The sequence below is a fragment of the Pelophylax lessonae genome (genome assembly GCF_965119305.1).
Source record: "Pelophylax lessonae genome assembly, chromosome: 12".
Lineage (NCBI taxonomy): Eukaryota > Metazoa > Chordata > Amphibia > Anura > Ranidae > Pelophylax > Pelophylax lessonae.
In genome coordinates, this window is record NC_138779.1 from 107,546,339 (window position 1) to 107,653,838 (window position 107,500).

General features: G+C 43.4%; 1 protein-coding gene across 1 annotated transcript; it reads left to right on the top strand.

Annotated features, from left to right (window-relative positions):
* Positions 1–18,752: 18,752 nt before the first annotated feature.
* On the top strand, positions 18,753–72,558 carry MYADM (myeloid associated differentiation marker). The gene is made up of 2 exons (XM_082273506.1): positions 18,753–18,853; positions 71,443–72,558. The coding sequence occupies exon 2, from the start codon at positions 71,457–71,459 to the stop codon at positions 72,369–72,371; it is 915 nt and encodes a 304-aa protein (XP_082129632.1). The 5' UTR covers positions 18,753–18,853; positions 71,443–71,456; the 3' UTR covers positions 72,372–72,558.
* The last annotated feature ends 34,942 nt before the right edge of the window (positions 72,559–107,500 follow it).

Consider the following 107,500-nt stretch of genomic DNA (forward strand, 5'->3'; position numbering starts at 1 on the left):
AATATGGATAAATGTATATGTAGTGTGGGGTGCGCTAAACAACAAATAAATAATGAATATATAACATATATTTATATCTATACAGTGGGTACGGAAAGTATTCAGACCCCCTTAAATTTTTCACTCTTTGTTATATTGCAGCCATTTGCTAAAATCATTTAAGTTCATTCTTCTTCCTCATGAATGTACACATAGCACCCCATACTGACAGAAAAACACAGAATTGTTGACATTGTTGCAGATTTATTAAAAAAGAAAAACTGAAATATCACATGGTCCTAAGTATTCAGACCCTTTGCTGTGACACTCATATATTTAACTCAGGTGCTTTCCATTTCTTCTGATCATCCTTGAGATGGTTCTACACCTTCATTTGAGTCCAGCTGTGTTTGATTATACTGATTGGACTTGATTAGGAAAGCCACACACCTGTCTATATAAGACCTTCCAGATCACAATGCATGTCAGAGCAAATGAGAATCATGAGGTCAAAGGAACTGCCTGAAGAGCTCAGAGACAGAATTGTGGCAAGGCACAGATCTGGCCAAGGTTACAAAAAGATTTCTGCTGCACTTAAGGTTCCTAAGAGCACAGTGGCCTCCATAATCCTCAAATGGAAGACGTTTGGGACGACCAGAACCCTTCCTAGAGCTGGCCGTCTGGCCAAACTGAGCTATCGGGGGAGAAGAGCCATGGAGAGAGAGGTAAAGAAGAACCCAAAGATCACTGTGGCTGAGCTCCAGAGATGCAGTCAGGAGATGGGAGAAAGTTGTAGAAAGTCAACCATCACTGCAGCCCTCCACCAGTCGTGGCCCGACGGAAGCCTCTCCTCAGTGTAAGACACATGAAAGCCCGCATGGAGTTTGCTATAAAACACCTGAAGGACTCCAAGATGGTGGGAAATAAGATTCTCTGGTCTGATGAGACCAAAATAGAACTTTTTGGCCTTAATTCTAAGCGGTATGTGTGGAGAAAACCAGGCACTGCTCATCACCTGTCCAATACTGTCCCAACAGTGAAGCATGGTGGTGGCAGCATCATGCTGTGGGGGTGTTTTTCAGCTGCAGGGACAGGACGACTGGTTGCAATCGAGGGAAAGATGAATGCGGCCAAGTACAGGGATATCCTGGACAAAAACCTTCTCCAGAGTGCTCTGGACCTCAGACTGGGCCGAAGGTTTACCTTCCAACAAGACAATGACCCTAAGCACACAGCTAAAATAACGAAGGAGTGGCTTCACAACAACTCCATGACTGTTCTTGAATGGCCCAGCCAGAGCCCTGACTTAAACCCAATTGAGCATCTCTGGAGAGACCTAAAAATGGCTGTCCACCAACGTTTACCATCCAACCTGACAGAACTGGAGAGGATCTGCAAGGAGGAATGGCAGAGGATCCCCAAATCCAGGTGTGAAAGACTTGTTGCATCTTTCCCAAAAAGACTCCTGGCTGTATTAGATCAAAAGGGGGCTTCTACTAAATACTGAGCAAAGGGTCTGAATACTTAGGACCATGTGATATTTCAGTTTTTCTTTTTTAATAAATCTGCAACAATGTCAACAATTCTGTGTTTTTATGTCAGTATGGGGTGCTATGTGTACATTCATGAGGAAGAAGAATGAACTTAAATGATTTTAGCAAATGGCTGCAATATAACAAAGAGTGAAAAATTTAAGGGGGTCTGAATACTTTCCGTACCCACTGTATGTGAACCAAATCAACAAAAGTAAATATATATAACATATATCAATCTGTGAAGCCAATTAATAATAAAAATCAATTGGTGCATAAACATAAAAGTTCATAAGTGTCCATAAATATTGTGCAGGTGAGTAGAATTGTATTCTATCCAAATAATACGTGTATCCACCACCAAGTGAAATTCATCCTTACCAAACGGAAATAAATAAGGTGCAACTATATTTTCTTGTGCTGAAAAAATATCCAATCTCCTTGTGAACAAACACCACGTGTAAATCACCAAGAATTAGCCTCTTACCAGATGGTAATAGGTATACACTTGTTCAGTGAAACCACCGCCTTGCTTCCTCTTTAAAATCCTGAAGTGGGATGTAGAACCGCTCTACCTTTCTTTCTCCACTAGATGGCAACGAGTACCATCAAGAAACACAGCCTCCTCCTTCTTCACAAGCTCACAAAACCACCGTGTATTAAAGGAAAAAGGAGGACTAATAGTGTATTACCCTTGAGAGTACTCCTGTCTCAGTAGAAGTCCTATGGGAAGAAACCGGTCAGATTAGGAGGCGCACACGTCACACACAACTTGCGGTCCGTGCTGCAGCCGGCCGCAAGCCTTTGCAGGAATTCGTATGCCTATGTTTATGCTGAATACAAGACATCTAATTGTAACTGTTTTTTGAATAAGAGGCTAATTCTTGGTGATTTACACGTGGTGTTTGTTCACAAGGAGATTGGATATTTTTTTAGCACAAGAAAATATAGTTGCACCTTATTTATTTCCGTTTGGTAAGGATGAATTTCACTCGGTGGTGGATACACGTATTATTTGGATAGAATACAATTCTACTCACCTGCACAATATTTATGGACACTTATGAACTTTTATGTTTATGCACCAATTGATTTGTATTATTAATTGGCTTCACAGATTGATATATGTTATATATATTTACTTTTGTTGATTTGGTTCACATATAGATATATGTTATATATTCATTATTTATTTGTTGTTTAGCGCACCCCACACTACATATACATCAGGCCAACTGAACTCTATTGAAGGGAGGGAGCCAATCTGAAATCTAGTTGTTCTCTTTAGTAAAGGAATTTTGGCAAACTGTAGGCTTGTTACAATACATGCAATAGATTACAGGCCTATTCACAAGACATCTGATGATATAGTTTTCCTTTTTTAAACATCACCAACATATGTATGAAAACAGGAAAATTTAAAATTGTATACTCACCTTTCCGTAATTTTCCTTTCCTGGTGCATCTTCATGGCAGAATACAATGGGTTTTGGCTCCACCCGCACAAGCTGATAGGACTGGGTAACTATAAATCACAAACAGAGATGGCTCATAGCATTCTCAGTAACTCTCACAATTTAGGAGGGAATATGTATGCTGCCATGAAGATGCACGAGGAACGGAAAACTACGGAAAGTTGAGTATCCAATTTTCTGTTTTGGCATCATGGCAGCATACAATGGAAACTAACCTGCCATATGGGAGGGTGCAAGAAATATTTTGTAATGGTCAGGACTCAGTAGCGTAAGTATGCATTTTCCAAACTTTACTGTCATGAGCCGGGTTCACATAATAAAGTGTAATGAAGGTGTCCTAGGAGGACCCTATTGCTGACTTGCAAATAGCCTCAGGAGACACTCTGCACTGCTCTGTCTACAGAGCTGGCACTGCCCTAGATAAATGTGCTCTTAAGTCCTCCACAACAGGAGGGTATTGTGAAGAGTAGGCTTTTTTAATTGTCCTAATTTAGGAGGTGACTGTACGTGTTGATGCTGACTGACCCTGCCTTAAGCCATGCCAGAAACCAATCACAGATTTCAGCTTTCCTGGATGAAAAGGTAGATGCCAAGCAGGTCATCAGAGCTATATTAACATCCAGGGGATGTGGTTCTCTCACTTAACCAAGAAAGATGGTAAATTGACTTCCTAGTAAAAGTGGAAGGAGAAAGATTCCCCATGGATAAAAAGTAGTCTGGGGTTTTAGGGCTATTCGATCAGGGTAGAAAGTTAGGTGAGTCTCCTTGAGTACAAAGCATGCAGCTCTGACACCCTTTTTACAAAGGTTGTAGCAATCAGAAATATGGTCTTCAGGGTTAGATTGCAGAGTGTAACCAATTATGTAGGATAGAAATGAGGCCTTGATAGAGCCAAGGACCATAAGCAAGTCCCACATAGGGAACAATGGTTTCCTGGCAGGTCTATACTTTCATGCAAGCCTTTTAAGAATTGCATCACTTAAGGTTTAACAATTTTTAGGGACACTTTTTTTGTGTGTAGGTTGAGCATTAATTTAATTAGGGGTGGGGTATTCATTTGTAGGCGTGGTCTAGGCCCGTCACGACAACAAATGGCCAGGCAGGCATATACGGAGAATCACTGGCACTAAGGCCACTCAGAGGGTCATGAATGGAGATCATGACTCTGAATGGTGTGTAACCCAAACCATTCTATAGCCTGCCTCCATTTGTTTATGTGCACTATTTGGAAGCATATATTTCCAAGCACCGTTTGGCATGCTCTCTATCCCCTAATAAGGTGGACTCCACTTATGAGTTGGACGAGTGCGTCCTAGGGCAGCAAAACAAACTCTAACATAAAGAGCCTGGCTATCATGTTCCCCATGGCCTTGTGAACTAGGAAGAGGGGACAAATCCCTACAGAGAGGGCAAACTTGAACAATTGTCATCACAAGACGGGGGCTCCATATTGTCCATCTGGGATAGCACTATAGTCAAAGCTCTATACCTATATATGTACACCTAATCATAGGGACTGTGATTCTCCCTACCTGTCATCTAAACCTCCATATACAGCAAGAAATATCGGTATTGCTACGTCTCTCTGGCCCTGATGAAGCCTGATGCGAAATGCGTTGGCTCATTGGGACCCACAATCCGAATATCATCAAAGACTTCTTGCATCAGCATCAGCTTGAAGCATGTATTGCTCCCTATATAGGGATGTATTTCTGTGCTGTTGTTTTTAATATGTTGGTCAATATATGAGGGATGTCTTATGTGTTTTTTTGCACATTCCTCATTGTACACAAACCTTCTTTTAAGATATATCAATAAATGAATTAATTTTAAAGCTGTTAGTTCTCTGGTCTTCCTTCTCCCAACCAGCATTGAAACCCCTACTTTATCTCTAGATTTTTGTGTTCTGCATATATTGGGGCATGGGCTAACCTTTACGGCTGATTTTTTTCAATGGTTTAAACTATGCTAAATATTGGGCATGGCTTAAAAGGGGTGTGAATAAATAGAGTCTGAGATGAAAGAGGAATAGATGGAGAGAGAAAGAGGGATGGAGGGAGAGAGAAGGGAAGAAAGAAGGAAAGAAGGAAGGAGGAAGGAAGAGAGATGGAAAGAAAGAAGGATATAAAGAGGGAAGGAGGGAGAGAGAAGTAAAGAAAGAGGGAGGGGGGAGAGAGAAGGAAAGAAAGAGGGAGGGAGAGAGAAGAAAAGAAAGAGGGAGGGAGAGAGAAGGAAAAAAAGAGGGAGGGAGAGAGAAGGAAAGAAAGAAGGAAAGAAAGAAGGAAAGAAAGAGGGAGGGAGAGAGAATGAAAGAAAGAGGGATAGAAGGAGAGAGAAGGAAAGAAAGAGAGAGGGAGAGAGAAGGAAAGAAAGAATGGAAGAAATAGGGAGGGATGGAGGGAGAAGGAAGGAAAGAAGGAAAGAAAAAGGGAGGGAGAGAGAAGGAAGAAGAGAAAAGGAAGGAGAGAGATAGAAGGAAGGAGAGATAGAGATAAAGAGCAAGCTGCAGACAGAGCGAGATCCTAGTACAGTTCAGGCTGCCATAATAAACATAATAAACTTTGTCCTTGTGTTCTTGCTCTCCTCAATCACTTGCATCTTCTTTCCAAGGCAGCTCCATGCCACAACACAGGCAGTAATAGGGCAGTGAACAGCGCACCCATTGAATGGGAAGCAGTGCAGCCCTCCTCCTGCTACCTCCTCAGCCAGTAGCTGGCTGAAGTTTTCCCGTGACATCCCTCCCTATCCCTCTATCACCCAGCCAACCCAGCTTACTATGTGGGCAGCCCAGCACCGCACGGGTGACAACAGAGTGGTGCGGCTTTATTATGGGAGATCAGACCCCTCTGGCCCAGTCCGCCCCTTTCTGGGACAAAGCATATTTTCTGGAATTTTGCCTGGGGCACAGTCAGACTGGGACATTGGTCTGAATTTCGTGAATGTCCTGGGCAAATCGTGTGAAGTTGTTCTTCTTACTTCTTTTCCACATTATCATTCCAATTGGTTATTACAATAGCTTTATTGACATGTTACAAAGACCTGGACTCTCATGACCACTAGGTTTCTTACTAACAGTTGAATGACTTGACTTCCACATAAATTGCTATCTTCATGAATACTGCACTATAATTTGATAGTGGTTTGCATACTGCCAAAATATTGCTCTCTCTCCCCACACTGTTTACCGCTATGTCCAATGTCTGTTATTGCAATCTCCTAAACTTATATCTACTGTATGTGGTTGTTTGCCAGCTGGCCTGGTATGAGATTAACTAATGTTTAAATGCCAATCTATTTGTGTCTCGCTGTACTGTAGTTGTTGAAAAATATCCTAATAAAAATTTGTTTAAACGAAATGCTAGTTGTCTGCATTTTCTGCTGACCCTATGACTTCAGTTCTTTGAGTCACTGACTCAGAACCAGTAGATAAAGAAAGTCAAAGATTTTTGCCACTGACTAAATCTGGCAATTCACATAAAGATAGTGTTATTTGCGTGGGGCCGGGAAGCCAGTTGCAGCGTCCTTAAGAGTTTGGAGTCATCAGCTCTCAATAGGTTTCCAACTGACAGGTGAAAAAAGTGCCTGTAAAAAAAAAGGAAAAAACTACATGCCCCCCCCCCAGTCCATACCAGGCCCCCTCAGGTCTGCTGGTATAGATTTTGAGAGGAAAAAAAAAAGCGGCGTGGGTCCCTCCCAAAATCAATACCAGACCCTTAACCGGGCATGCAGCCTGGCAGGTCAGGAACGGGGGGGGGGGGGGGGGTTAGCAAGTGTCCCCTACCCCCGAACAATATCAGGTTGTCGGGGTCTGCGGGCAGGAGGCTTATCAGAATTTGGAAGCCCCCTTTTACAAAAGGGCTCCCAGATCCCGGCCTCCGCCTATGTGAAAGGGTATCGAGTACATAGTACCCCTACCCATTCACCAAAAAAGTGTACAAAAGTAATAAACACAAGAGACAGTTTTTTTAAAAATCCTTGATTAAAAAAATAAAAAATAATGTCCTTCGATGTAAATCCACAGTCAATCACGCCGTCTGCCAGACCCGAAAGATAAAAAAATGAAAAACACTCTCGCCTCCTGGGATGCCCGCTCTGCATATGCGTATGCAGAGCGTATGCCCGCTCTGTGCTTTGACATTTCTTATATAGGCAAGGAGCGGGGCCACTAGCTCTGCCCCCCTCTTTTCTGACCTGCCAGGGTGCATGCCCGGATAAGGGTCTGGTATGGATTTTGGGGGGGACCCCACGCGTTTTTTTTTTTTTAATTTTAGCGCGGGATTGCCCTGGAAAATGTAACTGCGAGTAATTTTAAATAGAGTTTGACTTTTTTTTCCTTAGAAATGTCATATTTGCTGTAGCATATTTTATGCATGTTACAGATACACCACTTTACAGGTACATTAAGGGGACCCCCCAGGCCCTATATTTAAAGCGAAGTTCCACCCAAAAGTGGAACTTCTGCTCAGCTGCTCCCCCCCCCCCCACCCTCCAGTGCCACATTTGGCACCTTTTAGGGGGAGGGGGGAACGAGTACCTGTTTTTGACAGGTACCCTTCCCCACTTCCGGGAGACAGCGCCGCAGCGCTGTCCCTTGGAAGTTCGGCCCCCCTCCTTCTTCCTCTGCCACTGGGTCAATTGGAAAGCACAGCGCACTTCGCTCATGTGCCGTAGGGAACCAGCTGTGAAGCCACAAGGCTTCACTGTCGGGTTCCCTTACCTTGAATGGCGGAGGCAGCACCGAGAGCCGGTACGAAAATCAGATTTGGGTGCCGACATTGTGGGCTACCTGGACAGATAAGTTCTAATATATAAAAGTAGGCAGCGACAGTATTTGTAGCTGCTGACTTTTAATTTTTTTCCTATCTTTGAATACATTTTTATTGTTGCACTTTAAGCAATATTAGAATCACTGCTCCTGAAAAAACAATCATTTTTATTTATTTTTTTATTTTTATTGATACATGTCCCCTAGGGCTGTACCCAGACCCCCATTACCCTTTTATAGCCAATTACTTGCATATAAGTCTTCAAAATGGGACCTTTTGATTTTTCCATAGACTTCCATGGGGTTTTCTGTTTGGGTTAGAACATTTCCCCTGTTGGGGAGTTCTGCTATGAACTGAACGGGGGGGGGGGGGGTCGGTGGTTGACCCATCCCTACTTAACTGCTCTGTGCAGCAGGTTTGCACAGAGCAGCCTTTATCCACATCTTATCGGGTTCCCCACCAATGCTCCTTGCCACTCCCTGCTGCCAAGTCTCCACAGAGCAAGCAGCTTGCAGTGGGGTCACCCAAGCAGGCTCATTCCCGAGCCGCCCGCCCGCCATACCCCTCTCTCTCCTAATTGATTCACTGGCTAGGGTTGACAACAGGGGGAGCCAATGGCTCCTGCAGCTGTCTCAACCAAGGAGGTAGAGTCCCCGGGGAGAGCCAAGGCTCTTGTGCACGTCACTGGAGGAAAATCGGGCTCAGACAGGTGTGTAGGGGGGGGGGGGGGGGGGTGGTGGGGACTGCTGCTCACAGAGGATTTTTTACTTTCATGCATAAGTAGAATGCATGAAGTTAAAACATCTTGAGCCTCTAGAACCATTTTAAGATTACAGAACACATCTTCCTATTTTTCATATCTGGAAAGGGGTGGGTGTTCTGTATTCTACATAGCCACTTATCAAACAGACATAACAAAATGCTTGCAGTTGTATATTGACAAAAGAAAAAGGATTAAGTAGGAGAGGTGCATTGTTAGATTTTACATGTATTTTAATCTCACGGTAATCACCAGTTTATAATAAGCAATATCCTATGCTGTAATCTTAGTGAACTAACATTTACATACAAAATACTAAACAGAACAGCTAAAATAAGGTGTATGCAGTAAATCTAGCAGATCCATGTCATAATTGCTTCAGTAAACTGAAAAAAAAAAAGTTTGAATAGAAACAAAAAACACTTGGAAATAAACATTCCACATGCATTGTTATTTTGTGAGCTGAGCCTTTTTGGTCATAAAAAATGATCTACATAAACTTAATGATAGGACACCTTCTCAGAATCCACATCACATTCTCCAAGAATTTCACATATACTATAGCAAGCTTTATCAAAATCCCTCAGTTGACTTTTCATCTTCGCTTCGAACGTTTTTGGAGACATTGCAACTCCCAACTCTCAAAACACAACATGCAGAACCCATACAGGGTCATTAAAACACTGAAATCAAATAAATCCCTTGGACAGGCTTTCTAACGCAAGAAATTCATGGACTTACTGATACGCCCCACCTAGCCTTATACTTTAGCCATTTGAGAGAGGTTGCACACTCATTAAAGTATGTAGATAGGGCATACATTAGTGTGATTCCCAAACCATAGAAGTTTTGAATTACAGACATTTCTTTGATTACTTGTGACCTTAAAATACTTACAAAAATGTTTGTGTTTCAACGCAACTCTTTTCTCGAACACTATATCCACGAAGGACCAACTGGGATTCATCAGACACCAACAAACCTCAGACCAAATACATAGATCAATGAATCTTATTTGGCTGATTTACTCACAATGGGATTCCCCTTTGACCAGACAAGCTATATTATTTTGGTTAGACCTTCACAAAACGTTTGACAGCTTGTCTCGACTATTTGTTCTTGGTGTTGGAATTCATGGGATTTAGCTTTTTCTACGTATATTACAAGCCCTAAAGTATACCACACTCCCACAGCACAAATCTTAAGTAAAGGCTATAAATCCAATCCAATAGATTTACAACAAGGTACGAGACAAGGCTGTTCTCTATCTCCTCTCTTATTTACAGTTGCAATGGGGCCATTGGCTGTTGCTATTCGTGCTAATCCTGATATCAAAGGCATTCATTGTGGACACTAGGAGCACAAATGTGCACTTTTTGCAGATGATATTCTACTGTAAATAACCTCTTCCCACACAACATTACCTAATCTACTGAAACTCCTGACTTCATTTGTGCAGTCATTGTGACTAACAGTAAATAAGAACAAATCCATTCCTTTAAGTATAAATTTACCTGAACCCATGGTATGGTAGCATTGCTTCGACACAACTTTGAATACTCTGAACTACCCACCTATGTTTAGAAAACTAAGGGATGACATAGACATGTGGTCTGGACCAACTCTTTCTTGGTTCAGTAAGAATAATTCAGCTAAAATTATTATTATATAGGATTTATATAGCGCAGACAGTTTACGCAGCACTTTACAACTTGACATAAAAAAATACTTCATTGGAATACTGTATTTTTTTTTTTAAGAAACCTCCCTATTATATAAGCAAGACCTTCTGAAATTTTAGCAAAAAAGTTATTTGCTTTATATGGCAAAAGAAATGCCCTGGGATAAACAAACCAATGGTTTATACCTCTAAAAGTAAGGGACCATTTTGTTTGTTTAGGATTGGGAATCCCCAACCTTGTGCATATCATCAAGTGGCCCAAAAAGCCCAATTAGCACTTACCACATTCTAAGGCTCAATTCCACACTGGGTTGATATGGAAGCTTTGTCATGCTCTATAGCAGGGATATGCAAACTGTGGACCTCCAGCTGTTAGAGGACTACAAGTCCCAAGAGGCATAGCAAGACTCTGACAGCCACACTCATGACACCCAGAGGCAGAGGAATGATGAGACTTGTAGTTTTGCAACAGCTGGAGGGCCACAGTTTGCATATCTCTGCTCTATAGGCTCTATAACAGTCATTGTGTGGATTCCCAGTAGGCTGTGCCCCCCCTTTTTTTTATGTCTTAGGCTTCCCTGTTTGCTAGCTTTATAGGAGAGACACCAGACAAGGAAAAAAAACTCTGTTCACCACACATGCCTTTAACCCCCTATACTAAATAACCCAGAGTTCTGGGACATTCTTCACATCTGTTCCAATGGTGGGAGAACAAGGGCTTGCTATGTATAGGTAACTTCTTATCTGGAGATAAATTGCACTCTTTAACCACTTAAGCCCCGGAAGATTTTACCCCCTTCCTGACCAGGCCCTATTTTGCGATTCGGCACTGCGTGAATTTAACGGACAATTGCGCGGTCGCGCGATGCTGTACCTAAACGAATTTGATGTCCCTTTTTTCCCACAAAGAGAGATTTCTTTTGGTGGTATTTGATCACCTGTGCAATTTTTTGATCATGCGCTATAAACAAAAAAAGAGCGACAATTTTGCAAAAATAACAATATTTTTCACATTTTTTTTTATATGAAATTCCCAAAAAAAAATGTAAAAATCAAAATTTTTTAACATTTTTGGGCAATTTGTTTTCTGCTACATATGTTTGGTAAAAAGTTATTGCGTTTACTAACTAAGGGAAAGATTTTTGTCATTTTTTTTTTTTTTTTTTTAACGAGTAATGGCGGCGATCTGCGATTTTTTTTTGCGGGACTGCGACATTGCGGCGGACAGATCGGACCCTTGACTGACATTATTGACACTTTTGGGGGTACCAGTGACATTACTACAGTAATCAGTGCTATACATATGCACTGTTACTGTAAAAATGACACTGGCAAGGAAGGGGTTAACTTTATTAGAGAAGGAGGGGTTAAGTGTGTCCCTAGGGGCGTGCTTCTAACTGTGCAGGGATGTGGCTTTTCATGTAACAGCAGAGATCTAAGGTCCTACATAGCAGGATCGTATGATCTCTGCTGTTACAGAGGGGAGAATGACAGGCGGCTTTGTTTACATTAGCCGCCTACCTTTCTCCCTCTGTAACTGACGATCACGAGTGAACGGCAGACATCGGGTTCGCCGGTCACTCACGCGGAGGTGTCCGTGAACAAGCGGGGGCGGGAGCACGCCTCCGGCGGCACGTGCTCGCCCCCTATTGGCTCACAGGCGAGTGACGTACCGGTACGCCACTTTGCCTGCACGGGGCTGACCGCCGCAGTATATGTACTTGAAGCGGTCGGCAAGCGGTTAAAATACTACAAAACTACACTGCAACTACCTCCCTCTGAACCGTTTCAACATAATAAGATTACCTCTATTTTGGGGGACGAACTTAAAAAAGCTTTAAAAGATTGACCAGCTCTTATCCCTTTTTGAAAGCTCCTGTATAACGAGTGTAGCGCTGCCCCTGTAGGATCCGCTAAGTGGATTTCCTGAATCCATTTTCCCAGTAATTTTCTCACAGCCAAGCACACAATTCCAGTCACTCTTCAGGCTCATTAATCAGTTTTGGGGTATGCTTTTTTATGGTGCTTTAATAAGAACTTGGATAGGTAGTGGGTAATGGTGGGATACTCCAGTAGCCCATATTAATGATTTGAAGACACTGAACTTTCTCTTGCAGCACTATGAGCCAAGTTCTTGCACAAGTAACCAATGGACTGAGCTTTATAGTAGCCACTTGAGGAGATTAATCTTCCTCTCTGGACATTCCAAACAAAGTCCTTTCACTAAAAATGAAATAGACTGAGCTCTTCAGGACACCAGACACAACATCCCCTTTAAACCCACTGACTCTAGCATAAGAGGGATGGCCACAGCACACAGGTGTTGATTTAATAAAGGCAAATAGGCTGTTCACTTTGCAAAGTGTAGTTGCATCCTGTAAGTGCAGTTGCTCCAGAGCTTAGTAAATGATGTAAAGCTTCACTTTGCAAAGAATGTAAAATCACATGCAAGGAAAATTAAAAAAAAAAAAACTGAATTTTTATTTGCGAATATGTGGATGATGGAAGTCAGCAGAGCTTCTGCTCATTTACTAAGCTCTGGAGAAACTGCTCTTGAAGAGTGCAACTGCACTTTGCTAAGTGCACAGTCTATTAACCTTTAGTAAATCAATCCCACAGTCTCTAGGATCTCTCTCACCAGTCTGTACTCACAAATGTCCTTGGAACAATGGGTTGTCTCCTTCCAATATCCCTGAGAAATTTTAACCCCGTGGTACCAGACTAGATCCTCAGATGACAGTCAGCTTCAGCAACTCTCAGCACTCTAGCTAGCCACACTGAGGCCTCAACCACCCACAGGCACATGGCAGAAAGGCCTGGGGGGGCTAGTAGCCCCCCTAGGCTGTGATCTCTTCCTCAGGGAAAAAGACCCAGCTGCTCTCAGTCTCAGAGTATTTATTTAGACTTCCAGTCACTATCTGGGCACCTCTCCCCAGGGATTGGCCAGGACAGTATAAAAATTCAGCTGCTGATTAGACTTTTCCTGCCCACAAACTTCCAGAATATTTCTGGACCAACCAGGAGGAAGCAGTCAATCCTGCAGCTACCAAAACATAGAATAGGCCAGAACAGTCAAATACGTCCACACTGATTAAAGTGAGCCAGAACTAAATTTGCCTAACAACCAAATGCAGCTCAACTAGGTACAGTGAGCCACAAATATATTTACCTTATCTTAGCACCTATCTAGGAGAGTGCTACATTAGAAACCCAGTGAAAGGCCGTATTTTTAACAGAATTGAACTGATCCGGATCGTAAGCTTTCCTACAAGGAACACTGGGAAAGAGACCTCAGTATGCTTTGGAAGCTACCAGAGTGGTAAGAAAGAATCAATAATCTTTCTAAAATTTTTATCAATACAGCTCTGGTAGAATCCAATTTCAAAACACCATTGATTATGGTATATGGTCCCATCTAGGATTGCTAGGGTGAACCCGTAGGCCTCCTTCTGATGTTTCAGACACTGGCCAGGAACACACACTGGTACATATTTGGTGACTCAATAACAGGTGTGAACTCTATGGATCCCTCTCTTTCAAAAACTGGATAAAAGTTTCCCTAAAAAGACAAATTGCTTGATATCCTATATGACCCTAGAAGCCAGGACGGTCATAGCCCGTTGTTGGAACCAGTTGATGGTAAATTTTCACTATGTCAAAAAAAATTAACCTTGATTATGATTAAAGCATGACATCACCCAAAAGGGGAAGTTCCACTCTTCCTCCTCTTCCCCCCTCCTCTTTCAGTTTTGGAACTTACATTTTTTTTTGGTTGGGGGGGGGGGGGTGGGTACCAGTTTTTGAAGTTTTCCATTTTAGCTCTGGCTGTATATTTAGGGTCATTGTCCCATTGAACCTCCACCCCAGTCTCAAGTCTTTTGCAGACTCTAACAGGTTTTCTTTCAGGATTGCCCTGTATTTGGCTCCATTCATCTTCCCATCAACTCTGATCAGTTTCCCTGCCCTTGCTGAAGAAAAGCATCCCCACAACATGATGCTGCCACCACCATGTTTCACAGTGGGGATGGTGTGTTCAGAGTGATGTGCAGTGTTAGTTTTCCGCTACACAGAGAGTTTTGCTTTTAGGCCAAAAAGTTCAATTTTGGTCTCATCTGAACAGAGCACCTTGTTCCACATGTTTTCTGTGTCCCCCACATAGCTTCCCGCAAACTGCAAACTGGACTTCTTATGGCTTTCTTTTAACACTGGCTTTCTTCTTGCCACTCTTCCATAAAGGTCAGATTTGTGGAGTGCATGACTAATAAATGTCCCGTGAACAAATTCTCCCTCCTGAGCTGTGGATCTCTGCAGCTCCTCCAGAGTTATCATGGGCCTCTTGGCTGCTTCTCTGATTAATGCTCTCCTTGCTCGGCCTGTTAGTTTAGGTGTGCGGCCATGTCTTGGTAGGTTTGCAGTTGTGCCATAATCATTCCGTTTCCGAATGATGGATTGAATAGTGCTCCATGAGATGTTCAAAGCTTTGGATATTGTTTATAACCTAACCCTGCTTTTATCTTCTCCACAACTTTATCCCTGACCTGTCTGGGGTGTTCCTTGGTCTTCATGATGCTGTTTGTTCATTAATGTACTATAAGACCCCTTTCACACGGGCGGTGCGCCTGACAGACTCAGTTTTTCTCAGCGGGGATTGATCCGCCGATCCCCGCTGAGCAGGCAGATGACAGCTCCGTCTCCGCTTACTTTGCAGAGATGGAGCTGTCAGTGCCCCGCTCTCCTCTATGGGAGATCAGATGAAAACAGACCGCCTGTCTATTTTCATCCAATCTTATCTGATCCTCCAGATGGATGGAAAATAGGCTTTCACGGACAGGATCAGATCGGATAGCGGCGGGTGTCAGTGGAGATGTCACCGTTGACATCCGCTGCTCAATAGGGGTGCATGGAGCATCCGATTAGGTCCACCTAAAAAACTGACAGGCGGACCGGATTATGAAGCCCATGTGAAAGGGCCCTTAGTGAAGATGCCAGGGCCTGCACCCAAAGTTGATTAAAGAGTCGGTTCAAGGTGCCGACATTGCTGAATCCCTGGACAGGTAAGTGTCCTTATATTAAAAGTCAGCAGCTGCAGTATTTTTAGAATTTTGTGAAAGGGGCATAAAAAAATCTCTGAGGGCTTCACAGAACAGCTGTATTTATGCTGAGATTAAATTACACACAGGTGGACTCTATTTACTAACTAGAGGCACTTTTCCACTGCAAGTACCGGCTCAGCTCTACTGGGCCCTGCTTGGCCCTGCTTGGCCCTGTTTGCTTTTCCACTGCTGGTACCACATGGTACGGTGTTGGAACGGTTCGGTACGGTACGGTATGGTTTGCTTTTCCTCTAAAGTAGTACTAAAGTTAAGTGGGTGGGATAACAACGGGTGGGTGGGATTCTCTGACCAATCAGTGGCTAGTAGTGACTGCATGCAAAGGATTGTGGGATATGGTACCGGTTATGGTACCTCTTGGAACCACAATCGAGGTGGTACTGTTATTGAGAGCCGTACCGTTCGGTTCCATGCAGTGGAAAAGCACCGCCGTACCGTACCGTACCGTACCGAACTGTTCCTACACTATACCATGCGGTACCAGCAGTGGAAAAGCACAAAAGCGAGCCGAACCGTTCGGTTCCATGCAGTGGAAAAGCGCCATAGGTGAGTTCTGAAGACAATTGGTTCCAATAAATTTTAGTTAGGAGTATCAGAGTAAAGGGGGCTGAAACAAATGCACGCCACACTTTTCAGATATTTATTTGTAAAAAAATGTTAAAAAACATTTATCATTTTCCTTCCACTTCACAATTATGTGCCACTTTGTGTTGGTCTATCACATAAAATCCCAATAAAATACATTTACGTTTTTTGCTGTAACATGACAAAATGTGGAAAAATTTCAAGGGGTCTAAATATTTTTTCAAGGCACTGTAAAAGGTCTGGGAATTCCTAACTAAAGCTGGCCATACATTATGCAATCTTCTTGTACAATTTTACTTTAGATTTACCAAAACCATATAATGTGAGGTCAAACCTAAACACTTTCAATTTGTATGCAATCTGGCAGGCCCTTGTACTACATAGTTGAAGGTAAATCTAAAGGAAATTGAATAAGACAATTGTATAATGTATGGCCAGCCTTAGGCAGCTTGTTTATATATGGCATTCTACTACTAATTATACTTTTGCACCAGGAAGAGATACTCCTTTTAATGGTTATAGCATGATGATGACTTTGTATCTATTTGCCACGTAGCATGGATACCTTTTTGGAGGTATTTTCTGACAGTATGATGTGTATACAGTACACCTATTTGTTGTTACCATACCACCAGGGATGTATTACCACATGGGCACGCTGGGCAGTTGCCTGAGGACCCCACTTGCCCGGGGGGTCCCACCTGCCCAGCGACCAAGCCCCAGCCAAGCATTAGTCTGACTCCCGTGTGCATCCCACCGCCGAACTTAGCAGTTGGCAAGCGCCTGTCGGCCCTGCGCTGCTGTCAGCCCACTTGGGCCATGGAGGGGGAGGTCACAACTGCAGGAATGCCTGTCCGCCTCCACGAAAACAGGAACACACAGAACAGTGGAGTCTGACTCCCATCCCTGTGTGTGTGTTCACTGGACCCAGCCGCCGAACGGAAGCTGCCATTAGCCTGGCACTGCTGTACCAATAAATATACAAGCCATATCGATAATTTGCATTTTTATTCTTGTGGGTGATTGTGTAGGCAGGGCCCCAGTGCACTGCATTGCCTGGGGGCCTATATTGCTCTTAAAGCGGAGTTCCGGCCACAAAATCGACATAATCGATTTTGTGGCCATCCACTTGCTTTTCGGCACCTGAAAAGGAAATGGATAGTTACGTTTTTTTTTTTACTTACCTTGTTATTGTAGAAAAATAAAAATATACTCACCTTTCTTCCACTTCCTCCCTCGGTGCCGTCACTTCCGGTTTGCAATGATTCCTGGGAGCTGAACGTCATCGCTCCCAGGAATCAATGCGTCTGCACCGGCCCCACTCGTCACTTCTGGTGCGATGCCGCATTCCCTGCTAAACAGCTTCTGGGCATGCCCAGAAGCTGTGGAGGAATGTGGCGCCGCACCGGAAGTGACGAGAGGGGCCGGTGCAGGCGCATTCTGGGAGAAGAAGACACGGAAGAGGACGCAGAAGAGGATCGCGCTGGCTTCAGCTGCCCACATCCGAGTTGGCAATGCTGGAGAAGAAATTTTAAAGGTGAGTATTTCTTCTTGCAGGTAAGTGCATCCCGGTGTTCTAAAATTTTGTCGGACCCGTGAAAAAATCGGACCTCGTCACTTCCGGTGACAGAGCGTCACAAAACAGTTGATAGGAGTGGTCCGTGCGCATGCGCAGAAGACATTTTTCGAGGTTTGGCAAAATTATAACAGAGAACGGACAGCTGATTGTGAGAAGGCGGGGCTGAGGTGCGACGGGACGGAGGTGCGGCCGTGTAATATATGCAGGACTTAAGCGATTCCCTGTTTTATTATCTTTAGTAATTATCGTATTATTTATCCTTCGGATTTCATGACATTTAGTATTTCTATAATGCAAAATAAGAAATAGTAAATGTAATGAAATCCTAAGGATAAATAATACGATAATTAGTAAAGATAATAAAACAGGGAGTCGCTAAAGTCCTGCATTTATTACACGGCCACGCCTCCATCCCGCCTCCTCTATTCAGCTCTGCAGATGACGCGGCGGTGTCTTCCGTCCAACCTCAGCCCCGCCTCCTCTCATTCAACTGGTCGCTCTGTGTTATAAGTTTACCAAACCAAGATAATGTCTGGTGCGCATGCGCACTTGAGACTCCTATAACCGGAAGTGACGAGGTCCGATTTTTTCACGGGTCCGACAAAATTTTACAACACCGGGACAGTACAGAGGCTATCCATTGTGGAATGTACAAGCCCTGACTGTCCCGGGGGTATTTTTAGTGAAAAAAAATTTTCATGGCTGGAACTCTGCTTTAAGATGGCACTGCATGCCACCATTTGTGTATTTTCAAAATTAAATTAACAGATTAAAATTAAAAAAAATATTAATTTAAAAAAAAAATTTAACAGATTAAAATTAAAAAAATATTTGTTTTGTAGTAACATGCCCATTCATTACATTACATTACATGCGTCGATACATTATGGTGCCATTCATTTTCAGTAGCACTCCAACATACTAATGCAACACATGGCAATGCACCGAAATGCATTGCAAAAAAATAAAAAATTGTGACGTTGAATTTTGGAATGATTTGGTGTGTAAGAAGCCCATTTATTCAACAGGCTTTTTTTTTTTTTCTTTTTTAAGATTTCATATTTTCTAGGATAAAACTATCATAACATACAATAATCCATCTTTGTGAATTGATCTTTTAGAACAGTTACTTAGTTCTCTCCCTACAAAGATAACCGAGTATTGCTTCTCAAGGGACCGTGTGTATGCTTACATCTTTTCACAAGGCTCTTTACTCCTAAATTCTCTGCAAAGGTCTTGTACGTAGCTGGAGGCTGACACTTTCCCCCCAGTCCCTTGACTCTATGTATGTGTCTTACAGCCGCACCCACCCAGCACGCAGTAGTTCTCATTCACTTCTTCCCCGTGGCTGGCTGAGTACAGAGCTTTGTCTAGGGGACAGAAAGGTGAGTACTGGCACCCACACTTACCAATCATTATACAATTTCACTGCTAACACATCTGTACAGGATTGCGTTCATTAATTATGATTGTGAGCTCTGAGAGTCTTCTATGTTATGTCGTATCAATGTTGTGTCATGCAAAACGCAGCTAAAAAAATGCGCAAAAGCTCAATCAAAAGGTTTTTTAATGATTTGTTTTTTCTTTTTTAAGTTCTTTTATTCCGATTTGTTGTGTAGATGAGGGCTGTAGCTGCATGTAGTGCTGGATAGGGATGTGTCCAGAAGTTGGTACAAGTTTTACACTTTGGATGCCAGCTGCAGTAAGTTGATGTACAATGATGCTGTGTAGATCAGTGTTGTGCACTTTTCATACACACTGTAGTAAGTATATGTACAATGAAATACTATTGGATGCAAGCTATACATGTAAACATACAATACTATACAGATCAGTGTTTGTAAACATTGTATACAAGCATCAGTAAATACAGCATATGTATAATTATACTGCATAGGTCGGCGTAGTACACTTGGCTGCAATAAATATATGTACAGTGATAATATGTAGATAGATCAGTGTTGTAAACCTTGGATAGACGCTGCCGTAGGTTTATATACAGCAATTTACTAACTAGACATGTGTTGTTCACTTTGGATACAAGCTGTAGTGATTTTATGCACAATAATATATACAGCTTCCATTTTTATTATTATTATTTATTAGTTTTTTTTATTATTATTTTTGCCAGAAGTTAACCAACCACTTAGCCCCGGTTCACACTAGGGCGACCTGTGAGGCGACCTGGTCGCCTCACAGGTCGCCGCAGGTCGCCTCCCATAGGAAAGCTGTGGACCCGTTCTAATAGGAGCGACACAAGTCGCTCCGACCTAGAAAAAGGGTCCGGAGCTTCTTTGGGGCGACCAGGAGGCGACCGCCATAGACTTCAATGTTATGAAGTCCGTGGCGGCCGCTCCGAGGTCGCGGCGCGCTGCTCGCACCGCGATCTCGGAGGTCGCCCCTGAAAGTAGCGTCGCTCCTATGTGAACCGGCGCTAAACCACTTTACCACCGGAGGATTTTGCTGTCTTACGTCTGGGCTACTTTTTGCGATTCGGCACTGTGCGACTTTAACTGACAATTGCGCGGTCATGCAACGCCGTACCCAAACGAAATTTATGTCCTTTTTTTCCCACAAACAGAGCTTTCTTTTGGTGATATTTGATCACCTGTGCAATTTTTACTTTTTGCGCTATAAACAAAAAAAGAGCGACAATTTTGAAAAAATAACTATTTTTCACATTTTTTTTATATGAAATTCCCCCCCCCAAAAAAAATGTAAAAATCTAATTTTGTTTTATAATTTTAGGCCAGTTTGTTTTCTGCTACATATTTTCGGTAAAAAAAAAAAATCGCAATAAGCGTATTTTGATTGGTTTGCGCAAAAGTTATTTGGGACAGTCGGATCACAGGTCGCCTCAAACTAAGGGAAACTCATGTTTTTTTTGTTTTTTTTTTAACGAGTAATGGCGGCGATCTGCGATTTTTTTTGCGGGACTGCGATATTGCGGAGAACAGATCGGACCCTTGACTGACATTTTTGACACTTTTGGGGGTACCAGTGACATTACTGCAGTAATCAGTGCTATAAATATGCACTGTTACTGTAAAAATGACACTGGCAGGGAAGGGGTTGATTTTTATTGGTGATCAAGGGGTTAATGTATGCCTGGTGCTTACTGACGTGTGTGGGGGAGGGGACTATGTGACACAAGGACAGATCGCAGGTTCAGCTACGCTGAACCCTGCAATCTGACCCTGCCTGTCACTTAGGTGATCCGCCCGCTTTGTTTACACAAGCAGGCGGATCTCCACACTCGATTCCCCGATGATCGGGGAAGAGCAGCAGCGATCACCGCCGCTCCTCCCCTGGCCCAACTCCCGCTGTGACTGAATACAGCGGGAGCGAGCCTCTGGCGGCGCACGCGCACGCACCGCTGAGGTAGGGGAATGTCTGGCGGCGTAGGTCTACGTCACCAGGCGTTATCGAGCCACTTTGCCGCAGTAGAGCTCTAGTGAGCAGCGGCAAAGTGGAAGCCTATTTCTGACACATGTTGTTTACAAGTTAAAGTCAGTATTTTTTGCTTGAAAATTACTTAGAACCCCCCCAAACATTATATAGTGTGTGTGTTTTTTAGTAAAGACTCTGGAGCAAAAAATTGCGGTCGTTGCAATATTTTATGTCACACGGTATTTTCGCCATGGTGTTTACTGAATTTAAAAAAAAAAAAAACTAAGCAGTAAAGTTAGCCCGATTTTTATTTTTTATTTTTTTGTATATTGTGAAAGATGATGTTACGCCGAGTAAATAAATACCTAAAATCTTATGGCTTAAAATTGCGCACACTCATGAAATGGAGACGGTACTTAAAAATCTCCACAGGCGACGCTTTAAAAAATGTTAATGGTTACCAGTTTAGAGTTAGACCCCTTTCACACATACGGTCCGTTCAGTTCAGTCACGTCAAAATGTATCAGTTTTCCATCCGTTTTTCATCCGTTTACATCCGTTTTTCGTCTGATCCGTTTGACGGATGAAAAATAGGGCATTCATCCGTTCCAAAAAACGGACATTGACGGAAGCGGATGAAAACGGATGTTAACGGATGATCATCCGTTTTTACATAAAGATGCATTGATGTCCGTTTTTCATCCAGGCGCGACTTATGTATGCGTTTTCTTTGGTGCACGCAGGGATGGGGGCACATATATATATATATATATATATATATATATATATATATATATATATATATATATATATATATATATATATATATATATATATATATATATATATATATATATTTTTTTTTTTTTTTTTCTTTTTTACACTGTCCCTTTTTAATAAAAAAAATATGATCACTTTTATTGCTGTCACAAGGAATGTAAACATTCCTTGTGACAGTAATAGGCAGTGACAGGTACTCTTTATGGAGGGATCTGGGGTCTAAAAGACCTCAAACCCCTCCACTGCACTTAAAAGTATTCAAATCGCCAAAATCTGCATTTTTGAATACTTTGAATTCAAGCCGTTGGCTGCTGAGTAAACCAGAAATGACCTTTGCTTCTCGGTTACTACATCAGAGATCCGATGGAAGCGGATTCCGGCAGGGGCATAACTACAGGGGTTGCAGGGGTTGCAATCGCTACCGGGCCCCATGCTCCAGGGGGCCCGGTAGCAAACCAGTGGGTGAACTTCTAGGATCTCAAAGGTCACACTTGCGACCGGGCCCTGGCATTTCACCACTGTGGGGAGGCCCCAAGATTGCAGGAAGGGGGCCCACTGCAGAACTTGTGAAAGGATCCTGATGCGGGACCATAATAAAAGGCCATGCAATGAGAGTAAAGAGCCCCAGGATTAGTGGGAAGAGCCCTGGGCTTGAAGGGAAGGGCCCCGGCCAGGGGTCTGGGGGGCCCTTCATGGTTTCTTGCATCGGGGCCCTGAAGGTTCTAGTTACGCCTCCTGGATTCCGGCTTTGTTCGGGACTCTGGCCAGCTGGTGAGCATGCTGGCTGGTCACTCGGGTCTATGTTGGCTGGTCACTCGAGTCTATGTTGGCTGGTCACTCGAGTCTATGTTGGCTGGTTGCTCGGTCTATGCTGGCTGGTCGTTCGGGTCTCCAGGTTGGACGGGAGAACTGGGCAGAGTGGCGGGAGGCAGTGGGAGGGGGGAGGGGCGCGTCCCCTACTGCTCCTTGTGATAGCGGCTGAGCAGCTGCTTAGTCACATCGGTTGTTATCACCTGAAAGCTGACCTTCCGCTCTAAAAAAAACAGTACAGGGTTAAAGCCTCAAAATGACGTACAGGTACGTTGTTTTGTGGGAAGTAGTTAAAGTGGTCGTAAAGGTGCAAGGTTTTTTTTACCTTCATGCATTCTATGCATGAAGGTAAAAAACCTTCTGTGTTCAGCAGCCCCCCAGCCTCCCTAATACTTGAGACCCATCTTGATACAGCAATGTTCACGAGAGCCTTGCCTCTCTGGGGACTCGCACTCCTGATTGGCTCCCGCTGCTGCTAAAAGCCAATCGGGAGGCAGGGCTGAGCCGCGACTCCATGTGTGAATGGACATACAGAGCCGTGGGACCTATAGGTAAGCCTTATCAAAGGATTACCTTTAGGTACTGTAAATATCTCCTAAACGTGCACCGTTTAATATTTACCTTACATGCAGCCAGTGACATCACTGGCGCATGCGCTCTGAAGGAATGGCTGCCCATGCCGTCCCTTCAGAGCCCTGCGTCATGAACAGGGGCTCCTGCGCGCATGCTCTGGCCAATCAGATGGGTGAACGTCTAGGCCGTGTCAGCGGTGACCAGGCGTCGCTGTGGGGGCTTTGTTCTAAGGTAAGTATGCGATGCACACTAGTTTATTATGCCTTTTTGTCTTTCAGGTTTTTATTGTATTTTTTTTTTACTTTTTTTGGAGGTTTACGACCTCTTTAAGAGCCCATTCACACTAGCACGACTTGTGAGGCGACTTGTGTAGCCCCAGGTCGCTTGACATAACAAAAGCAATGTTAATCAATCAGTGCCGTCTTAATTGGCACTACTGAAGTCGCTCCGACTTCAGAAAAGGGTCCTGTACTACTTTGAGGCGACCTGTGATCCGACTGTCCCATATACTTCAATGGGAGTCGCCTCCTTAGCTTAATTGAAGCGACTTGTTATCAGACTTTCCAGGAAGAAGAAAGAGATTAGCCAGGCATTCCCCACAGACAAAGTCGCCTGTCTCTTCAAAGTAGTGCACAAGTCTCTTCCAAGTCTCTTCCAAGTCTCTTCCAAGTCTCTTCCAAGTCTCTTCCAAGTCTCTTCAAGTCACGGGGCGACTTTCTGGTCGTGGTAGTGTGAACCAGCTCTAAAAGAATCAATAGGTAGAGGAGAACACTCTTCAAATGGATGTGGGTCATAAATCAATAAAGCCCAACTCCAGCTAAAACTTAGTTTGTGACCTTAAAATCAGGTTTTTATGCTCTTTATGCTCCGCTCACTCTAAATAATTATAATCCGTCTACTCAAAGATGGACGGGGCCAATATGCTGGGCTCTGCTCCTTTGTTCCGTGCATAAACATAACATCTGCGGTGTGTATACATTGCTGGCCTGGGAGGAAGGTGGAAGGGGCGGGACCAATTGTAACTACTGTATGTGCACCCACAGCAGTGTATAATTCAAGTTTATTATTCATCGGTGTGAATGCACATTCAGTGGATACAACTGGTCCCGCCCCCTGCCACCTTCCTACCCGGTCAGCGCCTGTTTGTCAATGAATGGGACAAAGGGGCATGGCCCCACATATCGCCCCCCCACCCCAACATCAATGCTTAATTTTGACAGCTCCACTCACTGTCATTGCGGCTGCCCCTGACTTGCCCACCAATCATTGCCACTGGATGCTGAAAAAAAAAAAACGGTAACGGGGGCAGCCTGATTTACGGGCCGGGACAAGTTAAATTACCTGGGACAGGCTCCTATTTGCCGGGATTGTCCCGGCAAAAACGGGACAGTTGGCAGGTATGAAATATTGGAAAGCCCTGAATAATTCAGTAGTCCCCCTTTTACAAAGCGACTTATCTCTTTTCAGGCTGTCCACAGAAATTTGATAAGCCTCTAAGAATGAGAAGCACACAGGTCCTACGAAGGAGAAGCACACAAGTCCTACTTCCATCAAAGTAACTTTCTCCTGACCTAGTGATTTTCTGGGAGGAGAGTGTAATGGTTCATGCTTCATAACTATTTGGTATCCTGCTTAATAGTGGGGGTGATGTTTGTTTCCTTGGACTTTTCTCTGATCATCATTTTACAACATGTGAAAAGTTTGCATTCGCTGTTGTATCTCCTTCAGCTACCTAACACCTATATTGTAGAACTAAGCAAGTGTTGGTAACTTTGTGTCATTGCTTACACAAGATGTTTAATTTATGCCATTTTTTTATTGTACACCTTGAGCTAAATAAAAACTTCTAAAAATGTAATTAAAAAAAAATAAATAAAGGTGGGGGCAGGGCAAGTTTTCGGGCTATAGTGCAGTAGGAAGGGGCAAGGCCAGTGATGGGGCAATAGTGCAGTAGGAAGGGGCAAGGCCAGTGATAGGGCAATAGTGCAGTAGGAAGGGGCAAGGCCAGTGATTGGGCAATATTGCAGTAGGAAGGGGCAAGGCCAGTGATAGGGCAATAGTGCAGTAGGAAGGGGCAAGGCCAGTGATAGGGCAATATTGCAGTAGGAAGGGGCAGGGCCAGTGATTGGGCAATAGTGCAGTAGGAAGGGGCAGGGCCAGTGATTGGGCAATAGTGCAGTAGGAAGGGGAAAGGCCAGTGATAGGGCAATAGTGCAGTAGGAAGGGGCAAGGACAGTGATCAGGCAATAGTGCAGTAGGAAGGGGCAGGGCCAGTGATTGGGCAATAGTGCAGTAGGAAGGGGCAAGGCCAGTGATAGGGCAATAGTGCAGTAGGAAGGGGCAAGGACAGTGATCAGGCAATAGTATAGTAGGAAGCGGCAGGGTCAGTGATGGGGCAATAGTAAGGGGCAAGGCCAGTGATGGGACAATAGTAAGGTAGGAAGAGGCAGGGCCAGTGATGGAACAATAGTACTATAGGAAGAAGCAGATCCAGTGATGGACGTAGTAGTAAGGTAGGAAAGGGCAGTGCCAGTGATGGGGCAGTAGTAACTTAGAAAGGGGCAGGGCCAGTGATGGGGCAATAGTAAGATAGGAACTGAAAGGACCAGTGAACAGGAAGCTGGTAAGTACTGGCACTCAAGTTTTTAGCGATGGAGGGGTGCTATATTTGATGCGAGGTGCACCATTCATTCACTTTTGATGTGCCTTGCAAAATACAGTATTAATGAAACATTCTTGCCATGGGTTTGCTTTCAGCTCTGAGTTAGAGCTGGTTCTAGTTACAGCATTGGCTAGCAGGTCTCTCTGCTGCTTGGCAAACTTGTTAGGTTCATCAGGCACATACAGCAGGGAAACCCACTTTGTTGCCTGCACACCGCCACTTACAATGGGGTTGATTTTCATTTTGTTTATTTAACACCAGCTTTGCAGCTTTTCTCACATCATAGTCACATCAGCTTTAGTGAAGGGAAAGGATTATGACCATAAGTGGACAAGTAATGCAATACCTGGCAGCGGGCCATTGTACAATCTGCTCTGCTTTGCATCTGGTATGGCTAACATAATTCTTTTTTTTTTTTTTTTTTTACATTTTATTTTCCATACAAACTGTTTTATATACTGTATATATCATTGTTGATTATATCAGGATGTATAATAATTAAAATAAAAAAATTAAAGTAGTCTAGCTAATTATCACAGCTCACAGCCAATGGATAGTTACATTTTCCAAAATATGAACAATTGTGTGGCAGAGATGTGGCAATATTCAGTTATATTCTTGATTGTGCAATAAAGTCCATTTGGATGTTTTTTTAAATGGCCACAGTGCAGTTTCAGGGGAATAAAGCTATGACCATTTCTTTGAGAACAAAAACACTGTTATCAGAATGCCTGATTTGGGCTTTTGTTTATCTACTTCTCCTTCCCAAAATGTCAAGGCTGGGCAGGTCAGAGCCTTGAAGGTATTTGATTGATCTTCATTTTTGAACCATATAGTTCATTGTATTTAGACAGGAGTTCTTTTAAAAGGAAAAGCGTACTTTCAGATAACCTGCCTGGCTCCCCCTCCTAGTGTAAAGCATCTTCACCCGGCCACATGCCTATATTTAAAGCTGCGGCCTGCCACAGCATTTCCATCCTGCAGCCAGGATCTTCCCTGCTGCTGTCCTCCCCGGTAGAGTGGGTCCTGGTAAGCCTCTATGGGTCATTTCCTGAGTGTCTCCAACCTCAACTGCAAAGGCAATGCTTGAAAGATTAGGTCACCGATGTTGCCACCTCATCCCTTCCCCAGGTTCACACTGAGGCCATTTTGAAATTTGTGCAAGTTCAGCTGAACTCACGTGATTTCAAGCCGGAATTTCAGTCCGACTTCGGGGGGCGATTTCACAAACATCTGTGCGGTTCCTGCACAGATGTCTATGGAAATGCCCCCCCCAAATTGCCAAAATTAGAACAGAAACTACTTTTAGCAATCGGAGTGGCGCCACAAAGTCAACGTTGCACCGTTTCAGGCGGTACCATTGCCGGTAGTTGGCTCAGCTTTGACATGCAATTTGACATGATGTCAAGATGTGAACGTGGGCTTAAACCAGGACACACATTAATTACACAGGTTCTGTGGCTGATTACGGTGGTAATCAAAATCACTTAGTGCCTTATGTGCCTTATATTAGCCTCAGAACATCTGTAATTAATGTGTGTCCTGGTTTAAAGGGATGAGGCGGCAACCCTACTGAAAAGCCATTTGTAAACCGATTGTCTACAAAAAAAAAAGAATTTGTTTGGCCTAGCCTCTGAAGCTTCCAGAAGGCATGAGTGACCTTACCACGCTCTCCTGAAGAACTGGGAGTTCATAATCCCATGATAATGCACTCCAACTCTGCGCAAGAATGTATTATTGTGGGATTGTGAGCAGTAAGGCACAGTGATGTCCAACATGCCTCCCGGAAATGTTGAAGGCCGGGGCATAGGTAAAACATAGGTAAGAAATGTTTTTTCCAGGTGATCTGTTTAAAGCCATATGTATTGGGATGACAGGGGAAGGGGGCTTGCATAAAAAAAAAAACAGACCTTCCATTTTGGGTTTAATATACCGTAATTGTTGCAGATTTATGTGTATAATCCATGTGTTCGTGTGAAGTAGGATTCTACAAATGACACAAAAGGCCTGAGATAACCCCATTGTGCATGTGACCCAGGTTACAGCATGCTACTACAGTTGTTGACCTTTATAATACACTTCTGATCTGGTTTCTTTATATTGGACGTCTGCTGATTTTTGGGGCCCTTTTTAGTATATTTTTCTTTAATGAAAAGCACTCTATGAATGGAGAAGGTGAACCTTTCACCCATCTACCCATCCTCCATTCATAGAGTGCTTTCCATTCATAGAAATCATAGTACAGCCTTTATGAATAGCAGAGGGGGGCAGAAAGGACAGGCATGGTTTGGCATTCTTAACTGTGTCTGACAGGTCCAGCGGCTTGTATTAACCCCTGATTAATCCCTTGATTACCATTTTGGTAATATAGGCGAGGGATAACGAAGGGCAGAAGATTTCAACTAAGGCCGGCCATAGATGGAGCAGGAAAGAGAATTGCTTGATTCACCTATCAGCACAGACAGTGTTAATGGGGGAATCCCTTCCATGGAGCCGCTAGCAATAATCGCATGTAAAATCAGACAGACTGGTTGTACCCAAGTTGATTGATCGATCAACTTGGTTACATTTAGCCTGCCCATACATGGCTAGAATCTTGGCCGGGCCCTGTTGAACCTGGCTGAGATTCAAACCATCTATGGCCAGTTTAGGAGTAGCCACCAGCACAAGGGACACTGCTCATTCAATGAAAGTGTGCTGATTTTTAAAAGGAAAACCAATACATTTAGGTTTAAATGAGTGTCAGGCAGAGACCAAAAGCTGCAGGCAATAGTCACTGAAATGCCTTGAGCTTTACATGGGAATGTGAATATGTCGATCTAAAGCTACCCATACCACCCATTTCTGACTCAGCCCCGGTTCACACTTGTGCGTGTGCGGGGTTCGCATGTAATGTCGGAGCGCACTGCTCCGACATTACATGCGATCGGCTGTGCGGTGCGAGTTTAGCCATACAGTTTGTATGGCTAAATTCGCACCGCAGCCACACCAAACACGCACAGGGACCCTTTTTGGAAGCCGCATCAGGATCGGATCGCACAGCGGTTCACACTTGTGCGATCCGATCCTGTGCGAACTGCACGATCGCACTGCGATATGCGATCAAACTGGGGGTGTCGTTAAGATTACATTGACTCCCCCAGTGTATCGCATATGGCAGTGTGAACTGCCGGGGGTGCGTGTGCGATGCGGGAACAGGCTGCGGATTCGCAGCCTTCCCGCACTCGCATAAGTGTGAACCCGGGCTCAGTCACCAATCACTATGGGGTGCCAGGCTTGAGGGAAGTGTTGCGTGTTCCTGCACATCTGGTAGTTAGTACCATGCAGCCATTGCTGGAGTACATGCATGTAGACAGGAAGTGTATACAGGATTTCAGCAGCACCAAAATGCAACCCCCCCCCCCCCCCCCCACATTTTGGACAGGGCTTATAGCTAATATCTATAAAATACCTAAACTTCAATACATGTATTACTTAATAAAGTATACAAATTCAGGATGATTTTTAAAATGGTAGTATCCTGCTTTTTGACACTTTTACCTACAGGTAAGCCTATAATAAGGCTTACCTGTAGGTACAATTAATATCTCCTAAACCGGCACGGTTTAGGAGATATTTGCAGTGCATGCAGCCGCTCACGCGAGCGGCGCATGCTCTCTGAAGGTTCGTGGGGACCTTCAGTTTTGCTTGCCGGGAGCTTGCCGGAAAATCGCAGAAGTGACGTCATCGCGGCTCCGGCCAATCACAGCGCCGGAGCCGCCGAACCCGGAAGAGACGCCGAGGGATCATGGCAGCGCCCTCAGCGATGTCTGGGGGTCCGTGTCGGAGTAAGTAATACCTAATGAGCTAGTATGTGATGCATACTAGCTCATTATGCCTTTGTCTTGCAGGTTTTTTTTTTTTTTTTTGTTTTGGTGTACAACCGCTTTAAGGTATATCTGTTAATAGCTGTTTTATCTTATTATACAGGATGTATATAGCGCCCCAACAAGCGCAGCTCTTTACAAAATAAAGGGAGACAGTACAGTTAAAATAGTTAAAATAAAATGGGGATCAGAGGGCCCTGCTTGTTAGAGCTTACAATGTAAAATATACTTTACATCCTTTACATTCCATATTTAGTCATTGCTATCTATATACTGTTTTGCTCTGGATATACTTAGACTGAGGATTGCATAGCTGAGTTTTATTTAATCCCTGCAGAAGGCTAAATTAGTTTACTGCAGCTGTCACATCAACAATGGTTTCTAAAAACTGCAATAATAAGTTTATCAAACAAAACGCATCAATTTTTAGAACACTCCACAGTAAGAAATTAGAAAAAAAAAAAACACATTTAAAAATCTAAATTTTAAAAATGAAAGTCATTAGAACAAACACAATGTTTTTTTTTTTTTCTAACAATATGCAGTAAGAAATGTAACTTAACGATCTGCATTTACAATGTAAACTTCTGAACTTATTCAAATGGTTTCCTGTTTGGGGTTTGGTGGGGAATGCCTGCTGGGCTAAAACACTGCTATGTTTATCTATCACAGCTTGTCTAGCAGCAGAGGTTTGCTGGTGATTAGTGCATTCTTCGGATGGTTAACAATTAGGCCTATTTATAACAATTTAAATGCTATTTACTGGTAGACCGTATCAATGAAATTGGTGGGTAGTTGTAAGTGGCTCCTGATTCAACGAGTTCTCCAAAATAACGTCCATCCAGAATACAGGACTGTGCGGCGCTCCATGTTGACATTAGCTGGTTCAGAACAGATTTGGAAAACATCCTGAAAAATAGCAAGATTTACTTGTACTTACAATAGTAGGAAAATTGTAATGTGGAAAATGATCTGTAAATTGATAATAAGGTGAATTAGCAAAGTTAACAAACTGATAGGAACAAAAGGAAGTATAATTTCAATAAAGGTAATCAAATAGTTTAGGGGCTCATTCACACCAGCGACCCACCTTGAACGTATGGCCACTGGTGTGTGCAGTAAAACCCAGTGCCAATTCTCCCTGCAGGGCTACTGTGTTCACACAATTACTGCTAAGGGGTATAGACGCTGCCAATAATCTAATTTATAAATCCAAAAGGCTGGTTATACCCAAGTTGATCAATCGGTACAATCAGCCTGCCCATACATGGTTCGAATCTTGGCCAGTCCCTGCTGAACCGGCTGAGATTCAAACCATTAATGGCCGGCTTGAGGTAGGAGCGGTGCTTGATCACAGGAAAAGTTAGTATAACTGGGATGAAGGCCTTCAGAAACACACTGTCTTTTCACCTACCATATTTTCCGGCGTATAAGACGACTAGGCGTATAAGACGACCCCCCTATTGCATGATCTACCGGTAATACTTATACTTAGGTTACCTTGGAGATATTATACTCGGCGTATAAGACGACCCCCCTATTGCATGATCTACCGGTAATACTTATACTTAGGTTACCTTGGAGATATTATACTCGGCGTATAAGACGACCTCCCATTTTTGGGGGATTTTTTTGAGGTTCAAAAGTAGTCTTATACGCCAGAAAATACAGTAATCAGAATCCAACAGTAATCAAAAAGAATCTCGTACCGGTCAGACCTCATCAGGGGGCATTTTATGATATTTGTTACTGCCCTGTAAAATAACCCCTTCAGAATAAAAACTCTTTAATAAATGCCACTGTAAAAAACAAAACCTAGCTTGCTATTACCAGCAAACTGCCACGCAAACGGGAAGTGAGATATAAAGTTACTAGTGTCAAACCACAATTTCTAACAACTAAAGATAAAGAAAAGGTTACTATAACAATGTCAAAAATATTTTGTGTGATCTGCATCTGTAACCGTGGTAACAAAAGTTCATTTCAAATATTTTATGCAACTAATGGAACAAAATTTAAAGTTAGTTTACACATTTTTTAAACATTACAAAAATAAAATAAAATTGACCAAAACATTATAGTTTGCCTTCATGCAACTTAAAATCGAACAGTTATTTTAATGGATAACTATAATGGTTTGAGGGCAATTTTAACTTTTTTTATTTTTTTTTCTACCAAAGGGCTCCTAGAAAACTATGGGTTAGCTATGAGAACAAATCTGAAATGACCTCCTTAGAGGACTACAGTGTTTGAAGGGTTTCTGCAAGCGTTTTTGTATGTGTAAGCTTCTGGGTCGGAGGAGTGGAGGAGAGCAGAGAACATTTGTTCCAATGCAAAAAAAAATGTATAAATTATTTTGCAAAATAGCCCAAAATGATAGGCTGTAAGCAGGGCTGGCCCAAGACATTGTGCTGCCTGGGTCCAAGAATGAAATGCTGCCCCCCCACCCCCCCCAAAAAAAAATGTGGGGCTGCGGGCATGGTACAGGAGAATGTGGGGCTGCGGGCATGGTACAGGAGAATGTGGGGCTGCGGGCATGGTACAGGAGAATGTGGGGCTGCGGGCATGCTACAGGAGAATGTGGGGCTGCGGGCATGGTACAGGAGAATGTGGGGCTGCGGGCATGGTACAGGAGAATGCGGGGCTGCGGGCATGGTACAGGAGAATGCGGGGCTGCGGGCATGGTACAGGAGAATGCGGGGCTGCGGGCATGGTACAGGAGAATGCGGGGCTGCGGGCATGGTACAGGAGAATGCGGGGCTGCGGGCATGGTACAGGAGAATGCGGGGCTGCGGGCATGGTACAGGAGAATGCGGGGCTGCGGGCATGGTACAGGAGAATGCGGGGCTGCGGGCATGGTACAGGAGAATGCGGGGCTGCGGGCATGGTACAGGAGAATGCGGGGCTGCGGGCATGGTACAGGAGAATGCGGGGCTGCGGGCATGGTACAGGAGAATGCGGGGCTGTGGGCATGGTACAGGAGAATGCGGGGCTGTGGGCATGGTACAGGAGAATGCGGGGCTGTGGGCATGGTACAGGAGAATGCGGGGCTGTGGGCATGGTACAGGAGAATGCGGGGCTGTGGCCATGGTACAGGAGAATGTGGGGCTGCGGGCATGGTACAGGAGAATGCGGGGCTGCGGGCATGGTACAGGAGAATGCGGGGCTGTGGGCATGGTACAGGAGAATGCGGGGCTGTGGGCATGGTACAGGAGAATGCGGGGCTGTGGCCATGGTACAGGAGAATGTGGGGCTGCGGGCATGGTACAGGAGAATGCGGGGCTGTGGGCATGGTACAGGAGAATGCAGGGCTGTAGGCAGTGGTGTATTTAGGTTTTGTGCTGCCCTAGGCCTGACTAAACTTGTGTACCCCCTAATTTACATATGACCCACCCCTACCTTTAAAGGCCACGCCCCTTACTGTTTATGACCCGCCCTGTCATCTGTGAACCACAGACCACAAGTCTATCAGTGCCCATCAGCGTAGCCTTATCGGTGCAGCCTCATCACTGACCTCTTTATGGGGGTGCCAGATTGATTTGCCTCCTGGACTCTGTCCTCTGGCCCAATTCACCCCATAAGATTCACACTATACTAAAAGTATAGCCAAAGCCGGCGGGGACCCTTTTCGTGCTGGTACTCGGGAGGAGGCTGTTTTTTTTTTTTTTTTTTTTTTTCGTGCAGGGTGCAGCTTTTTTGCTGCCCCCCTGCAAAGTGCCGCCCTATGCCTGGGCCTTGTTGGCCTAGGCCAAGATACATCACTGGCTGTAGGCATGGTACAGGAGAATGCAGGGCTGTAGGCATGGTACAGGAGAATGCAGGGCTGTAGGCATGGTACAGGAGAATGCAGGGCTGTAGGCATGGTACAGGAGAATGCAGGGCAGCGGGCATGGTACAGGAGAATGCAGGGCTGCTAGCATGGTACAGGAGAATGCGGCGGCGGGCATGGTAAAGGAGAATGCAGGGCTGTAGGCATGGTACAGGGAAGTGGGGGGGGGGGGGGGGGTTTGCCTTGGATATGTTAGTACGTCCTCAGCTACAAGGATTATACAGCGGAGATAACTAGGCTGGGTATTGGAGCTCCGCTATAGCCTCATTTAAAATGCTGTCAGTTCACACCACAGCAGAGCTTTTTTTTTTTTAGTGCAGCATGAACCACCACATAACAACTCCCCTGTCGTTACAAGTGTAGATGTTACAATTTTTTGTAACCCTGCAAGAAAATCGCAACATCTATTGCCAGCTTAAAGTTGAAGCAGTATGTTGCCCATTTCTAGTACATGCAGTAGTTGTGTGACAGTGCTCAGACTTAGGGATTTGACTGCTGGACAGACATGTATTGTCAATGGGGGGGGGGAGTCACATGCTGCCCCCATACTTGGAAGAACCAAGTCTTCCATCTGAAGGCAGGAGCAGCATTGGATTATTGGAAATATGAGTATAACTGGTGCAGGGGCTTTTAGAATCACTTTTCCCTAAATGCGTGTTAAGTCTAGGGAGTTGCAGAAGAGGCTCTATTACATACCTCACTTCCTGCCCCGCAACTCCCATCTGTGGGTGGAGCCTCGGTGTCATCGCATACAGTGCAGGGCTATTAAGTCTGTATTGTACATAGCATGCAACCACGGCCAGGAGCTATTAAATGGGAGGCTTTTTTATTGTTCTACAAGGACAAGGACAAATGATGTAGATATAACCATTAATTTTTGAGAAGTAGAGTGAAGTTCCTTTTTAATATACATTTAGTCCTTGCAGTGGGGTGCCCTACTGAAATTATATTTTTTATCTATTTTTTGAGAAAATTAGAATTCTAGCAGCCATTTACTTTTTGTAAATTGAAAGCGATTTTAAACCTAACAGCAAACATTTTATTATATTGCAGCTTACCAATTCGTAGAGGTGATAACTGTATTAGAAATCTTGTTTTAGGCTTTTTTTTTTTTCCCGTGGTGATCTGGCCAGTAAGTCTGTTGTTTCAACAAAATCTGCTCTAATGCAAATGTAGAAAATTAGTGTCGAGACAAACCATTTATCACTGACAAGGGTGCTTACAGTGATCAGCTTTAATTTATTTATGTAAAACCTTTATCCCAAAAGAAACAAAACTGTTACCATAACTGTTGTGTGAGTTGAAGTTTGGCTTTAGTTTGTTAATGTATCTAAATCTGTACATCGAACACTCCCCTATAGAGGTCCCAGACTAGCTGCAGTTTGTAAAGTTGAACCCCATGGAGATATAAGACACAATTTCATGCAGCTCAGTATTAATAAATCATTTAATATTTTTTTATATGTAAATACCTGAACGTGGCTTGATATCCGCCTCTTATAGAAGACTGTAATGCGAGGGACAGGTCACATTAGGAGCCAATCAAGTATGTTGCCTGCCAATGCACTGATGGGGAATAAGCTAATAGGAGAAGAGAGCAGGGGGGTAACCTGATTGGTCTGCTGCTGCTATTTGGCTATCCAATCAGCAGGCAGGGAAACAGAAAAAATGCTGTTATCCTCTTAAGCATGCAGTGTGACAGGTTTGTATGTCTCTGGACTGGATGGATAGAAATACAAATCTTTGAGCATTCCTATATACAGTATGTACAAAGTCTGTATACTTCAATGTTTTCCAGCTTTAAGCGAGGCCCATCGATTTGCTTTGCCAGTGTGCTCAGCAGACGGTTTCCATTAGTGCTCATTATCTCAGGAAATGAATTTTGCACCAACTCTGCAGAGTAATGATAGCAGTCTTCTGCCAAACTAGTGTAAGAAGATTGTGGTTTGGAGTTCTCCTCAGAACAAGTTCATTTAGGTAAAGCGGACAGAACAATGGTTGTGGTACATATATGTGGTCTGTGATTATACCTTCACTGACATGTGTACATGCAGAATTGTTAAGCTGTGGTCTGTCTCAATCACATCATGTGACTTTGATGTTCAAATACCTGTAGCAAAATGATAAGCTTTTGTGTATTATGGACACCAACTAGCCATCAACCAGCTTCAACACCCCTAATTCACTGCTGATTCCTGTAGTGAAGTGGGGTTTGGAGGTAAAAACACAGACATTTTTCATTTCCAGAAGTGAAGAATGTCCTTGCCAGAGGCTGCAGACTTGCTGCCTACAAGAGAGGTCTCATTTACAGAGGTGGACGATGGGAGGTAGAAACGGGTAGTTGGGCCTCAGCATTGCTGCCCCCCTGACCCATGAGCCACAACATGGCCAGGGATGGGGCAAAAATGATACAACAGATCTTATTCGGGAGGCAGTACCACTTCCAAACATGACCCATTAGGCTAAATGGTGCTGCGACCCAACATTGCTGCAACTGTGTGTAATGCACTTGGTTGCTGTGCAGAGCTGCAGGCTTTTAATGGCCAAAGAAGAATTCCATCCGTTTGTAGAAAAATGGATAGTCAGCAACTACATATGCTGTAGTTGCTGACTTTTGATAAATGGATACTCGCCTGCCTAGGGATTCAGTGCTATTCTCACCAAGACTGGTTCTTTGGTGGTCTTTGGGTCTCTGGCGCTGACACCTTGAGGTGTGGGAAGCCAACTGTGACTTCCTGCTGGTTCCCCACTGAGCCTTCTGGATGGTCCGTGGAGTCAGGTGCACTGCCACTAAGCTAGCCGAGCTGAGCCAAAGTGGGAGCGGGTGCCTATTCTCCCCCCCCCCCAAAAAAAAAAAGTTAATTTTTACCCCGCAGTTTGGCAGGATGACTAGATTTGGTAAAGAATAAAAAAAATTCAAGCAGCGCTCACAAAAATGCACAGCATTCTAACAATCCCAAAAGCATGAAGTATAAATCCACTCTTCTTGTAATGATGCATGCACGTTAATGTTATAACACTAATACCACTGCAAGAAAGAGAAAGTAGAACAACCTCACACCGGGGGGCCGTCCTGGTAATCAAGGCTTTATTCCAATATGTGCCATAGTCATAGTCCCCGCCTGGAGACCACCCACTCTAATGTGTTTCACCTCACAGGGCTTAGTCCTAGGGATCATCGCTAAGACTATGGTAAGCCTTGTGTGGTGCAATGCATTAACAGTACAGTCTCCAGGTGGGGACTATGGCTATGGCACATGCTGGAATAAAGCCTTGATTACTGGTACGTCGCCAGTATGCAGCTGTTCTACTCTGTGGTGTGTTTGACACGAGGATGACTCTTAACCACTTAAGCCCTGGAGGATTTTCCTGCTAAACGACCAGGGGGTATTTTGCGATTCGGCACTGCGTGACTTTAACAGACAATTGCACGGTCGTGCGATGCTGTATCTAAACGAATTTGGCGTCCTTTTTTTCCCACAAACAGAGCTTTCTTTTGGTGGTATTTGATCACCCGTGCGATTTTTACTTTTTGCGCTATAAACAAAAAAAGAGCGTACATTTTGCAAAAATAACAATATTTTTCACATTTTTTTATATGAAATTCCCCAAAAAAAAAAATGTAAAAATCAAAATTTTTTAAAATTTTCGGCCAATTTGTTTTATGCTACCTATGTTTGGTAAAAAAAATTGCAAAAAGGGTATTTTGATTGGTTTGCGCAAAAGTTATCGCGTTTACTAACAAAGGGAAAGATTTCTGTCATTTTTGGTGTTTTTTTTTTAACGTGTAATGGCGGCGATCTGCGATTTTTTTTTTTTTTTTTTTTTTTTTTTTTTTTTTTTTTTTTTTTTTTGCGGTACTGCGACATTGGGGCGGACAGATCGGACCCTTGACTGACATTTTTGACACTTTTGGGGTTACCAGTGACATTTCTACAGTAATCAGTGCTATATATATGCACTGTTACTGTAAAAATACACTGGTAGTAAAGGGGTTAACTTTATTTGGGAGGGAGGGGCTGTGTGTGTCCCTAGGGGCGTGCTTTCTACTGTGATTGGCTGTGGCTTGAGCTGTAAGGACACTGATCAACGGATCTACATAGTAGATCCATGTGATCAGTGTTTTTACAGCGAGGAGAATGACAGGTGGCTTGTTTACACAAGCTGCCTGACATTCTCCCTCTCGCTCGCTCCCCAGAGCCTCACAGGCGAGCGACGTAGACCTACGTCACTCTGCCTGTGAGGGGCTGACTGCCGCAGTAAATATACTGTGAGCAGTCGGCAAGCGGTTAAGCCCCGTACACGAGAAGAAATTCGGCTGGAAAAATTCGTCCGACGACCGATCTGCCGATTTTCGGATTGTTAGTATGGTGCTTTCGACAGCCGACTCCGACTTTTCGGCTGACAAAATCCTGGTGTGCAGGCATTAAAATTTTTGTCCTCCGTCAAAACACGTCCGATTTTCGTCTCGTTAGTACAGATTTCGATCGAGAAAAATCTTATGAGCAAGACTAGGCATGCTCAGAGATGAAAGAACACAAAGAAAGCAAACCAACACATGACATCACTTCTGAAGTAGAATTCTGTCGTACGGGAAAAATCGTGTGCAGTCTAGAGCAGTGGTCCTCAACTCCGGTCCTCAGGGCCCACTAACAGGCCAGATTTTAAGTATTACCTTGGGGAGATGCAGACTAGAGTACTGCAATCACTAAGCAGCAAATGATATCACCTGGGATGTATTTCAGTTATCTTGCAAACCTGGCCTGTTAGTGGGCCCTGTAGGCCAGGGTTGAGGACCACTGGTCTAGAGCACATTCCAACCAACAGACACCACTCTGGACAAAAGACGGACGACCGATCGGCGGAAATTTGTTGCGTGTGTACTAGGCTTAAGTCCAACACCTGACCTATGGGAGATACTTCTGCAACAATTATATAAGTATCAGGTAGTGCTGCAGAAGAATAAACTCACTCACTGTTTTGCAGCCATGGTATAATACATCCTAGAAGTAGAATAACCATTTATAATCAACATTTTTGCTTAAGTCTCCCAAATTGTACAGACCTTTTGGGCAAACAACCTCTGTTTTTACTTTTATTTCCCCCAATATTTGTATTTTTTTGTATCATTCACTTCCTCCGGATCTTTAATTTTTTTTTTTTTTTTTTTTATACCTAAGCTGCTGCAAGCAAAGCCAACAGAATACTGGCATGTATAAAAAAGGGGATTCACTCCAGAAATAGAGAGAGAGATTATTCTCCCGCTCTACAAGACTCTGATCCGGCCACATCTGGAGTATGCTGTCCAGTTCTGGGCAACTGTCCTCAGGAAGGATGTGCTGGAATTGGAAAGAGTCCAGAGAAGGGCAACAAAAATAATTAGGGGAATGGAGGACATCAGCTATGAGGAAAGACTACAAGCACTGAACTTATTCTCTCTGGAGAAGACGATTGAGGGGGGATATGATATCAATGTACAAATACTGTACTGGCGGCTCTAGCATAAGGAACAAACTATTCAGAGTAAGGGAATACAATAAGATACGTGGTCACTCACTAAAACTAGAGGAAAGGCGGATTAACCTTAAAATGCGTAAGGGGTTCTTCACTGTAAGAGCGGTAAGGATGTGGAATTCTCTTCCACAAGCAGTCGTATCAGCGGGGAGCATTGATAGTTTCAAAAAACTATTAGATGGGCACCTTAAAGACCACAACGTACAGGGGTATACAATGTACAGTTAAAAGCAAACACACACACATCATAGGTTGAACTGGATGGACTGATGTCTTTTTTCAACCTCACTAACTATGTAACTATGTAATCTACAAAGTGGTGCTGTTGCAGTGGAGGTCTTAAATCTCACTGTCTTGTGGGCATATTTGTATCGAAAGACTGGCTACACTGTAGCTAAATAATCCTTTGGAAACTAAAACAGATCCCATACTGTATATTTAGTGGAACTGTGTATTTAACAGCTTGCTTTGGAGTTTAGTTATAATTCTATTGATTTGAATGGCTTGCTTTTTGGCTTCTTTCACAGGGGCGGTAAGGGGTTGGTAAAAGCAAGGAGTTGAGCTGCCTCTTTACTCGCTCCCCTGACTGCTCACCTAAAATATACAGTATATAGCAGTCAATGCGGCGGTACCATCAAACACAAATCAAGCTGGTGTGTCACAATTAACTTGAATGGGCAAGTTTAACAGGCATTGCTCTCTGTCAGCTTAACAAGCTGCAATAAATTTGCCATGTGTAGCCCCCTCGGACTGTGTGTTATATTTTAGATGAGCAGTTGTGGGTGGGGGGAGTCAGTAAAAATTAGCTCAGCCCCCTGATTTTGCCACCCATGTGAAAGAGACCAGAAAGCAAACCATTCGAATCAATAATTTATAGTTGCACTCCAAGCAAGCTGTTAAATAGACAGTTGCACAAAATCTATGGGATCTTTTTTTTTTTTTTTTTTTTTTTACCTTCCAAAGGATTAGTGACTCTGTGTAGCCAGTCATGTGATCCAAGCATGACTGAAGAAGGGTATCTGCCTGGTGCTAAAATACTAATTCTGATTGTACAAAAATCAAGAAGCTTTAACATTTTTTTTTTTTTTGGAATACTGGAGACACATTTCATCCATGCTGCACCGTGACCAGTCGGGAGCCGTTGCAGCATCGAAGGATTCCAGTATGGTGTGGGAGAAGAATGAACCACATTTCAGAAGGAATGGGAATGCATGGCAAACAAATATATACTTTGTTAGCATGCCCTGCAATAATGCATGTAAAAATGTGGATTTTAACACCTTTTACCATTGTGCATAGGTGTAAATCTGGTTTTATAATTGTCATCCAGCATACAACCTTAGTAGATTTGGATGGAAAAAAAATTGATGCATACCATTTGTCTGGAAGCTGCATGAAGCCAGTGCATTCTCTGCTCTCTTCTTGCTGTGAGTCATACATGGAAGAATGTATTGAGAAACAGTAGAAATGACCTCATAGCCCTGGTAATGGGGTTAGGGAAATGACGAGTATCACATTTTTAGCTGTCGAGGACTATACACTGCAATCATCCCACAGATTCGTCCTTTACCTTTGCCCAAATATTCTGCACTCTGCTGATTGTTCAGCATTTTTTTGCATCTAGTTATCTGTTCTAGTTGGCCCCGGATAAGCATGTTCAATAAACAGAGCACCTAGCCAAGTGCCAAAGCAGCGTATCCCACCAAATCCAATCAGCTTTTACGAGGGGGGTTCAAGTCAAACCAGGACTTTTGAGTTTATATATAAAAAAAAAAAAAGACAAATTTTAAGGAGTGGAAACTGCATTTATTTTACTATATACTCCCCTGCTACATTTATACACTTATCCCAGCATTTAACTAATGTCTGGAAAGCTCAGCATAGAAAGATTTAGCAGTACGCCTGAACCATCCTAGGACAACCTGCTTCACTTCGTCATCCGTTCCCGAGAGGAAGAATCGTCTCTTGTGCAATTTCATGGGAGGTTATGCATCGATTATCCAGGCTCAGGTGTTCCAAGTGCTGAATGGTCACCACAGGCTAGAAGATATCCTGGAAGATCCAGGAGACAGGGGTCGATCACAGGGTATTATTCCTGGTAGGCAGAGGAGCGCCCATATAATATGGCAGCACATCCTGGGTCACCCAGATAGGAACCCCTTGAGATCCATGTCAGCGGTGTTAATGTCAGATGAGGAGGACTGATGGAGCGGGTCCCAGGTAGGGAGCAGTGAGCATTGTCCACTGTGTACACAGCACAGCCCTTCTCTCCTCTGCCATCCTTGGATCGCAGCATGACATTAAAGCGTAAGTTAAATGGACACCCCCCCCCCCCCAGTCCCCCTGCTCCAATGTCCTGCGATTCCCCCGCTGTCAGGACACTGCTTCGCAAGTCTGAGGATTTGAAAACCTCACGGCACAACCTACATCTGTAACTTTCAGCAGAAGAGGCATTCTGATTGGTCAGCACCATAACAATCAGATTCCGTCTAGCCCGTCCTGTCAAAATGTGGATGGTCCCCTCAGCGCCGGTGACACACACCACAATCAGTGGTTAAGACATGCGGCCAAGGGGAAGGGGTGTCACCCCGATGCGGTACGCTCCCCCCTAAACCCCCATAGCACCGCCACTGCTGGCAGGGACTATTTTCACTCCGGAGCAGGCTGTTTTTTTTGTGCAGGGGAGCTTTTTGCCACCCCCCCCCCCCCCTGAAAAGTGCCGCCTTGTCGGCCTAGGCCTAGATACAGCATTGATCCAGATGTTTATGTAGGTCAATGCTGAACTCAAGACAACCTGCTAAGTACACAGATGAAATGCATACATGGGAAAAGATTTATAGGCTGAGTTATTTGGGTTTATATCCATCCAATTCTGAGATTACACACCACCTCTACTTGTACCATCAGATTGCTTATCATAGCTTTGTAATCTTATAATATTTTATTGTATTTTCTGTTTGTTAACCACTTGCCGACTGCCTAACGCCGATCTACGTCGGCAGTCAGCCCCTCACAGGCAAAGTGACGTAGGTCTACGTCGCTAACCTGTGAGGGTTTAGGGAGCGAGCGCGCGCTCTCGCTCCCGCGCAGTCACGCACCCCCCCCGCGCGTGTGACCGGCGGACCCGATGTCCACCGGTCACTCGGCGATCGTCGGGGGAGAGGGAGAAAAGCAGGCAGCTTGTGTAAACAAGCTGCCTGTCATTCTCCCCTGTGTATGACCGATGATCATACGGTTCTACTATGTAGAACCGTTGATCACTGTTCATACACTAGTAGCCACAGCCAATCACAGTAGAAAGCACGCCCCTAGGGACACACATAGCCCCGCCCTTTCAAAAAAAGTTAACCCCTTCACTGCCAGTGTATTTTTACAGTAACAGTGCATATGTATAGCACTGATTACTGTAGAAATGTCACTGGTAACCCCAAAAGTATCAAAAATGTCAGTCAAGGGTCCGATCTGTCCGCCGCAATGTCGCAGTACCGCAAAAAAAATCGCAGATCGCCGCCATTACGCGTTAAAAAAACAACAATGACAAAAATCTTTCCCTTTGTTAGTAAACGCGATAACTTTTGCGCAAACCAATCAAAATACGCTTTTTGCGTTTTTTTTTTTTTTTTTTACCAAACATAGGTAGCATAAAACAAATTGGCCGAAAATGTTAAAAAATTTAGATTTTTACATTTTTTTGGGGGGGGGAATTTCATATAAAAAAATGTGAAAAATATTGCTATTTTTGCAAAATTTACGCTCTTTTTTTGTTTATAGCGCATGATCAAAAAATCGCACAGGTGATCAAATACCACCAAAAGAAAGCTCTGTTTGTGGGGAAAAAAAGGACACCAAATTCGTTTAGATACAGCGTTGCACGACCGCGCAATTGTCCGTTAAAGTCACGCAGTGCCGAATCGCAAAATACCCCCTGGTCAGGAAGGGGTTAAAATCTTCCGGGGCTTAAGTGGTTAACTTGTGTTTTATATACCTTTTTTATGTCTGGAGTTTTGCTTACTATTTGTTTAATTGGATGTAACCTAGAACTATTTTTTAAGTTTAAGGTACCTTGTGTATAATACTCGCACAGGGAGCAAGGTCTACATCTGTTGGGCAGGAATAGCTTCCAAGCAATTGGCAGTAGGAAGAAAGAGGAGAACATGTTTAGTCGCAAAAATGTGTGATAGAATGCCAAGAAATATGTTGTTTCAGCCCATGCAGCTAGTGCTTGTTCCAGTAGGGCTCTTTTCAGTAGGTGTCTGAAAGGTGGATCCTGGCTCTTGTAAGATCTGGCATAGACTATGTCAAAACTAACGGACTCAGTCTTCAGAAATACTCTTTTTAGTTTCTACTTGCAGGACAGACTTAACATAGTATTAAATCCAAATGGGGGAGGGGGGTGACCTATGCCTGCATATATTTCCTAATGGGTGTCCCTCAGTAAGCACACCTACAATGTTAAATGGTTTGTTTAGCTGCCACTTTTGCTGGACAGATTGGTCTCTTTAACCACTTAAGCCCCGGAGGATTTGGCTGCTAAAGGAGCAGGGGTTTTTTTGCGATTTTTTTTTTTTTTTTTTTTTTTTTTTTTTTACTGCGTGACTTTAACGGACAATTGCGCGGTCGTGCGACGCTGTACCTAAACGAATTTGACGTCCTTTTTTTCCCACAAACAGAGCTTTCTTTTGGTGGTATTTGATCACCTGTGCGATTTTTTTTGATCACGCGCTATAAACAAAAAAAGAGCGTAAATTTTGCAAAAATAACAATATTTTTCACATTTTTTTTATATGAAATTCCCCCAAAAAAAAAGTAAAAATCAAAATTTTTTAACATTTTTCGGCCAATTTGTTTTATGCTACCTATGTTTGATAAAAAAAATCGCAAAAAGCGTATTTTGATTGGTTTGCGCAAAAGTTATCGCGTTTACTAACAAAGGGAAAGATTTTTGTCATTTTTGGTGTTTTTTTTTTAAACGCGTAATGACGGCGATCTGCGATTTTTTTTTTTTTTTTTTTTTTTTTCGGTACTGCGACATTGCGGCGGACAGATCGGACCCTTGACTGACATTTTTGACACTTTTGGGGGTACCAGTGACATTAATGCAGTAATCAGTGCTATACATATGCACTGTTACTGCAAAAATGACACTGGCAGGGAAGGGGTTAACTTTATTGGACAGGGAGGGGTTAAGTGTGTCCTAGGGGCGTGATTCTAACTGTGTAGGGACATTCCTATTGGTGTAAAAGCAAAGATCAACCGTTCTACATAGTAGAACGGTCAGATCTTCACTTTTACACAGGGAGAACTGACAGGCAGCTTGTTTACACAAGCTGCTCTGTCTTTCTCCCTTCACAGGAGCGATCGCAGTGTGACTGGCGGACATCGAGTCCGCCGGTCACACGCACTGACTTGTCTGTGAACGAGCCGCGGCGGGCGCGCGCCTCGGCGGGCGCGCGCCCGCCCGCGATAGGCTCGCAAGTCAGTGACAGGCGAGTGACGTACCGATACGTCACTCTGCCTGGCCGGGGCTGACCGCCGCAGTATATAGTCGTGCGGCGGTCGGCAACCGGTTAAAGGAAGTTAAAAAATATAACCAACTCACTGGTTGGATAAGCAGGCGAAAAAAAGGAAAACAAAGTCTAAAAAGCAAACTAATGCAGCCACATCTAAAGACTGGTAAGCTGTGATATATTAAACTTTTGTGGATTTAATATCAATTTTAAGTCTAAGGGCCAGTTCACACTGTAGCTATGTCAGACATCGCATTTGATTCGCACTGCACTGCTCTGCAAATCACATGCAATATCTGTGCGACGCAAATTCAGCCATACAGATTGTATGGCTGAATTTGCATCACATTTGGACCAAACTCATGCAGGACCCTTTTTTTGGTCCGCACCAGAATTGGATCGCATGGCTGTTCATACCTATTCGATCCGATTCCTATCTGTATTGACAGTTCGCATTGCGATATGCGAACCGATCTGGGGGTGTCATTAACTTTGTAATGACACTCCTTGTGGCTCGCATATGGCAGTGTGAACTGCCCGCGAGTTGGGTGCAATGTGAGATTCGCAGGGTTCCCTCATCGCACCAGTGCGAACCAAGCCTTAAGGCACATTTTTGTTTTTTAAGTTTGGATAGAGCAGAGAGGGGTCAGAACCACTGTGACAGAGGTGTGGGCAGAACAGAACAGACGTGGAGCTCAACAGTGGTTTTAGGGCCCGTGGCAAAGGAGTTCTTTATGTGGGGCGGGCTGAAAAAACAGGGAGTCAGATAAGGGGAAGGCCACCGAGCAATAATTCAAACACATTGAAGAACAGGAAGAAATACAAGAGGGTGGCAATAGATCACATCAAGGGATAAGTCCAGAGTCACAGGGCAGCAGTTCAGGAACAGCATTCTGGTACAGCATGGGTTATATCCAGGGTCATAGGGTAACAGTCCAGGCACCGGGAGTAACAGGCTGCAATCTGGTACAGTAGGGCCACAATCCAGGCACAATAGGGGGAAACAACAATCTGGTACAACAATGGCTTAACCCAGGGTCACAGGTTAACAATCCGGGCACAGGGAGTAGTATGCCGCAATCTGGTACAGCAGGGGTTATGTCCAGGTTCATTGGCAACAATCTGGGCACAGGGAGGAACAGGCCACAATCTGGTTACAGCAGGGGATAAGTGCAGGGCCACAATCCAGGCAAAAAGGGTCATGCAGTGAACTGGTACAGCAAGAGTTCAAGGACCCATCCACCAACAGCAGACATAAGGAGGTCCAGAGGGCAGAGGTCCTTCACAAACCCATTGTGGGTCCTTGGGGGGGGATGGTTTGTGTCCTGGCTGCAGCTTCAGGACCACACAGTCAGCAGTTGAAAGAAGAGCAGAAGGGATAGCCCCATTGCCTAGGAAGCCACATATACAATGCAATGCAGAACTGCAAGTCCCAACAGTGCAGGCAGCAAAGGGCAGCCAATACAGAAATGTCTGTCTCAGCAGTTCCCTGTGTCTTTTAGCCTCCTTCTAGTGAGACCTGCTGCCATGAGCTCCTCTGTCTATCACTGAAGGAAGCTATGAACAGTCTAGTATGCATTGCATACTAGCTCATTATGAAATACTTACCTTAGCACAAAGCCCCCGCTCACCGCTGACACGCCGACATGTTCACCCGTCTTCCTTCCGGGTTTGCATCCTCCAGCCATCTGATTAGCCGGAGCCGTCGTTCACATCACAGGGCTCTGAAGGAACGGCATGGGCTGCTGTTCCTTCAGAGCCCATGTGCCTGTGATGTCACTGGCTGCATGCAAAGTAAATATCTCCTAAACGGTGCCTGTTTAGGAAATATTTACAGTACCTATAGGTAAGCCTTATACTAGGCTTACCTATAGGTACAAGTTACAGAGGAAGCTTTAGGGCTCTTTCACACGGGCGGTCCGATCAGATCCGCCTGTCAGTTTTTTAGGCGGATCTGATCGGATCCTCCATGCAGCTCTATGGGGCAGCGGGTGTCAGCGGAGGTCACCTCCGCTGACACCCGCTGCCATCCGCATCCGATCCTGTGCTGAAATCTGGACGGATGGAAACCCTATTTTTCCATCCGTTCAGTAATCGGAGCGGATCTGATGAGAGCGGACAAGCGGTCCGCTCTCCTCCGATCCCCCATAGAGGGCAGCGGGTGGTGAGACACCTCCCTCTCCGCTCTGCAAGCGGAGAGGGAGCTGTCATCCGCCCGGCTCAGCGGGGATCGCGGATCGATCCCTGCTGAGCAACACGGATCCGCCTGCGGAGGCGGACCGTGTGAAAGAGCCCTTACTTCCTTTTTAAGCTGTTGGTGCCAAGGGGTCTGGTTGATACAGGATACAATAAGGGCTCTTTCACATGGGCTTTCCGTATGTCCGCAAATCATCCTATTTTTTTGCGGATGATTTGCGGACATAATGTAAGTCTATGGCATTGCGGATGTCAGCGGAATACCATCCGCTGACATCCGATTTTCTTCCTTTTCAGTTCTGTTCCATTTTTTCGAACGGAACAGAACCCTATTTTTGTTCCGTTCAAAAAACGGAAAGGAAGGAAAATCGGATGTCAGCGGTGTCATCCGCTGACATCCGCAATCCCCATAGACTTACATTAGGTCCGCATATCATCCGCAAACGGATGGGATGATATGCGGACCTACGGAGCGGATGACAGAAAAAAAAAAAAAGGACCGCAGCGGAGCTCTCACACGGAAAGCCCGTGTGAGAGCCCTAACTTATAGTGCAGCCATATCTCTTACCCCCTGTCGGGACACAGGAACTCGCAAACAAAATTATGCAGATATGTAAAACTGACATTGTTACACAATGCATCTTGGGGCCGTTTAAACAAAACAAGAACAAAAAAAATCCAATAATTCTGATCTGCGTTACAACCACCCTCCAGGTTTTTATTGATGTCTTTGTTCCCATCCCCAGGTAGACTTATTTGATTTATCTTTCTCAGTCAAAGCTTGCTACATGAACATGAATAGAGGTGATATCTTCCAATGAGTTCCTGTGACAACTGTCTAAGAGGGATCGCTTCTTGGCCTTTTGACCAAGATCAAGTGTAGTATCTGTTATCAGTGTCCAGTAGGGGTGCTGGACCGTCATTCTGGCCTTTTGGTGAGAATGGCTGGCTGTATAGTGTTCCTGCTGGTATGATGGGGGATCTGAAGGCTAGTACCAGCTGGAACAGAAAATTATGGTGCCCATGGGACGTGGGGCATGAGAGTAATTTCCTCAGGAAGACTAGAGGGACCCATTGCCTCCTGACTGGAATGGTTCTACCTTGTTTGACCATAGGCTGAGAATGCAGAGATTATGCAATGCTGTGCCCCCTGGGAGTTAGTTGCCCCAGGGGTGCTCTTAGTATCACTTTGTCTTGGGAAACCCACTGTGAGAGTTGAGCACATGCCCATGGCACTTCTTTTTCTGCATTGCACCTCTTTTGGCTAGGCCTTTTGGCAAAGTCTTGGGCCATTTTTTTACCAGGCCTCAGGGCCTAGCTAGTGCACCTGCACGGCCACTATTTATTTTTTCTCTCACATTTGTACTTGCACTTTTATCTGTGTTTCTTTTCTCACTAGGATGGAGAATGTGGGTCCTTGGGCCTACCCTGAAGTCTAGGGGGGGATGCATGGCCATTAGGTTCCCTCCTCCTCTGAACAGGGAGCACTCTCTTCAAGAAAGCCACTTGCCCATTACTCAGTGGTCTGCTTTGGCAGACCATAAGAAGAGGGATCCACCAGGCCATTTGGCTAGGTGGACACAGTTGACCCTTGCCCACATCAGCAGCCTTGTGCCCCAGGGGGTCAGGGTAAGTTCCTACTCCGACTCATGCCGCAGCAACTTTAAACAAGGTTACTGCACCACTTTTTTCCGGATTCATTATGACTGGCCTAGACTTCTGTTTAAACAAAGTCACAAGCCACATTGCAATCGAAGAAGCAAAACGCACTAATCTTCGGGTTTGAAATCACACCGAAGTAGCATGATTTCAAAGCCACACTGGTGTAAACCAGGGCATAGAGAGATTTCTTTCACATTGGAAAAATATCCCCTCACTTCCAAATCCAATGGAGTCTGCAGAAAAGGAAATTAAGAGAGATCTCCTGAATGAGACACAGCTGACAAAAAATAAATAAAATCAAAGTGATCTTTAACTCTATCTTACTCTATCCAAAATAGGGGAAAAAGGTCTAGGTGTATGAATAAACCAATTTTACTTCCCTAATCCCCTGCTACCCGGCTTCCTGCACTCTCCTCTACTCTGTTTTCCACGGTGTGCTGCTCCTCCTCATCCTCATGTCCAATACAGGGCTATGGGCTCTGCACTGTATTTGATAATGTCAGAGGAGCTGCAGAACAGAGTCTGCAGGAGTAGGGGATCAGGTAAGTAAGTGTTCTTTCTTGAACCTGAGATGTACAACAGAATTTAACTGTGGGGCTGCCCCCACACTGCAAAGGGAGGATTTTACTACCCCTGAAATTCAGCTTAAAAATCTCTCTTCAGTCTCTGTGACTTCGTTGGGGAAATTTAGTTGCAGGGTGCGGCCATCAATGGGACAGGAAGGCACGTACAGCAATAAAAGCATTGTCGGAAGATCAAACCCTTCCCTTGCTGTTTTACAAGAGATGACAGAAGTCTGATATTAAAACAAAATTCAGTACGCAATGTGTTGCATTTGAAGTGAAGTATGCCACCCGGAGCTCTTTCCATAATGTGTAAGTATACACAGCATATTGGTACATTATAGCATACCCACCTCTATAAGCTCATTTCCCCAGTATATCACCCTCCTCCAGTAATGTGATTTCCATGATTCCCCTAGTTTCTCTATTGCCATAGCTGATACCAGGGCCGCTAAAAGGGGGGGACCACCAGCCCGAGCACACAGGGGGACCCACACAGAGAGGGGGATTAGTGATGCACAACAAATACAGAAATCTTCCTCCAGCACCTGAATCTGATCTGTCCCTCTCCCCTGCCATCAGCTTTTATCTGTTGAGAAAGAGACAGTTGTCCCTCACTAATTCCCCTCCCTTGTGTGCCCCCCCCCTCCCAGCACTTATCTCTGCTCAGGAGTTTATTTGTAAATTGTAACTTTGTTTCTCTCTCTCTGTCTCTCTGATCACTGAGCTCCAACTGCCCAGCCTGTATATTTTTCTCATCTCATCTTTTTTTATTTAACATCGTTTTTTTTTTAGATTTAGCAGGAATTTTGCGAGTTATGTTATATTTGTGTCTGCTAATAGTGATTTTGTTGTAATTTTAGCTAAATATATCTTTAATATTTTCTTGGGGGGGCCCTGCCAGGTAGTCTGTACGGGGCCCCGCGATTTCTAACCGCAGCCCTGGCTGATACTGTACATTCTCCCTGTCGTCTACCAGGTCCAGAGTTTTCTTTCTCCTCCATTGGCCAGGATAGGCGGAATTCCCGTACATGTGCCCTGGAGAGTGGTACCAACCTACCAGATTGAAATTTACTGACACCATACCCAAAATTTACTGGCGCAGCCAAGTTTTTCCTGGCATTTTCAAAATGTAAAAAAAATACAGTTTTACATCCCAAATTTCAATGTTTATGCTACAAACAAGTACAATATGCAATTAGTGATGTGATTTAAGATGGATATTAATGCAAAAAACATAATTCTTAATTTATTTTCAATATATGAAGTAGTTCAGGAACAGGATTTAGGAGGTCAAGAAATTAGAATGGGAGACACACACAGTCACATGAAATTGACTCTCACAGTGACATTGACAGCAGTGTGCAATTTCCCTCCATGCCAGGTGATCCCTTCAGTCCACTCCAGTCTAAACGGCACTGACAGTCCTGCTCCCAGCTTGCCTTACTCCCATCCCAGAGACCCGCACACGAGGCTCTGGCCGCTCTGCTTGGCTCCCTTGCACCATGACCTCACATGACACGCTAAGGCACCACCTCCACCAGACCCGCCCCCACCCGAACACACTGTATTATGCATTCAGATGGTCTCAGCCGGCTACGGACCTGAAATGTGCATGTGCAGTTCCAAGCCGAGCGTCACAGCCATATTTTTTACTGGAAACCTTTCTTGTCACTGGCATTTACTGAAAAAAGTGCCTGTTATTTCCTGGTTGCCAGTAAAAATATGGACAGTTAGCAACAGAGCACAGTACTGGATGGAGGGCAGGAGCTGGCAGAATTGCCTTTTCACATGAACAAGGTGATTGGTTGCTAGGATCGCCCATATTCCTAGCAACCAATCACCTGCTGGTTAATGTGGCCTGGGGGTACCTTCACCTATTCTCTTGAAGAAAAAAAATGTACTGCAAGTGGTCCAGTTGGCCTGGACACAGACAGAATGCAGTACACAGAAGGGTGACCCAGAAAGGGGGGGGGGGTACCTGCACCTATTCGCTGAGAAAAGAAGTAATGCAAGTGGTCCAGTTGGCCTGGGCACAGACAGCAGTGCTGGGTCGGGTCACTGGTCTTCATTCCTGGTATAAGCACCAGTCAGGGATGTATGGCAAAGGATTTGGGTAAAATTTCATTTTTTTTTTTTTTTTTTTTTTTTTTTTTTTTTTTTTTTTAGTACAGGAGTGGAAAGGAGCATTTGGGAGGGTGGTTTAAAATTGCCCAGAGAAGGGCTTTAATTTAAAATCCTAATGTTTGCTGAAAAATGGTTTTACATTGTAGCTATTAAAAAGCTACTTTCAAATACAACAAATGGTCTTCAGGTCTGACAATTGTCTTTGCCAGAGCGAACATTCTTTTTAGTAAAATGACAGATTTATCTTGTGTAGATGGATCTGGGTTAATGTATATTTCAATCTGCTGCATTATATGTGAACAGGCAGCTGAACAGCAAAGACTTTGTCTTTAGCTGACGGACCTGTGCCTGAGCTGGTGTCCGTGACTCCCTCTGTGATTGTGGATGGATGCCGTCCGTCCTGCAGCACACAGTCACACTCCACCATGAGGCTCCATATTCCGCCTGCTCGGCTTGGCTCCTGGTGTTTTAGAGGCTGGCGGCAGTGTGGCGGGAAATGCGCCATGACATTCATCTCTTGCCTTGTCACAAGTAGATGTGCCGCACAGCCTCTGCCAGCAGCTAGACCCCCCCCGGCCACGGGCCCGCCCATGCTGGACGAATATAGGAAAGTATCGAATCGTTTCAGGCATGCGCAGTTTTGAACCGAGCCGGTCACAGCCATTATTCACTGCCACATTTCTCCTGCTACGGGCATTTACGGGCAGGGAGAAACGTGCCCTGTTTTTATGGGGTGCCCGCAAATATACAGGCGGGTGGCAACACTGGCCCTGGAGTTACTTTGTCGCTGCACTCAGCATTTCTGACATCTGTAACCTGTGCACCTGTCAGTGTACAATAAGGGTCGGCTCACATCTCTGTTGTTTTTTTACATGTGAATGCCATCTAACATGTCGCGCATCAAAGATTTAGGATTTTTTTTAACCACTTGCCGACCGCCGCAAGTACATATACTGCGGCGGTCAGCCCCTCACAGGCAAAGTGACGTATGGGTATGTCACTAGCCTGTGAGGCTCTGGGGAGCGAGCGCGCGCCGTCCGAGGTGCGCTCCCGCGCGGTCACGGACCCCCCCCGTGCGTGTGACCGGCGGACCCGATGTCTGCCGTTCACTCGGCGATCGTCGGTGGAGAGGGAGAAAGGCAGGCGGCTAGTGTAAACAAGCTGCCTGTCATTCTCCCCTGTGTAGAAACCATGATCATACGGTTCTACTATGTAGGACCGTTGATCATTGTTCCTACAGCTCAAGCCACAGCCAATCACAGTTAAAATCACGCCCCTAGGGACACACACAGCCCCTCCCTCTCAAATAAAGTTAACCCCTTCACTACCAGTGTAATTTTACAGTAACAGTGCATATGTATAGCACTGATTACTGTAGACATGTCACTGGTAACCCCAAAAGTGTCAAAAATGTCAGTCAAGGGTCCGATCTGTCCCCCGCAATGTCGCAGTACCACAAAAAAGTCGCAGATCGCCGCCATTACGCGTTTAAAAAAAAAAAAACAACAAAAATGACAAAAATCTTTCCCTTTGTTAGTAAACGCGATAACTTTTGCGCAAAGCAATCAAAATACGCTTTTTGCGATTTATTTTTTTTTTTTTTTTTTTTTTTTTTACCAAACATATGTAGCATAAAATAAATTGGCCGAAAATGTTAAAAAATTTTGATTTTTACATTTTTTTTGGGGGGAATTTCATATAAAAAATGTGAAAAATATTGTTATTTTTGCAAAATTGACGCTCTTTTTTTGTTTATGGCGCGTGATCAAAAAATTGCACAGGTGATCAAATACCACCAAAAGAAAGCTCTGTTTGTGGGGAAAAAAGGACGTCAAATTCGTTTAGGTACAGCGTCGCACAACCTCGCAATTGTCCGTTAAAGTCACGCAGTGCCGAATCGCAAAATACCCCCTGGTCAGGAAGGGGGTAAAATCTTCTGGGGCTTAAGTGGTTAAACACACTGCTTCTAAAACGCACAGGTGGGATCGGGGACTAGGAAAAATATTTCTAGCAGGCATGGGAAGAGTTTTTATGGCAGAAGAGTTTCTCCTAACTCCAAAACCCGCCTGCTAGAAATGTTCAACTTTTGACAATACATTTTTATTGATTATTTATAATGCATAACTGTATCCACTTGTAGACCTCCCACAATGTACTGCGGATGGGCGCCTGTGCAGGCTAATGCCCTGTACACACGTGCAGATTGTCGGCCGAAAAGATTCGGCCGACGACCGATCGGCCGATTGTAGGCTTGTTAGTATGATGCTTCCGACAGCGCACTTTCAGCCGAACAGAATCTGTTGTGCAAGCATTAAAATTTTTGTATGCCGACACCAGAACGGCCGATTGTTCGCCAGTCAGTACAGATTTCGGCCGACAGACAGCATATTTGCAAGACTGGGCATGCTCAGAAAAGAAAAAACACAGGGAAAGTTAACGATCACATGACATCACTTCTGCAGTCGGCTGTTGTTGGCCGACAAAATTCGTGTGCAGTCTTTTGCAGCTTTCAACAGACACAACAGCCCTCGGACAAAAGACGGCCGATCGTTCGGCCGACGATCGGTACGTGTGTACGAGGCATAAGTGTCGTATTTGGACGTTGCTGCCTGCTTCTGGGTTTAGGGCGCGCACCCTGATTGTATACAGCAGGAGTCTGTTAGCAGATCCCGGACAATGATTTATGGCTGGGACCTGCTGATTGACTGTGTCCATCAGTCGATCAGCAGGTCCCAGTGTTGACATTCTACACAGAGATCTGTACAGAGGAAACAATATCTCCATTTGCAGGGATAAGAAACACATAGATTATAGAAGCACACATTACACATTGTTAGGCACACACTTACCCCTTGATCGCCCTAGATGTTAACCACTTCACAGCCAGTGTCACAATGTATAGTGTTATCACTGTATTAGTGTCACTGGTGATGTAAGTGTCAGCCCCCCCCCCCCCCCCAGTGTTCACTAGTGTCAGATTGTACACTGCACTGTCAGTCCTATTATAAGTCGCTGATTACCTCCATTGGTCGTATAAATAATACAAATTCCAGTATATATCCCATAGCTTCTAGAAGTTATAACTTTGACGCAAACCAAACAATATTCACTCATCAGGATTTATTTTTCTTTTCACCAAAAGACATGTAGCAGAGTACATTTTGTAGAAATTCGATTTTTCATTTTTTTAATTGGCTATGTTTTACAGCAAGAAAAAAAAACCACATATTAAACATATATTGAATGGAAAAAAAAAAGTGACCAAATAGAAAGCTCTATTTTTTTAGGAAAAAATCTATAAATTTCAGTTGAGTACAACGTTGCATGACGCACCGTCGCAATTATCAGTTAAAGTAGCGCAGTGCCACGAAAGGCGTAAAACCTTCCGCAACTGAAGCGGGTATAAATCGTTTTTCTTTTATTTTTTTACTTCTATCTAGAGTTCATCTGTAGCGTTCTTTATTGGATAAGACAGAAGGTGTTGTGGTTTCGTTGTGATGCTGACCATCAGACTGAGGATATTTAGCAGCAGAAAACAAAAAATGATTGCGGGGGGAAATCTCTGTATTAAAGATCCAAATTACAGCAAAAGCTTAATGGGCTATTTATTTATTCTATTTGGCTGGAGTAGTGCTTTAATAATTCCTCCACAGACGTGTCTGTAAAGTGTGAGCCAGGAAATGCCCCACCTAAGTCTAGCTGCATAGATCATCATACTGTATCTGCACATCTACTTCTCTTGCCAGTTACCTCACTCTATACAGGAAATAACTGTGACTCACATCCCTGGCTTGCAAGAGAATATTTACTCTCATCGTCGTCACTTTGTAAGAGGAGGAACGTAAATGAAGTGTTTTTTCCAGGGTTTTTCTTCTAAAAGAACAAGCCTTGCCTATAATTATGCCAGCATGTTAATGTACTTGTCTGAATTTAGTATGTTACATAGAGTTCTGGCAGACCTTAGGCCTCATGCACACTGGACTTTTTTTACAGCCACTCCTAGGGGCGTCTGCGTTTTTTTTTTTTTTTTTTTTACTGCCTCTAAACTCCCCTGCATGTAAAGCTGGCTACACACTATACAATTTTTGTCCAATTTTCTTGTCCAATTTTCCTTTAGGGCCCTTTCACACGGGCTTTCCAATCAGGTCCGCCTGTCTTTTTTTCAGAGGGACCTGATTGGACCCTCCATTCACCCCCTTTGGAGCGACGGATTTCAGCGGTGACATGTCCGCTAACCCCCGCTGCTATCTCATCCAATCGGGAGAATCGGATTGGATGAAAACGGACAGGCAGTCTGTATTCATCCAATTTCTCCATAGATGAGAGCGGGACTCTGACAGGTCTGTGTCAGCACAGTGAGTGGAGACAGACCTGTCATCTGCCTGCCCAGCGGGGATCAGCGGTTCGATCCCCGCCGAGCAAGCAAATTCCGTCAAACGGAGGTACCCAGTGTGAAAGGGCCCTTAGATTTACCAAAACCATATACCGTGTATACTCGAGTATAAGCCGAGATTTTCAGCATGTTTTTTCATGCTGAAAATGCCTCCCTCGGCTTATACTCGAGTCACTGTCGCATATGCCGCATGCCCGGGAATAGCCAAACGTGTACGGGCTTTCCCAAGCATCGGCGATGCATTCGCGGTGACGTATTGGCGCTGGGCGGCGCAATTTTTAAGTCAAAGGCGACTCACCGAAATGTAAGTGAGACTCCTCCGCAGCCCCTGCATTTCCTCATGCAGTGCTGCGGGCATGGTACAGGACATTCTCCAGTACCATGCCCGCAGCACTGCATCTCCTGGGCCATGCCTGTACATACTGTGCCATGCCTATACCATGACCTGTGCCATGCCCTTACTATGACCTGTGCCATGCCTATATGACCTGTGCTTTCTCCTGTACCATGCCCGCAGCCCCTGTTTTGTGTCTCGTGGTGGTCAAGTTGGGTCTGGTAGCTGCTGCATTTCCCACCCTAGGCTTGTACTCGAGTCAATACGTTTTCCCACTTTTTTGTGGTAAAATTAGGGGCCTCAGCTTATATTCGGGTTGACTTATACTCGGGTATATACGGTAATAATTAAACCCTTTCATATTGTATAGTCAGGCAGACCCTTGCACTACATGGTTGAAGGTAAATCTAAAGGAAATTTAACAAAAACATTGTATACTTTGTATCCAGCTTTAGGCTAGGTGTACACATTGGGGCTGATTTACTAAAACTGGAAAGTGCAAAATCTGGTGCAGTTGTACATAGAAACCAATCAGCTTCCAGGTTTTATTGTCAAAGCTTTAGGCCCCTTTCACACATGTCAGTTTTTCAGGCGGATCTGAACAGATGCCCCATGCATTTCTATGGGGCAGCAGATGTCAGCGGAGACATGTCTGCTGACACCCGCTGCCATACGTTCTGACCCTGTCAGTCAAATCCGGATGGATGGAAACTCTATTTTCCATCCGTCTGGCGGATTGGATGGGATCGGATGAAAAAAAGCGGCTATAAAAACATGCTTTTAGTAGTCCATTGGCGTTAATGCTTGTTTAGCCGCGTTGGCTTTTAGCAGCGTTTCTCTGCCTCTATGCTACAGCTTCAAAACATATGTGTGCATGAGGCCATAGAATAACATGGAGGGGCGTTTTTAAGTTGCAAAAAAAAAGAAAACGTCTGATGCCCCTAAAAGCAGCTATAAAAAATGCCCTGTGTGCATGAGGCCTTAAGCTTCTTCCATCTGAATCTGATATTTCAGTTACTCCCAGGCAGTTGGATCACACGCTGAAGTTTATGTCTCCAGCCGTGAGATCTGTACACCTGGAGTACTGGGCTGCCTGCCATGGCCATGAAATTGGAGTAGATCCCCCCCCCCACCCGCTGGCAAATCTATAGTTGCAGCTCTAGATATTTATCTGGGAATAGTTGTATTTTATTTGTTCACTCTTTGGTCACGAAAACCTTTTCAAACAGCACCAGCAAGGAAGTCTTGCCATTTTTTTTTTTTGAAAGGGGACTGTGGTGGGATGATGGGAATTTTAAGGAGTTTTTTAATATCTCTTAAAATTCACCTAAAAAAAAACCCCTCATCCTGCAGGCTGATAAATGTCAAAATTCTAGGAATGCTTATTGTCACACTGCCCTGACCTAAAAGTCATGCAACTAAGGGTCCTTTCACATGGGCGATCCGCCGATCAGGTCTGCCTGTCAGTTTTTCAGGCGGACCTGATCGGATGCTCCATGCATCCCTTTGGGGCAGCGGATGTCAGCGGTTACATGTCCGCTGACACCTGCTGCTCTCCGATCCGATCCTGTCCGTGAAATCCCGACAGATGGAAACCCTATTTTCCATCCGTCTGGTGGATCGGATGAGAACGGACAGACGGTCCGTTCTCATCCGATCTCCCCATAGAGGACAGCTGGGTTCTGACAGCTTCATCTCCGCACACAGAGCAGAGAACGGACTCCGTCGGTGGCTTCGCCCATGTGAAAGGACCCTTACAGTGCCACTTTGCTAGGCGACTTGAGTGGGACTTGAAGCAACTTTGATCAACTTCAGGGAATGCCTGGGTAATCCTGTAATGTCAGATCCAAATCACAGCAATTAAGATGAGGATCCGACTTTGAGGAGACTTCCATTAAAACTCTATGGGCACAAGTCGGATAGACGTCGCTTTGAAGTAGTACAAGAACCTTTTCCAAAGTCAGAGTGACTTGAGTAGTGCTAATTAGGACAGCTCACATTGACTAAAACAGGATTTCACAGGTCATATGACTTGGGGGTCTCACAAGTTGGATTGCAAGTGTGAACTGAGCATAAAAAATATATTAAAGCTTTGTTTTTTTATTTTTAATAACAACCAAACATGTTCTACTGACCTACTCTGTGCAGTGGTTTTGCACAGAGCAGTTCTGATCCTCTTCTTTTCGGGCCCCCGCTGGTGCTCCTGGCTCCTCCCCCTTGAGCAGTGCTCCCAGAAAAAGCTATTTGCCCTGGGGGCACCGCTGCATGCTCGCTCACAATTCGCTGCTCTATGCATCAATAAAACCGAAGCTCGGCCTCACCCTTCCCCTCTCCCTTCTCTCCTCATTGCCTCACTGGCTGTGATTGACAGCAGTAGGAGCCAATAGGCCCCCTACAGCTGAGGCTATTGTGGACATCACTGGATCGAAGGGGGCTCAAGTAAGGATTGGAGAGGCTGAAGGGGCCACTGCACACAGGTTTTTTAGCTTCATGCATGAAGGTAAAAAAACTTTCAGCCTTCAAAATCACTTTTGACAAGTGTTTTTAGACGAGTGTTTATAAAAAATTCACATGGCTGCTCATCCTTAAATAAAAGCTTGTAGGTTTGTGTTGTGCGAATTTTGTAAAATCAAATGTTCTCAGGCTATATTCTCTGCAGATTGAATGTAGGGATGCAGAAAAAATTGCACTGTGGATGCAGCTAACGAGAACACTTTTCTGTGATAGTCGGCGCTATCTATTGGCCAAAATGTAGTATTTTTTTCTATTCATGTTTTCTCAATCTGCAGAGAACATAACATGAGAACGTTCAATTTTGCTCCATTTGCACAGAATGAATTTACATTCAGTATTGATGCAGTAGATTTCTATAGTGCTTGCACAATTGCCCATGTTTTCTGCCCCTCAAAAATCCTGCAAGTATAGAAAAATTCCCGGTAATGTGCCAAAAGTGCTCTCGGCTCCTCCTCTATTTTGATAACACAGCATTTTGTGGACTGACGTTTACAAATATTATAATTCAGGATTTATATACATCCAACAGTTTGCGCAGCGCTTTAAAACGTGAAGGCAGGCAGTACAGTTACAATAAAATTCAATACAGGAGGAATCAGAGGGCCCTGCTCGTTTAGAGCTTACAATGAATAGCGTTAGCCCTGTCCAGTTGCATAGAAACATAGAAAAGTGATGGCAGCTAAAGACCGAGTAATCCATCGAGTCTACCCTTTTTGTTAACTTTGTCTGAGTATAGATCTATGTTTGTGCTAAGCATGTTTAATAATCTTCAATAAAACAATAAATGTGTTATACACACCTGCACTGTGAAGTGGTTTTGCACAGGGGGGCCCGGATCCTCCTCCTTCTTGGGTCCCACGCCAGCTCTCCTCGCTCCTCCCTATTGTTGGGTGCCTCCACAGCAAGCAGCTTGCCATGGGGCACCTGAGCTTAGCCACTGCTCTGTCTATTCACACACGGAGCTGCAATTTGGCCCCGCCCCCTCCCTCTCCTGATTGGCTCACTGGCTGTGATTGACTCCCGCTGCTGCCAATTGCCAATCGGGAGTGTAAGTCCCTGGAGAGGCAAGGCTCTTGTGGATGTCGTTGGATCCAGAGGGGGCTTAGGTAAGTATTGGGGGGGGGGGCTGCTGCACACCACACAGAAGGTTTTCTACCTTCATGCATAGAATGCATGAAGGTAAAAACCTTGTTCCTTTACAACCACTTTTCCTGAAGTCGCTCTCAATATCTTTTATCCCCCAAACCATTCACCATTGTTACCTGGACTACTTTGATTTTATCAATATCTTTCTGTAAGTGAGGTCTCCAGAACTGGACACAGTATTCTAAACGAGGTTACCATTTTATACAGTAATGAAGAGAGCTCCATCTCCTCTCTATCGCATAATGAGAGAAGAGATTTGGTGTCACATCCTAGAACGGAGGCTTGGCTAGAGCTGGAGATGCCCATACCTGCCTCTCTTTGCTGGAGTAGATCATCCCTATAGTGATCTATTGCTGGCTGATTGCGGAAGAACAAATCTTCATTTTAGTTTCAGTTTTTAAAGAAATGAGAGCTGCACATTGCGAAGATAAAATTAAAAATAATCACCAATGGGACGTCCGTCTATAATATAAAATGTGCTCCACCTAGCTAGTGGCCTTCTGAAAAATGATCACAAATGGAATTCTGCTTCCATATAAGGTCACTCCCAGGAAGACTTGGCCTCATTCCACACAGTTCAGTATGTCTGCTGCTGGCCTAGAGAGATCTTAAAAATGTTTACATGTCATTAATGTACTGTAGTTCTCCGCAATGGGAAACTTGGCAACAGGATTGTGCTTTGTTTATGCCATTAGTTACAAACATTGAAGATCTGGACTAGGAAATTGTACATTGGCAGTACTGTGATGTGTCAATGTTCTTTATTCAATTTATTGTAAATATAATTTTGAAGTTTTCAGGAATTAAACAATGCCTGGTGTATTGTTTAAAAGAGAAGTCCATCTTTTGAAAAAAAAAAATTAGTGACTGTACACATATTTGCACATGAGCCTGCAAAACATTGCAACTGTATCATGGATGCAATACCAGGCTCCTGCAGACTCCTCTTCCAGCTCTAAGACTATGCTGAGGTACAGACTTTTGGTTACAGAGCTTGAGGAATAGTCCATGGACCATGAGTGTGGTAATCACCGCACTTGTGTTCTATTGATAACTAATAGTCCCTCTGCTGCCATGGGAAACGGGACTTATGGTTTATTCGTTCACAGATCTCTCTCATTGAATTATGTGGCTGTGCAGGTGAAACAATGTACAGAAGCGCAAAATGTAAAAAGTGACAGGAGCAGAATGAGAACCCCACAAACCTTAAAGCGGAGTTCCGGGCACAGAAATTTTTTTTCAGTGAACATACCCCCGGGACAGTCAGGGCTAGTACATTCCACAATGGCTAGCCTCTGATCTGTCCCGGTTCGCACTTACCTGCAAGAAGAAATACTTACTTATAAAATTTCTTTCACAGCATTGCCATCTCTCTTGGGGGCAGCTGAAGCCGGCGCGATCCTCTTCTGCGTCTTCTTCCACGTCCTCTTCTCCCAGAATGCGCCTGCACCAGCCCCTCTCGTCACTTCCGGTGCGGCGCCACATTCCTCCACAGCTCCTGGGCATGCCCAGAAGCTGTTTAGCAGGGAATGCGGCGTCGCCCCGGAAGTGACGAGCGGGGCCGGTGCCGTCGCATTGATTCCTGGGAGCGATGACGTTCAGCTCCCAGGAATCATTGCAAGCCAGGAAGTGACGGCGGAGCCGCGGCGCAGAGGGAAGAAGTAAAGAATAGGTGAGTATATTCGATCTCCAATTACAAGGTGAGTAAAAAAAAAAAAACTATCCAATTCCTTTTCAGGTGAAGGAGAACAAGCGAACGGGCACAAAAAAAAAAGATCGATTTTGTGCCCGGAACTCCGCTTTAACCTCTTAAGGACTCTGCCTTTTTCTGCCATTTGTTGTTTACATCTTTTGCTAGACAATCACTTAGAAACCCCAAACATTATATATATATTTTTAGCGGAAACCCTAGGAAATAGAATGGCAGTCGTTGCCATTTTTTTATGCCACACAGCTTTTTGCACAGCGTTGTTTTAAATGCAGTTTTTTGGGAAAAAAATGCATTTGAATTTAAAAAAAACAAAACAAAGACATAATATATACCCCAGTTTTGTATAGTATGAAAGATGATGTTATGCTAAGTAAATTGATACCTAAACATGTCATGCTTTAAAATTGTGTTGTTCATATTCCCATCGCACACCTTCCTGGATAAAGGCAAATCTATAGTGGGTTCTGCAGCGATCATCAGCTAGACACTGGATATATGGCAGATAAATATACATGTTATGATTTGAACACTAATTTAACTTAGCGCAGCTAATTTTGTTATAAATATACATGTTCACTAGGGATGAGCTTCGAGTTCAAGTCGAACGTAAGTTCGACTCGGAACATTGTCTGTTCGCTCATTCATCCTGTCGAATGACGAATAATTGAGCTTCTTCACAGGAACTTTGAGTTTCTGCATTATCATGAACTTGGACCTTTGATTTTAATAAATCACCTGTTGGCCGGGGGATTCGAACCCCAGAGCCATGTCATTGAAAGCCTGGTATTCTACCATCTACACCACCGTTAAGCCTGCTTAAGCTGAACACACTCTCCCTAACTTTTCTCATCCACTGTGTGTAGGGAGAGATAGGAGGCAACAAAGAGAGAGCCGCTCAGGTGTCAGTTCAATGGGTGGTGCTGGTCAGATCCGCCGTCCAAGCTATGAAGAATCCAAAAAAGTAGACCGCACTCAGGAAAGTAAGATGAAAACAATCAAAACTCCTTTATTCTTCTTCGGTGTAGCAGACAGACAGTACAATGCACATAACAGACATGCCGGGTTAACGCGTTTCACTAATTAAATCGCTTACTCATAACCATACACTGGATAGGAGTTAGTTAGGCAGGGAAAGTGTATTCAACCTAAGCGTGCTTGACGGTTGCGTAGCTGGTAGAACAGCAGCCTTGCTAATTGCGGAGTTGTGGGTTCGAATATCTTGGCCAGCGGGTGATTTATAAGTGGAATTATATTGTTAATAAATACATTGCTGGCAGGGAGATAGTTTTTTGCTTTTTACAGTTTGTTGAGATCAGATAGTGCATTGTATACCACAAAGTCATATATATATATATATATATATATATATATATATATATATATATATATGAAAAAGGCAATGCAGGATAGCTGGTTCTGATTGATGATCCACTCACTGATCCAAGTGTAGAATGTCTGTATTCAGTGTCTTAAGAGAAACTGTAGCAACTGGTAACTGGTCTCTGAGCAGGTGCTCTCTCACAAACCTGATGTGATCAATCCTTAATCCTATGAGTTCTGGAAGAACAGGCAACTCCATGCTGTGAGACACTGAGATGGCTGCGCTCTGCTTTTTCAATGATGCCCGCCGACTCCACTCGACCAGCGATGCTGCAGGGATGTCCGCGATGTAGCGATTGTCACCCGTCCCATCTGGGCTGAGTCTGCAGACAGCTCGGTGGTGTGCAGTAGGCCGCAGTTCTCTCTCTGCGGCAGACCGATGCACACACGATGGATCCCGGAAAGCAAGAGAGCGTGGGCCTGTTCAGCAGATCCCTTGTCTACAGTGTCAGATAATGGTAGTCCGCTCTCGGCTACATCGATATAGTTACTAGTTGACGAGGGACACCAATTAGCAAAAGCATGTAAGCATAAGACCCATCTCCTCAAAGCATGTTGGGACATAGGATATATTCTAAACTCTGCCTCCAGCTCATAAATCTGTGCAATGCCTGTAAATTTCATATTAAATATTTTACATAGTGGTCCAACAATTGTTGGGAACTTTGCAGTTGTTCCGAGTCCTTAAATCATACTTTTTTCTGCAGCTACCAATTATGTCCTGCCATTGGAATGGCAGCATACTTGAGTGATGTAGAATGCAAGCTCATAGCACTGGTAGACTGCAAATAAAAAGTCAGTGCATGAGCACTGTATTATCCATGGATGGAAAAATGGAGACATAGTGAGGCAATAGGCTAATAAATATTGTAGGTAAGAGTAACTGATTTTTTTTTTTTTTTTTACCATCAACCATAAGGGGATAAATTTGGTTTAAAGACCACACGTTTCTCACTGGCCCAAGTCATCCTTCTGCAATGTTCCTTTGCTCTAATGTGTTTGGTATTGTAATACCATAACCATAGCCATATTTTGATATTAACATAGTAAGCACAGTAATAAGCTTTATTATCTTGTTTTTGTAAATGCAGAGGATTTCAGCGACTAAATGTATATATCAGAAACCTTATAAGCATAGCAGCAATGTGTGAAGGGACCTGCTGCTGAGCATGAGCCAGGAGTCGCACCTCAGTACCCCATCCTCTCTACTATTGGGTGCATGCCAAGAGCCGATAAAAGGTTCTCTGGAACCCTTGGGGGTATGTTAATGAGAATGAATGTGTTCATACACTAACTATGCACACTGCAGACTTCTAAAGATGTTAAAATATAACTAAAGGCAAAACCTTTTTTTCTTTAGTTTTAGATAGAGTGGAGAGGGATTGGAATGCTTATCAGGTTGGTAATGCTGTCTGTGCCCCCTGTTAAAGGGATTCACCCTCGCTATTTGAAGGTGAAAGAATAATACCAAATTTTGAGTTTTCCCCAGAGCAGTAATAAAGGGAGAAGCTCTCAATGGGCACTAGTTCTTGTGACAGGCAGCGAAGGATTCCCTCACTTTGGAGGGTTTCCACTCACTTCCTGTTTTAAATATAAAACAGGAAGTGAATAGAAATCTCCCCAAAGGCAATAAGGGGAGTCAGTGGTGAACTGCGGTTTCTTAAAGGATAAGTACACCTTTTGGGAACATGTTACATGCTCCACCTGATTTAAGTGTATAAATGAACAAGTCCTGACAGCCAGTTCCGATAATCGTACGATAAAACTCGCTTTCGACCTGATCGCACGATAATCTGATCGTTGGTACACAGCTTTCGACAGCCGATCACGACAGTTGGTCCAACAAAATCCGAAGGGACAAACAGGAAAACTTCTGTCGTACGATAGCCCTGCGAACGACAATCATTTCATCAGTACACTATGCGTCCGCTAAAAATCGATCGACAAAGACCGCCCATGATCAGAAACACTAAATTAGCACGAAAAAAGCCTGGCTGCCATTGTTTTTGTTTTGCACCATCTGATACGTAGCTAGAAACCAGGAAGCTTTTCCCGAATCGTACGACAAAAATCATACAGTTTGTACACATTGTTGAATTCAATGTTCGTATCATGCAACAAAATGCGAATGATAAGTCGTCCGATTATCTGAACGTGTGTACGGGGCATTAGTGGCTGTCAGCTTGTAGTTCTCAAATTAACTACTGTGCTGTGGAGCGCTCAAGTAGTTCATGGAGTCTTCCTGTCAGCGGGGATCAGCTGAAGAAGCAGACCACTTACCATGTTCTTTCTTAAACATGTGTTTGCAATGACTCTGGTCCATCTCATCACAGCCCCCCTCCTTTTATATCACAATCCCCTCCTTACATCAGTGTCCTTGGTTCCATCTTAGCAGCCAATCACCTGCTGTTTAACTTGAAAAATAACTCTGGCTGCTCCCGCTCTCCTTCCAAAGCTGCGGTGCCTTTTCCTCTCTGTCCAGGACCCCACACAGCCCCACTGTTTTCAAAAAATGACAGCTAGTACAGGGAACTTCTCCCCATACTGCTGTCATAGGAAGAGGAGGGAACAGCAATCAGCTGCAGCAGTGGGAAATCGGGAGGAACATGTAACCTGTTCCCTAAAGGTGAACTTATCCTTTAACATATTATTGACATTATTCATAAGTACAAAGTAACACTGATTTGTACATTAAAATAAATCCCTCCTCTAAACATCTCCTTGAATACCTAATAAAACACAATGCTATTCCTGCCACGCAACGCTGATAGTTTCCATCACCAGTCTAACCTTAGATGTGACATCATCTGACTGACCCAGGGGAGAGGCACCACCTTTCTTCTGTTTAAAGGTAATGGATTCAGCTTTTGAGGTTTATGTGGCATTTCTAGAATATTCATTTAATAGCACTTTTTAATTATTTTCATTAGTTACTACCCCTGGTGCCCAATCTGTGGCCCTTTGACAGTTATTGTGCGGCCCTCAAGGTTATTGAAGACAGTTGTCTGGGTTTCTCTTACCTAGATACATACTCTAGGCTAGTTAATGAAAATATTTATTAGACTGGCTTGTAGTATTGTGTAGTATTGTAGTTTTTTTGTTCTTTCTTCTGATCTTTCATAATGGATCCTACTGAGGAAGAATCAAATAGAGCACAATTACATTTTAAGGCCCCGTTCACACTGGGGCAATCCGACTTCCCATGGCGACCTCATAGGTCGCGGCGCGCTGCTCGCACCGTGACCTCGGAGCGGCCGGCACGGACTTCATAACATTGAAGTCAATGCAGGTCGCTCCAAAGAAGCTCCGGACCCTTTTTCTAAGTCGGAGCGACTTGTGTCGCTCCTATTAGAACGGGTCCACAGCTTCTCTATGCCAGGCGACCAGGTCGCCTGACAGGTCGCCCCAGTGTGAACGGGGGCTCAGGGGCTGTAGGGGTCCTAAATGTGGAAGCGCTGTTTTGTAAAAGGGCTGTAAGAGCAGTGATCATTAGCTGTCACATGTAGCATGGCTGTCTTCCAGCAACATGTACTCAGTCTCCAACTCCTATAGCAGTGATGGCAAACCTTGGCACCCCAGATCTTTTGGAACTATATTTCCCATGATGCTCATGTACTCTGCGGTGTAGCTGAGCATCATGGGAAATGTAGTTCCAAAACATCTGGGGTGCCAAGGTTTGCCATCACTGTCCTATAGCATATTCCTAGTCTCTAACATCTCTTGTAGAATGCCTGCAGTCTGACCATCTCCTGTTGCATTTATTCTGTTTCCTTATACAAGCTATATGAACTTCTCCTAAACATTACTTTTTTTTGGTCATAACAATATTAGTTATTTCTGAATGTTTTATATTGGCTTTATTCCTTGGTCAAGGCAGCACATGTAAATTCCCTGCTACCTGGTATCATTTTAGTTTTATTGTGAACTGGTGAGATCTGATATGGGTAACATGCTTAGTTTTTAGTGTTATTTAACCACTTACCGCCCGCCCGCCGTCATATGACGGCGGGACGGTGCGGCTATTATCCTGGGCGGACGTCATATGACGTGACCCAGGAAATGCACGGCAGGCGCGCCGCCGTGCACTGCCGGTGTCGGGGTGTCTCCGGGACACCCCCTGTCACCGGCAGGGGGGAAACAGCCACTGGGCGTGGCTGTTTCCCACGTGATCGGCTGTGTTCCAATGACACAGCCGATCACAATGGAGGCGGCCGGGAGATGACCGCGCATGCGCGATCGGGAGCGCGCAGCGCGGTCATGTCGGTGGCACTGTGTTCCGTAGGAACACAGCTGTCACCGGCAGTAGTAAACAGTCACTGACAGTGACTGTTTACTATGTGATCGGCTGTGAATCCATTCACAGCCGATCACAAAATGTAAACAAAGAGCAGTAACTCACTGTTACTAGCTCTGTGTACCTGCAAAAGTAAAATCACACTAATAAAGGTCCCCCCACACAGTCCTCAGCCCCCCCCAATGTCACCTGTCACCCAACAGTCACCTCATCAGTGCCGAGAAATTGACACCCATAACGTTCACATGTGAGCGCAGCGATCGCGGGCAGAATCACCGCGATTCTGCCTGCAATCCGGAAATCATTGCAAATTGCGGGACGCCTGTGCGTTGCCCGTTTTTTGCAATAGCACCCCAAACGCTGTGCGATGTTGCCACCATTTCCGCCTGCCGAATCGCGGTAACATCGCGCAAACAACGCATGACGCCCAAAAAAGGTACAAGAGCTTCTTTGGGGCGTCATGCGTTGTTTGCGTGATGTTACCGCGATTCGGCAGGCGGAAATCGCAGCAACATCGCACAGCGTTTGGGGTGCTATTGCAAATCACGGGCAACGCACAGGCGTCCCGCAATTTGCAATGATTTCTGGATCACGGGCAGAATCGCAGTGATTCTGCCCGCGATCGCTACGCTCACATGTGAACGTAGCCTAAAGTTCACCGGTCACCAGAGACTGCCATCAGTACCGCCGTGCACCATCGCCCGTCACCTGTCACCCATCAGTGACCATCGCCCGTCACCTGTCACCCCATCAATCACCGTCACCTGTCACCCCATCAGTCATCGTCACCTGTCACCCCATCAGTCACCGTCATCTGTCACCCTATCAATCATCGTCACTTGACACCCCATCAGTGATCGTCACTTGTCACCCCATCAATCATCGTCACATGTCACCTCGTCAGTGATTGTCATCTGTCACCCCATCAATCATCGTCACTTCTCACCTCATCAATCATCGTCACCTGTCACCTCATCAGTCATCGTCACCTGTCACCCCATCAGTCATCGTCACCTGTCACCCCATCAGTCATTGTCACCTGTCACCCCATCAGTCATTGTCACCTGTCACCCCATCAGTCATTGTCACCTGTCACCCCATCAGTCATTGTCACCTGTCACCCCATCAGTCATTGTCACCTGTCACCCCATCAGTCATTGTCACCTGTCACCCCATCAGTCATTGTCACCTGTCACCCCATCAGTCATTGTCACCTGTCACCCCATCAGTCATTGTCACCTGTCACCCCATCAGTCATTGTCACCTGTCACCCCATCAGTCATTGTCACCTGTCACCCCATCAGTCATTGTCACCTGTCACCCCATCAGTCATTGTCACCTGTCACCCCATCAGTCATTGTCACCTGTCACTCCATCAGTCATTGTCACCTGTCACCCCATCAGTCATCGTCACCTGTCACCCCATCAGTCATCGTCACCTGTTTGCCATATGCATGCAATCACTTACTGACCGCCTATATGTGTCGGCCATTAAAAGCTAAATACTGGGGTTATGGCAGCAGATAGTCCCCATAACCCCGGTATTTTTTGAAACGGCGGGCGGTCGGCTTTCAGATAAGGGTGGTCCCAGTGGCGGATTCGCCGCGGAATTACCCTTACGGTGCAGGGGAAGAGGTGCCCCCCCTCCTCCTGCCGCGTCCCAGACGTTTTCCCAGCTTACCGGACCCGCCGGCAGCGGGGAAAACTATCCGGTCCCGGATCCTCAGAGACAGGAAGTCGAGTGAGGGCAAGATGGCCCTCACTCAACTCTATGGTCTTGGAGGACCGGAGCTACGTCAAAAGACGTTGCCTAGCAACCGGTTTAAAGGGCCGCTTTTTTTTTTTCTTTTTTTTTTTTTCATCTTTCAACAATTTTTTTTTTTCTTTTCTTTTTTAGTGTAGTTGTGAGGTGTGAGGTCTTTTTGACCCCAGATCTCACAATAAAGAGGACCTGTCATGCCTATTTCTATTACAAGGGATGTTTACATTCCTTGTAATAGGAATAAAAATGATCAAAACATTTTTTTTTTTTTTTTTTAACTGTGTAAAAATAAAAAAATAATAAATAAAATAAATAGGAAAAAAAAAAAATTAAAGCGCCCTGTCCCCGTTAGCTCGCGCGCAGAAGCAAACGCATACGCAAGTCCCGCCCACATATGTAAACGGTGTTCAAACCATACATGTGAGGTATCGCCGCGATCGTTAGAGCGAGAGCAATAATTTGAGCCCTAGACCTCCTCTGTAACTCTAAGCTAGTAACCTGCAGACATTTTTAAAATGTTGCCTATGGGGATTTTTAAGTACCAATGTTTGGCGCCATTCTGTGAGCATGCGCAATTTTGAAGCATGACATGTTGGGTATCTAATTACTCGGCGTAACATTATCTTTCACATTATGGAAAAAAATTGTGCTAAATTTACTGTTTTCTTATTTTTTAGTTCAAAAAAGTGAATTTTTTTCAAAAAAATCGCATCTGGAAGACTGCTGCGCAAATATGGTGTGATAAAAAATATTGCAACGATCTCCATTTTATTCTCTAGGGTCTCTGCTAAAAAAAATATATAATGTTTGGGGGTTCCAAGTAATTTTCTAGCAAAAAAAATGATTTTAGCTTGTAAACACCAAGTGTCAAAAATAGGCCCAGTCTTAAAGTGGATAAATGGACAACTTTGTGTAAAGCGCTACTTGGATGTTAGGCCTATGTGTGTGGCCAGTCTGTGAAAAAGTGTTACACATGTGGTATCGCCATACTCAGGAGGAATAGCAGAATGTATTTTGGGGTGCAATTTTTGTTATGTACATGCTATGTGTTAGAAATATTGCATAAATGGACAGCTTTGTGTAAAAAAAATGTGTTTTCATTTTCTTTCCACATTTTCCAAAAACTTGTGGAAAAAAATGACATATTCAAAAGACTCATTATGCCTCAAAAATTATACGTTGGGCTGTTTGCTTTCCAAAATGGGGTCATTTTATGGGGGTTTCCGTTGTCCTGGTGCTTCAGGGCCTTCAAAAGTGCGATAGGTTGTCAGGAAATTATATGTGTAATTTGTGCTCCTAGAATGCCGGACGCTGCTACTTGAATGTTAGGCCTCTGTATGTGGCCAGGCTGTGAAAAAGTCTCACACATGTGGTATCGCCATACTCAGGAGGAGTAGTAGAATGTGTTTTGGGGTGTAGTTGCAAGTATACATGTGCTGTGTGAGAGAAATAACCTGTTAATACGGCAATTTGTAAAAAAAAAAAAAAATCTTCATTTTGCAAATAGTTGTGGGAAAAAATGACAACTTCAAAAAACTCTCCATGCCCCTTATTAAATACCTTGGAATGTCTAATTTCCAAAAAGGGGTCATTTGGGGGGTATTTGTACTTTCCTGACTTTTTAGTGTCTCAAGAAATGAGATAGGCCTTCAGTACATCAGGTGTGAGCAAGTGTGATAAATTTTCAATGATTCGCACCATAGCTTGTGGACTCTATAACTTTCACAAAGACCAAATAATATACACTTACTTAGGTTATTTTTACCAAAGATAAGTAGCAGTATAAATTTTGGCCAAAATTTGTGAAGAAAAATGACTAATTTGCAAAATTTTATGACAGAAACAAAGAAAAATGCGTTTTTTCACGATATTTTCAGTCTTTTTTTATTTATAGCACAAAAAATAAAAAACCCAGTATTGATCAAATACCATCAAAAGAAAGCTCTATTTGTGTGAAAAAAAGGACACAATTTTTGTATGGGTACAGTGTTGCATGACTGAGTAATTCTCAGTCAAAGTGTGAGAGCGCAGAAAGCTGAAAATCGGTCTGGGCAGGAAGGGGGTGAAAGTGCACTGTAGGCAAGTGGTTAATCTGCGTTGTATGTTTTTATGTATTCCCAGGTATCTAATTTTAAGGGGCTTTTAGGGATGTATGAATTATGAAATGTGTTACTTTGTGCTAATAAAGTCACATATATGTTAATTGTGAGATGAATTCCATATTCGGATTATGTATACCTTTTTGCTATATAGTGGTCTGCCTAGCTTTTGTGAAAAGATATTGGCTCTGTACTTGTGAAAATAAAACTTTAGTTGCGGTTGAAGTTTTCTGTAGCTGGTCTTTCAGTTCTAACCAGACTGGAAAAAGCAGTTTGAGGTTTCTAGGGACATCCTGTAAACACAAATGTGACCAGTTTGCCCTTATTGTAAGAAAGTATTAAAAAAACAATCCACATTTTGTGCAATTGTTCGCTGTATGGTCCATTTTATAAGTAAATATATCCATTTTTCTAAAAGTGGGGTGTTACCTGATCAAAATCAAATGACAGTCATGACAAACTATTGTTGTAGTTGTAATTCATCACATAAGGCAGTCTTTCTTAACTGTTCCCTGAAACCTTAGGGTTCCCCCAGAGGTTGCTAGGGGTTCCTCAAGCAATAAATAACTTCTGCTTTAGATAAGTAACCACTGACACCAAAGATCCTTTTAACTATCTGTAAGGGGGGACTTATCACCACAATGAACGCAAATTTAAGGAGCCTTCTACCCACTAATGTACTCTGACCTGTTGATGTAGAACTATTACCAGAGGTTACCTGAGACCAGGAATTTATTTCAAAGGTTCCTCTATGATAAAAGAGTGGGAAAGGTTGATGTAAGAAATAATCACATTTCATATTTGAATATGTTTGGCTTTCCAATATATACACTAAACTATTTTATTTCTTTTTCCTTAAAAGATACATCTCCAACCATGTCCATTCAACGCAGGAAAATCGTGGAGGGCAACACTCATGTCCTGAAATCTCCTGTTGGGATTGTACGGTTTCTAGCAGTCATCTTCGCCTGTGTTACATTCAGTTTGGTTGCCCACAGAGGAGGCTATAGCGGCCGAACTGGCGACATGTGCATGTTCTCCTGGTGCTTCTGCTTTGTTGTTACCATCATTATCATTGCTGTTGAGTTTGTAGGGATACAGAGCAGGATGCCAGTATCTTGGAAGAATTTTCCCATCACATTTGCAATGTTTGCCGTCCTAATGTGTCTCTCGGCTTCTGTCATATATCCGTTATTCTTCCTTCAAGATAGGAGCCACGGCACTGAAAGACATACTTACCAAGTTGTAGCGACTGTGTTCTCCTGCCTCACCACCTTGGCATACATTTTTGAAGTGTCCTTAACCAGGGCTCGACCTGGAGAAGTTACTGGCTACATGGCTACTGTGCCCGGAATACTAAAAGTCATCGAAAGCTACATTGCTTGCGTCATCTTCGTCTTCATTACAGAACCCATTCTATATGATCAACATGATGCACTAAAATGGTGCCTGGCTGTGTACTGCATCTGTTTCATCCTGTCTGTTGTGGTCATTATTCTCTGTGTTGGAGAATGTACAGGCTGGCTGCCTTGTGCTTTTGAGAAGTTCCTCAATGCTTATGCTCTTTTAGCTGTGCTGTTGTATGCCTCTGCTGTGATCGTCTGGCCCATTTTCCACTTTGACTCAAAGTATGGGGGCAGAGCACACAGGCGAGATGCATGCAGGTACAACGCTGGTATTCTGTGTGTTTGGGATAAAAAGGTAGCTGTTGCTGTTTTGTCAGCTTTCAATCTCATAGTCTACATCATAGATCTTGTTTATTCTGCAAGACTTATCTTTATCACGGTTTAAATAAGGAAATATTTTGGATTTCACTTGTCTCCATATATTAATAAATATAATTGATTGTAGTAATATAAAGTGCCCCTTTCAAACTTGATAAGTAAATTATTTACATTAATTATAATTTCTAAGTCACTCCTTGTCAGTGCACAGTTCTCATATCTCAAATCAGCAAGCTAATTCAATAAAGATTTTCAGTAATAATGCATACTGAGTAGCAGATGTCAGACTTGAGCAAGTTTACACCTGGCTACCTCCGATCCAGCAAAAACAAATGGAAGGGGGATCTGTCCCGTCCCCCCCCCCCTTCTGGCTTGATCTTATTGGAGGGCAGTTGTGTAAATGGACAGCAGGTCAGTTTACATCCGACTGCCCATAGAGCAGAACAGGCTCTGCGCGTGTCTGCTCTACATAAGAGAGAGCGAATACAGACCTGTCATATGGCAGCTCAACTCAGCAGGGGATCAGCAGACAGATGCCCTGCTGAGCAAAACTGAGTCTGACCCATGTGAAAGTGGCCTAACCATGCTCCAGATAGCAGTAAAAATTTCACAGGGGTGTTCTAATCCTTCCTCACTCTATATTTTTGGCTAGACACACACTGTAAGAGTCTTGTTAATGCAAAACCTAATATTTCTGTGGGTATCCATATAAAAACATAGCACATTGCTTAAAAACTGCTGACAATTTTTCTCATCTTGCTTGCCTTGAGGTGTAGCTTCACCAAAGAAGAGGTGAAAGCCGCTATTTGAGAAATGGTGGCATTGCCATTCTTGATCTCCTTCTAAAAAAATCACTTCACCTGACTGTCATAGTGATGAATTGGCCTTCATTCCTTCTGGCTTGCTGTCTCAGAAGCAGTATGCCAACCACTTGTACTTCTTCCAGTTCAGTGGTGGCAGCATACCTTTTTATCTTGTGAAAGTTTTTTTTTTTTTTTTTTTTCTTTATATACAGAATAAGAAAAAATTATTTTAAGCGAGCCTGTCCCTTGAACTCAGATTTGGTGTATCGTGGAACATGTGCATTGACAAGGATTATGATTCCTATATTTTTTTAAATGTTTCCTGCCAGGATTTTCATATTAATAAATGGAGAATATGCTACTATTGAGTCTAAATGAAAATGTTATTGAATTGTGTTTTTTTTGTATTTAGATATATATTTTTAGGCGCAGAGATTTATTGGTGTTTGTTTTCACACATATTATGCAGTGCCATTTATACCAAACTTGCATATCATTTTACTATCACGTAACTAATTTGTATCTTCTCTTCTAGAAAATCAGAGAGTACAGAATAAGACTACTAATTCTTAAGATAGGACTCCAAACAAAATGGATGTTAGTTTCAGGTAGATTAGGGATAGGGAAGGGTCAGAATTTGTTGGTATTATAATGCTGTGTGTTACCTCCTTGGGGAGATATTTATTTGCATACTGCCCCACAGGAAGTTAAAATAAATCTGCTCAATGGGGAAACTGGCAGCTGTGACCACTCAACGGAGGTTCCAACACTTCCCTTAAAAAATATTTGCCACCGGAGTTCCTAGAGAATTACACTTCTAATGGAAGTATCCGTTATGGATTGAGTTGACTTTTAAAGGTTGCAACAAATAATCTGGTATACAGACTCAGCCCAACCAAAAAATGCTTGCCTCCATTATTACAATTTGATCATACAATTTAATTTTTATCGATCAACCGCTTGTAAGTTGAGGGTCCAACTTATTGGATCTAAATTGAGTGGACTTTTTTGAGAAAAGAAGAGAAGGTTGTTTAAGTAGACTGTAAAGTATTTGGTTTACTTAAGACTGCATCTTAACAAAAAGTTTCTTGGTGAATATGGTGGAGCTCTTTTCACAGTTTTCTGATTGGCTGTTAAACTTAGAAGCTATTGAAAAAAACAGAACAAAACAAGAGTAATATAAGTAATTCCAGGAACAACTTGTACAAACAGTATGTCAAGAGACAGCTTAAAGCAGAATTCCAGTTTTAATTTGACTTTAAATAGTTTTTTGGAGTCAAGCTGGCCCAAACAAATTATTATTGCATATCTGTGCAACTGCTGTCTGCACTGTAATATACTGTAGTAGCATTAGCTACATACAGAAGGTGGAGTTTAAATGGAGTCAAGCTGAGTGGAGAGGCAGGTGGATTACATCATGTTTTCCTTCTTGGCCAATCAGAGGAAGCCTTATATTTGTTGATAAAATAGCAACCCTTCTCCTGAATGGTGATGAAGCATTCATCGTGATTTTATTAAATTTCCACACCACTGCGGAACATAGTGGCACTAACAGTATGTAACTAATGCCACTACATTCCATTAAAGTAAACACAGTGGCTGCAATGGAAATAGTTTGAGCCATCTTGGTCAACATGAACTATTAAGACCTCATGCACACTGGACGTTCTAAAAACAGCAGTAGCGTTCGCTGTAGAATAAGTTTTGCAGTAGCATTTTGCCGTGTTTTTTAGCGTTTGCGTTTTTTTTAGTTTTTGGAGCAAAGCTATACTCCACAAAAGCTTGAGGTTCAAAAATGCTCATAAACATCAGATAGCCATGCTTTGCCACGTTTTACTGCATTTTGTAGCGTTTTTTTCTGGGGAGTTTATTGGCTGTAGAAGAAAAACCCTGATGCCCAAAACAGCAGCTGTAAAAACGCCTAGTGTGCATGAGGCCTTAAAGTCAAAGTAAACTTGGAATTTTTCCTTAAGGATTTGTGTTAATAGGGTTGGCTTGTGTCTATGTCATCCATTTGAGGCACTGAAATCAATTGGAATTCATTGATAGGTGCATGTGACCTACAGTGGACATCTTTCTGACCCAGAGTAGACCACCTTCAAGAGAGTGTATATTCGCCTAGATCAGTTATGGCGAACCATGGCCCCCCAGATGTTTTGAAACTACATTGCCCATGATGCTCATGCACGCTGCAGTGTACTTGAGCATCATGGGAAATGTAGTTCCAAAACATCGGCGTGCCAAGGTTCGCCATCACTGCTGTAGACCTTTGGGATTACAAAACCCATTTGAAGCAAACCAACACATCCCCAATGTAGAAACCAAGAATAACATTGTATCTGGGTTGTGCTGTTTTTTTTTTTTTTTTTTTATAATTTGCCTGATACGGGAATTATTAGAGAACAGTACTATGTATCAGTGTAAAATATGTGTGATGTGCATTTTTAAGTAATGCTTAACATGTATACATATATGCAAACATTCTCTGTATTTATTCATTAAAGCGGTGCAAAGAACTGTTTTTGCTGTTTAAAGTACAGTAGTTCATAGCAGTCAAGAGTTGTATTCCTATTGGTTGTTATGAGTTACTGTTCTTAGCACATTGCTATTGCCTTAATAAGTCTGACTGTGTTGGTATTGATGTCATCATACAAAAAACATTGTATGTACTGTGCATTATATAAACAGTTGCTTTTTTTGCACAGGATACATTAGCATGCTCAATGTACCAAAGTGCCTTCCTTTGAACAGTATTTTAAAGTACTATATATATATTGTACTTGTGTCCTTTTTTTATATTTTTGTGTCAATCTTGTGCTTTTTTTTATTTTTAAGAAATGAAAATAAAAAAACTTTCTTATACACATCTGGTTTGCCATGTGTCCTTGAAGAAGAATAAAGAAAAAAAATAAAATTAATAAAATAAAAATGAATGGGATTTTTATGGGTTTCAATTACAAAAAAAATTAAATCCTTTTTTTTTGTTGACCATGGCGCTGTGGCATTATGCTATTCTATAAAAAGCCCATGCTCTAGTTGTTTGTCTGGAATTTGGCTTTAAATAGATTTTTAAGATGATGAAATGAGGTTACAAGCAACTAAATTGATGGAAAAAATACATTAGAGAGAAAATACAGCAGAGAACTGTTTTCTTGCCAAATCATTTGTCTTTCTGACCATCAACTTGTGAGAATTACAAAGCTTTGCCACACAGAACAGCCCTGGGGGGCACGTCTGGAGACCTAATTTTTCTCTGCTGCAATTAAAGTGGTTGTAAAGTCCTTTGTTTTGTTTTTCCCTAAAATTAGAAAGAAGGTATACTAACTTACCTGTTCTGTGCAATGGTATTGCACAGAGTGGCTCCTTATCTAGTTTCCTGGGATCCCCGCCAGAGCTGCTCACTCCTTCTTTCTTATATGTGCCCTATAGCAAGTCGTGTGCTATGGGGGCATATGTGCAAGCATGCTACCAAGCAAAGCTTTGTGCATCTATAGACCGGTAAAGGTTTGGGGGGGGGGGGGTGAAGAGTTAATAGCCATTGGAATATTTATTTACCTTGCAAAGAATGCATTCAAGTAGTTCTAAAGGTTCACTATGTTTCTTTAAAATAATAAACATTTTATATTTTACCTGCTCTGTGCAATGGTTTTGCACAGAGCAGCCCCAATCTTCCCGTTCTCGGGTTCCCTGCTGGCAATTCTGGCCCCTCCCTCTTGCCTAGTGTCCCCAGAGCAAACGGCTTGCTCTGGGGGCACTTGTGTGCTATGGGACACACATAGCGTGGCTCAGCCCCGCCCTTCACTCCCCCCCTCACTGGCTGTGATTGACAACAGCGGGAGTCGATGGCTCCCCCTGCTGTTTCTCAGCCAATAAGTAGTGTTCATTTTGACATCCAATTTCGTTTTAGTTTTAGTCCTAGTCTTGACTAAAATGCCATTTAATTTTAGTTATCTGAATTGTTTTAGTTTTGGTCGTATTTTAGTGAACTAAAATCTCCAGTATCATAAGCAAAAAAAAATATTGCTTTTTGACAAACAGAAGTGCAGCTTTAACTGCTTGCTGACCATATAGCTTTCTTATACAGAGGCTCTGCTGCGCAGGATTATGTACCTAGCATGTGATCCTGCACTTCCGGGTATGGGGCACGTATGAGCGCCGCTTGTGACCTGCTCACGCTGTGATTATACACAGTGGGAGCTGATCTGCGTGTACTACGGACTCTATGTCGTCCGGCAACCACCACTCATTGGGCAGAGAGCCAGAACGGAGATCTGCCTATGAAAACAAGGCAGATTGCTGCTTTGTCAGTAGGGAAGGCATGGATCCTCTGTCTCTGCAAAGCCGGAAAATGGATCAATGCCTTCCCCTAGTAAAAGCACCTCCCACACAGGACACAAGCACCGGCTAGGCGCACAGTTAACCCTTTGATCTCCTCTGATGTTACCCCCTTCCCAGCCAGTGTCATTAGTGAGTGTCATTGTTATGTCATTGTCATGCAATTGTCCGTTAAAATAACGCAGTGGTTAAAATTACAAATAAACTGACAAACATAAAAACAAAAAAAAACAGTAAACTCTGTTGGCTGTAATGTGGCACATATTACCTGAATATCGGATCTTGGTGAAACACAAGTGTAGTTTTTTTTACAAAGTCTGTGTTCACAAAGTACAGTTCTCAAAACCGCAAAAATTAAACAAAATTAGAAAATAAACCCTTGCCAAGTTGGGCATCTAACTACAAACATAGGAACCTAACAACCAGTGGTGGGATTCAGCTGGTTCACACCAGTTCTTTGGAACCTGATACTAACATTTAACAAGTTTGCAGATCTGGTGTGCAAGCCGGAGATCCAGGTGGCAATTTGAAATTCTCTGCCCCTGTGCTCAGCTGGCTTCTCCATTCAGCGCGCTCAGCAACGTCTCCTCCCCAACCAGAGTCCCGCCCCCACCCCCGAGTCGGCTCCCGCGCAAATGATACATCCATACAGGTGCTGCTGTACAGGAGCCCTAGGAGAGCCGGAGGACACAGCAGGGTTGTCTGCAAGACCGGCCCCCCTCCTCCCCCCTGTCGTACACAGGTCGGAGTCTGAGATATGCTGATCAGCCATCCGTGCTGCTGCTGGAGGGAGCCCAGGTGACCGAGGATGAGTGCACTGCAGCTTGGTAATGGTGAGTGAGGTGACCCCATATTCTCCACACTCCATCCCATCCCCCACCCCACTCTATCTCCCCTGGGAACAGGGACCCCTTCTCCCCTGGGAACAGGGACCCCTTCTCTCCTGGGGGACAGGGACCCCTTCTCTCCTTGGGAACAGGGACCCCTTCTCTCCTGGGGGACAGGGACCCCTTCTCTCCTGGGGGACAGGGACCCCTTCTCTCCTGGGGGACAGGGACCCCTTCTCTCCTGGGGGGACAGGGACCCCTTCTCCCCTGGGGGGACAGGGACCCCTTCTCCCCTGAAGGGACAGGGACCCCCTTCTTGTAAGGTTAGTGCAATAAGGTTATGGAGGGTTCCCCTGCGGGGTACTTATCACTTGTAATGTTAGTGGTTTAGTGAGGTCCAGTAGATAAGGAATGATCCGGTAGCGAGATACAGGGATCAGTAGCGAGGTTCCGGTCTGCTCCAGGTAAAGGGAATAGCTGGAGGTTCCGATTGAGAGACAGGCTTGAAAGCATGTGGATAACAAGGCAGGAAAGCAGGGTGAGATAGCCATAAGTAGAAGCAGTATTCCAAGAGTGATCGGGTAGCGAGATACAAGATCAGTGAGTGAAACAAGTCTAGGTAGCGAGATACATGAGCGAGTAACATCAGGTATGGCTGCTTCAGGCATGGCTTGATCGAACCAACCATGCGGTTGAACGAACAATGTGAGTGAGACCGCCGGCGGTTGAAATAGCCGCTCTGCGGCGCTCAGCAGTGACATCATCGTTCTTAAAGGTATATGCGTACCACCTGAAGAGAAAGGTGGGACGCATTACAGAGAAAGTGGTGATTAAGGGTACCGGAGGTACCAGAATCTTACAGTACCCCCCCCTTAAGGCCGGCTCCGGACGGCCTATATGACAGGTTTCTCTGGGTGTTTCGAGTGAAAGTTCCGTATAAGTCTAGGCGCATGAATATCAGAGGTATCTAGCCAGGTGTCGTCTTGGGGTCCATAGTTCTTCCATCTTATGAGATACTGGAGTCTTCCTCTATGGATGCGAGAATCCAAAATTTCCTTGATCTCATACTCTTCTCCGCCTTCAACTTGTATTGGAGGTGGAGGCAAGATGGTAGGCCTTATTCCTTGGTTAGGAACATGGGGCTTCAGTAGCGACACATGGAAGATGGGATGGATCTTGAGATCTGCTGGTAGGGTGAGCTGTACTGCAGCTTTTCCGATAAGTTTTTTAATTGGGAAGGGTCCCAAAAATAAAGGTCCAAGCTTCTTGCTAGGGATTTTTAATCTTAAGTTCTTTGTCGATAGCCAAACAAGGTCCCCAATAGCATACTGAGGAGAAGGTCTTCTACGAAGGTCGTAGTACTTTTTTTGTTGACTGTGAGCGTGTGATATAGTGGTATTGAGTAAACCCAAAGAGTCTTTTATTTGGGTAAGGTAATCTGAGGCTACTGGGTTACTCGATGGCAGGATGCGTGGTGGAAGAAGAGTGGGATGAAACCCATAGTTCAAGTAGAACGGACTTTGCTTCGTAGTACTGTGGGTTGCGTTGTTGTAAGCAGATTCTGCTAGAGGAAGGAGATCCACCCAATCATCCTGCAAGTATGATGTGTAGCAACGTAGATATTGCTCAATGCACTGGTTGACTCTTTCAGTCTGTCCGTTGGTCTGAGGATGGTAGGGAGAAGTGAGCTTTCGCTCAATGCGTAAAATTTGACAAAGTGCTTGCCAAAATTTAGAGATGAATTGTGAACCACGGTCGGACAGAAGAGTTTTTGGAATTCCATGCAACTTAAACACATGTTTCATCAGTAGTTCCGCTGTTTGTTTAGATGAAGGTAGTCTACGGATAGCAATGAAATGTGCCATCTTTGTCAAGTGGTCCGCTGACACTAGGATGGTATTAAATCCTTTAGAGGGTGGTAGTTCTACTATGAAATCTAAGGACACAACTTCCCATGGAACCTGGGGTATTGGTAGACTACAAAGTAGTCCAGATGGTTTTGTAGTGTCAATTTTGGACCTTGCACAGATGTCACATAAAGAAACAAATTTTTGTACAGATGTCTTCATATCAGGCCACCAAAACTGCCTGGTGAGCAAATTAAAGGTTTTCGTTATACCCATATGTCCTGCCATGGGCACATCATGCGATAACTCCAAGATCTTGGTGCGCATAGTAGGGGGTATGTAGAGTTTGTCATTGTAATAGAGGAAGCCTTCTGCATCAGTACTTAGTTGTGGTGGAGGTGAATCCATTCTTATACTGTGCAAAATCTCTTCCTTCAAGGAACGGACAACACCAATAATGCGTTCATAGGGTATTATGGGAATGGAAGGGATTTCGGCGCAGTTATCTTCGGTTAATCGTGATAGCGCATCCGCTTTTTTATTTTTGTCTGCAGGCGTGTAGGTCACTAGGAAATTAAATCTTAAAAAGAATAATGACCATCGTACCTGCCGGTGAGAGAGAGTCTTGTTAGTCTGGAGGTATTGAAGGTTTTTATGATCTGTATATATGAGTATTGGTAACTGAGTACCTTCGAGCAGATGTCGCCAATTCTCCAGTGCCAGTTTTATGGCAAGCAACTTCTTTTCACCCACTGGGTAATTCACCTCTGGGCTGCTTAGTGATTTTGAAAAGAAAGCAACTGGGTGGAGTGATGAAGTGTTTGTTGGTCGTTGGGAGAGAACTGCTCCTACTGCCATATTTGACGCATCTACCTCTAGAATATATTGGAGGGATGGGTCTGGATGGCGTAGTATGGGAGCAGAAGTAAAGCTTGATTTTAACAAGCAGAAAGCTTGATTTGCTTCTTCTGACCATTTGAATGGTTTTTTTATACTTGTCAGTTGTGTGAGAGGTCTCACAATAGCGGAAAAGTTCTTGATGAACTTCCTATAGAAGTTCGAGAATCCAAGGAATCGCTGTAGGGCCTTACGAGTTGTTGGTATAGGCCAGTCTAGAATACAGGATATCTTACTCATATCCATCTTAATTCCAGTTTTGGATATGAAGTATCCTAGAAATAATATTTCTTCTTTATGAAATAGACATTTTTTTAATTTCACATATAGTCTGTGTGAGAGCAGTCTGGACAACACAAGTCTTACATGTTTTATGTGTTCAGGCATAGATCGAGAATAAATAAGTATATCGTCTAGGTATACTACAACACAGACATCAAGTAAGTCTCTAAAGATGTCGTTTATGAATCTTTGGAAAGCTGCGGGAGCATTACATAGCCCGAATGGCATCACAAGGTATTCGAATAGTCCGTATCTGGTTCTGAATGCTGTTTTCCACTCATCCCCGTCACGGATTCGGATTAGGTTGTATGCCCCTTTCAGGTCTAATTTGGTGAAATAAGTAGCCCCACGCACCTGTTCAATAAGTTCAGGGATGAGCGGCAAAGGATAGCGATCCTTTATCGTAATCGTGTTTAATTGCCTATAATCGATAATAGGCCTGAGACTGGAATCCTTATTGCGGACAAAGAAAAGTCCTGCAGCAGTGGAAGAAGTAGAGGGTCTAATGAACCCTTTTGTCAAATTCTCATCCAAGTATTCCTTGAGATGAGAAAGTTCATCCTGTGAAAGGGGGTAAACATGACCTGAAAGGCAATTTGCTGTTAGGGAGTAGATCGATAGTGAAATCGTAATCCCTATGGGGAGGCAACACTTGAGCATTTTTCTCAAGGAACACTTCGGACAGATCCTGATAGCATAGTGGTGCAATTTCATCTGACACCACTGACAGAATCTTCCCATAAGATGGGAGGTTACACGTATTCTCACAATAGTGAGAAGGGAAAACCAAAGTCCGTTTTTTCCAATCTATGATTGGTTGGTGTGTGTGTAACCAGGGAAGTCCCAAAATAATAGGAAAATGGGGTGAGGATAGTATGTCAAAGGTGATGGTCTCCACATGTGATTCGTTGGTAGTGGCAAAGAGTGCCTGTGTCTGGTTGGTGATTGGACCAGAAGACAGTGGAATACCATTAATGAAACTAACAGAAACAGGCTTAGATTTTGAAATAATAGGTATTTTATTTAAGGTAACAAAGCGTGTATCAATAATAGTTTCCACAAGATCCAGTGTCGACCATAGCCTTGGTGGTGATCCTAGTTTGGTCCCACTGTAATATTAAATGAACAAAAAGATAGGGGTTAGAAAAGGAAGTCGTTAATCCTCCCAGCAAGACATGTGAACACTCACCCTCTTTTTTGCGGACAAGGGGACAGGTGCTTATCAAATGATCCGAGGATGCGCAGTACATGCAGAGATTTCTGGATGTTCTTCTAGCTCGTTCAGTAGTCGTTAAAGGTGGGCGTATGGTTCCTACATCCATGGGAGTAGGGTCAACGGCCAAAATCTGAGAAGGACTAGACAATGGCATTCCCATCTTTTCAGCCCTTCTTTCTCGCAGTCGTCTGTCGATGTTGATACTAAGTTGTATCAAGGCCTCCAAGGTGCCAGGTAAATCCGCTCGGGCGAGCTCGTCTTTAACAGCTTCCGATAACCCGAGTCTGAATTGAGTTCGCAAAGATGTGTCATTCCACCCTTAATTTAAGGGTCCATCTTTTGAACTCAGATATAAAAGTCTTCTACAGGTCTCCTTCCTTGTTTTAAGGCCCTCAACTGAATATCAGCAGTACTCTGCCTATTGGGGTCATCGTATAAACTAGCGAGTTCCGCTAGGAATAAGGAATAGGTGTTGAGAATCTGATCATTATTCTCAAAAAGAGAGTCTGCCCAGGCCCGTGGATCACCCGTCAAGTATGAAATAACGGTACAGACTTTTATTTGATCAGTGGGGTATGTACGAGGTTTTACCAATTGACATGCGTTTTTGAATTCACAAAATTTTTTCCGATCACCTGTAAACACTAGAGGAGGGTTTATTTTAGGTTCAGGAGGCTGAACAGCAGTAAGCCGTGAGAGCTGGGTTACCTGCTGTGTCAGAGTCTGATTCTTTTCTTGTACGTCAGTCAGGGCAAGTATTAACGCTTTTACTTGTTGTGTTAATTGTGTCACTTGAGTGGGTAATTCTGCTGAATCCATTTTTAAGGTTCGTTCAATCTGTAACGCTCCTGCGTTTTTATTATAGGCTGGATTTGCAGCTGCAAAATCTCCACTCAGTAGTCATGTAGAGATGTGTTGAATACCAGATCCAACTCTCCAGGACTCATCACTGTGGGCCTGTCAGCTTCAACATACAGATATATACACACTCAATGAGATGTTCCTGGAGTGATAGGATGTATATGATAGTATGAAGGTGATGTGCTGAAGGGACAGGTGTGAACAGTGACAAGGATGGTAATCACTTGATAGGTTTTGTATAGGAGAGTTCAAGATGGTATTTAGGAATGCAGATAGGTTAGTATCGAGTATGCTAACAGGTGGTGAGAACAGCAGATGACAAATACAGGATAGACTAACCCAGTGCAAGGATAGATAGTAGTAGACAGGAGAGCTAGCAATCTATGCAGCAGTGCAGATGATAGATGGTAGTAGGCTCAAGAGCTAGCAATCTAGGTAACAGTGCAGATGATAGGATAGTATGGATAGGTAGTAACAGTCCTTAATGTGCATAGGTAGATAGTGCAATAAGGTTATGGAGGGTTCCCCTGCGGGGGAATTTTTACTTGTAATGTTAGTAGTTTAGAGAGGTCCAGTAGATAAGGAATGATCCGGTAGCGAGATACAGGGATCAGTAGCGAGGTTCCGGTCTGCTCCAGGTAAAGGGAATAGCTGGAGGTTCCGATCGAGAGACAGGCTTGAAAGCATGTGGATAACAAGGCAGGAAAGCAGGGTGAGATAGCCATAAGTAGAAGCAGTATTCCAAGAGTGATCGGGTAGCGAGATACAAGATCAGTGAGTGAAACAAGTCCAGGTAGCGAGATACATGAGCGAGTAACATCAGGTATGGCTGCTTCAGGCATGGCTTGATCGAACCAACCATACGGTTGAACGAACAATGTGAGTGAGACCGCCGGCGGTTGAAATAGCCGCTCTGCGGCGCTCAGCAGTGACATCATCGTTCTTAAAGGTATATGCGTACCACCTGAAGAGAAAGGTGGGACGCATTACAGAGAAAGTGGTGATTAAGGGTACCGGAGGTACCAGAATCTTACACTTCTCTCCTGGGGGACAGGGACCCCTTCTCTCCTGGGGGACAGGGACCCTTCTCCCCTTAAGGCTGCTTCTCCGTGGCTATCCCCCACCAGGAACTCTTTCCCTGCAGGGAGTTTCGGGGGCCCTACTGTTGCCCAACAGGGATGATGAGACCCCTGAGATGGTGAAACTCACACAAATCAATTTTTTCCATAATTTTAAGCAATTTGTTTTTCTGCTACATATTTTTGGTAAAAAAAAAATCGCAATAAGCGTATGGTTTGTGCAAAAGTTATCGCATCTACAAACTACTGGAAAGATTTATGTCATTTTTGATTATTTATTACTAGTAATGGCGGCGATCTGCGATTTTTAGCGACACTGCAACATTGCGGCGGACAGATCGGACCCCTAAATGGCATTAGATAAAAAAAATTTACACCATGCTTGAAAGTCGGAACTGGTTACTAAAATTTTTGAATCCCACCACTACTAACAACTCATCCTGGAACAGCCTACTGCTGCCCAGACACCTGACTGTCACACAGAATAAAGCAGGATGGCGCATCCTTCCCAAGCAGCCTGGGAGTTTTATAGATCACAAAAACAAAGAGATTTCCAGTCACAACTTGCCAACCAGCCAGCGACCAACCGAATTGACCTGTCTAATGCCCTGTACACACTATCAGATTATCTGAAGACTTTTGTCTGCAGACTTACCAAAACCATATAATATGAGGTCAAACCTAAACACTTTCAATTTGTATGCAATCCGGCAGGCCCTTGCACTACATAGAAAAGGTAAATCTGAAGACAAAAGTCTTCAGATAATCTGATAGTGTGTACAGGGCATAACAGTATGCGTTAAAAACAGGGGTTTGGTTGCACACATTTGCAAATACATGCATAAGCTGCAGGCCCCGACAAGGCATCCTGTGATCTGCAGTCCCTAACTCTACAATTTAAAGAGTCTCTACAATGAGAGCACATGCATTTAATGGGATAGATGGAGGTGACTAGAGGGAGCCCACCCCTCCTTAAAGGCACAGGGTCACACTGAATACCCAGCACATCGCACAATGGCGGCAAAGGTGTTAATGCGTTGCCTGGCTCAATATAGATATCAATAATGCAAAAAGTGGTCCCCGCCTCCACCTAAAACTGGTCTTAGTGGTAAGGAGCACTGAAAGGGCGGGCCTGCAGCTTACGCTTGTATTTGCAAATGTGTGCAACCAAACCCCTGTTTTTAACGCATACTGTTAGACAGGTCAATTCGGTTGGTCGCTGGCTGGTTGGTAAGTTGTGACTGGAAATCTCTTTGTTTTTTTGATCTGCATCCACCCTTCCAGTGCTTCTTACCATGAAGACCAGTTATAGGCGGAGGCGGTGACCACTTTTTGCATTATTGGGAGTTTTATAGAGCCCGGAGTGCTAGACCTGTTTCAGCTGAGCTTGTTAACCCCTCAGTGAGCCAATCAAGCTCCTAGCACAAAAAGAAAAACAATCTGTGTATTGCTCGAATCTGGGACCAATATAGGAATATAAAAATATATCAGCTCTGTCCTCCATATCAGATCCACATCCCTTATTCTATTATTGAAAAACATGTGTCTGCCCTGTTAGTCCTAGAAACCAGTCATATCCATGTAATACGTGGGACTGTAGAGGATATGATACATCCAGTAAAAGAGGCAAGCATAAATGTAAAAGTATTCATAATTTATTACAAAAACATATAAAACATTACAGCAGCAGTTGGTTCAGTCATGATACAGATCATAGATTGACATGTACAAAGGTGATCAATAGATTTGCAGATTTGCCCATTTTACGCGTTTCACCGTTTGATCAGAATAATCCTTGCTTCATCAGGAATATAGGCAAATGATTCACCTTGAAAAGGCTTGAAGAAAAAAATAATAAAAAGAAGAATGGATAGAACAAGAAAAAACAAAGAAAAATGGCAACTGGTAATGTCAATCATAATTTTCACATGTTTATTCAAATAATTTAGAAGATTAAAAGGCACAGCTGGATACAGCCATGTCCAAATATAATTACATGCTTACCATACTTAATTTTAGTTATCAGGAATACACATTAGTCCAGTGGAAGGTGTCATCGGAGCCGCCACCCAGTAAGCCCCAACCGTCCACCCAGAGGGGGCCCAAGGTAACCCTCCCATAGGGGCGATCATGAACGTGCAGACTGGACCGTACTTCAGTTTGTGGGTCCAACCCACCACAGCAGTCAATAGGTGGGAATAAGGAACGTCTATATAAGAGGTTCAAAAAATATAATATATGTAAACATAAGAACGATGTATATTGAACTGTAGTTCATTACAATTCAGTATCCCAAAACTACAGAAAGCCTCATTTTATTATTGGATATCTAAGAAAGGGAGGCTACAGAGATTATACATTAGAATCATCTCTGCCTAAATTTCCCATCATGGTATATCCACTGGCTATATATCGTCTGAGTTTTTCATCATGGTGTATCCATTGGCTCTATCCAATCCCACCCAGCAGCTCCCAACCCCACCAAGGAGTGGAATAAGGGCAGAAGCTCATTAGATGATATCCCTGATGAACAGGTAACTTCGGGGGGTATTATAGGAATAGCCCACATAATAGTGCAATCAACATCAATAAGTGAACATACCAAGGGTGATGAGGGGGAAAACAAAGGATAAGAGTCCATCCATCATTACTTACTTCTAGACGTGAACCGCAGTAATGGGGAGCCGAGAGGAGCCGCTGATGGCATCCTCTGCATGCTCTCAGCTTAAGAAGCCGGTCCCACCGGAAGTGATACGTCACCCGCTGACTTCACTTCCGGTGCGGGCGCATAATCACTACTATGGCAACTGCCGCAAAACCGGAAGTGACCCGCTCGCCGCGATGCCAAGCAATCCCGGCCAGAAGACCAGGAGAGACACGTATCCCCTTAGGGGACCTATCTCTGCTTTGCGTCTGAGCCTACACAAGTGGGGAAACCGATGGCAACTCCGAGGAGCCTTAACACCTGGAAGAACAATATATATATATATATATACACACAAAAAATTCAACAAATTCATGATAATACAAAATGTAAATTTAATAAAGATAGCAACAAAATCTCAATTAATTTTTGCTATGCAATGTAATTTAAACAAAGCATGCCTAACAACACCCTATAGGGATACCATCACTTCAGCCATAGATCGTTCCAAACAACATACAACATATAACATAGACCACATAACATATACCACCAAAGCAAAACCCAGAAAATATAATACATACTGATTCAGTATGTATAAGTGCAACAATATCATAAAAGTGAACAATAATAAAGAAAAAGGAAAAAAGCAAAAATAATGAATCCATAAATAAATATTGATAAATTAATTAAATAGATATATACATCTAATATACTTACCATTTAGCACCAGTGGTTTTTCCTAGCTTCCTGTCACAACACACTGAACTAAGATACATATAAGATTTTAGGCATCGTCTACAAAAAAAAAAATATTTTTAGTGAAATACTCTCAAAGGGTTTGTTAGATCTAAGGGGATGCAGACCCTGCAGTATACCCAATTCGAACACTGCAAGTGCATCAGCTGATTAATAATAAAAAAGTCACTCCCGTTCAGATTCACTTTGCACATCAACATAGACAAACACACAGCCTTTTCTTCAGGGCAGAAAATATACAGTGATCATCCAGAGGGGATTTATTTATTTTTTTCCTCAAAAGTGGAGTTACTCTTTAAAGTGAGAGTCCCTTTAAGTTACAGTTCATACCTAAGGTATCAAAATGAACCTATGTCTCATTCTGGGTGGACCTCTTTAACCACTTGAGTAACAGCCTGTAATACCTCTTCTTTGTGAGGCCATTTTTCAGTTTTCTGATAGTTTGACAATTACTCAGTCAGGCAACACTGTACATTTGCAAATATATGTGGAAGCCACACTGCCTGGTCAAGGTCCCTCTGTAAAGAATGGTCCTAACTTTAGTCTGAGAATCTCCACTTTGGAGCATATTTAAAGGGCATGTATATCTAGAGGCAGCCCATTCCTTCTTAAAGGAGCTGGGGCACACTAGAAGCCCAGCAGAGCACAATGGCAGCTAAAGGCCTCTGACGTGTTCAACGCAAATTCCAGCAAGCTAAACAAAAATGGCAACCACCCCAATACATCACCTTTTAGAATAAACCATTTTTTCCAGCACACTAGCCAACAAAACCTATTTGGGTTAAAAACAAAGGATTTAGTTATACAATATTTGCAAATATGAGAACATGTACTTTAAAACCTAGTTATAAATTTGGGTGATTGCCATTGTTGTTAAGTTTGCTGGAATTTGGGTTGGGACACACTGGAGGCCTTCAGCTCCCATTGTGCTCTGCTGAGCTTGTGTCTTTGCTGTCTGTAACCACTTACTGCCCAGCTGTAATTTGTATATAGGCTAGGCAGGAAGCTTTGTTAAGTGTACCATCAATGTGAGCCGAAAATCGTACGACAAAACACTATTTTTTGTGCCTTTTAACCACATCTCTACCGGACACACTCCCTACTGTTCTGTGTTTTGTTAGACGTAATCATACAACTCCCCCACTAATGATACGAAATTCGGCCGATTTTCGCAAAAAAACCCAACATGTTGGATATGTGAATTTTTGCTGTCGTACGAAAATCGAACGTTTTACATACCACACTAACGATACGAAAATCATTCGATAACACTGCCATTTACGATTTTCGAACGAAATTCGAATTGTCTATGGCCTGCCTTATTGTCAGGAAGGCTCTGGCAGAGGATAAGTTAAAACTCACAGGCTAATCCCGGCTCCACCCTTCTCATCAAGAAAAAGCACTATTTAAGCTGGATCAGCACACAGGTTCAATGCTGTCTCGTTTTCAGCTTCCCCTGTTGTTCCTGCTTCTGCTACCTGTCTCCACCTGTGAAATACCGACCCGGCTTGCTCTTGACCACCCCTGCCTCCTGCCTGCATTGACCTCGGCTTGACTTTGACCATCCATCTGCACTAGGGATGATCGAACGGTTCGGGTGGACCATCGGTTCGACCTGAACATTGGCTGTTCGAGGTTAGGCCGAATTCCGAACTTTTTGCTGAAAAAGTTCGGAATTTGGCAACCAGAACCGACCAAAATGCAATGGTACAGGAAATGGGCTTTAAAAGCCCGTGATTGGACCAGAACCATCAGTAAAAGCCAATTGAGGGGGCAGGAGAATGCTAGGAATGTGATTGGAGTGACTAGGGGGTCCATAGGCCAATCATTAGTGAATACGCCCCCCAGTATATAAGATAGCCCCCGCCAAATTCCTAGCATTGTAATACAGGGACATGGAAGAGAGTGGAAGCAGTTCTGTTACTTCTGCTACAAAGTGTCATTTAGCAATTTTTAGTGTGAGGAAAGGGATATCTAGTGTAGTTAGGGTGCTATTTTCCACTATAGTTAGCTTTAATAATCTAGTTTCTGTAGGGAAAGTTTTAAGTGTAAAGGGACCGTAGTGTAGTGTAGTGTAGGGTTAACTGACTCTGACTGCTATGGCAGGGTGACAAAACCCTTCCATATCTGGGTGACCGCTATAGAGAAAAGATCGTTTCTCTTAGGTCACTTTCAGAACAGCGATATGGCTTCTCGCCTGTCAGCCTGCTTTTTGCTCCAGGCGTTTATAGGGCTTTTTTGAGGAGATGTTTGGAGTCAGGCATGACTTCTGAACTTCTATGTAGGGGTATATATACATATACCCATGTCTGTATATATACACATACACATATATAGGTGTGATAGGAGCAGAGAAATATGCTTGCGCTAATGAAATAATATATGTCTCCGCTCCTATCACACCTATTTGTGTGTATGTGTAAAATACATATAAGTGTGTGTGTATATATACCCCTATACAGAAGTTCAGATGTTTATCCTGCCTCTAAAGACCCACAAAAAATGCCCAAAAAAAAAACGCCTGCAACAACACACCTGGACATTTTTTTTTGGCGCAGGCATTTTTTTGGGCATTTTTTGTGGGTCTTTGGAGGCAGGCAAAACATCTGAACTTCTGTATAGGAGTATATATACACACACATGTATGTATATATACACCTACACATACATAGGTGTGAAAGTAGCAGAACACTATGCTTGCGCTAATAAAATAATTAACAGGCATATGTCTCCGCTCCTATCACACCTATATATGTGTATGTGTATATATACCCCTATGCAGAAGTTCAGATGTTTTGCCTGCCTCCAAAGACCCCAAAAAAATGCCCAAAAAAACGCCTGCGCCAAAAAAAAAACGCACAGGTGTGTTATTGCCGGGGTTTTTTTTGGGGGCATTTTTTGGGGGACTTTGGAGGCAGGCATAACATCTGAACTTCTGTATAGGGGTATATATACACACACACTTATATGTATATATACACATATATAGATGTGAAAGTAGCAGAACACTATACTTGCGCTAATTAAATAATTAACACCAATGTGTCTCCGCTCCTAGCACCTATATATGTGTAAAATACATATGTGTGTGTGTATATATACCCCTATACAGAAGTTCAGATGTTTTGCCTGCCTCCAAAGACCCCAAAAAAATGCCCAAAAAAACGCCTGCGCCAAAAAAAAAACGCACAGGTGTGTTATTGCCGGGGTTTTTTTTGGGGGCATTTTTTGGGGGACTTTGGAGGCAGGCATAACATCTGAACTTCTGTATAGGGGTATATATACACACACACTTATATGTATATATACACATATATAGATGTGAAAGTAGCAGAACACTATACTTGCGCTAATTAAATAATTAACACCAATGTGTCTCCGCTCCTAGCACCTATATATGTGTAAAATACATATGTGTGTGTGTATATATACCCCTATACAGAAGTTCAGATGTTTTGCCTGCCTCCAAAGACCCACAAAAAATGCCCAGAAAAACGCCTGCGCCAAAAAAAAACGCCCAGGTGTGTTATTGCAGGCGTTTTTTTTGGGCATTTTTTGGGGGTCTTTATACACACACACTTATATGTATTTTACACATACACATATATAATTTTTTCAATAATTGTCTCTCTATCAAAAATGACAATTTTTAAGAACTTTTTTTGTGTGATTAATAGTCCCTGGGGCATGACCCAGAACCCTAGGCACTTTTTAGGGGCATTTATTGGGTTTTAGGGCTTCAAAATGGTGTTTTTTGATTACCAAAGTTCAGGTCCAATTGATTTCAATGGGGTTCTGAAATCCGGGTCGAACTTTCGGGAAGTTCGGGTGTTCTGGTCGAATCGAACTTTTGAAAAGTTCGATCATCCCTAATCTGCACCACCGATTTCATCTGATCTGCTCTTCCTGTGTATGACCCAGCTTGTTTAACTCTACTTACTTTCAGTTTCTGGAAGCTCCCAGTCACACCCGCTGCCTTCTCTCCACTGGAGTTCTGTGGCCACCTGACGTCCTACTCTGCCATCAACCAGCACGCCATCAGGCACTCATGCGACTCTGTACTCCCGCACCTTCTGTTTACACTACCAGGGGCCCCGAGTCAGAGGTGTAAGAGAGGCCTTCCTCAGCATATTCAGGCTCCACCCACCAGGCACGTGACAGTTATTCTGAGTTGACGTCATATTACATCCTGTCAGGATGCGCCAATCGCGCAGCAATGCGATCTGTCACCAGCCTGACTGATTAGAGTACAGGCTCGCTGCCATTACCATGTGACCGATCCAATGTGTAAAATTGTGTTGCTCGCTGTGATTGGTCAATTTAATCACATGGTACAGACAGGGTCAATCACAGCCCATCTGTAAAATGTGATAGCTTTGACTAATCACAATAAAACAGACTAAATGAATCTGTTTCATTCAGTAAAATACTTGCTTATAGCAATATAATGCACTGCTATAAGTAAACATTAATGTGTAAAAAAAAAAAAATTAAAAAAATCCTGGTCACCTAGCCAGAGCAGTACAATGTTACATAGTTAGGTTGAAAAAAGACACAAGTCCATCTGGCTCAACCAATAAAAAACAAAAAACAGTAAAGAAAACTCAACCATGCAATCCCATATACACAATCCTATACCCGCAGTTGATCCAGAGGAAGGCAAAAAAACCCCAGCAAAGTATGATACAATTTGCTACAAAAAATTCCTTCCTGATCCCCCGAGAGGTAATCGGATATTCCCTATAAATATTAGTACCCAATTATATTCTGTATACCTAGGAAAGAATCCCAGGCCTTTTTTAAAGCAATCAAGTGAGCTAGCCAGAACCACCTCTGGAGGTAGTCTATTCCACATTTTTACAGCTCTTACGGTGAAGAAACATTTCCGTATTTGGAGACGAAATCTGTTTTCCTCTAGATGTACAGTGCCTTGCGAAAGTATTCGGCCCCCTTGAACTTTTCGACCTTTTGCCACATTTCAGGCTTCAAACATAAAGATATAAAACTGTAATTTTTTGTGAAGAATCAACAACAAGTAGGACACAATCATGAAGTGGAACGAAATTTATTGGATATTTCAAACTTTTTTAACAAATAAAAAACTGAAAAATTGGGCGTGCAAAATTATTCAGCCCCCTTAAGTTAATACTTTGTAGCGCCACCTTTTGCTGTGATTACAGCTGTAAGTTGCTTGGGGTATGTCTCTATCAGTTTTGCACATCGAGAGACTGAAATTTTTGCCCATTTTGCAAAACGGCTCGAGCTCAGTGAGGTTGGATGGAGAGCGTTTGTTAACAGCAGTTTTCAGTTATTTCCACAGATTCTCGATTGGATTCAGGTCTGGACTTTGACTTGGCCATTCTAACACCTCGATATGTTTATTTGTGAACCATTCCATTGTAGATTTTGCTTTATGTTTTGGATCATTGTCTTGTTGGAAGACAAATCTCCGTCCCAGTGTCAGGTCTTTTGCAGACTCCATCAGGTTTTCTTCCAGGATGGTCCTGTATTTGGCTCCATCCATCTTCCCATCAATTTTAACCATCTTCCCTGTCCCTGCTGAAGAAAAGCAGGCCCAAACCATGATGCTGCCACCGTCATGTTTGACAGTGGGGATGGTGTGTTCAGGGTGATGAGCTGTGTTGCTTTTACGCCAAACATAACGTTTTGCATTGTTGCCAAAAAGTTTGATTTTGGTTTCATCTGACCAGAGCACCTTCTTCCACATGTTTGGTGTGTCTCACAGGTGGCTTGTGGCAAACTTTACACAACACTTTTTATGGATATCTTTAAGAAATGACTTTCTTCTTGCCACTCTTCCATAAAGGCCAGATTTGTGCAGTATACGACTGATTGTTGTCCTATGGACAGAGTCTCCCACCTCTGCTGTAGATCTCTACAGTTCATCCAGAGTGATCATGGGCATCTTGGCTGCATCTCTGATCAGTCTTCTCCTTGTATGAGCTGAAAGGTTAGAGGGACGGCCAGGTCTTCGTAGATTTGCAGTGGTCTGATACTCCTTCCATTTCAGTATTATCTCTTGCACAGTGCTCTTTGAGATGTTTAAAGCTTGGGAAATCTTTTTGTATCCAAATCCAGCTTTAAACTTCTCCACAACAGTATCTCAGACCTGCCTGGTGTGTTCCTTGTTCTTCATGATGCTCTCTGCGCTTTAAACGGACCTCTGAGACTATCACAGTACAGGTGCATTTATACGGAGACTTGATTACAGATTGATTCTATTTATCATCATTAGTCATTTAGGTCAACATTGGATCATTCAGAGATCCTCACTGAACTTCTGGAGAGAGTTTGCTGCACTGAAAATAAAGGGGCTGAATAATTTTGCACGCCCAATTTTTCAGTTTTTTATTTATTAACAAAGTTTGAAATATCCAATCAATTTTGTTCCACTTCATGATTGTGTCCCACTTGTTGTTGATTCTTCACAAAAAATTACAGTTGTATATCTTTTATGTTTGAAGCCTGAAATGTGGCAAAAGGTCGAAAAGTTCAAGGGGGCCGAATACTTTCGCAAGGCACTGTAAATAATGTCCACTTGTGCTCTGTGTTGACCTAAAGTGAATAACTCAACACCAAGTTCACTATATGGACTCCTTATGTATTTATTAGAGTGGATTAGCAGTGGAGTAGACATCTCAAAAAACGAAAAAAGGTCTCTGGCTCCTCCTGCTTACTCTTCTGCTGCAGTCTCTGCCTCTTCATCCACCTCTGTAGTGAGACCGGCACCTGCCACCCCGCAAACAGAGGATCTGCCAGCAACACCACCACCTGGCTCACCAACAACCATCTCCACAATGTCCCGTGGAAGCGTTCAGCTTTCTATCTCCCAAATACTGGAGTGGAAGAGGAATTACCCCCCTACCCACCCGCGATCCCTGGCCCTGAATGCCAGCATTTCAAAATTCCTGGCCTTTGAAATGCTGTCATTCCGCCTGGTGGAGACGCAGAGTTTTAAAAGCCTTTTGATGGTGGCTGTCCCACAGTACGTCGTGCCCAGCCACCACTACTTTTCCAGGCACTGGGTAAATGCAGTGGCGGCTGGGCCTGATGCGGATAGCAGTTTGGCGCATGTCCTTCCACCACCGAGGGTTGCCGCGCGCTTCAGTTTGCCTCCTGTTCCTAACTCCTCCTACTCCACTTCCTCATCCTCTACCGCCTCCTCATCCGGTCAGCGTAACACCTTCACCACCAACTTCAGCACAGCCAGGGGTAAACGACAGCAGGCAGTTTTAAAACTTGCCTGTTTGGGGGAAAAACCACACACCGCACAGTTGTGGAGGGGAATTTAACAGCAGACCAATGATTGGTTGTGGCCAGTGAGCCTCACGCCCGGCCTAGTGGTGTGCAATAATGGGCGAAATTTCGTAGCAGCTCTGGGCCTAGCCGGTTTGACACACATCCCTTGCCTGGTGCATGTGCTGAATTTGGTGGTGCAGAGGTTCCTTAGAAATGACCCCGATATGTCAGAGCTGCTGCAGAAAGTGTGGGCCGTCTGTGCGCACTTTCGGCGTTCTCACCCTGCTGCTGCTCGCCTGTCAGTGCTGCAGCGTAACTTCGGCCTTCCCGCTCACGGCCTCATATGTGATGTGTCCACAAGGTGGAACTCCACCTTGCACATGCTGGCCAGACTGCGAGCAGCAGCAGGCCATAGTGAAGTTTCAGCTGCAGCACGCACGCACGCATGAGTCACTCTGCGGAACAGCACCACTTCACCACCAATAACTGGGCCTCCATGCGAGACCTGTGTGCCTTGTTGCGCTGTAACATATGCAGACTAGGCCGCAATTTATTTTTTTTCCCCTAAATGGGTTTTTATTGATAAGCGGAAAACAACAACAGTATCCAATGGGTGTATCTCACTAAACCTTATGCAGACTAGGCCGCAATTTTTTTTCCCCTAAATGGGTGTTTATTGAATAGCAGAATAGAACAACAGTATCTAAAGGGTGTATCTCACACGTACAGATACAGACTAGGCTGCAATTTAATATTTTTTCCCTAAATGGGTGTTTATTGAATAGCGGAATAGAACAACAGTATACAAAGGGTGTATGTCACAGTAAAATATGCAGACTAGGCCGCAATTTATTTTTTTCCCCCTAAATGGGTTTTTATTGATAAGCGGAATACAACAACAGTATCCAATGGGTGTATCTCACTGTAACGTATGAATGAAAAATTTCTATTTTTCCCTTTAATTGGTGATTTTTGAAGAGCAGATTTGAACAGCAGTGTCTAAATGCTGTATGGCAGTGTCACAGTAAAGTATGAATGAAAAACTGAAAAATATTTTTTTTTCCCTAAATACTGAAAAATAATTATTTTTCCCTTACATTGGTGCTTTTTAAAGAGCAAATTAGAAAAAGCAGTGTCTACACAATGTATGTCAAAGTAAAATATGAAGGAAAATTTTTTTTTTTCTTTTTTAAATGCAGATTAAGCAGACACATATGCACTGAGCTTGCATTATATGGCCGCTACACACCGCACGCCGCCCACCTAACAGACTGATAAAAGTTTTTTTTTTCTCCCTCCTCCTCCTCAGGTCAGGGCATAAAGATTGTGCACTGCACCCGCACAAAATACAATCAATGTAGATCGCTGTCTGATTAAAGAAGATTCTTCCTATTCTTTCCCTGAAAGCAATCTCCAGCCTGCCCCTACAATAATCTCCTATCTCTCCCTTAGGGCAAAAAGATTGTGCACTGCACCCCCACACAATAAAATCAATGTAGATGGCTGTCTGATTAACCACCTCAATACTGGGCACTTAAACCCCCTTCCTTCCCAGACCAATTTTCAGCTTTCAGCGCTGTTGCATTTTGAATGACAATTGCGCGGTCATGCAACACTGTACCTAAACCGAATTTGTGTCATTTTTTCCCCACAAATAGAGCTTTCTTTTGGTGGTATTTGATCACCGCCAGGTTTTTTCTTTTTTGGTGCACAAATAAAAAATACCGAAAAGTTTGAAAAAAAAAAAAGTTTTTTTGTTTAGGTTATAAAATTTTGTAAATAGATACGTTTTTTCCTGCACTGATGAGCACTGATGACGCCGCACTGACAGGCACTGATGAGGAGACACTGATGGGGTGGCACTGATGGGGTGGCACTGATATGCAGCACTGATGGGCACTGATAGGTAGCACTGATATGCAGCACCGATGGGCACTGATATGTGGCACTGATAGATAGCACTGATATGCAGCACTGATGGGCACTGATATGTGGCACTGATAGATAGCACTGATATGCAGCATTGGTGGGCACTGATAGGCAGCGCTGATGGGCACTGATCGACGGCACTGATGGGCACTGATAGGTGGCACTGATGGGCACTGATAGGCGGCACTGATGGGCACTGATAGGTGGCACTGATGGGCGGCACTGATGGGGGGCACTGATGGACACTGATAGGCAGCACTGGTGGGCAAAAATGGGCACTGGTGGGCGGCACTGATAGATGGCATTGGTGGGCAGCACTGATAGGGGGGCACCACTGGCAGGCTCTCTGAGCCCTGTTTGCCATCCCTGGTGGCCATGGTGGGCATCCCTGGTGGTCATGGGTGGGCATCCCTGGTGACTGTAGTGGCACCCCCTCCCCCCAGGGCTGCACTGGTAATCAATGTTCTGATTACCAGCACAGACCCCCCCTGAGATCAGTGAGTAATTCAAAATACTCACTGATCACCCCAGCTGCAGCACCGATCCTCTTCTCCTCACTGACAGGATCTGTCAGGAGGAGAAGAGATCGAAGCCGTTACAACGGCTGTATTGACATTACATGACGGCTGTGATTGGACACAGCCGTCATGTGATCAGGAGGGCCAATCACAGGGCCCTCCTGCCGAGTCTTGTTGCTCTGTGTCCTAGGGACACAGGCACATCGAGATTGCGCCGCTGAGCGTGCCCGCGGCGGCGCGATCTCTCTCTTTCTGAAGGACGTTCCGGAACGTCCGATCAGAAGGACGAGACTCCCACCCGGCCGTATATGTACAATGGCCCGGGTGGGAGGTGGTTAAAGAAGATTCTTCCTATTCTTCCCTGAACGCAATCTCCAGCCTGCCCCTACAATAATCTCCTATCTCTCCCTCAGCAGCAGCATCAGGAACCTCTCCCTAGTATAGTTATAGCAGAGTGACGCGCAGCGCTATGTGACTCCAGCTTATATAGAGTCTGGGTCACATGCTGCACTGGCCAATCAAAGCCATGCCATTAGTAGGCATGGCTGTGATGGCTTCTAAGGGCACACTAGTTAAACACTTGCTGATTGGCTGCCTTGAACTGGTGCCCAAAACTGAACTGCATATTCCAGATGAGGTCCTACTAATTATTTGTACAGGGGCAACATGATCTCTCTCTCTCTCTGGAGTCCATGCCTCTGTTAATACAAGAAAGGACTATGCTTGGTTTGGAAACCACAGCTTGGCATCGCTTGCTATTATTAATCTTAGGTTCTACCAGAACACCCAGATCTTTCTCCACTATAGATTCCCCCAGTTCTATTCCGCCTAGTATGATGCATGCATATTCTTTGCCCTCAAGTGCATAACTTTACATTTATCAACATTAAACCTCATTTGCCACATAGTTGCCCAATGAAACAGTGCATTGAGTTTAGCTTGTAAGTTGGAGACATCCTGTAAAGAAGTTATTCCACTGCAAAGCTTGGTGTCATCTGCAGAGACTGAAATGGTACTTTTAATCCCAGACTCAATATCATTTATAAAGGTATTAAAAAGTAAGGGTCTCAACACTGAACCTTGGGGTACACCACTGATAACCTTAGACCATTCGGAGTAAGAATCATTAATCACTACTCTCTGAATTCTATCTTTAAGCCAATTTTTTATCCTTTTATAAACTGATCTTTCTGAGCCTGTAGACTTTACCTTACACATTAGCTGTGTGTGGGGAACTGTGTCAAGCGCTTTTGCAAAATCCAAGTATACTACGTCCACAGCCACCCCTCTGTCCAAGGTTTTACTTACCTCCTCATAAAAAGAAATCAGGTTTGTTTGACAACTTCCGTCTTTAATGAATCCATGCTGTCTGTTGCTTAAAATATTTTTTTTCCAGCAAGAACTCAACTATGTGGTCTTTTATTAAACTCTCCAATATCTTCAGACTATAGACGTTAAACTAATAGGTCTATAGTTACTTGGCATAAACTTTGATCCCTTTTTAAATACAGGCACCACATTGGCCCTTCACCAGTCCTTAAGGAGTCCCTACAAATTAGAAACAAAGGCTTTGCAATTTACAGCGCTCTATTTTAGGATGTGTGGGTGGATGACATCTGGTCCAGGTGCTTTATCCACCTTTATTCTGTCTAAATATTTCTGGACCATATCACTTTTGAGCCATTGTGGATCATTTGGGGCTGTGTCAATACCATCCTCATTATGGTCATGAGCTCCCCCATGCTCCTTTGTATACACAGAGCTGAAGAAAGTATTTAATAAATGTGCCTTCTCTTTGTCCCCAGACACCCATTCCAGATTCTTTTGTAAAGGGCCTACATGTTCAGACCTAACCTTTTTACTATTAATATATTTGGTAACATTATATTGCTCTGGTCACACTGTGTTAAAAAAAAATGTAATAAATTATAACTAATATAAATATATAACTAAATTATAAAAAAAATTTCCGTACTGTCATCAGTCAGTATCCCTGATAACCACTACACCAGTTATTTGAATACGCTGTACTGCACTGGTGACAGTATAACAAAAAAAAAATTGTGATAATGTTTTTTTCCTTTTCCAAAGCATTATGAGAAAAAATTACAACTTCAAAAAACCCGCCATGCATCTTCGTACATACCATACTTTCCAAAAAAGGAGTCATTTTGTGGGTATATCTACTGTTCTGGCATTTTAGGGCCTCAATAAATGACATAGTCTGTTAGTATATCAGGAATCAGGATTGATCAGTTAGTATATCAGGAATCAGGATTGATCAATTTTCAGATTTATACCATCATTTGTGGACTCTATAACTTTCAGACAGACTAATATACACTGATTTGGGTTATTTTCAGCAAATAAATGTAGCAGAATACATTTTGGGCTAAGTTTATGACGAGCAATTATTTATTTGCAAAATTTTATAACAGAAACAAAAACATGTTTTGTTTTTTATTCAAAATTTTCAATCTTTTTTTTATTTATTTAGCAAAAAATAAAAAACCCAGTGATGATTCAATACCACCAAAAGAAAGCTCTATTTGTGTGAACAAAATGATAGTGTTGCATGACCGCACAATTGTCATTCAAAGTGCGACAGCGCTGAAAGCTTAAAAGTGGCCTGGTCAGGATGAGGGTAAAAGTGCCTTGTATTGAAGTGGTTAACTAGGAAAAGGCTGCCTTCAGGCATACATGTTCTTAGACAGGAATACATGCTATACACTTATACAGGATATGCTCCAAGATGGTGACTACGCAAAGTGGCTTAAAGGAGTTGTAGTGTGGCTTCCACTAGTGTCCCTAAATCTTAGGGCACTGACAAATACAAATTTTATTATCAATTATGACAGTTTTCACATTGTACACAGCTTTGCAGTAGTACAGCCAAAGTAATAAACATGTTCAAAGGCGGTTTAACTTCAAAATATGCTGCAGTTTGTACTGTGGCAAAGCCGAAGGAATAAAGCTTTGATCCTGAAATCTATATTGTGTTGTTGTACTTCACTTAACCACTTAAGCCCCGGAAGATTTTACCCCCTTCCTGACCAGGGGGTATTTTGCGATTCGGCACTGCGTGACTTTAACGGACAATTGTGCGGTCGTGCGACACTGTACCTAAACGAATTTGACGTCCTTTTTTTCCCACAAACAGAGCTTTCTTTTGGTGGTATTTGATCACCTGTGCGATTTTTTGATCACGCGCTATAAACAAAAAAAGAGCGTCAATTTTGCAAAAATAACAATATTTTTCACATTTTTTTATATGAAATTCCCCCCCAAAAAAAAGTAAAAATCAAAATTTTTTTAAATTTTCGGCCAATTTGTTTTATGCTACATATGTTTGGTAAAAAAAATCGCAAAAAGCGTATTTTGATTGGTTTGCGCAAAAGTTATCGCGTTTACTAACAAAGGGAAAGATTTTTGTCATTTTTGTTGTTTTTTTTTAACGCGTAATGGCGGCGATCTGCGATTTTTTTTGCGGTACTGCGACATTGGGGCGGACAGATCGGACCCTTGACTGACATTTGTGACACTTTTAGGGTTACCAGTGACATTTCTTGAGCTGTAAGGACACTGATCAACGGATCTACATACTAGATCCGTTTGATCAGTGTCTTTACAGCGAGGAGAATGACAGGTGGCTTGTACACAAGCTGCCTGACATTCTCCCTCTCCCCCGCCGATCGCCGAGTGACCGTCGGACATCGGGTCCGCTGGTCACACGCGCGGGGGGGTCCGTGACCATGCGGGAGCGCGCCTCCGGGGGCGCGCGCTCGCTCCCTAGACCCTCACAAGCTAGTGACGTAGCCCTACGTCACTTTGCCTGTGAGGGGCTGACTGCCGATGTAGATCAGTCGGCAAGTGGTTAAAAAAATGGGATAACTAAATAAAACTCAAAATATTATCTAAGCCACATACTGTAACTATCTCATGAGTATGATCATATCAAATGTATACATAGTATGCTCCACATCCTTCTCTCTCTATCACTGCACATTTTCAACTAGATATATTTTAAACATCAATATCTCCAGAAATGGAAGTGAACCCTTTGAAGTATACGTCAATTTATACAACAGTAATGCCTTATTAAGTTCATCAAGAATTATACTGATGGAGGGAAAAGGTCTTTCCACTTAAGTGCCAGAGCCTTTGCAGCATAAAAAAATACTATCCTCAAGGTCTTATTAGAGCTAGACTTTTCCTCCTCACCAAGATCACCTAAAAGGCATCTCGTCGGGGAGCAAATGCTCAGGAGGGCCAGTTTTTCTTCCAGAAGATGAATAACCGCTCCAGAAATGGAATATTTGAACACTAGGATAATTCCGACCATATGCAAGTAGTCCTCTGGGGCAGCGTGACAGTGGGGACAATCTGAGGAATGCACCCTACCCATTTTATGTAAACATGCTGGGGTGTAGTAAATGCGTTGCAGATAATTCAATTGTATTCATTTTTACTCTAGCCGATTTAACAGTAGGGAGCAGTGAGTCCACACTATCAGACCAGGCTTCCTCTTTGAGGGATGGTATATCAGTTCTCCACTGTCTAGCTATCTTCTCTATTCTGGGGGAGGTGGAACTCAAAAGCATCAGGTAGTATCTAGAAATAGGTTTTTAAATGTAATCTGCAAAGAGAAGTTGCTCTAATTTAGATGGATGAAGCGAGACCCCTGTCAACCTAAATTGGGCTGCCACCGCATGGCGTAGCTGAAGGTAGCAAAAGAAAACAAAGCACTGGGAATCTTAAACTCTAGTTGTAGGTCTCAAAATGTTTTGAAAGTATGGTCAGAAAACAACTGATGAGCAAATTGTTTCTGTAGAATGCCCAACGTGACCCCTTCAGGATTTTATATATTTCAGCTAACTGAGAGTTATGCCACAGAGCAGAGTTAGGAGAGGTCTCCAGAGGGGGGGCCACCTATTACATGATGTGGAAAATTTTATGGGCAAGTTTAAGAATGTTCGCCCCTCCCGAGGACTGGTTGAGGTGGCTAATGACTGCACCCAGTTGTACATAGCCTTCTTGCAGGGACTTGACAGCTTGTGTAAGGACTGCGAGGTGCTGATAAATCTCATCCATGGGAGGCTCAGTCATGGCTGTCTGATACTGTCACATACCTCCTGGTAGAGCCTTACGAGCAGAGGAAGGCCTCTAGTTCCACCCTGTTTCAAGGACCACTGAGGTTTGCAACAGCGGCCGGGGTAGGAGTGCCTGCGAGTTTCTCTATTTTTCGACAGACAAGGGAAGCAGATGGCAGCAGGGGTAAAGGGTTCTGGTCTACTGCAGGTGCAGGCATGTTGTGGATGCAGGTATGCTGTGGATACAGGTGTGCTGCAGATGCTGGAAGCTGTAAATATGGGTGCAGAGTCAAACAAGCAAGGTTATTCACAGGAGATCTGAAACATCAGAAACAGCAAACAAAGAATGGTCAAATTTCAGGCAGAGGTTTGGCAGCAGATAAATGAAGGTCAAAATGCAAGCCGAAGTCAGGACTGGAGAGAATCAGGATAGTCAGAAAAGCCGGGTTCAAAAAGATCAAGAACAGATACAGGCACAGGATACATACAGGTGAAACTGCAGATCAGACAGGGCTGCCCTAGTGCAGCTGTCAACCTCTTATATGCAAAAAGGTGCCAAAAACATTGAATGCGCACGCATGTGCCTCAGGCGAACATTCCTGCGCATGCGCAAACCATGCGCCTATGCCCATTCTGGTGGGTAGCTCCGGGTTCGCGCCTGCGTATGCAAATGTACCCACGCAGCTGCATGGTTGCTGAGTGTTCCTGACAACATCCTGAGTAACATGTAGAGGGACATCATCCTTTTGTTCATTCCAGAAATTACTAATAGAGGTGGCAGTAGTCGTTTTGAAACCCTCCTCCTTCAGCCACAGGAGACTCAACTGGCATAAGTTATAGCCTTTCAGTGAATCCATGGTGTGAGTCAGTATCAAAGGGAAATGATCTGAAATGGCTCTGGGGAGATACTGAGCGTCAACAACCATGTTTAAATGAGAGAGAGTATTATACATAGCAGAACAACATGAATAGGCTTGGGACTCTGTATATTTTCATCACCAGATTCACGCCAAATACAAATTTAGGTGGTGAAGTCTGGCCAGACCCTCCCTGCTCCCATACTTTCCTATTGAACATATCAGGCAGGAGTCAAGATTCTAAGTGCCTACATTATAAAAAGTATTCTTCAACCTTTTAACCCCTGAGGAGTCTGTGAAATATTATAATAAAAACAAGTATATCCAAAGCTCACACTAATATGATCTATAACTAATAATAGTCACCAAGGCACAGAGCACAGGAAGTTAGCTCTCAAATGGTCTCTCTGGTCTGTTTTTTATATTTGGCAGATATCACAATGTCCTTTTAGTTGTATATGTAACTTAATAAAAGAAACCAAGGAGGAAATATTTCTTGCTAGGGTTTGCATATGCTTTAAAGTAGACCTGTTATGAAAGAAACACAGGCATGCAACAGATTGAAATCACAGAAATGTCAAAACAGCTGATCTTTATACCTAAAGCAATTGTTACAAATAACAATTATGTTATACTTACCTGCTCTGTTGCAGTGGATTTGCAAAGAGTAGCCTGGAACCCCCTCTTCTTGGTTGCCTCTTCTGCTCTCCTGGCCCCTCCCTCCTGTTCAGTGCCCTCACAGCAAGCAGCTTGCTGTGGGGGCACCCGAGCCAAGTCACAGCTCTCTGTGCCCATTTAGATCCAGAGCCCCAACCCGTCCCTGCCCCCTCTCTCTCCTGACTGGCTAGCTGACTTTGACTGACAGCAGTGGAAGCCAATCAGGAGAGAGGATCTCGGACGGGTGAGACACTCGTGGACATCACTGGACAGAGAAGGACCTCAGGTAAGTATTAGGGGGGCCGAGAGAGGCTGCTGCACACAGAAGGTTTTTTGTATTTACCACTTCCGCCTGCCGCAGTTTTACGTCGGTTCTTTGGCGTTTAATACCGGTGTTTTGGCAGCAGATAGCTGCCATAACCCCAGTATATTCTTACAGGGCCGGCGGTCTTCTTTCACATAAAAATGGTCCAAGTGGCGGATTCCCGATTCCCGGCTTCCCAGTAGTTTTCCCCGCTTACCGGAGCCGTCGGTAGCGGGGAAAACGATATGGTCCTTCTGTGTCCCAGGCAGGAAGTCTATGGTCTTGGAGGACCGGAGCTACGGAAAACGTCGTTGCCTAGCAACCAGTTTAAAGGTCCCTTTTTTTTTCATTTTATTTTATTATTTTTTTATTTATTTATTTTTTTCTATCTTTTAGTGTACTTGTGAGATCTGAGGACTTTTTGACCCCAGATGTCACAAAAAAGAGGTCCTATCGTGCCTTTTTCTATTACAAGGAATGTTTACAGTCCTTGTAATAGAAATAAAAATGATCAATTTTTATTTTTTTTTTAAACAGTGTAAAAATAAAAAATAATAAATAAAATAAATAGTAAAAAAAAAAAAAAATGAAAATGCCCTGTCCCCGTGAGCTCGCGCGCAGAAGCGAACGCATACGGAAACCTCGCCCACATATGTAAACGGTGTTCAAACCACACATGTGAGGTATCGCCACGATCGTTAGAGCAAGAGCAATAATTTGAGCCCTAGACCTCCTCTGTATCTCTAAGATGGCAACCTGTAGAAATTTTTAAAGTGTCGCCTATGGGGATTTTTAAGTACCAAAGTTTGTCGCCATTCCGTGAGCGTGCGCAAATTTGAAGCGTGACATGGTGGGTATCTATTTACTCGACGTAACATTATCTTTCACATTATGGAAAAAAATTGGGCTAACTTTACTGGTTTCTTATTTTTTAATTCAAAAAAGTGAATTTTTAAAAAAAAAATGCGTTTGGAAGACCGCTGCGCAAATACGGTGTGATAAAAAATATTGCAATAATCTCCATTTTTATTCTCTAGGGTCTCTGCTAAAAAAAATATATAATTTTTGGGGGTTCTAAGTAGTTTTCTAGCAAAAACAACTGATTTTAGCTTGTAAACACTGTCAAAAATAGGCCTAGGCAAGTGGCTAGGATGCATGATGGTGCGCCTTGGATGTTGGGCCCCTCTATATGGCTAGGCTGTGAAAAAGTCTCACACATGTGGTATTGCCATACTCAGGAGGAGTGGCAGAATGTATTTTGGGGTGTCATTTTTGCTGTGTACATGCTATGTATTAGGAATATCCTATAAATTGACAACTTTGTGCAAAAAAAAAAAGTTTTTATTTTTTCCCCACATTTTCCAAAAACTTGTGGAAAAAAATGACATGTTCAAACGACCCATAATGCCTCATAGAATATACGTTGGAGTGTTTGCTTTCCAAAATGGGGTCATTTTGTGGACTTTTCCATTGTATTGGTGCTCTAGGGCCTTCAAAAGTGTGATATTATGCTCCTAGAACGCCTGAAGGTGCTACTTGCATGTGGAGTCTCTTTTTGTGGCCAGGCTGTGTAAAAGTCTCACATGTGGTATCACCATACTCAGAAGGAGTAGCAGAATGTATTTTGGGGTGTCATTTTTGCTGTGTACATGCTATGTGTTAGAAATAGCTTATAAATTGACAACTTTGTGGCAAAAAAAAAGAAAAAAAATGTTTTCTTCATTTTCCCAAGAATTGCGGTAAAAAATTATAACTTCAAAAAACTCACCATGCCTCTTACTAAATACCTTGGACTGTCTACTTTACAAAAAGGGGTCATTTGGGGGGTATTTGTACTGTCCTGACATTTCAGGGCCTCAAGAAAGGAGATAGGCCGTCAGTACATCTGGTGTGATCAATTTTCAGTAATTGGTACCATAGCTTCTAGACTCAAAAACTTTCACACAGACTAAATAATATACACTAATTTGGGTTAATTTTACCAGAGATATGTAGCAGTATAAATTTTGGCCCAAATGTATGAAGAAAAATTTATTTTTTGCAAAATTTTATAATAGAAACTAAAAAAAGTGTTTTTTCTTCAAAAATTTTGCTCTATTTTTGCTTATATCACGAAAAAAATTCTAGTTGTGATCAAATACCACCAAAAGAAAGCTCTATTTGTGTGAAAAAAATGATAAAAATTTTTTTTCTTTGGTTACAGTGTAGCATGACTGAGCAATTGTCATTCAAAGTGTGAGAGTGCTGAAAGCTGAAAATTAGTCTGGGCAGGAAGGGGGTCTAACTGCTCTGTATGGAAGCAGTTAAACAAGATTGTGACGTTACAATCTACTATTGCGTTTTTGTTGAGGAAGAAAAAAGTATTATTAAAAGAGTTGCAATCATTTTTAGGCCTGCTAGCATTTGCTACCAGGATAATGCCAATGGACAGGATTTTTTAAAAAAGGCTGTCATTAGCTATGTCAGGTTTCAAGTCCCCCTTTTCACACATAAGAGTGTCTTCAGAAATGAAGGATGACCTATTAGTTTGGTCTTCATCCCTAGAGGATTACAATGGTAGGTCATTTTTTCAGTCTGATTTTCAACCTTTTTCTGATTTTAATCTTTATACTGATGCAGCAGGTTCCAGAGGATTTGCAGCTATTTTTGGAAATCACTGGTGCTGTTGTTCTTGGCCTGATGCCTGGATAAGGAAGAAGGCTACCAAGAACATTGTTAATTTTGGAATTATTCCCTGTGGTAGTAGCGTTTGAAATTTGGGGGGAACAATTTTCAAATAGGAGAATTATCATTAATTCAGATAACAAAGGGGTAATTTTTGCGGTTAATTGCCTTTCTTCAAAATCTGCTTTTGTAATTTGCTTGCTCAGGCATTTGGCCTTGTTGTGTCTTAAACTCAACATTTGGCTGAAAGCAAAATTTATTCCAGGAAAGTTAAATGATGTAGCTGATGCATTGTCTCGCTTCCGGATGGAGCGTTTCAAGGAACTTTTGCCCGAAGTCGATCCGGTGGGCTCTTCTTGTCCGGTTC

Bases quoted from the DNA above. Each gene is read 5' to 3' on its own strand.
- MYADM (XM_082273506.1), top strand. From the start codon at position 71,457: ATGTCCATTCAACGCAGGAAAATCGTGGAGGGCAACACTCATGTCCTG.